Source organism: Macaca mulatta, chromosome 10 (genome assembly GCF_049350105.2).
Source record: "Macaca mulatta isolate MMU2019108-1 chromosome 10, T2T-MMU8v2.0, whole genome shotgun sequence".
Taxonomy (NCBI): Eukaryota; Metazoa; Chordata; class Mammalia; order Primates; family Cercopithecidae; genus Macaca; species Macaca mulatta.
In genome coordinates this window covers 26912534-27050234 of record NC_133415.1, presented here as the reverse complement: position 1 = coordinate 27050234, position 137701 = coordinate 26912534, and the positions used below count along the sequence as shown (strand labels likewise).

Below are 137701 nucleotides of genomic sequence, written 5' to 3'. Positions count from 1 at the left end.
TGGATTGGATTCTGTACTAGATGGGGAAAATGCTCAAAAAGATATTATTAGATGAACTGGCAAAATTAGAATAGGGACCATGGTATATTAGCTAAATATACTGTATCAATGTAAACTTTTGAAGATAACTCTTCTGTGGTTATATAACAGAATATCCCTATTCTTAGAGAATACACACTGAAGTATTTAGGGGTAAGGGGCTATGATATATGTAACTTACCCTCAAGTGGTTTATACATATACACACACAATCATACATCACACACATATATAGATTCATACATAAATAATATATTTTATTATATATAAATATGTTATATATGTTCTATGTTATCTTATATGTTTTTTTTGTTTTTTTTGTTTTTTTTATTTTTTTTTTGAGACAAAGTCTCTCTCTGTCGCCCAGGCTGGAGTGCAGTGGCCGGATCTCAGCTCACTGCAAGCTCCGCCTCCCGGGTTTACGCCATTCTCCTGCCTCAGCCTCCCGAGCAGCTGGGACTACAGGCGCCCACCACCTCGCCCGGCTAGTTTTTTGTATTTTTTTTAGTAGAGACGGGGTTTCACCGTGTTAGCCAGGATGGTCTCGATCTCCCGACCTCGTGATCCGCCCGTCTCGGCCTCCCAAAGTGCTGGGGTTACAGGCTTGAGCCACCGCGCCCAGCCTATCTTATATGTTATATATTATTTATATATTATATAACACATAGGTATATTATTACATATGATATATGATATATATTACATATGATTAATTATATATATTATGTAAATAAATATAATTATATGTGTGTGTATATAAATATATATATATATAGAGAGAGAACTCCTGCCCAAGTAATAAAACAATTCAAATATACAGAGTGGACAGGGCTATGTTTTTTCGTGAATAAAACTGAGACACATATCCCAGAAAGCCCAGACGGAGTCTTGCTCTGTCACCCAGGCTGGAGTGCGGTGGCGCAATCTCAGCTCACGGCAACCTCTGCCTCTCGGGTTCAAGCAATTCTGCTGCCTCAGCCTCCCAAGTAGCTGGGACTACAGTCGAGCACCACCACACCCAGCTAATTTTTCTACTTTTAGTTGAGACGGGGTTTCACCATGTTGGCCAGAATGGTCTTGATCTCTTGACCTCATGATCCACCCACCTCGGCCTCCCAAAGCGCTAGGATTACAGGTGTGAACCACTATACTTGGCCTTTGCACTGGTTTTCTTGCTGCTCCTGTTTTGCTCTCCCCTTCCCCATCCCTCACTCTTGCCCCTGGGAGTACTTGTCCCAAACAAGCTACAAGCTCAACAGCATTTATTTGAGGCCTGCTTGCAGGGGAGCCCAAACCAAAGCAGATGTTCCAGGCTGAATTGTGCTCCTCCAGATTCATATGTTGAAGTCCTAACCCCAGGTCCTCAGAATGTGTCTGTATTTGGAGATAGGGTACTATGGTCTCAATGTTTGCATCCCACCAAAATTCAGGTGGGAACCTAATCTCCAATGTGATGGTATTATGAAGTGGTAGCTTTGGGGAGGTGAGAGGCTCTGCCCTTACTGATAAGATTAATGTCTGTATCAGTCCATTCTCGAATTTCTGTAAATAAACACCTGAGACCAGGTAATTTATAAAGAAAAGAGGTTTGATTGGCTCACAGGTCTGCAGGCTGTACAGGAAGCATGCTGGCATCTGCTCAGCTTCTGGGGAGACCTCAGGAAGCTTCCAATCATGACAGAAGGTGAAGGGGGAACAGATGTCTCACATGGCCAGAGCGGGAGCAAGAGAGAGTTGACAGGGAGGTGCTACACACTTTTAAACAAACAGATCCCACGAGAACCCACTCATTATCAGGAAGACAGCACCAAGCCATGAGGGATCCACCACTAACCAAACACCTCCCACTAGGCCCCATGTCCAACTATGGGGAGGCTGAGGCAGGAGAATGGGTTGAACCCGGGAGGTGGAAGTTACGGTGAACCAAGATTGCACCATTGCACTCCAGCCTGTGCAACAGAAACAGACTCTGTCCCAAAAAAGAAAAAAAGAAAAAAGAAAGAAACGATGGAGCACCTATTACCCTTCTTGTACTGGTTCCTGGGGAGCTCAGAGCCTATCTTTTGCAAGTGTCCTGATCCTCTTGCAGGCCTTTCATGTATATTTCCTTCCTGGCTTCCTCTTATTTTTATCACACTTCTGAACCTGCTGTCAGGTGAAAAATCAAGGTGGGCCCAAAATATAAGAGCTCATGAATTTGATGGTGTTGGAGTGTCCTGGACAGTCCAGCTCTCAGGGTTGGGGAGTTGGACAGAGAGGAAGGAGAGCATTCCAGGGGCCAGGGCCAGAAGCAGAGAGACTCCAGGCCAAAGTAGGATTTCCAGGCTGAACAAAGAGAGGCCATGGGTGGATAGAGGGTCCAGACCAGGACAGGGACAGAGGGCATATCTGAAGGCTCAGCCAGAAATAGCTCCCTCCAGAAAGTAGACAGTGAGTCTGGGGCTGAGCTGCAAGAAGGAAGGGGAGGTGGGAGAGAATGGAGGGACTGGTGTTCAGTGAGCGGACTCCTCCTTTCCTGGCCTATTTCCCCAGGGGACATGCCTGGGGGACTGTGATCCTCTCCTCCAGGCTGCTTTCCCACTGGTGCCAGGATTCCCCCAACGCCACACTAAGAACCCAGGAGAAGCATCAAATTGTATGAGAGATAAGAAATGAAGAGCCGGGGGCGGTGGCTCAAGCCTGTAATCCCAGCACTTTGGGAGGCCGAGGCGGGTGGATCACGAGGTCAGGATATCGAGACCATCCTGGCTAACACGGTGAAACCCGGTCTCTACTAAAAAATACAAAAAACTAGCCGGGCGAGGTGGTGGGCGCCTGTAGTCCCAGCTACTCGGGAGGCTGAGGCAGGAGAATGGCGTGAATCCGGGAGGCGGAGCTTGCAGTGAGCTGAGATCCGGCCACTGCACTCCAGCCTGGGTGACAGAGCGAGACTCCGTCTCAAAAAAAAAAAAAAAAAAAAAAGAAGAGAGGGAGCAGGATTTCTGGTTGACGAAGGATATTTATTGAGAGTTTACTGGGTATAGGGAGAAGGGCTGGATGGCTTGGGATGCAGAGACCCCTCCCCTGGGATCCTGCAGCTCCAGGCCCCTGGGGATGGGGTGAGTGTTGGGAACCTACGAACATTCTGCAGGGGCCACTGTCTTCTCCACGATGCTCCCTTCATGCATGACCTGGCAGCTGTAGCTGTTGCGGGACCTCCACTGCTCAGGCGTCAGGCTCAGGTAGCTGCGGGCCGCGTACTTGTTTTTCTCTGTTTGGAGGGCGTGGTCACTCCACGCTCTGGGTGATGGGGGTACCATCTGCCTTCCAGGTCACCGTCAAGATTCCCGGATAGAAGTCACTCATGAGACACACCAGCGTGGCCTTGTTGGCTTGGAGCTTCTCAGAGGACAACAGGAACAGAGTGACTGAGGGGGTGGCCTTGGGCTGACCTGTGTGGACAGAGGAGGGGTGAGAGACGGCAGAGGGAGAGTGGGGTGTTGTGGAGCGCCTCTCTCTGTCGAAAGTCTCTGGGAGGGTTCATGGTGTGGCCGTCTGGTCCACCCAGGGCCTCTCCCTCCCTCTTCATTCCCTCCTTTCCACTGGAGCCCTCTGGAGAGCAGACAGCCCCGTGCCTTCCTAGGGGCCTTCCCAAGTCACTTTTCCCAGGCGTCCTGGCCCAGTCATTTCCTCTGCAGCCTCGGTTTCCCCGTGCGTACCCAGGGCAGGCTGTGCTCCCTCCTTCCTGGTTTTTTCTGGAGTCTGAGCACAGAAAACCATCCTGGCAGGGTGTGGGGAGGCCCAAGCCTGGCATGGCCTGGAGCTTCCCATCCCCTGGGACACCAGGCTGTGCCCCAACCTGGCCCACTCAGCTCTCCTGGTGAAGCAGGGGCTCCACCCAGACAAACCCTGGGGCTCTGCTGTCGCCCCTGTCCCTACCAGTCCGACCACAGGACCCTTCACATCGGCTGGGTTCTTGGGGCTGCTCCCCCAGACTTCAGGTCACCACAGCCCCCATGCCCACCCCAGCAGCCTCTGATGCCCCTGGACTTCACCTGGCGGCCGTGGAGTTCTCTGCACCCCCGTTTACTCCCCGCTAGTCATCTCCTGAGTCTAAAGTGCCCTCCTCAAATGAAGGCGGGAGGCCGACCCGTGAACAGAGAGACACTGGGCCCCAAAGGCGACAGGGCTCCAGGGACAGACATCTCTGCCCTAAGAGACCCTCTCCTTTCTGGTAACTGTCCTGGGAGGGCTGGGCTCTCAGGCTTCCCCCAGTCTCACCCATCCCTCTGTGTCCCCATGTCCTCACAACCCAGCACAGTCCACAGAGCTACAGCCTGGACCCAGAACCCTCTCTGTGCCCTCCATTGGTCTCCCCTCAAGGTGACCCCTGTGTCCCCAGGCCCCCGTGTGGCCCTCCCAGTCTGGATGGGCATGCAGTCCTCAGCCTAGACCCTGGGGTCCCGGGGACTGTCTCTAAGGCCACTGCAGGGCCCCTCATCAGAACTGGCCTCTGTCCCTCACTGAGACATCTGCCCTGGGAGAAGGGAGGAGCCCTGACCCTGCCCAATCCCAGCCCAGGCCCCAGGACCAGGCTGTGTCCCGCTGTTGGAACCTGAAGGTGGCTGCTCCCACTGTGGGGGCCCTTCCTGCCGGTTACCCTGAGACTAACGCACCTCGTCTAGGCCCCATGGATAAAGACAGGGGTCAGTGCTTAAGGCTGGGAGGGCAGAGGGGAAGAAGCCCCAGAGAGAGAAAACAGATTTCCAAAGATAGGAGAGGGTGGGACAGGCTGGGAAAGGTTGTGAGAGCCACTTACCTAAAACAGTGAGCTGGGTCCTGCTGCCAAACACATGCCTCAGTGTATTATGCTTAGATTGAAACTCCCGGGGCCAGCACCTGGGGCCAGTCCAGGAGCCGTGCTGGAGCAGGAACCTGCTGGGTGTGAGGGGCACAGGGCTGCAGTGTGTAGGCTGTGACCTAGGCACAGGGCAGGGGGGTGGCCAGTATCCCAGTAGTGTCTCTGTGCCTGTCCCTTCTCTGAGGCAGGTGCTGCCCACAGCCTTGGAGCCACCCCAGCCTGTGTCCCAGTCTCTGAAGCTGTTGGTGCTGATGGCAACGCTGGCCCAGTGGGTCCCAGCAACTCCCTGAGTGACACATCCCCTCAGGCAGCTGTGCGGTGTGGCTCAGGAGTCCTGAGCTGGCTCAGACCTGCCCAACCTCACTTGGCCTCTTTTCAAGGGCCTCTGAAGTCCGCCACAAGTGTCGCCAGTCAAGCCAGGCTGACTTCCTCCCTGGACCAGGACACTGGGTCATTCCTGACTCAAGAGGAGAGTCCTCTGCTTTTATAGCTATCCATGGAGATGCAGCTCAGTCTCACTTTGTTCATGGAGCCTTTTCTGACCTCTCAGATCACTCATTCCATCTGTCCATCCATCCATCTGTCCATCCATCCATCTGTCCATCCATCTATGCATCTATGCATCTATTCATCTGTCTTTGCATCCATCTATCATCTGCCCATTCATCCATCCATTTACATGTATGTCCGTCCATAGATCCATCCTGTCTACCATGCACTGTGTTGTGTGCTACGGACATGGTGTGGTCCCCCAGGCTCTCACCCCCATCTCTCCCAGGTCATGGCCAACAAGGCACTCCTCACGGTCATGTCCAAGGTCCTTCTGCTGTACCTGGTGTCTCTGCTGGATGCGACACGGGGCTGGCCTCTCTTTCCAGTGACTCTTTTCCCCTTGGGGTCTGACTCCCCTTTCCTCTTCCCCTGGCATCTGTTTCTCCATGGCCCGTGCCTGGCTGCTGACTCTCCAAGATCCCCATTCAGACCCCTTTCTTAGCCATCTTCACACTCTGTGGCCCCCACTATTGCCCAGATGGCGAGGCTGGAGCCTATCCCAGCTTCAAATCTCCTCAGCTCCACCTCAATTGCCTACTGACCATGTCCAGTGAGCTACCCAACAGGACTCTCAAATTAATCACTTCCAGAGGATATGACCACCTTCCCCCAGCACAGCTCATTTTCCGTCTTCATCTCATCACAATGACCATGGGCTGTCTCAACCCCTCAGCCAGAAACCTGGAGTCCCTGGGCTCAGTCACCTCACCTCCCACACTGAAATGGCTTTTGCGTACTTAGCTACTGCATCTAGACATTCTTTCTTCTTGAGACAGAGTCTCACTGTGTTGCCCAGGCTGGAGTGCAGTGGTATGATCTTGGCTCACTGCAACCTCCACCTCCTGAGTTCCTGGGTTCAAACGATTCTCATGCCTCAGCCTCCCAAGTAGCTGGGACTACAGGCATGCACCACCACACCCAGCTAACTTTTCTTTTTTTTTGTTTTTGAGACGGAGTCTTGCTCTGTCATCCAGGCTGGAGTGCAGTGGCATGATATCGGCTCACTACACGCTCTGCATCCCAGGTTCATGCCATTCTCCTGCCTCAGCCTCCCCAGCAGCTAGGGCTACAGGTGCACTCTGCCACGCCCGGCTAATTTTTTTTTTTTTTGTATTTTTAGTAGAGACAGGGTTTCACCATATTAGCCAGGATGGTCTCAATCTCCTGACCTCATGAACCGCCCGCCTCGGCCTCCCAAAATGCTGGGATTACAGGAGTGAGCCACCGTGCCTGGCCACACCCAGCTAACTTTTCTGTTTTATAGAGACAGGGTTTCACCATGTTGGCCAGGTTGGTCTCGAACTCCTGATCTCAAGTGATCCACCCACCTTGGCCTCCTAAAGTGCTGGAATTATAGGTGTGAGCCACCACACCTGCCCCCCAAAAATCTTTACTCTTTTAAAATTATGAGAATATAACATGTAAGGTAATTAAGCAATAGAGAAGTGCATTTAAGAAGTGTAATATGGGGCCAGGCACAGTGGCTTACGCCTGTAATCCTAGAACTTTGGGAGGCCAAGGTGGGCAGATTGCCTGAGCTCAGGAGTTCCAGACCAGCCTGGGCAACATGGTGAGACCCCATCTCTACTAAAATACCAAACAATAACAACAAAAAAATTAGCTGGGCGTGAGTGTGCGCCTATAGTCCCAGCTACTTAGGAGGCTGAGGCAGGAGAATTGCTTGAACCCAGGAGGCAGAGGTTGCAGTGAGCCCACCTCAGCCTCTCAAAGTGCTAGGATTACAGGCATGAGCCACCACACCTGGCTTCTTTTTTTCTTTTTCTTTTTTTTATAATTGCAGTAAAACATACATAGCATTAATATTTCCACTTTAACCATATTTAAACATACAGCTGTGTGGCACTAAGTACATTCACACTGTTGGGCAACCTTCACCACCATCCATCTCCAGAACTCATTCATCTTCCCAAACAGAAACTCTAAACCCATTAACTACAGTCCCCCATTCTTCCTTCCCCCTCACCCCATTAACTCAAATCTACTTTTTGTCCAAGTGAATTCGCCTATTCTAGGGACCTCATAAAAGTGAATTCAAATGACATTTGTCTTTTTGTGTCTGGTTTATTTCACTACGTATGTCTTCAAGTTTCATCCATGTTGTAGAAGACTTCCGAAATTAATTTAAAAATAATTAATATTTAAAACCTATTAAGACCTATTAAAAGTAATACAGGCCAGGCATGGTGACTCATGTCTGTAATCCCAGCACTTTGGGAGGCCGAGGCAGGTGGATGGCTTGAGCCGAGGGGTTTCAGACCTGCCCAGGCAACATGGTGAAACCTCATCTCTACAAAAAATTATCCCAGTTTGGTAGTGCATGCTTGTAGTCCCAGCTACTTGCAACACTGAGGCAGGGATATTGCTTGAGCCCAGGAGTTGGAGGCCAGCCTGGGCAACATAGTGAGACCCCCATCTCTAAAAAAGTAAAAAAAACAAATAAATTTACAACTAAATATAAAAAGTGATACACAATCAATTTCTTAAAAACAATGAAAATATCTTCTAATAAGGTATGAATAGAAGAGATATTTACTTGATAGGAGATATTTACCAGAGTTCGACAGTAATAATCAGTTTTTCTCTTTTTTCATTTTTTTTCTTTTCTTTTTTTTTTTAAGACAGGGTCTCCCTCTGTCACAGGCTGGAGTGCAGTGGTGGGATCTCAGCTTACTGCATCCTCAACCTCCCAGGCTTCAGCAATCCTCTCACCTCAGCCTCCTAAGTAGCTGGGACCACAGGCAAGTGCCACCATGACTGGCTAGTTTTTATATTTTTTGTAGAAATGGGGTCTTGCTGTGTTGCTCAGGCTGATCTCAAACTCCTGGGCTCAAACAATCCTGCCTCAGCCTCCCAAAGTTGTGGGATTACAGGCATGAGCCACTGCACCTGGCCCATAGTATTTCTATAAGATTTGTAAAGATTATAAAAACTCATATTCATATTCCCCCAGCAAAATACCTTTTTTTTTTTTGAGAGGGAGTCTCATTCTGTCATCCAGGCTGGAGTGCAGGGGTGCAATCTCAGCTCACTGCAACCTCCACCTCCCGGATTCAAGCGATTCTCCTGCCTCAGCCTCCCGAGTAGCTGGGACTGCAGGCGCCTGCCACCACGCCCAGCTAATTTTTGTATTTTTAGTAGAGACGGAGTTTTGCCATGCTGGCCAGGCTGGTCTCGATCTCCTGACCTCGGGATCTGCCTGCGTTGGCATCCCAAAGTGCTGGGATTACAGGCATGAGACATAGCACCCGGCCCATAGTATTTCTATAAGATTTCTAAAGATTATAATATAAAAACTTATATTAATATCCCCCCCAACATAATACCAATGTTATTATCTGTGTCTCCCTCCACCTGTCACCTGTCCCTTGTGGAGACCCCTCCGGCCTTCCCCATCCCAGTCTCTGTTCTGCAGGCATCACCCTGCCTGTGGCTGTCTCCTCACCCAGCCCCCGCTCCTTGTAGACTTGAATTGGGGTAAATCTAGATCCTCTGGGACCTCAGCCCCAGCACAGAGCCTGACCCTGATGGGGACTCCTTGCCCAGAAGTCCATGCAGGACACTGAGACCTGGTCCTGGCCCACCACCATGCTGATCCCGCCTCCATGGCCAGGCTCCTGGTGTGGGTCAGGTTGGCTGCCGCTGCTGGAGGTCTCACCACAGCCACCCCAGCATCCTCTGGGTGGGTGGGAGGTTGAAGGCCCTCACTGATCAGGGCCCCTCAGATTGCAAAAGGGGAAACTCAGGCCCAGCGCGGTGGCTCACGCCTGTAATCCCAGCACTTTGGGAGGCCAAGGCAGGCAGATCACCTGAGGTCAGGAGTTCGAGACCAGCCTGGCCAACATGGTGAAACCCCATCTCTACTAAAAAAATACACAAAATTAGCCGGGTGTGGTGGTGCGCACCTGTAATCCCAGCTACTCCAGAGGCTGAGGCAGGAGAATCTCTTGAACCTGGGAGGTAGAGTTTGCAGTGAGCCGAGATCGCGCCATTGCACTCCAGACTGGGCAACAAGATGAAACTCCGTGAAACTTTGTTTGAAGAAGAAGATAAAAAGGGGGGAAACTCAGGCCCCAGAGGTGCACGTGTCAGCTCCATCAGCTTAGAGGATGGGCAGGGGAGAGCTACAGGCTGTCCAGCTTGGGCCTTAGAATCTGTGCCCATGAGCTGAGTGACATGGACGGGTTGCCTCACCTCTCTGGGCTCTATCCCCATCTGCACAAAGGGGATCACAGCAGGACCTGCCTATGGGGCCAGCGAGAGGGAGGTTCTGCCCCTGAAATGATGATCGCCTGTGGGTATAACGTGATCGCCTGTGGGTACAACATGATCGCCTGTGGGTATAACGTGATCGCCTGTGGGTACGTGATCGCCTGTGGGTACAATGTGATCGCCTGTGGGTACGTGATCGCCTGTGGGTACAATGTGATCGCCTGTGGGTACAACGTGCACCAGCGATGACCAGGCTGTTGTGTCCCAAATAGTCATAAATGGACCCAGATGCTTGGTGCTTTGTCTGGGGACCTCCCACCACACGCAGAGTGGTGGCAAGGGCTGAGGTCACATAGGGAGTTGTGGCCTCCCTAGACCCTCTCCTGGGCTTCTTCTTTGGAGGCACCTGCACCCTGGATAAGCTTGGGTCTCCTAGGGGCTGGTTTCAGGAGGCGATGCTGGCTGAGGTCTAGTGACCCAGGGACTCCAGGAAACGCCCCTCACACATCAGCTGGAGCTCCAGGGAGTGGCCCCTGCCCAGTGAGGGTGGGAGTGGACAGGTGACATAGGCCAGGGGAAAGGGGGAGGAGGAGGAGGGAGAAGAGGAGAAGGAAGAGGGGGAGGAGGGGGAGGCCTGGGCACCCTTCAGGGATAGTGGCCACCACCCCTGTGGACGTCCTGCCCCTGCCTCCGGTCCTGCCCTACCCCAAGGACTAGGGGGAGGTAAGGGAGACATTGGCCTTCGTGCCAAATGTAAGGGGTGGGGGCAAAAATCTCAGGAATCAAGATAAATAATATTTTAATATGACATTAAGCAATAAAAATTAATTTAAACAAATCCATGATGGAAAAATATTAACACTTCAGTTAAAGTCAGTGTGTGTCTGGCTCCCCTCCAGGGATTAACCTTCCTCCTCCCCCCTCTGGCTTGTCTCCCCTTGGTCATCCTTTCCCGCCTCTGCCGCCAGACCCCCACATCCCCAGGAATCTCTCACCCCTTACCTGCCCCACCGGCTCCTCAGGCTGGACCGGCTGCTTCCTCCAGGGGCTCCAGGGCCCAGGGCTCTGCTCTGCGGTGCAGCCGTTGGGTGCACCAGGCCATGGGTTACCAGCGCCAGACCCAGCAGCAGCAGGGGCCAGCGCTGCCTGAGGTTGGGGCCTGGCTCACCAGGGGCCTCACGGCCCGGCTGGCCTGTCCCTGGCCTCATCCGCCCTCAGGGTCGGAGGCCCTTGTGGCCTGACTTGCAGCGTGGGCTCCCTGGAGAGTGGTGCCCCGGTCTCTCGCTGGCAGCAGCTGTCCCAGGGCACCCCAGTCCATGTGGCCCCATCCTCATCCTCTGGTCCCTGCCCCCAGCCAGGCCCCTTCCAGCGTCCATGGCCGTCACCCCTGGGGTTCTGTCCCGGAGGCACATCTGCCAACTGCCCTGCTGTGGTCAGGATGCAGGGCTCAACTGCCTCCCACACCTGTCAGCTTGGCCTTGCCCCTGGGGCCCTGGGTGCTTTGTTCGGGGACCTCCCACCACAGACAGAGGGTCGGCAAGGGCTGAGGTCACACAGGGAGGTGGGCTGCACCATGGCCCCCCAAGGCCCTCCCCTGGGGCTTTCCTTTGGAGGAACCTGCACCCTGGATGGGCTTGAGTCCCCTCGGGGCTGGTCCCAGGAGGTGACGCGCCTGACTTCCCTCCTTCCCCCAGGGCGCCCTGGGTCTGTGGAGCATCTCACTGGGGTCCAGAGAGCCGCCCAGCAGGAGTCCCCCAGGGCTTGAGCTCAGGGGGCTGGGCTGAGGCTCCTCCAACCAGCCCTGGAGGGAGGTGTGGTTAGAGAGGAGGAAACAGGTTTGGGGTTAGCCAGAAGCCACTCAACGGTTCAAGTCCAGGAATCATGAGGTAAGAACGAAAACGCCGTTTAATGTGCCACGTTCAGCGCCTCACAGACCTCACATCACACAGACACACAGACACAGAGACACACACACACAGAGACACACAGACACACACACACACTCCCCACCCCAGCTTCCTGAAGGTGTAATTGACAAAACTGTATATATTGACCACCTACAATGTGATGCTTTGCCACACTGTAAAATGATTAAATCAAGCTGACTCACACGTCCATCTCCTCACATACTTACGCTTTTGTAGTGAGAACACGGAAGATCTAATCTTAGCAATTTTCCAGTATACATTTATTAACTGTAGTCTCCACGTTGTACGATACATCTCCAGAGTTCATTCTTACAGATTTCACTCAGAGGCCAGTAGCTTCCTCCCGAGCGGTGAGCGCGTCATGTCATGGCTTCTGACAGGCCCCCGGGTCCTCTCCCAGCCCGGCATCCCCGACCCTCTCCCAACATCTCGGGACCCTGTGCTTTGTTGGGGCGGGGAGCAGTGGCAGTGAGGAGGGACTGAGCACCTGTGCTGGGCGGCCAGGGCCAGGCTCTTTTGCTGGTGTTGCCAGAGACGCCTCTGGTCACCCAGGAGTCTCAGGTTCCTCTCCTCCAGAGGTGGGGCTGGAAATGCTGCCGGCTCTGCTCGCTTTTCAGGGCCGGGCTGAGGTTGGTGTTGGGAGATAATGCATGTCAAAGTGTTGTTTTCTTCATTTGTAAAAAAGTAGTAACATACACACGACCTAAAATTTATCATCTTGACCTTTTTTTGTTGTTGTTTTTTTTGAGAGTCTTGCTCTGTCACCAGGCTGGAGTGCAGTGTGGAACAATCTCAGCTCACTGAAACCTCTGACTCCCTGGTTCAAGCAATTCTCCTGCCTCAGCCTCCTGAGTAGCTGGAATTACAGGCATGCACCACCAAGTCCAGCTAATTTTTGTATTTTTAGTAGAGATGGTTTCACCATGTTGGCTAGGCTGGTCTCGATCTCCTGACCTCATGATCCGCCCGCCTGGGCCTCCCAAAATGCTGGGATCACAGGTGTGAGCCACTGCGTCTGGCCCATCTTGACCATTTTTAAGTGCACAGTTCAGTGGCATTAACTACATTCACAATGTCGTGCAACCATCACCACCATCCATCTCTAGATTTTTTTTTTTTTTGAGAGTCTTGCTCTGTTGCCCAGGCTGGAGTACAGTGGGGCAATCTCAGCTCACGGCAATCTCTTCCTCCCAGGTTCAAGTGATTATCCTGTCTCAGCCTCCTGAGTAGCTGGGATTACAGGTACCCACCACCATGCCAGCTAATTTTTTGTATTTTTAATAGAGACAGGGTTTCAGCATGTTGGTCAGGCTGGTCTCGAACTCCTGACGTCATGATACGCCTGCCTCCCAAAATGCTGGGTTTATAGGCATAAGCCACCGCAACTGTTTTTTCCTGTTTGAGACGAAGTCTCACTCTTTCGCCCAGGCTGGAGTGCAATGGTGCATCTAGATCTTTTCCATCTTGCGAAACTCAAATTCTGTCCCCATTCAACACTAACTTCCCATTTCTCCCTCCCCCAGCCCCTGGCACCCACCATGCTAGTTCCCGTCTCTCTATTTGGCTACCCTGGGTACCTCCTATGGGTGGGACCATACTCTACTTGTCCTTTGAAAGTGCTTTTTAAACTGGAAAGTGCTGCATGTATAATACCTTCAGGGGCTTATTAGTATTTTCATTTTTTTTTTTTTTTCTGAGATGGAATTTCACTCTGCTGCCCAGGCTGGAGTGCAGTGGCGCTATCTCAGTTCGCTGTGGCCTCTGCCTCCTGGGTTTGAGCAATTCTCCTGCTTCAGCCTCCCAGGTAGCTGGTCTACAGGTGCCCACCATCATGTTACATTTTCGTGTTTCTAATAGAGACGGCATTTCACCATGTCGACCAGGCTGGTCCCGAACTCCTAATCTCAGGCGATCAGCCCACCTCAGCCTCCCAAAGAGCGGGGATTACAGGCGTGGGCCATCGCGCCCGCCCGATTATCATTATTATTATTACTAACTGGCCTGGTTAGTGTGGCTTGGAAAATGTTGTTAACCATCATAAAGTAAATGAATCCTTGATGATACTGAGCTTCAACTGCCACTATTCGAATTTTGCACTGCAACTCATAGAGCGCATGAAATTCATTCCAATGGCTGCAGCTAACCTTTTGTTAAAGTGAGGCCGCCTAGAGCTGACTCCAGCTGGAGAGCGAGCTGTTCCACGGGAGGGATGGTGATGGTTCCCGGAATGTTGCTTCAGTTACCTGAATGCGCAGATATGCTCTGGGTTACAGTGGAAGATCTACTTCTTGCTGGAAGTTTGGATGGAAAATCTTTTGGAAACTGCTGTCCTGGAACATCTGGCCCAGCTGTCAAATCCCCTCTTGCATTTCCCCAGCGGCAGATCCGCTGTCACGTTTTAAGCCACCCTTTGCCTTAGGTCCTCCATATCCCGGTCCCCGCCACTGGGTGTGTCCCTGGGGCAGTGCCATCCAATGGCTTGTCCAGCGCTGTGAGGCTCTCCCCAACTTCCCTCCAGTTGAGTTTCATGGGTGCCACATGCCTGTCCTGGAGCTGGGCCATCTCACACATCCCCTTGGCATCTGCCAGCCATGGTTGTGGGATGCTACAAGAGACAGACAGACAGACGAACAGAAGACTTCATGTTATCTCATGGAGATCACTAGAGCCATAGTGAGCTCAGGCTCCATGGACTGATGCTCAGATCCCAGTGTCCCACAAACACTGAGAGTCCCCTAAGCGCCAAAGGCTGCATCCCAGACAGCTCCTGATCCTCGGGGAGACAGGCAAGGTGCTGAGCAGTAATGGGATGTGGACACCCTAAGAAACATTGATGCAGGTACAGGGGAAGCCCCTGGGAGGCCCCAATCCAGTGCAGCTTCTCCCCTGTTGAGAGGCTTGGTCCACTGCTGCCCCTGACCCTGGCTCCTCTCACCTTCAGGGCTGGAGCAGCACCTGCCCTGGGGATCTGGGCTGAAGCTGCTCCCTCCCCAGCAACCCCCCTTGAGTGTGACACTCATCATTGCCTGGAACTCAGAAACTGTGGTTCCCCCAAGGACAGCCCCAGGTCTTGGGAGAGGAAGGAACCGTTTTTAAATATAGTGTCCCCAGCCGCTCCCTTTCAGGCCCTGCCTGACCCTGCACCTGCCATGGCCTCTAAACAGAGGCAGCCTCAGATCACATCTTTCTGTGGTGGGAAATCTGGGTCTGGCTGGATCCTGGGGACGCTATGGGACTGCGCTGGGCCAGGCCTCTCCAGTAGGCGCAGCTGCAGCTCTGACCACCCAGGCTCACCTCACCCCTTCCTGGACTGAGATGTGTCCAGGCCTGGGCAGAGGAGGCTGGGTCCTGCTGTTCTGCTCAGTGCCCTCTCTTTTTAGGGTCCCTGGTGCCTCCGCAGAGCCCTCTGGGTCCCGCCTGGCTCTCCTCCCTCAGAGCACAGGTGAGTGCTCCATCTGGTCACCTCCGCCCTGCTCCCGTGTTCGTAGGTGTCCCCCATTCTGGCCTCATGCTGGTCAGTCCCCTGCCCACTGTCTATACCCCAGGCCTCAGAGACTCTGCCTGCACCACCAAGGATCCCTGTCTCCCAGGCTGTCTCCAGAGGACATACAGGACCACTTTCCCCAGGACCCAGTGAAGGTTCTAGAAGCTCTCAGGTTCTCAGGGTCACTGGAAGTGGTCTCTGCTATTTTGGCAGCTTCAAAATATTCTTCAAAGCCAAGAAGTCTTGAGGTTTCCTTGGACACGAGGATGATGATGTAGCTACCATTGTTTATGGCCAGGCTGATGTTTAATTTTATGTGTTAACTTGGCAGGGCCACAGTGCCAGATATTTGGTCAAACATTATTCTGATGTTTCTGTGGCATTATTTTGTGGGTGGGATTAACATTTAAATTTTACATTTCGCAAATCTGTGAAAATTGAACAACAGTCTTTTTTTGAGACAGGGTCTCACTCTGTTGCCCAGGCTGGAATGTAATGGTAGAATCGTAGCTCACTACAGCCTCATCCTCCAGGGCTCAAGGAATCCCTCCCACCTCAGCCTCCCAAAGGGCTGGAATTTAAGTTACCAATTTCCCTCTATGTGCTGATTTATCCGTATCCTATGAATTTTTATGCGGTGGTCTCATCATTGTTCAGTTTAAAATGTCACCTAATTTTTGAGTTCTCCAACTGTTGACTTATTTAGCAGTTTTTTTCTTTTCTCTTTTTCTTTCTTTCTTTTTTTCCCTCTCTCTCTCTCTCCTTCCTTTCCCTTCTTTCTCTCCTTCCTTCCCTCCTTCTTTCTTTCTGTTTTAGAGACAGGGTCTTGCTCTGTCAGCCAAGCTGGAGTGCAGTGGTGCAATCAGAGTTGACTGCAGCCCCCAACTCTCAGGCTCAAGCGATTTTCCCACTTCAGCCTCCCAAGTAGCTGGAACTAGAGGCACATGCCCCCCCACCTGGCTAAATTGCGTAAACGTTTTGTTGAGAGAGAGATTCTTGCTATGTTGCTCAGGCTAGTCTCAAGCTCCTGAACTCAAGTGATCCTCCCGACTTGGCCTCCTGAAGTGCTGGGATTACAGGCGTGAGCCACCATATCCGCCTAGCAGCATATTTCTTAATTTCCAAATATGTGAGGATGTTCTAGTTATATATTTGGATTTGGGGATATTTTGTGGGGTTTTATTTATTTATTTTTTTGAGACAGTCTCACTGTCACCCAGGCTGGTGTATAGTAGTGTGATCATGGCTCACTGCAGTCTCCAACTCCTAGGCTCAAGTGATCCTCCTGCCTCAGCCTCCCGAGTAGCTAGGACTATAGGCACATGCCACCACACCCAGCTACTTTCTTTTTTATTTTTATTTTATTTTATTTATTTTTTTTTTTTGAGACGGAGTCTCGCTCTGTCCCGGGGCTGGAGTGCAGTGGCGCAATCTCGGCTCACTGCAAGCTCCGCCTCCTGGGTTCATGCCATTCTCCTGCCTCAGCCTCCCAAGTAGCTGGGACTACAGGCGCCCACCACCGTGCCCGGCTAATTTTGTGAAGTTTTTTTTTTTAGTAGAGACAGGGTTTCACCGTGTTAGCCAGGATGGTCTCGATCTCCTGACCTCGTGATCCGCCCGCCTCAGCCTCCCAAAGTGCTGGGATTACAGGCGTGAGCCACTGCGCCCGGCCTCTTTTTTATTTTTATAAAGACAGGGTCTCACTATGTTGCCCAGGCTGGACTCAAACTTCTGGCTTCAAATGATCCTCTCGCTTTGGCCTCCTAAAGCTCTGGGATTGCAGGGATGAGTCACTGTGTGCCCGGCCATATCTTTGTTATTGATTTCTAGTTTAACTGTATGTGTTTAGGGTGCATACTCTGAATAATTTCAATTCTTTGAAATTTGCCTTATGGAGACTTGTTTAAAACTCAATATATAGTTCCTTTTTGTCAATGATTCTTGCCTGTTTTTGTCTTTGAAGAGAACATGTGCTCTGCAGCCCTTGAATGCCGTGCTCTATATACAAGTCCATTAGGTACCCATTATTGTCTTTCAACTGTCTATTTATTTTTGCTTTTTAGGGTTTGTTTCGTCTGCTGAGAAGAAATCATCTCCCTCAGGGACTGTGAATTTATTTGTCCCTGTAGCTCAGCAGTTTTTGGTTTCATATTTTTTTGAGACTATATTATTAAATGTATACAAATTTAAAACTGCTGGTCCAGCTGGTGGCTTACACCTATCATCCTATCACTTTGGGAGGCCAAGGCAGAAGGATCGCTTGAGCCCAGGAGTTTGAAACCAGCCTGGGGAACATGGTAAAACGCCATCTCTACAAAAAAAATTAAAAACTAGCTGGGCATGGTGGCTTGCACCTGTAGTCCCAGCTACTTGGGAGGCTGAGGTGTGAGGATCATCTGAGCCCAGGAGGTCTAGGCTGCAATGAACTGTGATCACACCACTGCACTCCAGCCTGGGCAACAGAGTGAGTTTCAAAAGAAAACCAAAAAACACCATTACCTCCCTGATGGGTTTTTTTTTTTTTTTACTCTTGTTGCCCAGCCTGGAGTGCAATGGCACAATCTCGGCTCACTGCAACCTCCTCCTCCCAGGTTCAAGCCATTCTCCTGCCTCAGCCTCCAGAGTAGCTGGGATTACAGGTGCACACCACCATGCCTGGCTAATTATTGTATTTTTAGTAGAGACAGGGTTTCACCATGTTGGCCAGGCTGTTCTTGAACTCCTGACCTCAGGTGATTCACTCACCTCGGCCTCCCAAAGTGCTGGGATTACAGACATGAGCCACCACGTCCAGCCAAAATAGAACTTTTATTACCATAAAATAGCCCTATTTATCTCAGATGATACCTTTTACCTTAAAGTTGCTTTTGTCTGATATCTATAGAACCACACCAGTTTTCTTTTGAGTAGGAATTTCATGGTATCTTTTTCCATCTGTTTACTTTCACAGCCATTCTCTATCCTACCCCACCATTCCTATACACAGGAGCTCTTCTCCAAAAGACTTACAGGTGCCCTTATTGTGCAAGAGTCGTGTCTGTTCTCCTTGCATTTCCAACAGTTCAGTCGCATCTCTATGATGGGATTTCTAGGCCTTTTCTGTGCAGTATCTGGGGCTGGGATAGCATTGCTGGGTGCCCCTCCCCGCATGCTTGCACAGACCGTCTGTTACAGACCATGTCAGAGAGCCATGCTGTGGGTCCCAGAAGCCCAATTCAAATGGCCTCAAACAAGGAGGGAGTTACTGTTTGGCATACCTGGGAATCTTGACGTGGGGCACCTAGGGTCACCCGATCCCAGAGCCCTGCTTCCATTTCTGTGGGTTTCTCCCTGCCCTTTCCCCCCATGTGGATTTACTCATGGGAAGCCTTATCAGACCGAAATCCGAGGGGACACAGAGAGGACTTCTCCATGTTCCCGGCAGAGGGGCCCATCCCTGATGACCAGGACCAGGGCCCGGGTCTGACTGCCTTCCTTGGGGCACAGGGAGGGAGTGGTGAAGGCCTCAGGCCTAGGACAGGCAGCTGACCACCACCCTCCCCTCCCCACCATCCAGGCCATGGACAATCTGAGAACCAACTAGCAATCCAGCAACGAGACACATTCGGCAGAACCCTGGAAGGTGCAGCGGGAACCAGGCCCACGGCCTCTGATGTCAGGGCTCACAGAAACCCAGGGGTCTCCCCACTGTGCATGCAGTGTGACAAAGACTCTCTCCTTGAATAAACTGGAGTTAGGCCCCTCTAAGACTTCTCAACTAGGCTTTGACCTTGAGCTTCAGTGCCCACCTTAATTGCGTCTGCACTGCCCAGTTTTAGCAAGATTCCTGCTAAGTGGGTTTAGCCATAGTCACCTACCCTCAACATCTGATCACCTTCCCTATCTGATCAAATTTCCAATCTCCCAGGTGATGTCTGATCACCCTGGCCTGCCTTCCGAGGAATTCTGGGAGGTCGGTTTAGCCAGAACCCCCCCTTAGCCCTGAGATGCTTCCTCTCAGCCGTTTTCCACTCACTCCCCCAACCCTACTCCAGGGCTATAAATCCCCACTTGCCCATGCTGTATTTGCATGGAACCCGTCTCATACCGAGGCCTTTTCCTCACTGCAGTAGTTCCTGATAAAATCTGTTTTGACTGTTTTGCTACTGTCCAGTTGTGGTTTTCTTTTTTATTTTCTTTTTTTTGAGACAGAGTCCTGCTCTGTCGCCCAGGCTGGAGTGCAGTGGCACAATCTCAGATCACTGCAACCTCCGCCTCCCAGGTTTAGGCAATTCTCCCGCCTCAGTTTCCCAAGTAGTTGGGATCACAGGTACCCATGGCCACACCTGGCTATTTTTTTTGTATTTTTAGTAGAGATGAAGTTTTGCCATGTTGGCCAGGCTGGTCTTGAACTCCTGGCCTCAGGTGATCCACCTGCCTTGGCTTCCCAAAGTGCTGGGATTACAGGCGTGAGCCACCGCGCCCAGCCCCAGCTCTGGTTTTCTGTAACAAGGTGGGAAAGTGCTCAGTGGGAGGGTTCAGCCCACAGCAGAGAAGTCTATTCAGAATCTCTTCCTTCTTGCGGGTCGCACCTGAGCTGCCCTCCTCCTGAGAGCAGAGACAGCTTCCAGGCAGGGGCCCTACTGTGTGCCCAGCAGGTGCCTAGGGCCACCATTTAAGAGGGTGCTGAGTCTCAGGTGCTGACCCTGTACTCACACAGGTGCCTGCTCCCCTCACTCTGGTCCTGGGCAGGCCCAGCACCTCTGCATCTGCCTTATGGCCTCCAAGCGAGCAGGCTGTAATGAGTGATGGCTGTCGCTTCCGTTCTGCCACCCGGGTATCTCACAAATTTTTTTAGCCAATTCTGACCCCAAATCATATGGAGAAGGGGACTGTGGGAAACTTAGTCCTGGTTTAGCCAGGTAGACACAGGGCGAAACCACTCCAGCCCACCTTTGTCACTGTGGCATTTCTGCAAACTTCCTCTAACCAGGTTAACCTCCAAATAAAGCCAATAGCATGCTTCTGCCGAACATGATGCAACTACACTTATATAACCCAAACAGGTTAACCCTCCCACAGAAGGACTCAGGTCTACAGATCACTCCATCTATCTTCAGGTGACGTTTATTATTCTCCCAGCTGATTCACACACACACACACACACACACACATATACATACACACACACATACATACACACTGCACCACACCAGACACACAACTTTGATATTCTGTAACTTAGATATCAAAATAGGTTACTAGCCAGGCAAGGTAGCTCAGGCCTATAATCCCAGCACTTTGGAGGCCGAGGTGGGCAGATCTCTTGAGCCCAGGAGTTCAAGACTAGCCTAATACAAAAATTAGGCCAGGCGCGGTGGCTCACGCCTGTAATCCCGGTACTTTGGGAGGCCGAGGCATGTGGATCACAAGGTCAAGAGATCGAGACCATCCTGGCAAACATGGTAAAACCCCATCTCTACTAAAAATATAAAAATTAGCTGGGCATGGTGGCACATGCCTGTAGTCTCAGCTACCCGGGAGGGTGAGGCAGGAGAACTGCTTGAACCCAGGAGGCGGAGGTTGCAGTGAGCTGAGATTGCACCACTGCACTCCAGCTTGGCGACAGAGCAAGACTCCATCTCAAAAACAAAAACAAAAACAAACAAACAAAAAAAACAAAAAAAAAATTAGCCAGGCGTGGTGGTGCATGCCTATAATCCCAGCTACTCTGGAGGCTGAGGCAGGAGAATTGCTTGAACCCAGTAGGCGGAGGTTGCAGTGAGCCGAGATGTCGCCACTGCACTCAGCCTGGGCAACAGAGCAAGACTCTGTCTCCAAAAAAAAAAAAAAAAAAAGAGCAAACAAAGGTGAAGGCATCCTAAGGGACTATGGGACACCATCAAGAGGACCAAGATACACATTATGCAATTCAGCAAAGGAGAAGAGAAAGAGAAAGGGACAGAGATTATTTGCAAAAATGGCCAAAAACTATCCCAAATTGGAGAAAGACATGAAACTACAAATCAAAGCAGCTCAATGAACTCCAATAGAATCAACCAAAACAAGATCCACACCAAGACACATTATAATCAAACTGACAAGTGACAAAAAATCTTGAAAGCAACAGCCAAAACAAAACAAAACAAAGTTGGCTGGGTGTGGTGGCTCATGCCTGTAATCCCAGCACTTCGGGAGGCCAAGGGAGGTGGCTCACCTGAGATCAGGAGTTCAAGATCAGCCTAATCAACATGGCAAAACCCCATCTCTACTAAAAATACAAAAAATTAGCCAGATCAAGTTGTGGCAAGTGCCTGTAATCCCAGCTACTCGGGAGGCTGAGGCAGGAGAATTGCTTGAACCCGGGAGACAGAGATAGCAGTGAGCTGAGATTGCACCACTGCACTCCAGCGTGGGCAACAGAGTGAAACTCTGTCTAAAACAAACAAAAAAAAGAAGGGTTTTGGTCATGTACAAGGATTCCTCAATGAGATTGTTAAATGATTTCTCAGCAGAAACTACGGAGTCCAGAAGGGAGTGGGGTGATAGATTTAGCATGCTGGGGGAAGAAAAACAAACCTGTCAACTGCGAATTCTACACATGTGAACAAGGGTCCTTTGGTTCCTATTAAAAACAAACTAAGATCCCAGAAATAACAAGTGCTGGAGAGGATATGGAGAAACCGGAACCCTTGTGCACTGTTGCTGGCAATTTAAAATGGTGCAGCTACTATGAACAGTGTGGCAATTCCTCAAAAAATTAAAAACAGAATTATTATACGATGTAGCAGTTCCATATCTTTGTATATAGCTGGCCCTCTGTATCCAAGGGTTTTGTTGTTGTTGTTCTTGTTTTTTGCCCAGGCTGGAGTGCAGTTGCAGGATCTCAATCTTGGCTCACTGCAACCTCTACCTCCTGGGTTCTAGAAATTCTTGTGCCTCAGCCGCCCGTGTAGCTGGGATTACAGAAGTGCACCACCATGCCAGGATAATTTGTATTTCTAGTAGAGATGGGGTTTCACCATGTTGGACAGGCTGTCCTGACCTCAGGTGATCCGCCCACCTCAGCCTCCCAAAGTGCTGGGATTACAGGCGTGAGCCACTGTGCCCGGCCTGTATCCATGGGGTCCACAGGTTGATTCTACCAACTGCACATGGAAATTGTAGTTATCCCTATGATGTCTGTGTCTGTTCTGAACATGTGCACACTTTCTTTTCTATCACTATTCCCTAAACAATACAGTATAACAACTATTTACACAGCATTTACATTGTACTGGGTATTATAAGGAATCTAGAGATGATTTAAAGTATACAAGAGGATGTGCACAGATTATATGCAAATACCACCTAATTTTAAATTAAGGACTTGAGTGTCTGTGGATTATGGTATCCTCAGTGTGTCCTAGAACCAATCCCCTGTAGATACTGAGGGAAGACTGTATACACAAAATAATTGAAAGCAGGGTCTTGAAAAGATATTTATACACCATGTTCACAGCGGTATTATTCACGGTAGGCAGACCGGGCGCAGTGACTCACACCAGTCATCCCAGTGCTCTGGGAGGCCGAGGCAGGTGGATCACTTGAGGTCAGGAATTCGAGACCAGCCTGGCCAACATGGTGAAACTCTGTCTCTATCAAAACAACAACAACAACAACAACAAAAATTAGCCCAGCATGGTGGTGCATGCCTGTAATCCCAGCTACTCGGGAAGCTGAGGCAGGAGAATCGCTTGAACCCAGGAGGTGGAGGTTGCAGTGAGCGGAGATCGCACCACTGCACTCCAGTCTGGCAAACCCCCCCACCCCACACACACAATAAGCAAACAATCTGTGTTCATCAATGGATAAATGGATAAGCCAAATATGGCATATACATACCATGGAATATTATTCAGCCTTAAAAAGCAAAAAAAAGTTCAGACACTGCAATATGGATGACCCTTAGGGATATTACGCTAGATGTAATAAGCCAGTTACACACAAAAAATACCGTATGATTCCACTTATACAAGGTACTTAGCATAGTCAAAATCACAGAGACAGAAAGCAAAATGGTGGTCTCCAGGGGAGGGGTGGAGAGCAGACTGGAAGTTATTGTTGAATAGGTATATATTTTTTGTTTTATGAGATGAAAAGAGTTATGGAGATAGATGCTAGTGATGGTTTACAACATTTTAAATATCTTTAATATCACTGGACTGTACACTTAAAAACGTCTGAGGCTGGGTGAGGTGGCTCACGCCTGTGATCCCAGCACTTTGGGAGGCCAAGGTGGGAGGATCACTTGAACCCAGAAGTTCCAGACCAGCCTGGGAGACATGGTCAAACTTCATCTCTACAAAAATAAAAAAATCAGCTGGTTATGGTGGCATGTGCCTGCAGTCTCAGCTACGCAGGAGGCTGAGGCAGGAGAATCCTTTGAACCCGGGAGGCAGAGGTTGCGGTAAGCCAAGATCGTGCCACTGCACTGCAGCCTGGGTGACAGACCGAGGCTCCGTCTCAACAACAACAAAAAGGATAGGAAGGCTCCTATCCTGCCTTCTCTGGAAAGTCATCCTCATCATCTTACAAAGTGCTGTAACCTTGCAATACATTGCAGGAGACTGTTAGTTATTTGTTATAAGCTATACATGGCCTTGTGATGTTTTTGTGATTCTCGCCTTACCCTGTTATGTAAATCCAGGAGTCACCCTTGACTCCAGTTCCATCCAATCCATTTACTTCAGTTTTATGCCCTTGCAGGATTTCCTGGGAAAAGAATTAGAGGATTTGGTTTTGAAATAATCTTAATTTTTTAATTTTATGATAAGACACAGATACAAAAAAAAAAAAAAAAAAAAAACCCACAAAATATGAGTACTGGCCGGGCCATGGTGGCTCACACCTATAATCCTAACACTTTGGGAGGCTGAAGTGGGCAGATTACCTGAGGTCAGGAGTTCGAGACCAGCCTGGTCAACATAGCAAAACTCTGTCTCTACTAATAATACAAAAATTAGCTGGGCTTGGTTGCAGGCCCCTGTAATCCCAGCTACTCAGGAGGCTGAGGCAGGAGAATCACTTGAACCCGGGAGGTGGAGGTTGCAGTGAGCCGAGATAGGGTCACTGCACTCCAGCCTGGGCAACAGAGCAAGACTCCATCTCAAAAAACCAAAAAGCGAAACAAACAAAAAAACCCATGAACTATAAGGAGATTATTGTTATTATTACTATTATCATTGTTATTATTATTATTTTTTAGAGATAGGGTCTCACTCTGCCACCTCCAGCTGTAGTGCAGTGGCACAATCATAGCTCATCTGCAGCCTTGAACCCCTGGACTCCTGTGTCAGTGTTAGGATTACAGGCATGAGCCCCTGCACCCGGCCTAAGGAGGGAATTATAAATAAAACGTGTTGATTATAATTCATAGCGTTATGAATTGTAAGGAGAGCTTATCATTGTAACCACCACTCAAGGTCAAGAAGTAGACTGGCTGTGGTGGCCTATACCTAGAATCCCAGCACTTCGGGAGGCTGAGGTGGGAGGATTTCTTGAGGCCAGGAGTTCGAGACCAGCCTGAGCAACACAGCAGGACACCGCCTCTACAAAAAAAAAATGCCAACAATTAGCTGGGTATGGTGGCATGCAGCTGTAGTTCCAGCTACTTGGGAGGCTGAGGTGGGGGGATCGCTTGAGCCCAAGAATTTGAGGCTGCAGTGAGCTATGATGTCGTCACTGCATTCCAGCCTGGGCAACAGAACATGACTGTATCTCCAAAAAAGAAAAAGAAAAGAACTCTTTTCCAGCCACTACAGAAACTTCCCTTTTGTCCTGTCTCAAATACAATGACCTTCCTCCTGCTTCAAGTACCCACAATTCTGACTTCACAGAAACCACTTCTTTGGCTTCTTTACAGTTTTATTCCTATCCCTTACCATGATAGTTTTCTCTTGCACTTCTGTTGACTCTAACATGTCTTTTAAGACTCTTTGGCTGGGCACAGTGGCTTACGCCTATAATCCCAGAACTTTGGGAGGCTGAGGCAGGCAGATCACTCCTGACTTGAGGTCAGGAGTTCGAGACCAGCCTGGCCAACATGGTGAAACCCCGTCTCTACAAAAATACAAAAATTAGCTGGGCAGGTGCCTGTAATCCCAGCTACTCAGGAAGCTGAGACGGGACAATTGCTTGAACCTGGGAGGTGGAGGGTGCAGTGAGCCGAGACTGGGCCATTGCCCTGCAGCCTAGGAGACAAAAGAAGACTCCATCTCAAAACAAACAAACAAACAAACAAACAAAATACTCTTTATCTAGAGGATCACCCTCAATTCCTTTCTTTTTTCTTTATTTTATTTTAGTATTTTTTGTAGAGACAGAATCTTGCTATGCTGCCCACACTGGTCTTGAACCCCTGGCCTCAAGCAATCCTTCTGCTTCAGCCTCATCCCTTTTTATTCTTACAGTTTCATGTTGAAGAGCCCAAAAGTTTGACCTGTAGAATTCTGCAGTCCTGGATTTTGCTGATGGTTTACTTTCAGTGCAGTTCAACTTGTTCTCTGTCTTGTTTTTCCAGCAAGTGAGCAGCTGGATCTGTAAGCTCGGTCAGATCCACATCTGATCCCTTTGGCTACACTATAGGTGGTACTGTGATCTTTCCTCAGGAGGGACGTAACGCGTCTTTGCAACTTACGCTGCAAGATAAAGTTCGTATAGGGCAGGCAAGATCAATGTTTAGATTCTTTCCCATTTTTTTTTTTTTGCCTATTTTCAAGGTAATGAATTGGCTTCTCTTTTTTTGAGACAGGGTCTTACTCTTGTTGCCCGGGGTGGAGTGCAGTGTTGTAATCACAGCTCACTGCAGCCTCGACTTCCCTGACCCAGTTGATCCTCCCACTTCAGCCTCCCGAGTAGCTGGGACTACAGGCATGCACCACCATGCTGGCTAATTTTTTGCATTTTTAGTAGAGACAGCATTTCGCCATGTTGCCCAGGCTGGTCTCCAACTCCTGGACTCTAGCAATCTGCCCGCCTTGGCCTCCCAAAGTACTAGGATTACAGGCGTGAGCCACCGTGCCTGGCCATAAATTGGCTTCTAATCATCCTCCAAAGGTGATTGGTTAGTTTTGTTTGTTCATTTGAAGTCTCATTATTAAACATGACTAATGGATTCAATCCATGCAAGTATTATTCCTAGTGCAGCTCAAATTGTCCTCGGGCTACTGGGGGCCTCTTCAAAGGCAGCTCTTGAGTCCTTTTGACATAGCCACAGATGTCTTCGAGAGCTTCTTTGTGACCTGGTATGGCAAGACTGCCAGTCTCATCATGTACTTTTTTTTTTTTTTGAGACCGAGTCTCACTTTGTCACCCAGGCTGGAGTGCAGTGGTGTGATCTCGGCTCACTGCAACCTGTCTCCTGGGTTCAAGTGATTCTCCTGCCTCAGTCTTCCTAATAGCTGGGATTACAGGCCTGCACCAGTATGCCCAGCTAATTTTCGTATTTTTAGTAGAGACAGAAATTCACCATACTGGCCAGGCTGGTCTCAAACTTTTGGCCTCAAAGAATCCACCTGCCTCGGCCTCCCAAAGTGTTGGGACTACAGGTGTGAGCCACCGCCCCCGGCCAACCTCATGCCTTGTTAAGGCTGCATATGAGTCCATTGTGTGGATCCTGCATTTTGTTTATCCATTCATCTGCGGACGCACATCTGGCTTGTTTCCAACATTTGGCTATTACAGATAATGCTGCTATGGACACTGGCATGCAGCTTTCTGAGTCCCTGCTTTCCGATCTCCTGAGTATCTATCTGGGGGTGGAATGACTGAATTGCTTAGTAATTGTGTGTTTATTTTTTTTTTGACGAACTGCAAAACTGTTTTCCACAGTAGCTGCACCATTTTATATTCCTACCAGCAATGCACAACGTGGTTCCCATTTCTCCACATCCTTGCCAAGACTTGTTATTTTTCATTTTCTTTTTTTGTTTGTTTTTAATATCAGCCATCCAAATGGGAGTGAAGGGGCATGTCACTGTGGTTTTGATTTGTAGCTCCTAAACGATTCATGATATTCAATATCTTTTCATGTATGTTTCAACCAATATGTATATCTTCTTTGGAGAAATGTCTATTCAAGTCCTTTGCCTAATTTTTTAAATTTTTAATTAAATTTTTTAGTGACTAAGACCCATGACACAGCCCTCAGGAGATCCTGAGAACATGTGCCCCTATCCTTGCCTATATATATATTTTTTGTTTGTTTGTTTGTTTTGTTTTGTTTTGTTTTGTTTTTTTGAGATGGAGTCTTGCTCAGTCGCCCAGGCTGGAGTGCGGTGGTGCGATCTCGGCTCACTGCAAGCTCCACCTCCCGAGTTCACGCCATTCTCCTGCCTCAGCCTCCTGAGTAGCTGGGACTACAGGCGCCCACCACTATGCCCGGCTAATTTTTTTGTATTTTTAGTAGAGACGGGGTTTCACCGTGTTAGGCAGGATGGTCTTGATCTCCTGACCTTCTGATCCGCCCGTCTCGGCCTCCCAAAGTGCTGGGATTACAGGCGTGGGCCACCGCGCCCGGCCTCTCTCTCTCTCTCTCTCTCTCTATATATATATATATATATATATATTTTTTTTTTTTTTTTTTTTTTTTGAGATAGAGTTTTGCTCTTACTGCCCAGGTTGGAGGGCAATAGCACGATCTTGGCTCACTGCAACCTCCACCTCATGGGTTCAAGCGATTCTCTTGCCTCAGCCTCCAGAGTAGTTGGGATTACAGGCACCTGCTACCACACCTGGCTGATTTTTTCTATTTTTAGTAGAGATGAGGTTTCACCATGTTGGCCGAGCTGGTCTCGAACTCCTGACCTCAGGTGATCCACCCACCCCAGCCTATTAAAGTGCTGGGATTATAGGCGTGAGCCACTGCGCCGGTGATTTTTGAATTGATGTTTTGTTGTTTTTTAGTCACAGGAATTCTTAATGTATTCTGGATATTAATCCTTACATGTCCATTGCAAATATTTACTTCCAATCTGAGGGTTGTATTTTCACTCTTCTGACAGTGTACTTGGATGAGTTCTCCCTCCCTTTTTTTATTTTTGTGAGACAGGGTCTCACTCTGTCCCCCAGGCTGAAGTGCCTGGGACCTAGGGGAGGAGAGGCAGGTGGGTGGTGTCTTGCCTGCAGTGTAGAGATGACGCCAGTGGCCACCTGGAGCATGGCACTCATGGTGTCTGGCACGTCAAACACAGCTTCCTTGTCCTCCTAGGAGGTACATGGCAGGAGGTGTACAACCATCATCACAACTAGCCTAACTATACAGGGGTGGGAGGAGACAGGAGAGAAGCCAGGCTGGGGGACAGAATTGAGACACAGGGCAGGGGACTGGCTCCCCAAGACTCACCCAGCAAGTCCCGCTCACTGGTGGCATCCATGCTGTTGAGAGTGATGGCCCCAAAGTTGAGGTCTGGGGGGGGTGGGAGGAAGTGGGGCTGAGCTGGAGGGCACAGAATGGCCTCCTCTCCCCTAACCAGGTTGCCCAGCCCCCTCCCCCTGGAAAGAGGATCAGGGAAGAGGATCAGTGTGGGGTGGGAGCTGGGGACAGGGATCTTTTGCACAGTCCCAGGAGGGAGGCAGGAACCCTGAATCTCTCAGTACCAGGCACCCCTGCCATGGGTGCCCCCTGGCCTACATGACCTCAGGGCCCATAGGCAATGAATAAAGGTTTCACTGGGAGCCACAGGCCCCTGCCCTCTGGTTTCAGGTGTGTTTGCGGGTCCTGGCTGGTGCTAAGGGTGACTCTCCCTGGGGAGGAGGGGCAGGGTGTGTCACCTACTTGGAGCAGCTCTCAGTCCACACCCAGGAGATTGCCCACAATGACCCCACTGCAGGGACAGGGATTCATGGTGACCAGGGTCTGGCAGACAGCCCTGACACACACACACACACACATATGTGTGTATACACACACACACACACACACATACACACACACAGAGACAGAGAGAAAAACAAGACCTGGTTGCCAGAGCAACTGCCTGTAGCTCAGCCTGTTTCCTGGCCCAGGCGCCTTGGGTGCAGAACACTTGTCCCCAAGTGTACCCTAACACTTGTCCCCAAGCACCGAGTCGCCCTGGGTGCAGGACACTTGTCTCCTGACATGTCGCCATATGTCAGGCTGAGGGCAGCGGGCTGGGCTCGCCCAGAGCCTTGCTGGAGAGCTCTGGCCCTGCTCAGACACATTCACTGGCTTGGTCGTCCCCATCTTAGCGAGAGCTGGGGCTCCATGCAGCGTCCGCTGTTTAGCAGGTAACGCGGCTTTCTGTCCCACTCTGCCCTTCCCAATGCCTAAAGCTATGCAGCAGCCACCCCCACCAGGCCCTCAGGACACTGCAGCCTAACCCACCTCCCCAGGGACAGGACATCAATCCGCTTCTGCACCTCCAGCAGCTGCTCAGAGTCTCAGGTCAGCGCCACGGCGTGGCTGTGGGAAGCCAGGGGCAGGAGGGTCAGGGCAGGGGGTCCTCCCCTGCAGCAGGGCTCCTGCACCTCACCCGGCTCACCTCATAATCCAGTGTCTCCAGTGGATGGGCTGGGCCCTCTGCAGGTGGATGTGCCCGGGGAAGAGGACGTCACATTCCCTGTGGGAGAGGAGGAGCAGGGGGTCAGGTGGAGGCTCAGGCAAGGCCTGCTTGTGACACTGGGATTCTGCAGGCCTGGGTCACCCCTGGAAAAAGTGTCACCCTGCAGCACTCCACCTGAATGAGGGATCCAGTGACCTCCCAGGAAAAATCGGTCTTAAGGGAAAAAGAGGCCGGATGTGAGGCCATGTGAACCAAGGACTGGGTCTGAGCTGTGGGGCCTCGGGGGTGAGGCTTTGCCAGGAACACCCGAAACCTGAGCCTCTGTCACTCAGCATCTGCGAGCGGGGCCAGAACAGGGGAGGAGGCTCGTGTTGGGTATGACCTGGCCATGGGAGGTTTCGTCTGAGGACCCCAGAAATAGCTGGGGCTCATTCAAGGGCTGCTCTGAGCAGCTGAGACGCCCTGCTCCTCATTCAAGCAGGGAGGGCAGAGGCAGAGGTGCTGTGAGTGATGGTCCTGTTTTCTTACTGCTTTTTGTTTTTAGAGACAGGGTCTCATTCTGTTGTCCAGGCTGGAGTGCAGTGGCAGGATCATAGCTCACTGCTGCCTCAATCTCCTGGGCTTAAGCGATCTTCCTGCCACTACACTCCAGCCTGGGTGACATAGCAAGACTCTGTCTCCAAAAAAAAAAAAAAAAAGAATTTGGTAGGATTTACCAGTAAAACCATCTGACCTGGTGCTTTTTTTTTTTTTTTTTTTTTTTTTTAAAGTTACTAATGATTGATTCAATGTCTAAAATTGAATACAGGTCTATTCAGTTTATCTATTTCTCCTTAGGTGAGTTTTATAGTTTCTGCCTTTGAAGGAATTGGTTCATAAGCTTATCAAATTTGTGGGCATAGATTTTTCTCACAGTATTTCTTCATTGTCTTCTCAATGCCCATGGAACCACAAGTGATGGCTTCTCTTTTAGTTATTGGTACATTGTGACTTCTTTTCTTCATAGTTAGCCTGCCTGGAGGTTTACTGATTGTTTTTAAATCTATTCATAGAAATAGCTGTTGGTTTTGAGAATTTTCTCTGTTGATTTTTGATTTTTCATTCCATTGATTTCTGCAATAATTATTACTTTTGCTATTCTTCTGTCTGCTTTCTATTACACTGCTCTATTTTCTCTGGTTTTCTAATGTTAAAGCTTAGGTTATTGACTTTAGGTCTTTCTTATTTTCTATCACATGGCGTTCAGTGTTACAAGTTTCCCTCCAAGCCTTGCTTTGACTGCATCCCACAGATCTTGACAAGGGGCATTTTTATTTCATTTTGTTTAAAATATTTTTTTGGCTGGGTGTGGTGGCTCATGCCTATAATCCAGCACTTTGAGAGGCTGAGGCAGGCAGATCACTTGAGGTCAAGAGTTCGAGACCAGCCTTGCCAACATGGTGAAACCCTGTCTCTACTAAAAATACAAAAATTAGCCAGTTGTGGTGGTGTGTACCTGTAGTCCCAGCTAGTCAGGAGGCTGAGGTGGGAGAATCGCTTTGAACCTGGGAGATGGAGGTTGCAGTGAGCCAAGATCACGCCACTGCATTCCCGCCTGGGTGACAAGAGCGAAACTCCATCTCAAAATATTTATATATATATTTTTACAACTTCATTGAGCCTTCTTCTTTGATCCATGTGTTTTGCAGAGTACATGCTTTAATGTCCAAATATTTGGAAGTTTTCCATTTATTTTTCTATTACTGAATTCTATGAATTCTAGTTTAATTTTTTTTTTTTTTTTTTTTTTGAGACAGAGTCTCGCTCTGTTGCCCAGGCTGGAGTGCAGTGGCCGGATGTCGGCTCACTGCAAGCTCTGCCTCCCGGGTTTCCGCCATTCTTCTGCCTCAGTCTCCCCAGTAGCTGGGACTACAGGCGCCCGCCACCTCGCCTGGCTAGTTTTTTTGTATTTTTTAGTAGAGATGGGGTTTCACCGTGTTAGCCAGGATGGTCTCGATCTCCTGACCTTGTGATCCGCCCGTCTCGGCCTCCCAAAGTGCTGGGATTACAGGCTTGAACAACCTCGCCCGGCCTAATTCTAGTTTAATTTTGTAGTGGTATGAAAGCAAATTTTAGAAATTTTATTCATTTAAATAAGTGGTAGTATTATTTCATGGCCCATTGTTGTTTGTTTTTTTTTTTTTTTTTTTGAGAGGGGTCTCGCTCTGCTGCCAGGCTGGAGTGCAGTGGTGCGATTTCACTGCAACCTCCGACTCCAATACATTCTCCTGCCTCAGCCTCCCAAGTAGCTGGGATTACAGGCACGTCGCACCAGTGTTGTCTATTTTGATCACTGTTTTATATGACCTTAAGAAGCACATGTAGGCCAGCGCAGTGGCTCACACCTGTAATCCCAAGACTTTGGGAGGCCAAGGTGGGCGAATCATGAGGTCAAGAGATAGAGACCATCCTGGCCAACATGGTGAAACCCCATCTCTACTAAAAATACAAAAAAAAAAAAAATCAGCTGGGCATGGTGGTGTGTGCCTGTAATCCCAACTACTTGGGAGGTTGAGGCAGGAGAATCACTTGAACCTGGGAGGCGGAGGTTGTAGTGAGGCGAGATCATGCCACTGCACTCCAGCGTGTAGTCATCTGTCATTGAGTGAAGTCTTCTGTAAGTGCCAATTAGGTCTACCTGATTGATTATACTTTTATTAGTTTTCCAGGGTTGCCATAACAAAGCTCCAGCTGAGTTGGCTTGAAACAACAGAAATTTATTGTCTTTCAGTTCTGGAGTCTGAAAGTGTGAAATCAAGGTATAAGCTTCCTTCCTCTGAAACCTGTAGGTGGATACCTTCCCTTTCCTCTTCCTAACTTCTGCTGGCTTCCTGGTGACCTGTGGCTTTCCTGACTTGCAACTGCAGCACTTCGATTTCTGCCCCCATCATTCTCATGGCATCCTTCCCATGTGGACCTGTCTTTTCTTCTTCTTTGCTCCATTGCGCAGGCTGGAGTGCAGAGGTGCGATCTCGGCTCACCACAACCTCCACCTCCCAGGTTCAAGCAATTGTCCTGCCTCAGTCTCCCGAGTAGCTGAGACTACGGATGCGTGCCACTATGCCTGGGTAATTTTTGTATTTTTAAAGGAGACGAGGTTTCGCTATGTTGGCCAGGCTGGTCCTGTCTTTTCTTCTTATAAGAAGACCTGTATATTGGATAAAGGGTCCACCCAACTTCAATGTGAATGCACCTTAACTGATTACATCTATGGTGACTCTGGGTGCTAGGACTTCTCACATATATTTTGGAGGGGGGACTCAATATCACCCATAACAGTGCTTCATTTCAACTGTATCCTTACTTCTTTTCTTTCTGAAGGATCTGTCAATTACTAAAGGGTTTTATAAATCTTCAACAATAAGAGTGGATTAATCTATTTCTCCTTGCATTTCTATTCACTTTTTTTGCCTCAAGTAATTTGATGCTTCTTGTTAGGTGTGTACACATAAAAAATTCTTATGGCTTCTAGGAGAGTCAGTACCAGTATCATTAAATAATGCCTTCTTTATTCCTAATAGTTTTCTTTTTTCTGAGGCTGCTTTGTCTAAGATTAATTTAGCTGTTTCTGCTTTTTAAAATATATATGTTAGCCTGGTCTGTCTTTTTTTTTTTTTTTTTTTTGGTGACATGGAGTTTCACTACTGTTGCCCAGGCTGTAGTGCAATGGCGCAATCTCGGCTCACCACCACAACCTCTGCCTCCCAGGTTCAAGTGATTCTTCTGCCTCAGCCTCCTGAGTAGCTGGGATTACAAGGCATGTGCCACCGTAGCCAGCTAATTTTGTATTTTTAGTAGAGATGGGGTTTCTCCATGTTGGTCAGGCTGGTCTCGAACTCCCAACCTCAGGTGATACGCCCACCTCGGCCTCCCAAAGTGCTGGGACTACAGGCATGAGCCACCGCACCTGGTGGTCTGTCTTTTTAAATGTCTCTTCTTTTGCTCTGAGTCTTTATATTTGAAGTGGGTTTCTGGTAAAGAACACATATTTGCGTATCATTTTCATCTACTCTTCTAGTCTATGTTTTTTAATTAGTGTATATAGACCATGCACATTTAAAGAGATTATTGATATCTTTAAATTATTAGCTATATTTTTATAACTGTTAACATATAACATATTGTAACACGTGATGAACATTTTTGCCAAGTATTGTGCATCAATGGACACTGTCAAGAAAGCAGAAAGACAACCTACATAATGGAACAGAACCTTTGCTAATTATATATTTGACAAGGGAATTCATATCTGCAGTATGTAAAGCACCCCATAACTCAACAATAAAAACAAACAATCCAGTTAAAAAATGGGTGAAGGGCTGGCCAGGCGTAGTGGCTCATGCCTGTAATCCCTGCACTTTGGGAGGCTGAAGCAGGTGGATCCCAAGGTCAGGAGATCAAGACCATCTTGGCCAACATGGTGAATCCCCGTCTCTACTAAAATACAAAAAACAAATTAGCCGGACACGGTGGCATGTGCCTGTAAGTCCCAGCTACTCGGGAGGCTGAGGCAGGGGAATCGCTTGAACCTAGAAGGCGGAGGTTGCAGTGAGCCAAGATCGTGCCACTGCACTCCAGACTGGTGACAGAGCGAGACTCCGTCAAAAAAAAAAAAAAAAAAAAAAAAAAAAAGGCAAAGGACTTGAATACATATTTCTCCAAATACATACACAAATGACCCAGTAAGTACAAAAAAAGATACTCAACATCATTAGGCATGAGGAAGTATGTATCAAAACAACAGTGAGACACAGCTTCACACTCTCTGGGAAGGTTGTAGTGAAGAAAAAGGAAAAGTAAAATGACAACTGTTCACAAGGATGTCAAGAAATTGAAAACTTTATGTATTGCTGGAGGAAATGAAAACTGATTTAGCTATTGTGTGAGAGTTTGGTAGAGCCTCAAAACTCTAAGCATAAAACTACCATATGACCCAGTAATTCCACTGTAAGGTGTGTGTGTGTGTGTGTGTGTGTGTGTGTGTGTGTGTGTATGTATGTGTGTGTGTGTATATATATATATATAGAGAGAGAGAGAGCGAGACAGAGAGAGGGGGGCAGGAACTCAAACAGATATCTGTATATCAAAGTCCATAGCAGAATTATTCACAGTAGCTAACAGGTGGAAATAACAACAAAATCTTGATTGACACCTGGTATCAATCACCAAATAAATGGACAAGTCAAATAATGCATATTTATGCAACAGAATACTATTCAGCCATAAAATGAATTCAATGTTGATATATGCTGTTACATGGATGGACCTTGTAAAATAAGCTTAGTGAAATAAGGCAAGGAGAGGACAAATATTGCATGTTTTCACTTACATGAGATGTCTAGAATAGGCAAATTCAAAAAGACAGAAACTAGAGACGACTGGGGGAGGAAGGAGAGAAGAGAAGGAGTTTTTTGTTCTGTTTTGTGATTTTTTTTTTTTTTTTTGAGACGAGTCTCACTCTGTCACGCAGGCTGGAGTGCAGTGGCGTGATCTCGGCTCACTGCAACCTCTGCCTCCTGGGTTCAAGTGGTTCTCCTGCCTCAGTCTCCCGAATAGCTGGGATTACAGGCACCTGCCGCCATGCCTGGCTAATTTCTGTATTTTTGTAGAAATGGGGTTTCACCATGTTGGCCAGGCTGTTCTTGAGCTACTGACTTCAGGTGATCCACCTGCCTCAGCCTCCCAAAGTTCTGGGATTACAGGCATGAGCCACTGCATCTGGCCAGTTTCTTAGTTTTTCAATTGAAATAAGATTTGAAAATCTGACCATGTACATTACAGATAACAAATATAATTTCCTTGGTGAGGGGGAATATCAAGTGAAAGTCTGTGACCAATTGAGGCCTGATCGATGATGGCATTCAAACATGACAGCACCAGCTCCAAACTGAGTAGCAAGCGTTATCCTCAGTACCAGAGTTCTTGGAAAAGAATTCTGTGGTTGCCAACCAAAAAGAACTTGCAATGTCTTTCCTGAATGAAAGAAATCAGCAAGTGAACAAAAGACCTGTGCAAACACACCATGACCTGGTCCTCATAGTGTCTTCCTTTCTCTCTTTGCAGATGGACCCAAGCGCAATTGACAATGGCTAGGTATTCTGGGATCAATCCCTTGCTGATTCAAAATCTAAGTGCTGAAAACGTGGGACTTTCTTGCCTGACTTTGCCTGGAGACAGCCTGCCTGGTTTCAGCTTCCTGCTGGAAACAAAGATCGGGGTGCAGTGTGAGAAATAAATGCTCTAGTAAAGAACTGTGACCATTGACTAGTGTTCCTGGAAACATCAGTGTCATTTAGAGGCAAAGGATTGTGTACATGAGGGTTGGGAGGTACATAGGAGTGATTCTACGTGTAATGAGTGTGAATGTGTTTGTGAATGTGTGTGTATTTCTCCAGAAGGTATGTGTCCACATGCACAGCACAGTACCCATGTCACTTTTCTAAAATAAAAAATCCCAATACCACCACACACTTTACACAGTCAACACACTCATTCCTCACCACAGCTGGCCCTGAAGGCTAGTTTCATATCCCCAGTCCTTAGAGGGAGATGGTGCAGAGATGAATGGCCCAAGCTCTTGACCTCCTAAGTGGAAGAGGCAAATGGGAACCCAGGCATGAGTCCCAATATTGATGCTCTGGGTTACTGAACTGCGTTAATCCCTCGGCCATGGGATGACATGTCCACGTGCCAAGGAGGTCTAGCACCTCTGCGTACCCATGGAAGTATTATAGCCAACAGAGATCCCAAACACTGCCCATCATTATTAGGTGGGCTCTATGCCACCTAATAATATAAGCCAGGGTAGCAAAACGTACCTGTTACAACAGATGTTGGCATGCTCATTAATGTGACACACACACACAGAAAGACCACAGGCTTCTGGTCAGCTCACAGATTGTGAGAGGTGTGAGGCACCGTGTAGAACACTGTAGGTCAACATCCGTCATTGCTGGGGTCATGCCTCAACACTGGTCAACTGCAGGGAAGTCTCAGGAAGATCTTTTATTTAAGAACATGAACAGCTGAAGCCTTAGAAATGCTCAAATCCAGTAGCACACATACACAAAAGGAAGTGCCTAATCGGAACTCAAAGGACAACATTGTTGTTAGCCTGGTGCCCGTCACCCTAGGTGGAGATCTCCTGCACAGTGCGGTTAGAGGGCATCAGCGCCCACCATGTGCTAAACCCCAGCATGGACTGTCCCACTGTCGGGGCTGGAGTGAGCATCAGCAGCAACCCACTCAATGGACACACACAGCGAATAGAAAGGGAAGACCGGAAGGAGAAACATCATAGCATCACAGGGTTAGTGGTGATTATCTCTAAAATAGTAGGGAAAGTCAGTATTTTAACAAAAGACAAGTGAATGAGTAGAATATTTTGCCTAGAATTGAGTTCAGTCTCCCAGTAAAGGTTGCTTTTAATCACATGCAAAATCTTATAGAAGAGATGTCATACTCAGCAGCAGCACACGTGGATCCTGGGGAAGGGATGTCCTTGGAAGGGATGAGGAAGACAGTGGCCATCCAGCTCAGCATCACAATACTGAAGACAAGTCCTGAGACCCTGCCATTCAAACACAGCATGCTTTTCACTGTTGGCGTTCTCTACTTTTATTTATTTTTAAATAATTTTATAATTTTAGTTTTTGTGCGTACAAGTGTATGTATTTATAGGTTACATAAGATGTTTTGGTACAGGCATGCGATGCATAGTAATCACATATGGGCCGGGCACGGTGGCTCATGCCTGTAATCCCAGCTCTTTGGGAGGCCGACGTGGGCAGATCACAAGGTCAGGAGTTCAAGACCAGCCTGGCCAATATGGTGAAACCCCGTCTCTACTAAAAATACAGAAATTAGCCAGGTGTGGTGGGGCATGCCTGTAATCCCAGCTACTCAGGAGGTTGAGGCAGAAGAATTGCTTGAACCCGGGAGGCAGAGGTTGCAGTGAGCTGAGATCATGCCACTGCACTCCAGCCTGGGCAACAGAGTGAGACTCCGTCTCAAAATAATAATCATCATCATCATCATCATAATCATCATCATCAACACACCACTGGAAAATGAGGTATCCATCCCCTCCAGCATTTATGCTTTGTGTTACAAACAACCCAGTTACACTCTTTCAGCTATTTTAAAGTGTATACATTATTATTGACTGTAGTCACCCTATTGTGCTATCAACTACCAGGCCTTATTCATTTATTCTATTTATTTGTACCCATTAACCATACTTACTTCTCCCCATACGCCCACTACCCTTCCCAGCCTCTGATAGCCGTCCTTCTACTCTGTCTTCATTGTTTATCGTTTTTATTTTTAATTAATTATTTTCTTTTTTTCAGATGGAGTCTTGTTCTGTTGCCCAGGCTACAGTGCAGTGGCACGATCTTGGCTCACTTCAACCTTTGCCTCCCAGGTTAAAGTGATTCTTGTGGCTCGGCCTCCCCAATAGCCGGGATTACAGGCATGCACTACCATGCCTGGCTAATTTTTGTATTTTTACTAGAGACAGAGTTTCACCATGCTGGCCAGGCTGGTCTGGAACTGCTGACCTTGTGATCCGCATGCTTCGGCCTCCCAAAGTGCTGGGATTACAGGCCTGAGCCGCCACGCCCAGCCCATTGTTTATCTTTTTCATATAGACTATTTCACATTGGCTAGGTGCCCTTTAGCTAGACAGCCAGTGGCTTTGTTTCTCATTTCAGTCCTGCTCCTCTCCTGTGCCTTTTACTTTCTTCCCGTGTTCACATCAAGCAATGCCCCCTGAATACCTTATGGCCCAAAGCAGCAAGGTACCAATGCACTCTGTATCCTCCTGTCACTGTGTAAGCCCCCTGGAGGAGATGCCTGATGAGTGGGCACAGGAAGAGGCTACATCATATCTGACTTTATTTGAAATGGAAATGTTACTTGGTCTCTTTCTTTCCCAATGGACACAATATATGAAAACCTGAACACCGGTATTATAGATGAGTCATCCATTTCCCTTGGTTGGGGAGTTCCGAGTCAGATTATATAACCAACTGAGGCATGATTCAAGACCTCATTCAAAGTGTCAACGTCAGGTACAGACTGTGATAGCAGCAGTAAGCTTATTTCTCTCCTTGGAAAAAGTTTTGTCTTTGCCAGCCAAGATGGACTTGAGAGTTGCATTCACCACAAAACCCTCCTGTCTATTAGCATGAGCACGTTAGTTCTTTCTTTTGCTTTCCCTTGATTCGACCACTTTTTACCATCTTGTTTTCTAATATCACCAAGTGAACAAAAGACCTGTGCGAACAGAACACAGTCTGTTTTGATGCTCGCAGCAATTTCTTCTCTGTAACTATAGGTGGCCTTCACAGACAGTGACAGTGGCAAGTATTCCACAATTATTCACTTGCTAAAGAATACTCTAGATGAGAATAAAGGTGATACTACCTTGCTGAATTTTGTGTGGAGAGAAACTCTGATTCCAGCTTGCTTCTGTGTATGAGGGTTGGGATTGTGGGATTGTGGTGGATTGTGGCCAGATGAAGAACTATGGCCGTATTCTGTAGTCTCAGGAAGAAACTATTCCCTTTAGGTGTTGAGGAGTTGTACACATCAGGGGCGGGGTGAAGGGCTGTCTATGTATGAATTCATGTGGCGCGATCATGGGTGTAGGTATGTATGTGTTTTTACATGTTTGTATGTTTCCCTAGATAAAGGTTTCCCAAATTACAGTGTACACATTCTTTTTTATTTTTTTGAGAGAGAGTCTCGCTCTGTCTCCCAGTCTGGAGTGCAGTGGTGCTTGCACTTGCAACCTTGGCTCACCGCAACCTCCGCCTCCTGGTTCAAGCAATTCTCCTGCCTCAGCCTCCTGTGTAGCTGGGAATATAGGCACACGCCACCACGCCTGGCTAATTTTTGTATTTGTAGTAGAGACAGGGTTTCACCATGTTGGCCAGGCTGGTGTCGAATGCCTGACCTTGTGATACACCCGCCTCGGCCTACCAAAATGCTGGGATTACAGACGTGAGCCACTGCCCCGGGCCAGTGTCCACATTATTAATTTAAAAACCCAGTCACCAGCCGGGCGCGGTGGTTCACGCCTGTAATTCCAGCACTTTGGGAGGCCGAGGTGGGTGGATCACAAGGTCAGGATATCGAGACCATCCTGGCTAACACAGTGAAACCTCGTCTCTACTAAAAATACAAAAAATTAGCCGAGTGTGGTGGCGGGCGCCTGTAGTCCCAGCTACTCGGGAGGCTGAGGCAGGAGAATGTCTCGAACCTGGGAGGTGGAGCTTGCAGTGAGCCTAGATTGCACCACTGCACTCCAGCCTGGGCGACAGAGCCAGACTCCGTCTCAAAAAAAAAAAAAACCCAATCACCATTGCAGTATGATTATAGGCATTTAAACAAATGGCAAGCTTCTTTTTTTTTTTTTTTTGAGACTAAGTCCCACTCTGTTGCCCAAGCTGGAGTACAACGGCATGGCACGATCTTGGTTCATTGCAACATCCACCTCCCAGATTCAAGTGATTCTCCTGCCTCAGCCTCCCAAGTAGCTGGGATTACAGGTGCATGCCACCATGGCTAAGTTTTGTGTTTTTAGTAGAGAAAGAGTTTTGCTTTGTTGGCCAGGCTGGTCTGGAATTCCTGACCTCATGATCCACCTGCCCCCACCTTCCAAAGTGCTATGATTACAGGCGTGAGCCACTGCACCCAGTCATGAGCCACCACACCCAGCCCAAACTGCAAGCTTTAAATGCATAATTTATTGCATGCCAGGTATATTTAACCTGGAAAAATACTTTCCTATGCACCAGGGAAAATGTTGTGTTCTAAAAAGATAAACTCTGAGAATCCCTGCTAGTGTGTCAGTTACAACCTAATTTACTAATAAATGTCACCTCTTTATAGGCCTATTTCCTTGTGGCATTTGGTAGGGTCTTGATACTTCACTCTCGCCACTTCCCTCCTTCACAAGCCTTTTCTAGGAAAGGCTTCAGAATTCAACTTCCACAACCTGTCTTTAGCATGGAGAGTGGGGTAGGGCTTCCTCCTTTGCAGTGAGACCCTGGTCCAGCCACATACTACACCCAGTTCCATAGGAAACTGAGGAGGAGCCTGCAGGCAGATTTGGGGGACAATCACTCCAACTTCTTATTGGGGTTTAATATTTACCTTCAGATAATGTGGCTTAGAATCACAAATGACATCTTCATGTGAAAAATGAGTTCTTATCACTTAGCCAAGTCATTTTTTCATGTGCTCTGTTCAGGAAATCCTGTAAAAATAGAAGGAGAAACCAGAGGTTTGCTTGAGGGACAGTGTCAGAGTGAGCGCCTGGTTTCCTTCCTAGGAGGATACAAAAGAGGTCAAGCATCGCAAGGTTGGGACAGAGAAATTCAGCTGTGGGACAGGAGAATCTCCATCATGTCTTGTTGATGCTATTGTTGAAATAGGTTCTTCCTTGCTTCTAAAGCTCTTTGGAAAAAAGTGAAGGAAGTTGCTTTAAGTAAATGCAAATATAAAATGTCCCTCATTATGGTTTAAATTTCTTTTTTTTTTTTTTGAGACGGAGTCTCGCTCTGTAGCCCAGGCTGGAGTGCAGTGGCCGGATCTCAGCTCACTGCAAGCTCCGCCTCCCGGGTTCACGCCATTCTCCTGCCTCAGCCTCCCAAGTAGCTGGGACTACAGGCGCTGCCACCTCGCCCGGCTATTTTTTGTATTTCTTAGTAGAGACGGGGTTTCACCGTGTTAGCCAGGATGGTCTCGATCTCCTGACCTCGTGATCCGCCCATCTCGGCCTCCCAAAGTGCTGGGATTGCAGGCTTGAGCCACCGCGCCCGGCCATGGTTTAAATTTCTTTCACGTTCTGTGGAAATACATTGCATTTTAATAGAATTTGATTGCCCCCATACCTTTGCTGAGCTTATCCTGCACTGGAGCCTGTGCCCCTCCCCACCTGCCCTGCAACTACACTATGCTGCAGCTGCCCTGGCCCTGGCCAGATGCTGAGAGATTTCCTCCAGATTAAATGTGATTTTGGGGATGGGTACGGTGGCTCACGCATGTAATCTCAGCACTTTGGGAGGCCGAGGCGGGTGGATCACCTGGGATCAGGAGTTCAAGACCAGCCTGGCGCCAACATGGTGAAACCCTGTCTGTACAAAAAATACAAAAATTAGCTGGGCGTGGTAGTGCGTGCCTGTAATCCCAGCTACATGGGAGGCTGAGGCAGGGAGAATCGCTTGAACTCAGAAGACGGAGGTTGCAGTGAGCTGAGATTTTGCGCCCCTGCACTCCAGCCTGGGTGACAGAGCGAGACTCCATCTGGGAAAAAAAAAAAAAAAGATATATACGTATGTGTGTGTGTGTATATATATATACACATATATATAGCCTAATAATCCCAGTTTTCCTCCGCAATCTGCTCCGACAGGTAAGTGCTGGGTTTAAAGGAAGGCTGGCTGGGCACGGTGGCTCATGCCTGTAATCCCAGCACTTTAGGAGGCTGAGACAGGTGGATCATGAGGTCAGGAAATTAAGACCATCTTGGCTAACATGGTGAAACCCTGTCTCTACTAATAATACAAAAAAAGTAGCCGGGCATGGTGGCAGACACCTGTAGTCCCAGCTATTAGGGAGGCTGAGGCAGGAGAATGGCATGAACTCTGAAGGTGGAGCTTGCAGTGAGCTGAGATCACACCACTGCACTCCAGCCTGGGCGACAGAGCAAGACTATTTCTCAAAAAAAAAAAAAAACAAAAAAAAAAAAAAAAAAGGGAAGGCTAATGGTCTGGTTATATTTGGACTTGATGGTTTAATATTGCCTGGTCAGAGATGAACATCCTCTAAAGATAGAAGTGTCCTCTGTAATGTAGACTAAGTTATGTGCCTATCAACACATGGTATCATGTATCATTTCTTGCTTATTTCTTCTTGATCCAAGAGTAATAGTCTAGAATTTAAGTTCTAAATATAAATTTAGATAGCATCAACTGAAACCTAATTTTGGAAGAAGTAAAAGTATGCAGGACTGGTAGTGGCTTATGACTGTAATCCCAGCACTTTGAGAGGCTGGTGAGTGGATCACAAGGTCAGGAGTTCGAGAACAGCCTGACCAACATGGTGAAACCCCATCTCTACTAGAAATACAAAAATTAGCCATGCGTGGTGACGCTCGCCTGTAATCCCAGCTACTCAGGAGGCTGAGATAGGAGAATCGCCTGAACCCAGGAGGCAGAGGTTGCAGTGAGCCAAGATTGCACCACTGCACTCCAGCCTGGGCAATAGAGCGAGACTTTGTCAAAAAAAAAAAAGTGTGCAGGACTGTTTTTTTTTTTTTTTTTTTTTTTTTTTTTTTTTTTTTTTTTGAGATGGAGTTTTGCTCTTGTCGCTCAGGCTGGAGTTCAATGGCGCAATCTTGACTCACCACAACCTCCAACTCCCGGGTTCAAGCAATTCTCCTGCCTCAGCCTCCTGAGTAACTGGGATTACAGACAGGCACCACCACACATGGCTAATTTTGTATTTTTAGTAGAGATAGGGTTTTGCCATGTTGGCCAAACTAGTCACCAACTCCTGACCTCAGGTGATCCACCTGCCTCAACCTCCCAAAGTGCTGGAATTACAAGCACTGTGTCTTTTTGAGGAGGAATTCTTGGCTTCATAAAATTGAGAGAACTAGGGAAGAAGCCTCATCCCAGAATCCATGATCGGGGTAAGGCAAGGAAGCTTGAAATGTGCTCAAGGCCATGCTTCTCTCTCCTTTCCCAGGACACTGGAGCTTTGGCAGAGAGCACAGTTCTCCCACTTACATTCATACCCAGATACCCTCCAAGACCTATACACACAAGCCCCCACCACCTAGAGGGAATGCATCTGCTTCCAGAGCCTGCAGAGCATTGTTGATAACCTAGAATATCAACTTCTTTAGCCACATTTCCAAATAAGACAACCAACTTCCTATTGGCAAAATCTGGGTTCTCCTCTTCTGTCAGTAGAAGACTTCTCCAACAGGCCTTGGGGAGTTAGGAGGACACAGAGTTACTCTCAGGAGATTGGTGGTGCTGCTCATGAATTACTCGCAGAGTTTACTTGACTTGGGCAGTGGCTGGAGTGAATGGCGGCGTTGGTTGTCAAGCAGGAAGAGAGCTGCTGCTGTTCTATCCTCTTTGGCAGAAGAAGCGTGACCAAAAAAAGAGAAAAAGGAAAGAAAAAGCAGGACATGAATGAGAAATAGAGTTCTTGGCCTTGTAGCTAAAGGCCATCTAATGTAACACGAATAGTCTACATATGGCTCTATCTCTAGGCGGTGATTCAATCGTAGCATTCCTTCTGTCCTCCTGCCCTATTTGAAGTCCAGCTAAATTGACACTATCTTCTTTACATCTTCCAAATCCGTGGGTCCACATATGCCGCTGCTGCGTCCATCTGCTGTAGGGGATTCGTGCTTGATGGAAAGCCAACTTTAATTGAGAGGACAGGAATCAGTTCTAGGAAAAGCATTCTATTCTATTTAGTATTCCTATGTCAAAATATAATCATTTATAGAAGACTGGAGAAAAGTTATCCTATTGGTGAAAACCACCACTAATCATATGCTGTGTTTCTCCCAGTCCTCATTTTCTGTGCTGTGTGTGTCCACTGGGTTGGTGGCTGTGCAGGCCACACATGCCAGTCAGCAGTGAGACTGTTCATGATGGAGGAGAGGCCAGGTGAGTGCAGAGGGTCTTGAACCAGGTGCACAAGCAAGTTGCAATAGATGAAGGAAACCAGGTTAGTACTCAAGTGATACTTTGAGTTCCTTTTTTTTTTTTTTTTTGAAACAGTCTCACTCTATTGTGCAGGCTGGAGTGCAATGGTGTGATCTCAGCTCACTGCAACCTCAGCCTCCCAGGATCAAGAGATCAAGAGATTCTCCTGCCTCAGTCTCCTGAGTAGCTGGGATTACAGGTGTGCACCACCATGCCCAGATAATTTTTGTATTTTTAGTAGAGAAGGGGTTTCACCATGTTGGTCAGGCTGGTCTGGAACTCCTGACCTCGTGATCCACCCACCTTGGCCTCCCAAAGTGCTGGAACTACAGGTGTGAGCCACCACGCTCAGCCAAGCTCCTTTGTTTTTTGAGAGGGAGTTTCGCTGTTGTTGCCCAGGCTGGAGTGCAATGGCATAATCTCCTCTCACTGCAACCTCTGCCTCCTGGGTTCAAGCGATTCTCCTCAGTCTCCCGAGTAGCTGAGATTACAGGTGCTTGCCACCACACCTGGATAATTCTGGTATTTCAGTAGAGATGGGGTTTTACCATGTTGTTCAGGCTGGTCTCTAACTCTTTTTTTTTTGTTTGTTTGTTTTTTTTTTTTGTTTGTTTGTTTTTTGAGACGGAGTCTCGCTCTGTCGCCCAGGCTGGAGTGCAGTGGCGTGATCTCGGCTCACTGCAAGCTCCGCCTCCTGGGTTTACGCCATTCTCCTGCCTCAGCCTCCTGAGTAGCTGGGACTACAGGCGCCCGCCACCGCGCCCGGCTAATTTTTTTGTATTTTTAGTAGAGACGGGGTTTCACCGTGGTCTCGATCTCCTGACCTTGTGATCCGCCCGCCTCGGCCTCCCAAAGTGCTGGGATTACAGGCGTGAGCCACCAGGCCCGGCCGTATCTAACTCTTGACCTCAGGTGATCTACCCACTTCGACCTCCCAAAATGCTGGGATTACAGGTGTGAGCCCCACTGGCTTCCAGTTGGCAGAGTCAGAGCTGTCCCAGTGGCCTGGTGCTCTCAAGGCCTGGCAGGGTCCTGTGTGTGTTCCCAACAGCTGCTCCCCACACAATGCTGCTGGGCTTGCACTCAGAACAGCCCCTCCCTCAGCCTCCTCTGTCCTGAGGTCCCCTCTCAGGCTCCCGAATCAGCGATCACACAGGGTCTGAGAGATCCAGGAGGCGGGGAGTAAATTTGCATGAACAGCACCTTCTTTTCCCTGGGGGTAGGAGGGAAATTAGACAAGCCTGGGACAGCCCAGCCCCATTGTGAGGGTCAGGGACTGTGTCCACCACAGCCTGGATTCCTCTCCTCCTCATACCCCTCTCTCACCGCACAGGTAGGGACAGGCCTCAGAAATCCAGGGCAGCCCCCAGGCTCTTTTCACCTCTTCTGGGTCTGGCCCTGAGAATCTTTTTTTTTTTTTTGAGACAGAGTCTCGCTCTGTTGCCCAGGCTGGAGTGCAGTGGCGCGATCTCGGCTCACTGCAAGCTCCGCCTCCCGGGTTCACGCCATTCTCCTGCCTCAGCCTCCTGAGTAGCTGGGACTACAGGCGCCCGCCACCGCGCCCGGCTAATTTTTTGTATTTTTAGTAGAGACGGGGTTTCACCGTGGTCTCGATCTCCTGACCTTGTGATCCACCCGCCTCGGCCTCCCAAAGTGCTGGGATTACAGGCGTGAGCCACCGCGCCCAGCGACTGTCTGTGTCTGCAGGTTCTCTCTCCAGCCTGTGCTGACTCAGCTGCCCTCCCTCTCTGCAACCCCGGGAGCATCTGCCAGACTCCCCTGCACCCTGAGCAGTGGCTTCAGTGTTGGTGACCGTGGGACACGCTGGAGATGGCAGAAGCTAGGGAGCCCTCCCCAGCATCTCCTGAGCTACCTCTCACATTCAAATAAGCACCAGGGCTCCAGCATCCCCAGCTGCTCCTTTGGAACCAAAGATGCCCCTGAAAATGCAAGGATTCTTCACATCTCTGGGCCCCAGCTTGAGGATAAGGCTGTTACTGTATGCCTGGACCAGTGATGCTTCTCACAGTGACACAGGCAGGTGAGGAAGGGGGACAAAACCTGCTGGCCCCCCAGATGCTGGCCTGTCTCTTACTTTGTTGATGTTAGAATGTATCATCACTGATACCGCTTTAGAAATTTAGAATTTTTTCCAGTTTTTGTTTGTTTACTAAGTATGAAGACTCAAATGACCAAAACACTTTTCAAACCAACACAACTACAGACAGACATAATCTTAGAGGAATGTCTGCTGCTAATTACCTGTGGATCTAGAATTCACATCCAGAGGGCAGCCTATAAGGAATTGTGTCCAGTCCGCAAGTGAACAGACCTGTCATCCTCCCCCCGGGAGCCTCCCTCGTGCCCCAGAGACTCCATGTCGGCCCCAAGGAGACTCCCTGCTCTCCCTCCAGGGACTGCAGTGGTGACGGCATCAGGCCTTGTCCAGAACAGACTTCCATCTCTTATCAAAGCAGGATGATTTTTTTTTTTTCTTTTTTAGGCAGTCTCCTGCTGTCGCCCAGGTTGGAGTACAGTGGTATAATCTTGGCTCACTGCAACCTCTGCCTCCTGAGTTCAAGCAATTCTCCTGCCTCAGCCTCCCTGAGTAGCTGGAACTACAGGCAAGTGCCACCATGCTTGGCTAATTTTTTTTTGTATTTTTAGTAGAGACAGGGTTTCACTATGTTGGCCAGGCTGGTCTTGAACTCTTGATCTCAGGTGATCCGCCCATCTTGGCCTCCCAAAGTGCTGGGATTACAAGTGTGCTCCACTGCACCCGGCCGCATTTTTTAAAAAATCCAATTTATTATTAAAATATATAAAGGAGAAAAGCACACTTTTTACATTCATGGTTAAATCAATTATACATTAAAATGAATCACAGTGAAAAACATCGGTAACTCCATAACCTTGCTGCTGACCTCTTATTCAGTTAAATGAGAGATAGTCTTAAAACAGCTGGTAGTGGGGCTGGGTGCAGTGGCTCACGCCTGTAATCCCAACGCTTTGGGAGGCCAAGGCAGGCAGATCATGAGGTCAGGAGATCGAGACCATCCTGGCTAACATGGTAAAACCCTGTCTCTACTAAAAAATACAAAAAATTAGCCAGGCGTGGTAGCGGGCGCCTGTAGTCCCAGCTACTTGGGAGGCTGAGGCAGGAGAATGGCATGAACCCGAGAGGCAGAGCTTGTAGTGAGCTGAGATCGCGCCACTGCACTCCAGCCTGGGTGACAGAGCAAGACTCCATCTAAAAAACAAACAAACAAACAAAAAAAACCCCCAAAACCAGCTGGTGGTGGTTCACATTAAAATCAGGAGAAAGGTGCTACTGTACACAAATGATTCTTCCCAAATGTCATAGATTTCTACTGTACTTGCTTAGTGGTTGAAATGATAGTAATTTTATTTTTTATTTCCATTTCAAATCATGAATAGAATGATTTTTTAAATCAAATTACATCATTGTTGAAGTCCAAGTGAACAAGATGACAAGTGACTACTCATCTGTCAGAGTGGCAGGGTCACTGAGGAGGTGACAGTCATTCATTCACTCTGAAACAACTCTTCAGGACCCCTAACACAGAAAGGAATGTCTGGCCTTTACAGGCTTTGATAAACAGGATTTATTCCTGTTAAAGCAGAGGCCTTGTTCATCTCCAAAGCTCATGGAGGATCCTCAGACCTGGGCCAGAGACTCAGGGCACTGTGGTTTAAGGTCTAGTGACCCAGAGACCCAGAGAAGGCCCCCACAACATCAGCTGGAGCCCACCACCTGGTGCTTGAGGAGGTGGCCCTGCCCAGTGCGGGAAAGAGCGTGGAGGCGGCACATACTCAGCAGGAGGGGGAGCGGAGGGGAGAAAGGAGGAGCCTGGGTGCCCTGTGGGGACAACAGCCACCATCCTCTGTGGACATCCTGTCCCTGCCTCCATTCCTGCCCTACCCAGGGGACTGGGGGGAGGCCAGTGAGATGCTGGCCTTGGTGCCAAATTTAAGAGGGGTCAGAGATCTCAGGAATCAAGGTTAGTAATATTTTAATATGATATTTAAAAATAAAAATTAGGCCGGTCATGGGCTAATTACGGGCTCATGCCTATAATCCCAGCACTTTGGGAGGCCGGGGCGGGTGGATCCCTTGAGGTCAGGAGATCGAGATCAGCCTGGCCAACATGGCGAAATGCCATCTTTACAAATAAAAAAATTAGCCTGGCATTGTGGTGTGCATCTGTAATCCCAGCTACTTGGGAGGCTGAGGTAGAAGAATCGCTTGAACTTGGGAGGTGGAGGTCACAGTGAGCTGAGTTCATGCCACTGCACTCCAGCCTGGGTGACAGAGTGAGACCCCATCTCAAAAAAAAAAAAAAAATTTAATTCAAAGAAGTTCATGATGGACAAAACAGTAACTCTTTAGTGAAAGCTAGTGTCTGCCCAGGCCCCTATAGGGGTTGATGTTCCTCCTCACCCCTCGGGCTTGTCTCCTCCACAGGCCTCCACATTCCATAAACGCTCTCCACCCTTACCTGCCCCACAGGCTCTCTGGGCTGGACCAACCACTTCCCTCCCAGGCTTCCAGCTCCAGCTGGGAGGAGCCTACGTGGTGGGGCCTGTTTATGGAGGAGGCTTGCCTCATTGTACTTCTCCCAGTACCTGCACCCCAGCTGTGCCATATGGAGCCCCCCTTCCCATAGAGCCCCAGGTCCCTTCAAGACCCCTTGGCCAAAGCCTATGGCTTCCCGTCACCTTTAGTTGGGGCACAGCTCTTTTTGGTGTGTGAGACACCGGCCTACGCTCTAGGCCTTCCATCTCAGAGTCAAACCCAAGCTCTTCTCAAGGGCTGGTCAGACCAGGCATGAGTCTCCAACCCCTTTGAAATATTTCGGATGGGAAAGGCGGGGGGGCTTTCTTGGCTCCTCTACTCTGGGGCAGTGGTAGGGAAGAGCGGAGGGTCTCCTGGTGTGCCTGGGCCCCGCAGGTGAGCTGCCGGATCTCCCAGGGGTGGCTGCTGCCTCTCAGGCCAGTGTTCCCTGCTATGACAGATGTCCCCTGAGATGCCAGCAACCAAAGGCTGGCCCTTCCTGGGTCCTCTGCACCTGCCCTCTCAGCCCCTGACATGGCTTCACCCATAGCCTCCTGCTGGCTTCTCAGGCCCCTGGCCAAGCAGCTTCAGGGGGTGACAGGGAACTTGCAAGTTCTCTTTTCAAACCCACCCAGTTGCTCTGCAAAATCCTTCCTGAGCCCTGAGGCCAACCAGCATGGGAGGGGGTGTGGCCGGTCCACCCTCAGTGTCCTTTCCTATCATGCAGGGGCCCACGGTGTCATTAGCAAGGGTCTGATCCACCCACTGGTGGGGAAGCTGCAGAGGAAGGAGCAGCTCCGGGAGCTCATCCTGGACCCGCTGGCCCCTGCCTGCAGGAGGCTGCAGGAGAGGGTCTGTTACCTCCTCCCCATGAGGAAGGTGAGAACAGGAGAAGCACTGGTGATGATCCTGACACCCAGCGGTCACTGAGCCTCCTGTGTGCCAGGCATTGTCTCCAAACCTCACATTTAGACAACCCTCCAGCGAGGCGATGTCTGCCTCCACAGGTGAGGAAACGGAGGCGCAGTGTCTTGTCTCTCACCCCAGGCCACACAGGATCACAGTTTACATCCTGGCCTCAAAACTGGGGGAGCACAAAGACTCAGAGCTTGCTGTGGTTGGGGGGTGTTCCCACACTGGGCCCCTCATTGTGAAGATGGGTCGGTCACCAACCCCCAGAATCCCTGCCTTGGCTGTGGTCATGTCCCCTTGCTGGGGGGGCCCTCTTGCCTTCCCTAAGTCCTGGCTTCTCTTTCTTCTGAGAGTCTCATTAGAGGCCTGGGTGAGTATTTCTCCAAGTGTGGCCCCGAACCAGACCCTGGGTGGTCTGTGGAAATGCATGTTCCCAGGCCCCATCCCAGCCCATCATTTTCCCAGGTTTGCACAGAAGTGCCTTTCTGTGGGACTAGGAGAGTGGCTTTCCAGGAGAGAGCTTTCTCTCTGAAACTGCGGCCTCCCCAGCCTCCCTGCATCCTCCCGTGTCCACTGTGACCACCATCCTTGCCATCACTTTCTGTGTCATCCACAAGTGGAGCTCCTGAGGACAAGGCTTTGCTCTGTTTGCTGCTCCAGACCCAAAGGTCACAGCAGGGGAGCTTTGGCCCCAAGTTGAGAATTACCTGGCCCAAAAGAGTGCTGAGGTGGGAAACGCAGCTCTTGCCTCAGTGTCTCGCTGCATGAATGTATCAGGGAATCCCTGCAGCAGGGGGACAGGGTGGCACCTCCCCTGAGACTGCAGGCACGAGGGTCAAAAGAGGGCTGGGGTGCGAGGGAGTATGAGGAGGCCCCCACAGGCTGTTAGAAATTCTGTGTTGGTGGCCTGCCGAGAAGTATGTGTCCCTGGACACACAAGCCATCAGCCTGCTCCTGAAGCTGCTACACTCATCCATGTGCAGGGTGTGCCTAAAGGCCCCCAAGGCCCTCACCACACTGCCAGAGGCCCCTGAGGGCTGCAAGGTTGTGCAGGCCCACGTGCATACCTTCCATGTCCTGGAGGAGGACTCTGACAGCAAGGCTTACGAGGGCGAGACTTTATGGCAGGCGACCCAGATCGCCATTGATGTCATTGAGTGGAAACCCTGAGCCCCTCATTGGGTCAGACCTGATCAGCCACCTCCGCACCTGAATCAATGCACTCAGTCTCTTTATTTCAAGTTGGAATGGCACTTTCTGTTCCTGGAGCACAATCATATCTCTTCTCACTCTCTTGCCAAAGGTGAAATGCCAGGCCCAGAAGCACCAGGTCCTGGATGGTACAGGCCGAACCCAGTGCTGGGGATGGGTGGGAGGTGGCCTTGGTGTTAGTTTTCCTCAGAACATAGAGAGAACTGAGATCTCCAGGGACAAAGCTGGGGGCCCTGTAGCATGCGCTGGCCTGTCCTTTGGGTCAGCACCCCGGTCAGCTCCTCGGAAGGCCTTCACCCTGGATGAAGAAGAGACAATCCGTTTTCAGTGAGAGCAGGCTCCCAGCTTTGTGCACTGTGACATCATCCCACTAAGCAGCCACCACGCCAGCATCTCCTGGGCTCCCACCTCTGCAGTCCAGGCTGAGGAGAAATTAGAGATGTGGGAACTCATCAGCCAGAGATGGAGGTGCCTCTGTTACAAGGGGAGGGCCAGGAATACAGCCTATGTTGTGACCTAGAAGTCCTGAGCACCAAATTATTGCCTCTATTCTCCAAGGCCCATTTACCACAACATTATCAGCTTCTGGGATTTAACAAGCTGCTGCCAGGAAAGCTATGGGAGCCAGCCTGGAAGAGGCAACTGGTTGTTCACTTGTGGCCCAAACACACAAGCTGCCACCCCAGACAGCTGAGGCTGGACAAGGGTAGTGGGACAGCTAGTGGCTATAAGCCCACACTGTGGAGGGAGCCTGCTGTGTTGACACCCCAGCTCTACACTGACTGTTTACCTATGGAGCCTGGGGCAAGCTGATTAACTGCTCCGTGCCTCAGTTCTCCTAGCTCTAAAGTGGGGATAGTAATTGTGCCTATCATAAGTGAGTATGACTTTGGCAGTGCCAGGTGCATCATACTGAAAGTAAGTGCCTTGCACATTGTGGGTACCCAAAAAGCCACTTTACAGCCCCTCAGAGGAGATGCATCAGCAGGCATCTGAGGGAGCCTGGAGCCCTTCATCCTGCAGGTGCCTGGGGTCCTATGCCCAGGAGAAGCTTCTCCCTTACTCCACAGCAGTCTACAGAGCACCCCCTGACCAGTGGTACACCTGTTTGTGCAGGTGTCAAGAGGGAGCCCTGGGCTTCTCTGGGCTCTGACCTACGCTGGCAGGACTGTAGAGGGTCCAGAACCCTGCCTTCTCCCAGCCAGGTCCTTCCCTCCCTTTCCCAAACTCGCAGCCTCCTCACTGCTGTCTGCCTCAGAATCAGGACTAATCTCACTATGTCCTTCATCCCTGTTTGCATCAGGGGCTGCAAGAAGCTCAGCTCACCTCCCTCTCAAGACCCTGAATACTCCTTTTCTTACTCCATCTGCTGAAACCTTTTTTCCAAGCCCTCTGGAGGCCCCAGGGCCTTAGCCACTACCTGGAACATTCTTTCCTTTCTTGCTTGTACTGAAACCTAGCTCTCCTGAGACCTGCTTCCTCACCCTCGGCATCCTCCTATGTGGGGCTGCTTTCCTCCCTCCCTGCCCCTCATGCCCTCACTGGAGTGGAACAGGTCCTTACAGACCATCTCCTGTGCCTGTTTTGAGGAGCCCTCTAGTTCTGAATCCCTGCACAGGCTCTGTGGCCCTGGCCCTCTCCCCTCCCCAGCACCACACCCCCAGATTGCTCTTGTAGGGTACGACGTGCTTTCTACTCGTCCTCAGACTTCTTCTTTCTTTAGCCTTGAGCATTTCCCCAGTGGAGCCTCACCACCTCCTGCTCCCTGAGGAAATAAGGCCACTTCTTTGCAATTTTGATTTTTCAGCAACGTGCTATTGTGCTCTTTAAGAAACTGGTACACATCATGGTGTGTTTAAACCTTTAGGGAAGTGGGAGGATACTGGGGGCTGCTGTGTGAGCCCCTCTATGCCATACCAAGTCAGACCAGTGAGGGAAACTGGACTGCTAAGCTGTAGGGCTACCTCCCTCTCCAGGATGCTTTTCACATCTTCCACGATCCCCTCACTGGAGACCTGCCATGGCCCAGACTCATCTTAGGCCTCCATGTGCTACTGGGGTGCCTGCCAATCAGACAATCAGTGTTGCTGTCACTGAACTGCCCGCCCGCCGGGACTCGTGGTCTTTGGTGCATTCCAGGCTCCACCACAGACTCTGCATCCACAGACATCTGTGGTCCTGGCTGCTCTCTGCCATCAGGTTTCCCTTCCATTTTTACTTATTGCCTAAAGAACTTCATACAAAATTCTATTTAAAAGCAGTTTATTCCACAGTCCCACATAGAACACATCAACTATTTTAATTTTTTTCTTCTTTCCTATCACTGTCTAAAAGTACATTTTTTTTTACGCAGTAAGACCTAGTGTGGTTGACTGTATCTAATTTTTAACCTATTAGATGGGCAATTTTTTTTTTGAGACAGAGTATTGCTCTGGGTGATTCTCTTTGATACTCTATGGAGGCATAATCCTTCAATTGCACTCATGTAACTCAGTAACTTTTCACACCCTGAAACAAGAGCTTCTCCATCCAAGTTTCAGCAAGACCAATTTCTGAGCCATGGAGCAATGGGGAACACCAGCCTCACTAAGCTCACACACCCAGCTGTGGACGCAAATTTCACTTTATGGTTAAGTCTACTTTGCCACTACAGGGGGTGTAGCATGTTAGTTTCTAGATTCACCTTTGGTATTAAAGAGATACGGATCTTGGTGTCTCTCTTAAGTAATTTACTTAACTGAGACTCACTTTCCTCATCTGTATAATGACTATAACAAAACGAATTCTGTCTCAAAGTGATTGTGACACTTCAAGGAAGCAACATAGAGAAATGCCCATATAATATCTGATGCTCAATTCGTATTTGTTATTATTTTCATTCTTATAACTTAAGCACCTGCTTATTAACTACAGTCATATGTGGCAGAATGTCATTTTAGTCAATGACAGACCACATGTATGACAGTGGTCTTGTAAGATTATAGCAAAGCTGAAAATTTCCTTTTGCCTAGTAAAGTCGTAACTGTTGGAATGTCGGCGCAGTGCGTTACTTACGTGTTTGTGGTGAGGTGGTGTAAACAAACCTACTGGCTGCATCATTAGAGTCAAACAACATTTCTTTTTGGTAAAGATTTTAAGTAATATGTCATACAAATGAAAGACTAACCAGTGATGGAATTTTTAGAAAGAGATAAAACTAAGAGTCCATGAGGATTTGGCGAAACAGCTACTCACATATGCTGTTACAGCAGCATGAGTTAGTGTCATCATTTTGGAAAAGTTTGGCATTATTTATGATAATGAAAGATATGCCCCCTTCTAACAGTCTACTCCACAAAAGTGCGTGCTGGTGCTATTCCAAAACCATTGAGAAAAATACTCAAAGCACCATTACTTGAGATAGCCACATTATATTAAAAATAACTCTGGCCAGGCACAGTGGCTCATGCCTATAATCCGAGCACTTCGGGAGTTTGAGGTGGGCAGATCACCTGAGGTCAAGAGTTCGTGACCTGCCTGGCCAACATGGTGAAACCCTGTCTCTACCAAAAATACAAAAAATTAGCCAAGTGTCCTGGCAGGCGCCTGTAGACCCAGCTACTGAAGAGGCTGGGGCAGAAGAATGGCGTGAAACTGGGAGGCAGAGCTTGCAGTGAGCCGAGATCACGCCACTGCACTCCAGCCTGGGTGATAGAACGAGACTCCATCTCAAAAAAAAAAAAGAAGAAAAGGAGAAAGAAAAAGTCTACAACTTAAGAGATGAATATCAACTTAGAGAACAAAACTGAAACAAAATTTTTGAAGACAGGAAATAGTGTGATACTATCTTTTGTGGGAAGGAACTCTTGGCATCCCCAAAAATTAAAGAACTGTGGAGAAAGAACCCTCATCTCAGAATCTGTGATTGGGTTGGGAAGTGGAGGCTGGAAATGTGCTCAAGGTTAAACATTCCTCCTCCCTTCAAAAGAGACTGGAGTTTTACCAGTGATCCCAGAGTGAATATTCACTCCGCCATCCATCCTGGGAGATCCCTTTAAACCAGGAGTGCACAGCAAGTACAGAAACATGAATGTGCACTAACAAGTCCTGAAAGTTCAGAGGGTGATTCTCGATTTCCCCTTGGCACACAGCAGAAGAACTGTGTCTCTAGGTTCCAGGAAATGCCTGTGAGAGAACTGTGTCCCCCAGATTCCCTTCATCACAGATGACACCCAGTGCTTAAGCCTACACCCCTTGTGCACAATCCCAAGGAGTGCTGACTAATCCAAACCAAAGGCTCTGATGTTCCACAGGCAGAAAAGAGCAGGTGTAATGCAAAGAGACTCTCATGAACACAGCACCCCCCATAGCCCATAGAGACAGTTCTTACTATGATGCCAAGACACTCTGGAAACAACAAGCCAGACTTCACACATATTTCCATTTTCTTTTGATTTCATACCCCCTCCTTCAGCCCCTCCTCACAAGCAGCAGGGATAACCTGGAGGCGCCTGGGAACCTTTTCCCATTGGGTTTTCCCTGGCACGTAGTTCCCTACCTGGATGAATTTCCTCATCACTTAGACTCTCCACCGTCAAGTCTTTAGAAACAAAAACACCAGGATAAGTCATTAGACAGAGTGACTCACCCACTCCTCCCACTTTAGCTGAAGCTGAATGATGGGCTGGTCTCCCACCCCACGCTGCTTCACACATGATCCCCTAATCTTTCTTCTGGGTTGACAAACCTCCCTACAGCTTCTCAGGCCAGAATTCTATACTGGCAGATGCACTTTCATGAGAACCCCAAGCCTCTTTCCCAGCAGGAACCCAGAATCGGTTTCTATACACTGAAGCTAGCAAGATTTTCCCCCCGGGAAGTGAGTTATTTCATGGTACATACCTCCTTCTTTAAGCCAAGCTTTTATCTGCAATTATATAAAAGAAAACATGAGAATCAGATTCTGCTGTGCGCTTCACACAGATCTGTTATTCTCTGGACAATGATGAAAAACTAGAAGGCAGTACAGCGATTGAACCATAAATCAAAGTCCCCAAAGACTAGCACAGAGGATAGCTATAGAAGAACCAGACCTTTATTCACAGAATTTAACTTAATTTTATATTCAAATGCACATTGCTTAATCCAAGGAGGAAAATTGATATTGTGGAAAATGCCTCAGCATTCCAGTTGATAATGGATGCTGTCATTTAAAAGCACCCTAGTGTACCATGTATCAGTTGGGAAGACACTTCTACTGAATTCCAGCCCCACAAAGAGAATAGTGTACAGTGTACATAATGTGCACTGCCAGATTTTCATATCAAAATTAATTGAGTAGTAAAGGAATCAGGAAAACAACATTGCTATAGAAGATAAAATAGGGGGGTCTTACATAGGCATCATCATCATCATCATCATCATCATCATCTTCATTTTTGTATCGTGGTGAGCATCGTAAGAACAGGCCATCCTCAGGCCAAGCTGGAAGGACACAGAGGAAAGATGAGTGCACTGGTGGTTGGTGACTGTGAGTCACTCAGAGAGCTTTGCTGGATGTGGTGTATGGAGGTGGTTGATTAAATAGCATGGACTGAGTTGATGCTGGGCTATTCCCCTGAGTAGAAGAGGGATGGCAGAGAAGGGGAGCTGGAAACATGAGACATGGAGGCCTTGGCCTTGTACTAGAGGCATCATGCAGTAAGACAAAACAGTCAACCCCAAATGGAACTAAAATGCACACTGAGGGTCAATGGAGGGTCAATGGAAGAGTGCCTTCCTCCCTCTCAAATGTTTTGAAACTCTTCGAAACAAACAGCATTTTCTTAACGTATTCATGACCGTGTCAGTACACTAGGATCCAATTATGCTGGTACCACATTTAAGCACCTGTTTTAAAAGATTTATTACTTGATTAAAAGCATATTTTATTGGTGAAATGGACTCAATTTTACCCAAATTACTCTATTAGTCACACATTCTTTTTCATAGAGGTCATTTAAAAAATTAAGTTTTAAAATTCTACAATTAAAAATAGTCATGATTTCCTCTTTGTAAGTCTTCTTCTGGAACCACTTCTACACACCCTTTTGGGCCCCTGTGATCAGGGCCTTCAGCAGCTCCTGTGTCACTCTCCCTAAGGAGATTCCCTAAAAATCAGGCTTCATTCAAACAGGCCAAACTCACACAGCCTGCTCTATGTACACCAGTAAAGCTGAGAGACGTGACTCTGAACACTTTCTGCCATGAGGATAAGTTTAAAGGTTCAAATATACATGATCTACTGAAATGAGGAAATGTATACCAATAGAAACGAACATATTCATGAAAAAATGTCCATGAGTACGGGGATGATTTTGGTTAACTAGCTTATATAAAAATTATTTTTTGGCCAAGCACTCTGGCTCACATTTGTAATCCCAGCACTTTGGGAGACTGAGGTGGGTGGATGACCTGAGGTCAGGAGTTCACGACCAGCCTGGCCAACATGGTGAAACCCTGTCTCTACTAAAAATACAAATAATTAGCCGGGTGCGGTGGTGAGCGCGAGAACCACTTGAGCCTGGGAGGCAGAGGTTGCAGTGAGCTGAGATCATGCCATTGCACTCCAGCCTGGGCAAGAAGAGTGAACCTCCATCTCTCTATATATATACATATGTATATTTATTTGATGCCTATTCATTCAGACATACAAGATATTAGTATAAGAAATCAAAAATTTTTATCAGTCATGTTAAATCTAACTTATCAGCTGTCAACATGAAGATCCTAGGAAGTAAAGAAGGTACCAATAAGTGGAAAGGCATCCTGTATTCATGGATAGGAAGACCAAACCTGACTAACACACAATACTACACACATGATCTACACACTCACAACAATTACTATCAAACTGGTAACAGCCATCTGTGCAGAAATGGAAAAGATAATCCTACAATTTTAATGAATTTTATGTGCCTCAAGTAACCATGATGTTGTTAAAAAAATAGTGTTAGAGGACGCACATTCATGAGATTGAAATCCACACACATAAAAATAAAGAAATTCAGACAGCATGATTCTAGTGTGGGGGCACTCATAAGTTTCACAGATATAGAGAGCCCAGAATTGAATGCACACATATACAGTAAACTGATCTTCAACAAAGGTGTCAAAAATACACAATGGGGAAAGGACAGCCTCTTCAACAAATGATGGTAAAACTGCATATTCTCATTCAAATAAAGACATAGAATGCAGAGAGTGTGCTCAAGGTTGTGCTTCTCTCTCCATTTCCAAAACACTGGAGGCTTTGCAGTGAGCCCAGAGTGCATTTTCATTCTGTCCTTCAAGCCTAGGAAGAGCTCTTGATACCAGAGGTAAGCAGGAAAAACCGACAAATGAGTGTGCTGCCAGGAAATCTTAACAGTTCATAAGGTGAGGATTAATCTCTCCTATGCATCTGGGCACATCACAGAAGAATTCCGTCTCCAGCATTAAGTAACTGCCTGTGACAGAACTCTGTCCTAAACCAAAGGCTTTGAGATTTTGCAGTGGCAGAGGTAGAAAAGAGCAGGTGTTCTCAGAAAGATCATCTTTAAATAATAAAGAAGAGGTGATAGAAAACACAGGATACTCAAAAGTCCATAAACATGACACTTCTCACCATGATGACATTAAAAAGAACAAACTTGACTTATATTTACTTTTTCTTATTCTCTTTCTACCCCCTCCTTAACCATGCCAAGCAGCAGGTATAACATGTAGGCTTCTGGAAATGCTGTATTATTAGATCCCACCAGAAATCTTCTTACCTACCTGGAAAGGCATCCTCTTCCCTGCTGAGATTCTCCAGAATCCACTCTTTAGAACCACCAACATCAGGATAAGTCAGTGAGAGCTGCACTCACTTCTCCTACTCCAGGTGAAGACACACTGGCTCACACAAAATCTCCTGGTTGGTTCTCTGGTTCACACACACTTTACAGCCCCTCTGCTCATAGCTATACACTTGCAAAATCATTTGCTCTCACCACACCCCCAATATTTTTAACAGGAACCCAGATTAAGGTTTCTATATATCAAAGCCAGCAAATTTGTTTCTCGGAAAGTGAGTGAGTTCAAGGTACATACCCTGGACATGTGATGGTGAAATCTGCAATGAGACAAAAGAAGATGCTATGAGGATCAGATCAATTCTGCTGCACCTCTTACACAGATCTGTTAGTTGTGAAACCGTGGTTGAGTCAAAGGTCAAAGACCAAACATTAAAGCATAGAGGACAACAGTGGAAAAGACAAGAGCTTTTCCCACAGAATTTCTTTGAGGTTGATTTAGATTGGTAAATGTACAAGGCCTAATCCAAGGAGAAAAACTGCTGTGGAGGAAAATGTCCCTGCTTTACAGTTGATGATGGCAGCTGTCCTTCAAAAACATCCTAGTGTGTCATACTTTAGGTGAAAAGAAAGTGCCACTGAACTCCATCCTCACAAAGAGAATTGGGTATGTGATACATAATGTGCCCTGTCATATTTTTATATCAAAATTAATTGAGAAGGAAAGAAATCAGGTGAAGGAAATAATGTATACAGTGGTCCACTTTTAACACAAAGTGCCTTGAACCGGTCTAGGTCAGCAAAGGATACAAGAAATAAGATATGCCAGGCTCCTGCTTGGATGGGCAATGCCTGCTTGTTGGACCCCCCTCCTCCCCACTTAGTTGCCCTCACTTCAACCAAAGAAGTTTAGTCTAAGATGAAAGTTTATTAGCCTGCAAAATAGCTCACTTTGTCTGTTCTTATCAGCCTGCCCAGCTACTTATGTCATAAGTCAAATACTTGAAGAGCCTCTGAGCTGACTAGGATGGCAATGCATTGTGGGCTGCAACACAATGTAGTAAGACAATACCTAAAAATAGAAAAATACCTAAAACCCTTCCCCCAAAATCGGTAAGCAACACCTGGGAAGATTGTGACCCCACAATACTCAACCTATGAGGAACCAGGGAAGGGGCCTGCACACTAGGGGATAAATTGCTTGTGGAAACTGTGCTGGGTGTGTCTGCCCATCAGACACCGGATCTTGCAACACTGTCATTAAAAGTCTCACTTTCAGCCAGGTGGGATGGCTCACGCCTGTAATCCCAGCACTTTGGGAGGCTGAGATGGGCGGATTACCTGAGGTCAGGAGTTCGAGACCAGCCTGGCCAACATGCTGAAAACCCGTCTCTACTAAGAATACAAAAATTAGCTGGGCATGGGGACACATGCCTGTAATCCCAGCTACTCAGGAGACTGAGGCAGGAGAATTCATTGAGCCCAGGAGATGGAGCCGAGATTGTACCACCACACTCCAGCCTGGGCAACTGAGTGAGACTCTGTCTCAAAAAAAAAAAAAAAAAAAAAAGAAAAGAAAAGAAAAGAAAGGAAGAAAAAAAAGGAAAATTTCACTTTCACTGTTTTTCAGCTCCCTGAGTCCATTCTTTGGGTTTGGACTGGTGAGTCTGTTTCTCACATCAGAAAACCAACATTTCCTTAGAAGACAAAGAAAGATGGTCTTACCTGGGCATCATCATCATCATCCAAATCATCAACTTCACTTGGTGGCAGGCACACTAAACTCAGGTTGTCGTCAGAAGAACCTGGAAGGACACAGGAAAGATCAGTGCACCGGTGATTGGTGACTGTGAGTCACTCAGGGAGCGCTACTGGATGTGGTGTACGGAGGTGGTTGATTAACAAGCATGGACTGCGTTGATGCTGGGCTATTCCACCGAGTGGAAGAGGGATGGCAGAGGAGGGGAGCAGGAAAGATCTAAGACATGGAGGCCTTGGCCTTGTACTAGAGGCATCAGGCAGCAACACAAAGCAGTCAACTCAAAATGGAACTAAAGCACACACTAAGGTTCAATGGAAGAATGCCTTCCTCCCTCTCGAATGTTTTGAAACTCTTCAAAACAAACAGCATTTTCTTAACATATTCAAGACCATGTAAGTACGCTAGGACCCAGTTATGCTGGTACTACATCTAGCATCAGTTTTAAATAATTACTTAATTTATTGGTGAAATGGATTCAATTTGATTCAATTTTACCCAAATTACTCTATTCTATTGATGACATATTCTTTTTTTGTTTTCTTGAGACGGAGTCTCGCTCCGTCCCCCAGACTGGAGTGCTGGAGTGCAGAGGTGCGATCTCGGCTCACTGCAAGCTCTGCCTCCTGGGTTCACACCATTCTCCTACCTCAGCCTCCCAAGTAGCTGGGACTACAGGCACCTGCCACCACGCCTGATTAATTTTTTTGTATTTTTAGTAGAGATGAGGTTTCACTGTGTTGGCCAGGATGGTCTCCATCTCCTGACCTCGCGATCCACCCACCTCGGCCTCCCAAAGTGCTGGGATTACAGGCGTGAGCCACCGTGCTGGGCTGATCACAATTTCTTTTTCATAGAGGTCATTTAAAAAATTAAATATTAAAATGCTACAATTAAAAATAACCATGATTTCCTCTTTGTAAGTCTTCTTCTGGAACCAGGGTGTGTGCACAACCTTTTGGGCCCCTGTGATCAGGGTCTTCAGCAGCTCTGTGTCACTCTCCTCAGGAGATTCCCTAAAGATCAGGCTTCATTCAAACAGGCCAAGCTCACACAGCCTGCGCAACCTACACCAGTGAAGCTGAGAGATGTGACTCTCAACACTTTCTGCCATTAGGATAACTTTCCAGGTTCAAATATACATGATCTACTGAAATGAGGAAATGTATACCAATACAAATAAACACATTCACGAACAAATGTCCATGAGTACGGGGTGATTTTTGGTTAACTAGCTCTATTCATTCAGACATACAAAATATTGGTATAAGATACCACAAATTTGGCTGGGCACAGTGGCTCATGCCTGTAATCAGAACACTTTGGGAGGCCGAGGTGGGTGGATCACAAGGTCAAGAGATCAAGACCATCCTGGCTAACATGGTAAAACCACGTCTCTACTAAAAATACAAACATTAGCTGGATGTGGTGGCACATGCCTGTACTCCCAGCTACTCGGGAGGATAAGGCAGGAGACTCACTTGAACCCGGGAGGCAGAGGTGGCAGTGAGCGGAGATCACATCACTGCACCCCAGTATGGTGACAGAGTGAGACTCTGTCTCAAAAAAAAGAAAAAGAAAAAAAGAAATCACAAATTTGTATCAGTCATCTTAAATCTAACTAATCAGCTGCCAATATAAAGATTCTAGAAAGTAAAGAAGGTACCAGTAAGTTGAAAGGCTTCCCGTATTTATGGATCGGAAGACTAAACATGACTAACACACAATACTACACAAATGATCTAGACTCACAACAACTGCTATCAAACTGGTAACAGCCACCTGTGGAGAAATGGAAAAATTAATCCTAAGACTTTAATGGATTTTTATGTGCCTCAAATAACCATGGTAACATTGAAAAAGAATAGTGTTAGAGGAAGCACATTCATGAGATTGAAATCTACAAAAAACAGAGAAATTCAGACAGCCTGCTTCTAGCATGAAGCCACCCGTAAGTATCACAGATATAGAATCGAGAGCCCAGAATTAAATGCACACATACAGAGTCGGCTGATCTTCAACAAAGGTACCAAGAATACATAATGGGGAAAGGAAAGCCTCTTCCACAAATGATGGTAAAACTGCATATTCTCATTCAAATGAAGAAATGGAATGCTGACAATGTGCTCAAGGTTGTGCTTCTCCCTCCTTTCCAAGACACTGGAGCTTTTGCAATGAGCCCAGAGTGAATTTTCATTCTGTCCTCCATGCCCAGGGAGATGTCTTCATACCAGAGGTAAACAGCAAGGACAGACAAATGAATGTGCTGCCATGAAACCTAACAGTTCATAAGGTAAGGATCCATTTTTCCTATGCATCTGGGCAAACCGCAGAAGAATTTTATATCTAAGATTAAGTAACTGCCTGTGACAGAACTGCATCTCAAACCAAAGGCTCTGAGATTTTGCAGTGGCACAGGCAGAAAAGAGCAGGTGTTCTCAGAAAAATCATCTTTAAATAATAAAGCAAGAAGAGGTGATCGAAAAGACAGGATACTCAAATGCCCATAAACATAGTACTTCTCACCATGATGACATTAAACTCTGTAAATAACAAACTCAGCTTATATTTACTTTTTCTTTTTCTCTTTCTACACCCTCCCTCAGCCTCCCAAGCAGCAGGTATAACATGAAGGTTCCTGGAAACGCTGTTTTATTAGATCCCATCTGAAATCTTGTTGCCTACCTGGAAAGGCATCCTCTTCCCTGCTGAGATTCTCCAGAATCCACTCTTTAGAACCACCAACATCAGGATAAGTCAGTGAGAGCTGCACTCACTTCTCCTACTCCAGGTGAAGACACACTGGCTCACAATCTCCTGGTTGGTTCTCTGGTTCACACATATTTCTACAGCCCCTCTGCTCATAGCTATACACTTGCAAAATCATTTGCTCTCACCACACCCCCAATATGTTTAACAGGAACCCAGATTAAGGTTTCTATATATTAAAGCCAGCAAGTTTGTTTCTCAGAAAGTGAGTTAGTTCAAGGTACATACCCAGGACAGATGATGGTGAAATCTGCAATGAGACAAAAGAAGATGCTATGAGGATCAGATCAGTTCTGCCCCATCCCTTCCACAGATCTGTTAGTCTTTTGATGACTTCAGAAAACTACTTGTGAAACAGTGGTGAGTCAAGGTCAAAGGCCAAACATTCTAGCATAGAGGACACCTGTGGAAAAGACAAGAGCTTTTCCCACAGAATTTATCTTTGAAGTTGATTTAGATTGGTAAACGCACAATGCCTAACCCAAGGAGAAAAACTTGTGTGGAGGAAAATCCTTCTGCATTACAGTTGATGTTGGATGCTGTCATTTAAAAACATCCCAGTTGGGAAGACATTCCCACTGAACTCCACCCCAAGAAGGACTATTGTGTATGTTGTACATAATGTGCCTTGTCATATTTTTATATCAAAATTAATTGAGAAGGAAAGAAATCAGGTGAAGGAAATAATGTATACAGTGGTCCATTTTTAACACAAAGTGCTTTGAACTGGTTTAGGTCAGCAAAGGATACAAGAAATAGAATATGCTAGGCTCCTGCTTGGATGCGCAATGCCTGCTTGTTGGACCCCCCTCCACCCCACTTAGTTGCCCTCACTTGAACCAAAGAAGTTTAGTCTAAGATGAAAGTTTATTAGCCTGCAAAATAGCTCGCTTTATCTGTTCTTTGTCTGTATCAGCCTGCTCAGCTACTTAGGTCGTAAGTCAAATACTTGGAAGAGCCCCTGAGCTGACTACGATGGCAATGCATTGTGGGCTTCCACAAAATGCAGTAAGACAATCCTAGAAAAATACCTAAAGCCCCTCCCCCAAAATCAATAGGCAACACCTGGGAAGATTGTGACCCCACAGTACTCAGCCTATGAGGAACCAGGGGAGGACCTGCACACTAGGGGATAAATTGCTTGTTGAAACTGTGCTGGGTGTGTCTGCCCATCAGACACCAGATCTTGCAACACTGTCTCACTTTCGGGTGGGCGGGGTGTCTCATGCCTGTAATCCCAGCACTTTGGGAGGCTGAGGTGGGTGGATTACCTGAGGTCAGGAGTTCGAGACCAGCCTGGCCAACATGGTGAAATCCCATCTCTAATAAGAATACAAAAATTAGCTGGGCATGGGGACACATGCCTGTAATCCCAGATACTCTGGAGGCTGAGGCAGGAGAATTCATTAAGCCCAGGAGATGGAGGTTGCAGGGAGCCAAGATTGCACCACTGTACTCCAGCCTGGCCAACTGAGCAAGATTCTGTCTCAAAAAAAAAAAAAAAAGAAAGAAAGGAAAGGAAAGGAAAGGAAAGGAAAGGAAGGAAGGAAGGAAGGAAGGAAGGAAGGAAGAAAGGAAGAAAGGAAGGAAGAAAGAAAAAAAGAAAGAGAAAGAAAGAAAGAAAGAAAGAAAGAAAGAAAAGAAAGAAAGAAAAAGAAAGGGAAAATCTCACTTTTGCTGTTTTTCAGCTCCCTAAGTCCATTCTTTTGAGTTTGGACTGGTAAGTTTCTCACATCAGAAACCCAACATCTCCTTAGAAGACAAAGAAAGATGGTCTTACCTGGGCATCATCAACATCATGATTACCATCATCATCTTCATTTGGTGGTGGGCATACTAAACTCAGGTTGTCCTCAGAAGAACCTGGAAGGACACAGAGGAAAGATTAGTACGCTGGTTGTTTGTGACTGTGAGTCACTCAGGGGGCTTTGCTGGGTGTGGTATACGCAACGCAGGTGGTTGATTAACAAGCTTGGACTGAGTAGATGGTGGGCTATTCCCCTGAGTGGAAGAGGGATGGCCAAGGAGTGGAGTGGGAAAGACATGAGACATGGAGACCTTGGCCTTGTACTAGAGGCATCAGGCAGCAACACAAAACAGTCAACCCCAAATGGAACTAAAGCACACACTAAGGGTCAATGGAAGAGTGCCTTCCTCCCTCTCAAATGTTTTGAAACTCTTCAAAACAAACAGGATTTTCTTAACGTATTCAAGACCCTGTCAGTATATTAGGATCCAATTATGCTGGTACTACATTTAGCACCTGTTTTAAAGGATTTATTACTTAATTAAAAGCCTATTTTATTGGTGAAATGGACTCAGTTTTACCCAAATTACTCTATTATATTAATCACACATTGTTTTTCATAGAGAGCATTGAAAAAATAATATTAAAATGTCGCAATTAAAAATAGTCATGATTTCCTCTTTGTAAGTCGTCTTCCGGAATAATGGTGTGTGCACACAACCTTTTGGGCCCCTGCAATCAAGGGCTTCAGCAGCTCCTATGTCACTCTCCCTGAGGAGAGTCCCTAAAGATCAGGCTTCATTCTGACCAAGCTCACGAAGCCTGTGCAACCTACACCAGTACAGCTGAGAGACGTGACTCTGAACACTTTCTGCCATGAGGATAAGCTTCCAGGCTCAAATATACACGATCTACTGAAATGACAAAATGCATACTAATGAACAAATTCATGAACAAATGTCCATGAGTATGGGGTGATTTTGGTTAACTAGCTTACATAATTTTTTTTAATTTGATGCCTATTCATTCGGACATGCAAAATATTGATATAAGATATCACAAATTTGGCTGAGCATGGTGGCTCATGCCTGTAATCTCAGCACTTACGGGAGGCTGAACCAGGCAGATCACGAGGTCAAGAGGTTGAGACCATCCCGGCCAACATAGTAAAACCACGTCTCTACTAAAAATACAAAAATTAGCTGGGCATGGTGGCATGTGTCTGTAGTCCCAGGTACTTGGGAGGATAAGGCAGGAGAATCACTTGAACCCAGGAGGCGGAGGTGGCAGTGAGCAGAGATCACATCATTGCACCCCAGTGTGGTGAGAGAGTGAGACTCCGTCTCAAAAAAAAAAAAAAAAAGAAACCACAAATTTATATCAGTCATGTTAAATCTAACTAATCAGCTGTCAACATAATGATGCTAGAAAGTAAAGAACATACAAAGAACTTGAAAGGGGCTAGGCGCAGTGGCTCACGCCTGTAATCCCAACACTTTGGGAAGCCGAGAAGGGCGGATCAAGAGGTCAGGAGATCGAGACTATCTTGGCTAACATGGTGAAACCCCCCTCTACTAAATATACAAAAAATTAGCTGGGCGTGGTGGCAAGCGCCTGTAGTCCCAGCTACTCAGGAGGCTGAGGCAGAAGAATGACGTGAACCTGGGAAGTGGAGCTTGCAGTGAGCCGAGATCGCACCACTGCATTCCAGCCTGGGCGACAAAGTGAGACTCCGAGGCAAAAAAAAAAGACAAGTAAGTTGAAAGGCATCCTGTATTCATGGATAAGAAGACTAAGCATGACTAACACACAATACTACACACATGATCTATAGACTCACAACAACTGCTATCAAACTGGTAATAGCCATCTGTGCAGAAATGGAAAAATTAATCCTAAGACTTCAGTGAATTTTTATGTGCCTCAAATAACTGTGTTAATGTTGAAAAAGAATAGTGTTGGAGGATGCAAATTCATGAGATTGAAATCTACAAAAAGCAGAGAAATTCAGACAGCCTGCTTCTAGCATGGGGGCACCCGTAAGTATCACAGATATAGAATCGAGAGCCCAGAATTAAATGCACACATACAGTCAGCTGATCTTCAACAGAGGTGCCAAGAATACACAATGGGGAAAGGAAAGCCTCTTCCACAAATGATGGTAAAACTGCATATTCTCATTCAAATGAAGAAATGGAATGCTGACAATGTGCTCAAGGTTGTGCCTCTCCCTCCATTTCCAAGACACTGGAGCTTTTGCAATGAGCCCAGAGTGAATTTTCATTCTGTCCTCCATGCCCAGGGAGATGTCTTCATACCAGAGGTAAACAGCAAGGACAGACAAATGAATGTGCTGCCATGAAACCTAACAGTTCAAAAGGTGAGCATTAATTTCTCCTATGCATCTGGGCAAACCGCAGAAGAATTCTGTGTTCAGAATGAAGTAACTGCCTGTGACAGAACTGCGTCCCAAACTAAAAGCTCTGAGATTTTGCAGTGGCACAGGCAGAAAAGAGCAGGTGTTCTCAGAAAAATCATCTTTAAATAATAAAGCAAGAAGAGGTGATCGAAAAGACAGGATACTCAAATGCCCATAAACATAGTACTTCTCACCATGATGACATTAAACTCTGTAAATAACAAACTCAGCTTATATTTACTTTTTCTTTTTCTCTTTCTACACCCTCCCAAGCAGCAGGTATAACATGAAGGTTCCTGGAAATGCTGTTTTATTAGATCCCATCTGAAATCTTGTTGCCTACCTGGAAAGGCATCCTCTTCCCTGCTGAGATTCTCCAGAATCCACTCTTTAGAACCACCAACATCAGGATAAGTCAGTGAGAGGTGCACTCACTTCTCCTACTCCAGGTGAAGACACACTGGCTCACAATCTCCTGGTTGGTCCTCTGGGTTCACACACATTTCTATAGCCCCTCTGCTCATAGCTATACGCTTGCAAAATCATTTGCTCTCACCAGACTCCCAATATTTCTAACAAGAACCCAGATTAAGGTTTCTATATATTAAATCCAGCAAGTTGGCCGGGCGCGGTGGCTCACGCCTGTAATCCCAGCACTTTGGGAGGCCAAGACGGGCAGATCACGAGGTCAGGAGATCGAGACCATCCTGGCTAACATGGTGAAAACCCGTCTCTACTAAAAATACAAAAATTAGCCGGGAGCGGTGGCGGGCGCCTGTAGTCCCAGCTACATGGGAGGCTGAGACAGGAGAATGGCGTGCACCTGGGAGGCGGAGCTTGCAGTGAGCCGAGATCGCGCCACTGCACTCCAGCCTGGGCGACAGAGAGAGACTCCGTCTCAAAAAAATAAATAAATAAATAAAAATAAAAAATAAAAAAATAAAAATAATAAAGCCAGCAAGTTTGTTTCTCAGAAAGTGAGTTAGTTCAAGGTACGTACCCTGGACATCTGATGGTAAAATCTGCAATGAGACAAAAGAAGATGCTATGAGGATCAGATCAATTCTGCTGTACCCCTTACACAGATCTGTTAGTCTCTTGACGACTTCAGAAAACTACTTTTTTTTTCTTTCTTTTTCTTTTTTTTTTTTTTGAGACGGAGGCTCGCTCTGTCGTCCAGGCTGGAGTGCAGTGGCCGGATCTCAGCTCACTGCAAGCTCCGCCTCCCAGGTTTACCCCATTCTCCTGCCTCAGCCTCCCAAGTTGCTGGGACTATAGGCACCCGCCACCTTGCCCGGCTAGTTTTTTTGTATTTTTTAGTAGAGACGGGGTTTCACCGTGTTAGCCAAGATGGTCTCGATCTCCTGACCTCGTGATCCGCCCGTCTCGGCCTCCCAAAGTGCTGGGATTACAGGCCAGAAAACTACTTTTGAAACAGTGGTTGAGTCCATGTCAAAGACAAAACATTCTAGCATAGAGGACACCTGTGGAAAAGACAAGAGCTTTTCTCATAGAATTTCTTTGAAGTTGATTTAGATTGGCAAGCGCACAATGCGTAATTCAAAGAGGAAAACTGGTGTGGAGGAAAATGCCTCTGCATTACAGTTGACGATGGATGCTGTCATTTAAAAACATCCTAGCATGTCATGTATTAGATGGGAAGACGTTCCTACTGAACTCCACCCCAAGAAGGACTATTGTGTATGTTGTACATAATGTGCCTCATCATATTCTTATATCAAAATTAATCGAGAAGGAAAGAAATCAGGTGAAGGAAATAATGCATACAGTGGTACATTTTTAAGACAAAGTACCTGAACGTGTTTAGGTCAGCAAAGGACAGAAGAAATACTAGCAAGGCTCCTGGTTCGATAAGCAATGCCTGCTTGTTCCCCTTTTCACCCCACTTAGTTGTCCTCATTTTAACAAACAAGTTTAGTCTAAGTTGAAAGTTTACCAGCCTGCAGAATAGCTCACTTTGTCTGTTCTTATCAGCCTACCCAGCTACTTAGGTCATAAGTCAAATACCTGAAGAGCCCCTGAGCTGACTAGGATGGCAATGCATTGTGGGCTGCAACAAAATGCAGTAAGACAACCCTAGAAAAATACCTAACCCCCCTCCAAAAAAAATCAATATGTGACACCCGGGAAGATTGTGACTCCACAGTACTCAGTCTATAAGGAACCAGGTGAGGGACCTGCACACTAGGGTATAAAATTCTTGTTGAAACTGTTCCGGGTGTGTCTGCCCATCAGACACCCGATCTTGCAAGACCATCATTAAAAGTCTCACTTTCTCTGTTCTGCAGGCCTCTGAGTCCATTCTTTGGGTGTGGATGGGTGAGTTTGTTTCTAACATCAGGAAAGCAACATTTTCTCTGAAGGAAAAGAAAGGGCATCTTACCTGGACATCATCATTGTCTTCCTCACTTGGTGGTAGAGATTTTAAACTCAGGCTGTCCTCAGGGGAACCTAAAAGGACACAGAGTTAATGTCAGTGCCCTGGTGGTTGGAGACTGAGAGTCCCTCAGGGAGCTTTGCTGGATGCGGCATATGGAGCGTGGGACTGAAGATTTAAGACGATCTCAGAGAAACAACTATGTTCAAGTAGTGAGCATGAGGGAGTCTTACCAGATACCTCGCATCTTAGTCAGTGCCTGGACCTAGTAAGACTCTGCATTCCCAAGTCAAAGATCAAGGCTTTGATGTTTGCTGTGACATAGACAAGACAAACTGGTCTTCCGGAAAGATAACCATTAAACACCAGAGCAAGAAAAAAATGGTTACAAACACAGCACACAAAGCCCATGGACATAAATTGTCTCACCTCTATCTTATTAAAATACAAAAGGAACAAGTCAGACTTCTACACATATTTCCTTTGGTTCTGTCTTCATCGCTCTTTTCCTACATTCCAAAGCAACAGGTGTCACCTAGCTGCTCCCAGAGATCCTCCTAGAGTATCATTCTCTACCTACAGGTCTGCCTCACTGTGCTGCTCTCATGGACGGTGTCCATTGGCCAATCTTTAGAGACAAAAACTCCACAAGAAGTTATTCCAGAGAGCAACTCGCCCCACTCCTACTCCAGGTGAGGCCACACTGGGTTACGCGAGATCACTCTGCCCTTCCCTCAGTGTTGTCAGACTCTCCCTGGGCTCTGGGGAGTCAGAGGTCTCTAGAAAGGCATTGCTCACACTCGCCAGCCTTCAAGTGAGAAAGAGGAACTGAACGAACCACGTTTCAACTTTTTCCTTCCACTGGCCCATTATAGGTCTCACCTCCAATCTCACAGCCCTGAGATTCCCACTTTGATGTGCACACTTTAAGTTAGAGGAGTTCAACAATCGGCCCCTCAGCCAGGCTCACAGCAGATGTGAAAGAGCATTCTGTCGGGCCATTGCACGGTGGCTATTGCAATGAGGTTCTTTTTTTTTTTTTTTTAATTTTTTGAGACGGAGGTTCACTCTTGCTGCCCAGGCTGGAGTACAATGGCATGATCTCAGCTCACTGCAACCTCTGCCTCCCGGGTTCAGGCGATTCTCCTGCCTCAGTTTCCCGAGTAGCTGGGATTACAGGCACGCACCACCACACACGGCTAATTTTTGCATTTTTAGTAGAGATGAGGTTTCACCATGTTGGCCAGGGGTTTCGAACTCCTGACCTCAGGTGATTCACCTGCCCTGGCCTCCCAAAGTGCTGGAATTACAGGTGTGAGACACCACGCCAGGACCTGAACTTTTACTTGTAAATACTTAAAATGTATTTAAATATAAAGAGGCACATATATGACTGATGATCACACTAGACAGCACTGGAGACCCAGACATGAAGACATGACCCCCTCCCCTGGTGTTTCCTTGCGAAATGGTTTACAGCTGTGCTCCCACCATACATTTATGGTAACTTCCTAGGCTTGTGCACAAAGGCCAGTCACTGTGTAGGGCTGGGGATATGACAACAAGGACAACATCCAGATCCAGGGGGATTCCAGCAGGGGGCGCACGTGCACACAGGGGAAGAGCATGGCCCTGCACACCCTGTCTAGACAGCATCAGAGAAGCAGGAGCCATGGGGCAGGGGCACCTCATTGTCCTCAGGAGCTCAACCTCATCCCCAGGGACCCTGACTCAGAAGCTGGGGCAGGCTCCAGGGTTGGTGTAGGGCTCAACAGGCTGGACAGGCTGAGAAGGGAACATTTCCACACGTGCGCTAGATCCCAGCCCAGGGCTGACCTAGAACTCACCCCAGGGATGAGTTCACTACAATGCCCATGAGGCCTAACATGTTCTCCCCAGGACTGAGCTCTGGGATAAGGACTAATGAGGAAGACACAGTCACTGCCCTGGCAGGAAACACCCATAGCCAGGGTTCCTCTATCCACCCTGTGGGAAGATACAACGCAGACAGAGTTTGACACTGAAGATTCCAAACCTTCTATAAAATAACTGGAAACTGACGTGTTCTGGATTCCACAGAAGAGCTGCAAGGATAAGCTGGACTCTAAAATCAGTCCCTATCCCTTTGCTGAGCTCCTGGTGCACTGGAACTCGTGTCCCTCCCCACCTCCCCTGCTACTCGGGAGTGCTGCAGCTACAGACCCAGTGCTAGGGGGTCTGTCCAGTTGAAACACATGTCAGCCAGGCATGGTGGCTCACGCCTGTAATCCCAGCACTTTGGGAGGCTGAGGTGGGCCCATCTCCTGATGTCAGGAGTTTGAGACCAGCATGGCCAACATGGAGAAACCCCGTCTGTACTACAAATACAAAACTTAGCTGGGCGTGGTGTCTCATGACTGCAATTGCAGCTACTCCGCCGGCTGAGGCAGGAGAATCACTTGAACTTGGGAGTTGAATGTTGCAGTGAACTGAGATCACACCACTGCACTACCCCAGCCTGGGCAACAGAGTGAGATTCCAGCTCAAAAAAAAAAAAAAAAAAAAAAAAAAGAAACACATTTGTGGCCAGACAACCCTTGGCCATTAGTGTCTCCTGAAGGACCATTCCTCAAGTGGCTTCCAGAAGAGCTGAAAAAGAAAAACTCATCTGTCCCAGCCCCAGGAAGATCAGGCCTGGGACCTGTCTGTGTCTGTCCTGACTTGTGTCCTGTCTGCTCTGTGTCAGAGAAGTGGGGACCTGATTCCTGTTCTGCCTCCTCACCAATTTCTGCTGGTGTCACTGTCATCATCGCACAGAGATGGAGGAGACAAGAGAAAGCAATGAAACTCCATTCTTGAGGCATTCAGGATGACGTCCACACCATGCTCTCGGCAGACAGGAAGACCAGGTCCTGCTCACTCCTACTCAGAAGGGGTCTCAGAGATATGAGTACTAACCCTGTTAGACATTTCTCCTCCGCTCTTCTCTTTTTTCCTTTTTTTTTTTGAGATGGAGTCTTGCTCAGTCATTCAGGCTGGAGTGCAATGGCTCGATCTCAGCTCACTGCAACTTCCGCCTCTTGGGTTCAAGTGATTCTCTGCGTCAGTCTCCCGAGTAGCTGGGATTACAGGCACCCGCCACTACACTCAGCTAATTTTTGTATTTTCAGTAGAGACAGGGTTTCACCAGGTTGGTCAGGCTGGTCTCGAACTCCTAACCTCAGGCAATCCACCCACCTGGGCCTCCCAAAGTGCTGGGATGACAGGTATGAGCCACCACACCCAGCCCATGTCTTCCATTTCTTTACACTGTGTGTGCATCGACTGAGTCAGTGGCTGCTCATGCTTGCCCCAGCCCCCGACAGTGGGACAGTCCATCACGGGGATCAGTACCTGGTGAGTGCTGAGCCTCACTCACCTAGCTGTGCAGGAGGTCTCCAGTGAGGGTGATGGGCACCAGGCTAACGATAATGCTGTCCTGAGTTCTGATGTGGCATTGGCCCTTGTCTGTCTGCTATAGATTGGAGCATCTCTTTTTATTTCTTTCTTTATTTTTCTGAGACAGAGTCTCACTCTGTCACCCAGGCTGGAGTGTGCAGTGGCTCGATCTAGGCTCACTGCAACCTCCACCTCCCAGGTTCAAGTGATTCTCCAGCCTCAGCCTCCCAAGTAGCTGGGATTACAGGTATGGGCCACTATGCCTGACTAATTTTTGTATTTTTAGTAGAGACAGGCTTTCACCACATTGGCCAGGCTGGTCTCAAACTCCTGACCTCAGGTGATCTGCTGCCTTGGCCTCCCAAAGTGCTAGGATTACAGGTGTGAGCCACCATGCCCAGCCCTGGATTGGAGCATTTCTAAGGCTTGAGGTAGTCATATTATTAAATACAATGCAATATCTTCTTGATCCTTACCTGCTTTGACCAAGTGTTGAGGAATGAGCCCAGCACTGACAGATGTTGACCTGCACTGTTCTATGTGAACCCTTACACTTCTCAGAATCTGTGAGCTGCCCAGAAGCCTGTGGGCTTTCTATGTGTATTTCACAGTAATCTCCATGCAAACGTCTGTTGTTCCGTGTACCTTTTGCTACCCCGGGTTTTGTGACCACTGGGGCCTCATTTGATGATGGGCAAAGTTTGGCAGCTTATAGGTCACACAGTTCCAGGGGCACACATAGGTGCTGGAGCTCCCTGGTGTGGGGTCCTGTCACCAAGCCTGAGTGATGACACAGTTGAGTAATAAAGACCATCAACACTGGGACCCATTTCTGGGTTCACTTTTGCCTCCTCCATTCAGGAGGTCAGAATCTGGGTTCACTCCTTTCTGCACTCTCTCCAGCTAAGGAGTAGGGATATTAAACTGACCTTCAGGTACAGCTGTGGTGAGGGAGGAAAGAGGTCATTTATGTAAAGTGTATGGTGGTGCTGAAGTTTTGTTTCCTTTTTATTAGAAGACATGACTCGGGAGGCTGAGGTGAGAGGACCACATAGGCCAGGAATTCAAGAAAAGTGACACTTGTACTGTGCTGGGCATGGGGGCCACATTTTTGGGGGAAAACACACATTTACAAACACACTCACAATCACTACACATTAATTTACCCCTAGCTACCTCCCAACCCTCCTGCACACAAACCCACACCATCTAAATGATATGGCTGTTTCCAGGGTCTCCAGTGGATGATCACAGTTCTTCACTGAGCCATCTGTTTCTCACACTGCACTCCAGGTCCTCACTCTTATCAGGAACCGGAAGCCAGGCAGGCTCTCCAGACAAAAACAGGCAAGAGAGTCCCCCGCGACCTATCACTCAGATTTGTCATCAGCAAGGGAGTGGTCTTAGACTATGTACAGTGTTAGAGAGGAGAACAACACACACTGGGGCCTGTCGGGACAGGTGAAGGGAGAGCATCTGGATAAACAGCTAATGCACGCAGGGCTTCATACCTAGGTGATGGGTTGACAGGTGCAGCAAACCACCATGGCACACTTTCACCCATGTAACAAAACTGTACATCCTCACATGTATCTCAGAACTTTAAAAAAAATTAAATTATGGGCTGGGCGTGATGGCTCATGCCTGTAATCCCAGCACTTTGGGAGGCTGAGGTGGGCGGATCATGAGGTCAGGAGATAGAGACCATCCTGGCTAACACGGTGAAACCCCATCTCTACTAAAAATACAAAAAATTAGCCGGGAGTGATGGCAGGCACGGGTAGGCCCTACTCCGGAAGCTGAGGCTACAGAATCACTTGAACCCAGGAGGCAGAGGTTGCAGTGAGCTGAGATCGCACCACTGCACTCCAGCCTGGGCAACAGAGTGAGACTCCATATGAATGAATGAACGAATGAATGAATGAATGAATGAATAAATAAACAAATAAATAAATAAAATTAAAAAAAAATAAGCTACCTTAAAGGATGGAAGAAACAATCTGATCCTTACCTGGTTCCTCCATTTAGGTACCAAACTGGCTGGATAGGTAAGGCTAGAGAATGGGACGGGCACTCCAAAATTGGGGTTTTGAAATTTCATTGAGAAAAGGGCTCTCCCTTTTCTAGATCAAAAAAGGCTCAGTGACAAAGACAAGAGGCAGAGTCAGCCTTTGCCCCCATGCCCCAGATCTGGGAAAGCTGGTTATGGGATGGAGCTGGAAGCCGAGGATGTCTCTGGGGATGAGGCTATGGGAAGGGGGTGAGGGTGGCCACAGGTGTGCCGGAGAGTAAACGACACCCATGGCTTTTTTACCTGTGGGCATCTTTTGGTTGCTGATGTGCTGCAGGTCATGGCCCTCCGTGGCTCCCACATCCAGCTTGCCAGGCTCTACAGTAGTGGATTCTGATGTTGCAGCAGCCACAGCCTCGTAAGTATCAGATTCATAAGAGGGTGCCACCTTCCCCCTGCACCATCTACATCTGGAGTCGATACAACAGGTCAGTATACACCCCATGGGGCACCCAGACTCCACTCCTGCCTGAGCCTTTGATGAAACTGAAACGGTGCTGCCCGAGCAGCCACACTACTGAGGCTGGCACAGCACTAGTAGAAGCAGCCTGACTCCAGGTAGATCTGGGGCCTCAACCCTTAATTTGCCGCCACCTCCTAAAGTGGCTAGTCTATGAGGTCGGGGACCTGCTGTCTTCTCTGAAAAATAAATGAACACAATAAGCGCCGAGAGGCACAAAAACTGCTGGGAGACAGCACAGTCGGAGCTCCTCCTCCTCCTCCTCCTAGCTACCGACTGAGGGCTGCTGGCCCTGGCTGATGCCTATAACCCACAAAGGTTCCTATGTCACCTGGTTACCAAGAAACAGCCAGGCCAGGCTAGTGACTCACAATGTCCAGCCCCACAGCCCCACCCAAGGCCTCACAATGCCCATCCCTGCTGCTGCCCACCTTGTGGCCACCCTGCCCCTCTGTGCTGACTGCACTACTCAGGCTTTTATTCACCCCGGGCTGCCTGAGCTTTCCAGTCCTGAGAAAAGTGCAGGGGGTTGTTATTGGAAGTCACCCTTAGCAATAAACTCAATAGAAAACCCTGGTATGGCCGGGAGCGGTGGCTCACGCCTATAATCCTAGCACTTTGGGAGGCTGAGTGGGGTGGATCACCCAAGCTCAGGAATTCGAGACCAGCCTGGCCAATATGGTGAAACCCCATCTCTACTAAAACTACAAAACATTAGCTCAGCATGGTGGCGGGCACCTGCTATCCTAGCTACATGGGAGGCTAAGGCAGGATAACTGCTTGAATCCAGGAGGCGGAGGTTGCACAGTGAGCCAAGATTGCACCATTGCACTCCAGCCTGGGTGACAAGGGTGTCTCAGAAAAAAAAAATGAAAGAAAATCTCAGTTACTAAAGTCAGTTCCACCAGCATTTCTGTTTTTCAGAGTCTGACAGCTTTCATTTGTTCACCAAATGTAGTTATACACAAATTTTTGACTGCTTTTCTAACTAAATGCTTCTCTCCTTTCCTATAAGTGTTAGTTCTTGTCTGTAACTTGATCATAGCTACCCCCAGGGCCCTGGTCCCACTCTCAGTAGAGAGTTATGGCTGTGTATCCTGAATGAAAGCCTGGGACACATCACACTTTCCCCTCCTGGTCTATAAAATAGGGACTGAACACATCCTTCTCAGCTCTGTAATGCTAGGACCTACCAACTCCCTTTTCTCCCTCTGTTTCTTCTTTCCATGGCAGGGGTACTCAGATATTTCTTTTATTTACTTATTTATTATCTTTTGAGATGGAGTGTCACTCTGTCGACCAGGTTAGAGTGCAGTGGCATGATCTCGGCTCACTGCAACCTCCACCTCCCAGATTCAAGCGATTCTCCAGCACCAGCCTCCCGAGTATCTGGGACTACAGGCGCATGCCATCACATCTGGCTAATTTTTGTATTTTTAGTAGGGACGAGGATTTCACCATGTTGGTTAGGCTGGTCTTGAACTCCTGACCCCAGGGGATCCGCCCGCCTCAGCCTCCCAAAGTGCTGGGATTACAGGCGTGAGCCATCACGCCCGGCCTCAGATATTTCTTTCCCTAACAAATCACAAAGCATTAGTTTCTTATACAAAATTGAGAACCCCACAGTGGGGTACCATTGGCCTCATAGGATAAAGATGAACAGTCAACATCTGGCAAGCATTATGTGCCTGACAGTGTTCCAACTGTGGCATACTCATTTAACCCTCAGAAACAGTCCCATTGTACACATTTTACAGCATAAATCTAGATGGAAAAATCAAGTAACTTCCCCAAGGTCCCATGACTGCTCAGTGAGTTTAGGCAGATGAACAAAACAAAGGCTTAGAGTTCAGTTGTCGGAGGCTACACTGCTAAACAGTAGATGAACCTGGAATTCAAAGGCTCATTCACTGTCCAGCACTAGAGTTTAAGTAGAGTTTAAATTTTGTTCCGGAAACATGAGAGTCACTGAACCACACAGAGGTGAGGAGTCTCTATCAGATGTGTTTGCAGTGAGGTCTCCCTGCACAATAGAGAAGGGCTGATGGAAGCAATGGGACCAATTAAGAGACATTACGTTGGGAGGCCAAGGTGGCTGGATCATTTGAGGTCAGGAGTTTGAGAACAGCCTGGCCAACATGGTGAAACCCCATCTCTACTAAAAATACAAAAATTAACCTGGCGTGCTGGCGTCGCCTGTAGTCCCATCTACTCGAGAGGCTGAGGCAGGAGAATCGCTTGAACCCAGGAGGTGGAGGTTGCAGTGAGCCAAGATCACACCATTGAACTCCAGCCTGGGCAAGAGAGAGAGATTGTCTCAAAAAAAAAAAAAAAAGAGAGAGAGAGAAACATTACGTTCATCTGGGAGAACAGGTAAGGCTAAAGGCAGTGGAAATGACTGAAGTGGACGGAAAAGTTTTCTGATCATTTGGGAGAGAGAACAGGAAGCATCAGATGATTAGATGTGCAAGAACAGGGGAAGTAAAAGGAAAAATAGGCTGCTGAGGTGCTAGTTTGAAGGACTGGGTAAATAGCAGTGACTTTCTCCTACACAGACAGTGTAGGAAGAGGAATAGGTATGGGGAATAAGATAGTTTTTGGCTGGGCGCAATGACTCACGCCTGTAATCCCAGCACTTTGGGAGGCCGAGCTGGGTGGATTACGAGGTCAGGAGTTCGAGACCAGCCTAGCCAACATGGCGAAACCCTGTCTCTACTAAAAATACAAAAAATTAGCCAGGCGTGGTGGTGGGCGCCTGTAGTCCTAGCTACTCAGGAGGCTGAGGCAGGATAATTGCTTGAACCTGGGAGGTAAAGGTCTCAGTGAGCTGAGATGATGGCACTGCACTCTAGTCTGGGTGACATAAGAGTCCATCTCCAAAAAAAAAAAAAAAAAGGAAGGAACATGAACATCATCTTCCTTTCCAGATGAGTAAACTGAGACCTAGAAAGACTAATTCTTCTGTCCAGGATCGCATAGCTACTAACAAGCAGAGCTGAGACCCAGACACAAATGGTCCTGTGGACACTGACTTACACAAAATCCAAAATGAAGAGGAACAGAGCCCCAGGAAATGAGGAGCTGACTTTGCCAGAGACTCACAATGCCCGTCACCAGACGAAGAGGAATCTGCCTGCCTGCTCCGTGCCCAGGTCCCTTCATCTGGCTGTCAGTACCTTGATGTTCCCCTGGGGAGCACTCTGACCACTGTTGGTTTTTGTGGTTTAGATGGGGCTCTCCCTTTCTCAGTCTACGCAGCCTAAGCTCTGGGGTAGGTACATGATGCAGGCTTGGCCAATTCAAATTCAAATTCATGTGTTTTTTTTGTTGTTGTTGTTTTTGTTTTTTCAGAGACAGGGTCTTGCTCTGTCACCCAGGCTGGAGTTCAGTAGCATAATCATAGCTTACTGCAGCCTCAACTCCCTGGGCATAAGCAATCCTCCTGACCTCGTCTCCTGGGTGACTAGGACTATAGGTGTGCACCATCATGCTCAGTTAATTTTTTAAATTTTTGTAGTGACAGGGTCTCACTTTGTTGCCCACACTGGTCTTGAACTCCTGGCCTCAAGTGATCCTCCTGTCTTGGCTTCCCAAAGTGCTGGGATTACAGGTGTAAGCCACCACTGCTGGCCTCAATTCATGTATTCTATTCCCCAATTCACTATGATTGCTTCAGGAATGGGCACATACACCTAGTCGGTCCAAACAGAGTGAACACTGAATTTTTACAGGTACTATAGAAGGAAGCAGCTTAATTATACCCACTGAGGTTTCCAAAGTGGCAGACTGGAGCTGCCGGTGGCTGCCTTACAACATGGGAGGAGAGGAGCCTGTGAATCAAATGAATGCAGAAAGTAGAGCCAAGAGATAGGGACAAATAGATGGTCTGATGCTGCTGCAGCTGCCTGGATCTAGCTGGTTCTGAAGCCAGTTTTTTTTTTTTTTTTTTTTTTTTTTTTGAGACTGAGTCTCACTCTATCACCCAGGCTGGAGTACAGTGGCGTGATCTCGGCTCACTGCAACCTCCACCTCCTGGGTTCAAACGATTCTCGTGCCTCAGCCTCTCGAGTAGCTGGGATTGCAGGTGCCTGCCACCACGCACCATGTTGGCCAGGCTGGTCTTGAACTCCTGACCTCAGGTGATCTGCCTGCCTCGGCCTCCCAAAGTTCTGAGATTAAAGGCTTGAGCCACCACACTCAGCCAAAGCCAGTGTTCTTAACCTTATCGGTTAACAAAAGTTTTCATGGACTTTGTTTTTCCTTTAGGTTTCTTTTTTTCTCTTAAACCAGTTTGAGAGAGGTTTCTGTCACTAGTACCCTAGTTAGTGAACACAGCAGGCCTCTACCCAATAAGCAAGGAAACCCAGGAGGGAACAAAATAACAGCTTCAGGCAAGGGAGCCGGCCACACCACTCAGTCTCCTGCAGGGATCACCCCACCAAAGGGGCTATGGGACACCATCCCAGGAGGAGCCCCGGAGCTACCTCCTCACACCAAACACACCCAGATGCACCAACACACCCTGCCAGTGGTAGGCTGGGGGCAGTCTGCATATAATCCTCTCGACAACACCAAAGGGGAAGGTGAGGCTGATACAAATCTGCTCCCACAAATAAAACAGGAATATCTCCCTTCCTCTTCACTATCAGCACACAAGCTTCTCATTTCATTTTTCTTCCGTAAAACCAAGGACTATTCCAGGAAAACATTGAAAACAAAAAGCAGCATTCAGACAAATCCAAAATGTAGGCCATTCTACAAAATAACTTTGCCAGGTCTGCAGTTCTATATTTATTTGGAGATAGGTCATACTCTGTCACCTGGGCTGGAGTGCAGTGGTTCGATCATAGCTCACTGCAGCCTTAAACTCCTGGGCTCAAATGATCCTCCCACCTTAGCCTCCTGAACAGCTGGGACTACAGTTCACCATATCCAGCTCTGTTCTGTATTTAAAGAGACAAGAGAGATGTGACAACCATGTACAATGAGTGACCATTAACAATAAGTTCACGGTGGCTCATGCCTGTAATCCCAGCACTTTGGGAGGCCAAGGTGGGCGGATCACCTGAGGTTGAGAGTTCAAGATCCAGCCTGGCCAACATGGTAAAATCCTGTCTCTACTAAAAATTAAAAAAAATTAGCCAGGCGTGGTGGCAGGCACCTGTAATCCCAGCTACTTGGGAAACTAAGGCAGGACAATCATTTGAACCAGGGAGGCAGAGGTTGCAGTGGGCCAAGATTGCTCCACTGCACTCCAGCCTGGGCCACAGAGCGAAACTCCATCTCACAAAACAAAAAATAAGTTAATAATCTAACTGTAATACAGTCCATACTCCAATTAGGGGCCAACTGGAGATATTTAGATATGGACTGTATAACAGATTATATTAATATAAATATTCTTATGTGAAATAATAATATTGCAATTATGTTAGAGAACGACATTATTTGGGGTCAACACCTGCTGAAGGATTTAGTTGTAAAGTGCCATGATGTCTGCAGCTTACTTTCTCTACCTTACCATCACTATAGAGAGAAAGAGAGAGAAAGAAAGAATACCTGGGGCAAAATGTGAAAAGTGGTGTGTTGGGGTCCGTGCCGGGGGTGGTGGAGAATGAAAGAACACACAAAAGACAAAGACACACAGAGAACATGGCGGCCGCGCTCAGAGCCTCCGCCTCACTTTATTTATACTCCATAAACCCCACGTCAGCAGAAAGAATGCAATGCAAAACAAACTTTCTTTTCCCACATGTAACCTTCTACTCAGTTCCTTGTTTCTATGCTCTTCCTTATCTGCCTGCCTTCTTGGTGCCTACGGGAGTTCATTAAAAGTTCAATTGGAGATACTGTCCTTGAGCCCTATCTATTCTCAGCATACTGTTTCCAAAGGCCCCTGCATTTCCCCCTTTTTGTTTTGTTTTGCCTCAATCCTAAAAGGTAGCCTATATTTGTTCCTGTGTTTTCTTTTGTTTTTGGAGGCGATGGAGGGAGCATCGGATCACCAAAAGAAGTAGACCCAATCTGAGTGCCCAAAACAATATACTTCCAGAGATTGTAGAAATCCATGTTTTCATCTGGGTCCATGGGTTAAAGGCAGCAAGGCGCTGACCCAGCTCTTGCAGGGTTACGGTTCCGGACAACACATGTAATTGTTGTCAAAATGCTTCAGAAATGTTCTGAGTGAGCTCTTGGATGTCCAAACTAATATTTTTATGGCCTACTAATAATTTTCGGATTACGGTCCAATTTTGAGAGATGTTAAAAGGCACAGGCGTTACACAAAGTTGAGTGGAGTTCCAATCACATTGTAATGTTATCTGAGTACTAAGTACAGTGAGCTGATCTCCAAGCCATGTCAATGCTTGCTCCATGTTGTCCAATCTTTCAGCAAGTTGAGAATCAATGTTTCGTTGTTGAAGCCATAACCGGTGAGATTGCTCGTGCCATTGCTGCACAAATTCAGCATTTTGTATACTTTGATGAAGAGCGAGTCCTGCTACGGTCGCAGTGGAGGCGATGGCAACAAGACTCATCGCCGAGGCAATTATAAGTCCAAGGGCATGGCGGGTTCGCTGGAGAGAAGTCCAAATATAAGTTTCAAGAGGTGATGCCCCCCATGGTCGCGTAAGGTTAACAGGTAGCCAAATTTCCTTACGAGCCCTGAGGATATAAATATCCCCAGTAAAGTTGTGCCACCAGAAATGATTGAGGCAAGACAAAAATGTACACGTATCTGTACAATTAACAATCCCCGTATCATTATCCCATGTCAAACTCCCTGCTAATAATAGGTAGGGCTTACGGACACAAGCAATAATATATCAGGAGGTATTTCGATATAACTGAATATGAAAGGAGTTAGTTGGGTTAGAAAGATTAAGGGACATATTCCCCACAAAAGTGCTAATGGCATCGCCTGCAGCTAACAACTTCCAAAGATGACTCTGTACTTCAGGCCTCCTTCACGCCATACCAAGGTTTCATTACTGTTAGCGGCAATACTTTTATTTACCCAGTGTCATTTCAAAGGTATGTGACTAAATTTTATTTGAAAATCACCGTGCACACTCCAATCAGTTATTTACATTCCATTGTATTCTAATAAAATCCGGGGTTTAGTTCCCTGACATTGTTGTCACTCCAGCACCTCAATATTAGGAGAAATCTCTAGAATAGGACAAAAAAGTAAAGAACTAGGAATAGTTTCATTACTATATACAGTATGATTATATTAAAAGCTTCTAGTTACAATAATAACAGTATTAGCAGCCACATGACTATGATTATAGCGAACAGCCCAGGCTTCATGTGATTTTCGGAGACAATGAGAACTATTTCCCATACATATTGGAAGTCCTTCCACTCCAAATTGATATGTGTTGTTTATAATTCCCGTTTCCCATTCTATATTGTCCTTGTCTATATAGGGGGACGGCATCCAAGTAGTGTCATTGGTGAAAACCTTAATTTCCGCCTCCCCCCAGGCGACTCCCTGATACAAGGGCGGAAGGTGAATATAAGTCCAATATTCATACAAAGCCTCACTAAGAGAAGTAAGTCCCCCACCGAGGCACATCCAACAAAGGAAGAAATGCATGCTGAATCCAGTTTTCTTTTCAACAGGGTTTCAATCATCTTGTAGGAAACCACTCAGGTCCGCTCCCTGTAAGGACAAGAGCATAGCCCTGTCCCTGTTTTAGAACTTGCCCTTGAACATACTTACCTTCTTCATTAGGATACCAAACCTTTAAATTGTCAGCAGGGACTATCACCAAGGGAGGTGAGGAAAGATGGGTTACGGCAGCGGAATCTTGCAATTGTCTCCATTGATTCAAAAAAATTAAGGTAAAAAGAACCTTCAAAATCTGGTTTCTGGGGGGCTCATTTCCCCCTTTTTGTTTTGTTTTAATAGTTGAGTTTTTAAAGTTAAATTTGCGCGCTCAATGATGGCTTGACTTTGACTGTTGCCCGGGATACCGATATGTTGAATATTGTATTGCTGTAAGAAAACTTGTAATTTACGAGGGACATAGGCAGGGGCATTATTAGTTTTAAGTATAAGAGGAATGCCCATGATGGCGTAACAAGCTAAGAGATGAGTAATAACAGAAATGAGAAAAGGTATCAATGGTATAATGAACATACTTTAATCGTCCAAAAGAAGGGACACCTCGTGGATTAACCCCAGGATGGAAGGATGGAATGCTCAAAGGAGCACAGGAAAGACAAGCTCGAATAAGAGAACGAGGTTTTTTTTTTTTTTTGAGACAGAGTCTCACTCTGTCCCCCAGGCTGGAGTGCAGTGGCCGGATCTCAGCTCACTGCAAGCTCCGCCTCCCAGGTTCACGCCATTCTCCTGCCTCAGCCTCCCAAGTAGCTGGGACTACAGGCGCCCGCCGCCTCGCCCGGCTAATTTTTTGTATTTTTTAGTAGAGACGGGGTTTCACCATGTTAGCCAGGATAGTCTCGATCTCCTGACCTCGTGATCCGCCCGTCTTGGCCTCCCAAAATGCTGGGATTACAGGCTTGAGCCACCGCGCCCGGCCAGAGAACGAGCTTGTTTATAAGTTAAATGAAACCGTCATTGAAGGTCAGAACTATTAGTGTGATGTAGAGTATATTTTTGTTCTGCAGCATGTAGGTGGCCTATTAAAAGCGAATTAATCTGAGTATTACCATGAACTAATGGTCCAGGAAGTTGAGAATGAGAACGAAGATGAGTGATGAATAAAGGAGCTCAACGTTGGCTCAAAGTAGAAGATAACAAGGAAAAGAGTTTTTGAAGAGAAGAAGTAGCACAAAGAGGTAAAGTGGCCTGAGAAATATAAGTAACATAAACGGCGTATTGAGAATCACTAACAATGTTACAACCAGTAGTAGGGAAATCAAGTAAGATCATCAGAACAGCAAACAATTCTCCCTGTTGCACCGAGGGATAAGGATAAACTGTAACTCGAGATTGATGAACACTCCAATATCCAGCCTTACCATTGCTACTAGCATCAGTAAAAAAGGTAGGACCTTGAACAGGAAATACAGAAATTGGTGAGAAAGGCAACACAGAATGTTGCCTAAAAAATGAAAAGATTGGAGACTTAGGATATTGGGTAGAAAATTGTCCAACTAAAGAAGCGCAAGCAACTTGCCAAGAATCAGAAGTTGCAAGAAGATAAGTGATCTGACTATGAGTGAATTGAGAGATAATTAAGAAAGGATCTCCTCCCCAAAGTTGTCAACAGTGATGCTGTCCTTTGATGATCAGTTCAGCTAAACGATCGATATAAGTAGCCAAGCGTTTAGATATGTTATTGGACAAAAAGATCCATTTTAGTGGTCGATTAGTTTGATGAATCATTCCTGTGGGAGAATGTAAAGTATGAAATAAACAAAAGGAAAGGGGAACACCGGGAAGGAGATAATGTAAATGGGCCTTTTGAAGTTGCTCTTCTACAAGCTGGAGTTCCTGTAAAGCCAAAGGAGTTAAATGGCGTGAGTTGTCCAAGTGACTGTCTCCTTCTAGAATAGAAAAAAGATGTTATAACTGATATGTTGGTATTCCTAAAACAGAACGCATCCAATTAATGTCTCCTAGAAGCTTTTGAAAATCATTTAATGTTTTTAAATGATCACGTCGAATTTGAATTTTTTTGGGTCGAATATTTTGTGCCCCCAAGGTATAACGTAAATATTGAATAGGAAAATCCAGTTAAATTTTTTCTGTGGCAATATTAAGTGAGTAGAAAGAAAGCTGAGTTTGTAATGATACAAAAGCATCTTGCTGCTTTTCTCTGGTGGGTGCAGCAAGAATAATGTCATCCATATAATGATATAAAAGAACAGAAGGATGATGCTTTCGAACAGGATCCAAGGCCCTATGGACAAATTCTTGACACAAGGTAGGGCTGTTTAACATACCTTGAGGTAAAACTTTCCATTGATATCGAGAAAGTGGCTGAGAATTATTAAAAACAGGGACAGAGAAGATCCATATGATAAATTAACACAGTTGGAAACTAATTTTTTACAGGATTTAAAGTCCTATGTAAGAATTTTTGACATACAGTAGGGCTATTAAGTATACCCTGCGGAAGAAGCTTCTACTGATATTTTTGAATAGGTTGTCCATTATTATTTTTAGGAATAATAAAGGCAAACTTTTTACAATCTTGAGATTGTAATGGAATAGAGAAAAAACAATTTTTGAGATCTATGACCATTAATTTTTAACTTTGTGGGATAAGGGCAGGATTAGGAAGACCAGGCTGTAAACTTTCCCTAGGTTTAATGTAAACATTTATAGTTTTAAGACAAGACAAAGACGGGAATTCCATGCAGAAATACGTGGCTTTATATTCCTCTCGGCCATTTGTTTTTTGACTTACTCTTATAAAGTCCTAAGTATTTCTTTAGATAATGGTCACTGTTTCACCTAAATAGGAGTGGTGGCTATGAGTTTAAAGGATTGTAGCCCATTTTGAACATCATATTTTTGGCAGCTAAGGAAATATGACAAATGTTTAAAAAAGCAGCAAATTGTTGTGAAAGATCTTGTTCCCAAAGATTAATATTGATAGGAACAATATAAAAAAACACTTGACCTTGTTAACCTTTAGGACCGACACAGGTTAAAGGTTCTACGTTTTGATAAACCACAGAAGCAGCACCCAAGCCAGCGAGCATAACTGAAACTTATTTTTCCCATTGTATAGGCCACTAATTTAAACAAATGATAGACATATTCACCCCCGTATCAATTAACTCTTTAAAAACTATTCCATTAATGTGCAATGAACATAAGGGCTTTTGATTAGAAACTAAAGTTTCCCAAAAAACAGTTTTTTCTGTGCTACCAAACCCTCCCTATTGAGAATACGTTCCCCTGCCTCTAGGCGTATAAATTGTGAAACTTGTACCATAATAAGAATTTTATTAGTAACATCAAGATCAATGATTTCTGGAATCATCATTAACTTCCGTATAGCACTGTTGTTTTGACCTAACAAAAGTCCTACATGTCCTTTTGGCAAAGGGCCACACACTCTAATAGCTAATTTATATACTCCTCTATTAGGAGACAAGGTAAAAGGTTGAGTAATAACTAAGTCAGCAGCGGCGCTCTACTTAGTTGCCGCATAAAGCTGAGAAACTGGGGTAAGGTGTGGGATCCTTAAGGAGGACTTGAATTTATTCCTTGATGTTGTAGGTCATTGCTCACTGGGTATTGTAGTAGACTTGTATTGTAATTGTTGGGGTCCCAAGCCTGTGGGCCCCGGCTCCCATTTCCCAGGAGAGGAGACAGTAAATTTCCACTTTTATCAGTTTTGGAACGACATTTATTTGTCCAATGTCGACCTTTACCACAACATTTGTACACCTCTGAAGGCAGCTTTCTGCCTTGAGGGATAAAAGTGTTCAATTTTTATGACATTCTTTTTTGAAATGTCTAGGTTTATCACACTGAAAGCAAACACCTTGTTTGTTATTTCCTTTTAAGGCTTTAGACAAAGCTCCAGCAAATAATTGAGCATTATAAATAGCCCCTCCAACACTAACACAAGTTTTAATATATTTATCTAAGTTGGCCCCATTGGCCTTTAACGATTTTAACAATTTTTAACAGTCAGCATAAGCATTTTATTTTATTTATTTATTTTTTTTGAGACGGAGTCTCACTCTGTCGCCCAGGCTGGAGTGCAGTGGCCGAATCTCAGCTCACTGCAAGCTCCGCCTCCCAGGTTCACGCCATTCTCCTGCCTCAGCCTCCCGAGTAGCTGGGACTACAGGCGCCCGCCACCTCGCCCGGCTAGTTTTTTGTATTTTTTAGTGGAGACGGGGTTTCACTATGTTAGCCCATGTTGGGATGGTCTCGATCTCCTGACCTCGTGATCCGCCCGTCTCGGCCTCCCAAAGTGCTGGGATTACAGGCTTGAGCCACTGCGCCCGGCCAGCATAAGCATTTTAAAAAGACAATGTTTGTAACAAAATTTTTGAAGCAAGGCCAGCACCCACAATTTTGAAGACAGCATCCTGAAGACGGGCTACGAAATCTGGATATGGTTCATTTGTGCCCTGTAAAATCTTCACAGAGGAAAGGGAAGATTTTCCTGTTATCTCTATTTTATTTCAGGCCCTTAAAAACAAAGTCTTGATTTAAGTAAAGGCAACATCATCTAGACCAGCCTGAGCATTAAGAGTAGCATATTGGCCCGTGCCTGTGAGTTGTTCCTCAGTGGGTCCAGGGGGATCACACATAACATTTTTCCTAGCCTGTACATGCGCCTTGTTCATTTACCAGCTGTGCAATTGTAACCACTGAGAACGATCAAGAAAAGCCTTCCCTACAGTCTTCCAGTCTATAGGAATTATCAAATTTTCTGATGAAAAAATATCAAGAAGACCAAGGATGGGGTCCATAGTTAGAAATGGCAACTTTCATTTCTTTTAAAAATTTAATTTGTAAGGCATTAAATTGGACATTATTGCCACCATTTGAAAACTGAGCATTAGGAGCAAAAGAAGCACAAATAATTGGAAACAGATCCAGCTCCTTAATTTTTTTTTAATTAAAAGTATATATAATATATAATAATACTCATATCCCCAAATATAAAGAATCCCAACATATTAATAGGAAAAGGCAAACAACCCAACCAAAAGTAGCAGAACAAAGAAATGACAATAAACCTATATGTCTAACATCATTACTCACTAGGAAATATGTATATTAATACCAAATTGAGAATCATTACATACACAATACAATGGTTAAAATTTAAAAACACAGAAAATATCAAGAGGTAGTTAATGTATTAGGCAACTCGAATACTCAACTTCTGTTTGGAGTGTAAATTGGTGGAACCTATGCACCCCTATAACATAACAATTTCCTAGAAAAATTGTGTGCACATTGTTGGGGTTATTAATACTATATTAATATTAATAGTTAATATTAATGTGCTTATTTATTGACTATTGAAATACTCATAATATTTTAACAAACAATAAGATATACATATACACTGGTTTTGACATATTAAACAGGTGTTTAGTATAAATTTAAAGTATGTCTGATGTGAACAGGGCTTCAACTTTGCCAAACAAAGGTAAAGATAAGGAAGCCAGGGGGTTGGAGGCTCTGGAAAATCCTCTTTTAACAAAGCAGAAGGAAAAGAAACAGGGAAAGCTCGCAAAGGTGAATTAGAAGAATATATCTGTAATATTTGTTGAAGCATTTCCATAATACACTGCATGTCAGAATTTCCCTTAGAAGAAGGAAGAGCTGGCTTTTTCTCTTCTCCCCCTCTTGCTACCACCCCCCCCCATCCTCTGTTATCCTGGCACAAATGGGCTCCATTTCAGATTTATTTTTTCCCAAATCCTCAGATACCATTCCTCCTGTGGCTACATTACCACATTCTGAATCAGTCTCAAGTAACTCTAATGTCTGAGTGATAGAGTTACACAAGGTCCACAATTTTAGAGGCATAATATCCCCTAACTGGAGAGCTCTAAGCAGAGCTTTTACTACCTGTAACCATTCTCTCCAATTCAGCTGCACTTTAGTCTGATACTGAAACTAGTAACAATGTTGTTCAACATGGGCAAAAAATCGCTTCAAAGTCTTTTTCTTTCACTTCCACTCCTAGACAGCAACAGTCCTTGAAACAGCCATAAATATTCTGAGGCCAGAGAGATGGAATTCCCCATAATGAAAGTTTAAGAAGGTTCCCCTTAACAATATCCGGGCCTTACCTGCCCTTAGGGGGTTCCCCTTCTTGTTCTCCCCTACTCACCCGTGCTGACCCTGCTCGCTGCGCCACTTGTTGGGGTCTGTGCCGGGGGTGGTGGGGAATGAAAGAACACACAAAAGACAAAGACACACAGAGAACATGGCGGCCGCACTCAGAGCCTCCGCCTCACTTTATTTATACTCCATAAACCCCACGTCAGCAGAAAGAATGCAATGCAAAACAAACTTTCTTTTCCCACATGTAACCTTCTACTCAGTTCCTTGTTTCTATGCTCTTCCTTATCTGCCCGCCTTCTTGGCACCTACGGGAGTTGATTAAAAGTTCAATTGGAGATACTGTCCTTGAGCCCTATCTATTCTCAGCATACTGTTTTCAAAGGCCCCTGCAGTGGTGAATCTAGATGCATACAGGTGTTCACTGTACTAGTCTTCTCATTTTTGTGCAGGTTGGTTATTTTCTCTTTTTTTTTTTTGAGACAGTTTCATTCTTGTTGCCCAGGCTAGAGTACAGTGGCGTGATCTCGGCTCACTGCAACCTCTGCCTCCAGGGTTCAAGTGATTCTCCTGCCTCAGCCTCCCCAGTAGCTGGGATTACAGGTGCCTGCTACCATGCCTGGCTAAGTTTTTTTTTGTATTTTTAGTAGAGACAGGGTTTCACCATGTTGCCCAGGCTGGTCTTGAACTCCTGACCTCAGGGGATCCGCCTGCCTCAGCCTCCTAAGGTGCTGGGATTACAGGCGTGAGCCACTGCGCCTGGCCCAGGCTGGTTATTTTCAAAACAAAAAGCTGGAAAAGAAAAGAAAGCACCACACCTTTGTCTTTGCCTGCCCTCAAATCTGTACATATATGTACACACATGCAGTGATGATGCAGGTACAAGCAGGAACACATGTACTGTGGGGCACAGCAGACAGGTGTACAAGGGGTGCTAGACCAGGAGGCAGCAGAAGCAGCTTTCAGCCCAGATCTTTTTTTTTTTTTTTTTGAGACGGAGTCTCGCTCTGTCGCCCAGCCTGGAGTGCAGTGGCCGGATCTCGGCTCACTGCAAGCTCCGCCTCCTGGGTTTACGCCATTCTCCTGCCTCAGCCTCCCGAGTAGCTGGGACTACAGACGCTCGCCACCTCGCCCGGCTATTTTTTTGTATTTTTTTACTAGAGACGGGGTTTCACCGGGTTAGCCAGGATGGTCTCGATCTCCTGACCTCGTGATCCGCCCGTCTCGGCCTCCCAAAGTGCTGGGATTACAGGCTTGAGCCACCGCGCCCGGCCTCAGCCCAGATCTTCTTCCCATCTTTGGTACATCCCTTTCCTGGCCTGTTTCCTCAGCTGTACAATCAGAGCTCAAACATGATTATCAGTTTAAAGGTTGGGGGGTCCAGGCGTGGTGGCCCACACATGTAATCCCAGCACTTTGGGAGGCTGAGGTGGGTGGATCACCTGATGTCAGGAGTTTGAGACCAGTCTGGCCTGCATGGTGAAACCCCGTCTCTACTAAAAATACAAAAAATTAGCAGGGCATGGTGGCATGTGCCTGTAATCCTTGCTACTCAGGAGGCTGAGGCAGAAGAATTGCTTGAACCCGAGAGGTAGAGATTGCAGTGAACCGAGATTGCATAATTGCACTCCAGCCTGGGTGACAGGGTGAGACCCCGTCTCAAAAATATTAATTAATTAATTAATTAACAAAAATTAATTCATTTTTTTTTTTTGAGACAGTCTTGCTCTGTTGCCCAGACTGGAGTGCAGTGGCACGATCTTGGCTCACTGCAACCTCCGCCTCCCGGGTTCGAGCAATCCTCCTGCCTCAGCCCTCCAGTAGCTTGGATCACAGACCTGCGCCAGTATGCCTGGCTAATTTTTGTAATTTTAGTAGAAACGGGGTTTAGATATGTTGGCCAGTCTGGTCTCAAACTCCTGACCTCAGCTGATCCACCCGCCTCGGCCTCCCAAAGTGCTGGGATTTCAGGCATGAGTCACCACGCCCGGCCAATTTAATTTAAATAAAGGTCAGGTGGATTGGTGAAGGATTCTGTGGTATAGTGAATGGGGTAGGAACTGAGGCAGAGGCCCAGATGAGATGGACCTTTCATTTTTTTCCAGACGGGGTCTCGCTCTGTCACCCAGGCTGGGGTGCAGTGATGTAACCACAGCTCCCTACAGCCTCAACCTCCTGGGCTCAAAGCAATCCTCCCATTTCAGCCTCCTTAGTAACTGAGACTACAAGCACCTGCCATCATGCCCAGATAGTTTTTGTATATTTTGTAGAGATGGGGTTTTGCCAGGTTGCCCAAGCTGGTCGTAAACTCCTGGGTTCAAGCAATCTGCCCACCCTGGCCTCCCAAAGTGCTGGGATTACAGGTGTGAGACACCACCTCAACCAACATGGTCCTTTCTATCATAAAGTTACTTCTCAGGTGGTGGGTGTAGGTGACAGAAACTGTCTGCAGGGTCAATCCTCTTCCCACCCAACTGCCAGATTCTAGGCTTCTCAAGGGACTGAGTTCTTAGAACTTGACACTGGGTTTGAGATTGGCAGACAAAACCCCTGGACTAACCAAGAGAATTGGCTGGCTGGGCTCAATCAGCAAGGGAAATGCATTTGGACTTTAAGCTGTGACTTCCCCCAGGGACCCTCAGGGCAGAACCTGTATCTCAGGAACTGGGATAGGATGAAAATCTAAAACCAGCCTCCAGGATCCGTCTGGAGAAGTCAGTGGGGTCAATCCCACAGTCAACTCTCTAGCCATCTTTCTGGTCAGTAAAGCCTTCTGGATTCCTGGGGCTTTTGAAAAGAAGGTTGAGGTTATTCTCAGCAAAAGACCATCCTGCGAAGACCCCAGGCAGGTGTAGAAACTTCAGAGGGCAAGAGCCCACCTGACTTACAGAGGACAGTGCTTCTCTGGGCGGAGGGCACAGCACGCAGGACAAAGCCGGAGCAGCTCAGACGGCTGGAAATCAGGGAATGCAACCACAGCAAGGAGACAGGATGCTTCACCCAACAGACAAGCAACGTGTACACTCCTACTAGTGGTTGCATAGAAATTGGCAGGCAATTCACAGTATGACGAAATAAAAAGCCACCTACCCTATCACCCAGCAATCTCACTTTTAGGATTTACTCAAGTTTAGAGAAACACTTTCATGTGTGGACAGTCAAGTACGAGGATGTTCACTGTGGCACTTTTTTCTCTTTTTTGACACAGAGTCTCACTCTGTTGCCCAGGCTGGAGTCCAGTGGCATAAGGTCGACTCACTGCAGCCTCTGCCTCCCAGGTTCAAGCAATCCTCCTGCCTCAGCCTCCCGAGTAGCTGGGACTACAGGCATGCACTGCCATACCTGGCTAATTTTTGTTTTGTTTTGTTTTTAGTAGAGATGGGGTTTTACCATGCTGGCCAAGATGGTCTTGATCTCCTAGCCTCATGATCTGCCTGCCTCAGCCTCCCAAAGTCCTGGGATTACAGGTGTGAGCCACCGCGCACGGCCAGCACTTTTTATAAGAGTAAAAACATATAAAGAACAGGCCATCTCAAAAATAAATTATCAAGAACAGCCATTTACAGGAGAAACAGATAAGTAGGGTATGGTATATTCGTAAGCTGGACCCAAAACTGTGATTAGAAGGAATAAGCTAAGTCTGTATGTATGGACATCTATGATGTCCTTAAGATGCATGTAAAAATAATGATTTTGTTTTTGTTTTCGTGTTTTTGAGATGAAGTCTTGCTCTGTGACCCAGGCTGGAGTGCAGTGGCATGATCTTGGCTCACTGCAACCTCTGCCTCCCAGGGTCGAGTGATTCTCCTGCTTCAGCCTCCCGAGTAGCTGGGACTACTGGCACACACCACCACGCCTGGCTACTTTATGTACTGTTAGTACAGATGGGGTTTCACCATATTGGTCAGGCTGGTCTTGAACTCCTGACTTCAAGCCATCCACCTGTCTTGGCCTCCCTAAGTGCTGGGACTAGAGGTATGTCACCGCGCCTGGCCAACCACTGTGCCTGGCCCTGTTTAAATACCTCAAAAAATATGTACCAAACTCTGAACAGTGGTTAGTCTGGGGAGGAAACGGAATGTCACTGCTAGCCACAGGAGACTTTAATGTTCTGATTGTTTTAAGGAAAACTGTTTTTTTGGTTTTTGGTTTGTTTTCGAGATGGAGTCTCACTCTGTCATCCAGGCTGGAGTGCAGTGGCATGATCTCGGCTCACTGCAACCTCTGCTTCCCGGGTTCAAGTGATTTTCCTGCCTCAACCTCCTGAGTAGCTGGGATTACAGGCGCACGCTACCACATCTGGCTAATTTTTGTATTTTTAGTAGAGATGGGGTTTCACTGTGTGGGCCAGGCTGGTCTTGAAATCCTGACCTTGTGATCCATCTGCCTCAGCCTCCGAAAGTGCTGGGATTACAAGCATGAGCCACTGTGCCTGGCCCGTTTGTTTTTGTTTTTTGAGATAGGGTCTCACTCTGTCACCCAGGCTGGAATGCAGTGGTGTGATCACAGCTTACAGCAGTCTCAACCTCTTGTGCTCAAGGGATCCTCCCACCTCAGCCTCCCGAGTAGCTGGGACTACAGGCGTGCACCACCACACCATTTTTTTTTTTTTTTAAATTTTTAGTAGAGATGAAGTTCTGTCATGTTGCTCAGGCTGGTCTCAAACTCCTGGGCTCAAGTAATCCACATACCTCAGCCTCCCACGGTGCTGGGATCACAGGCATGAGCCACCATACCCAGCCAAAAATGTATTCTTACATTACTTGTGTTATATCAAATTAAATTTCTTAAGGAATCATCAGTCTTTAAAATTAAATCCACACAGTGAAATACTACGCACTTATTTTTAAAAGGAGGGGGGCAGAGGCGGCAGCAGTTTTCAGTGGCCAGACAAGAATCCTCCAGAGAAAATGGCAAGATGGGAAACGGTGTTTTGGCCAGGCATGGTGGCTCACGCCTGTAATCCCAGCTCTTTGGGAGGCCGAGGCGGGCGGATCATGAGGTCAGGAGATCGAGACCATCCTGGTGAAACCAGGTGAAAGCAGAGACAGGGAAACCCCATCTCTACTAAAAATACAAAAAAATTAGCCAGTCATGGTGGTGGGTGCCTGTAGTCCCAGCTACTTAGGAGGCTGAGGCAGGAGAATGGCGTGAATCTGGGAGGCAGAGCTTGCAGTGAGCCAAGATCACGCCACTGCACTCCAGCCTGGGTGACAGTGAGACTCTGTCTCAAAACAAAAACAAAAATGAAAAACAAAATGAAAAAAACAGTGTTTTGTAGGATATTATCTTTTATTCAAGAAAAGCAGGCTGTGCGTGGTGGCTCACGCCTGTAATTCCAGCACTTTAGGAGGCTAAGGCAGGTGGATCATGAGGTCAGGAGTTCAAGACCAGCCTGGCCAACATGGCAAAACCTCATCTCTACTAAAAATATGACAATTAGCTGGGCGTGGTGGCGCATGCTTGTAATCCCAGCTACTCAGGAGGCTGAGGCATGAGAATCGCTTGAACCCGGGAGGTGGAGATTGCAATGAACCAAGATCGTGCCACTGCACTCTAGTCTGAGCAACAGAGCAAGACTCTGTCTCAAAACAAAAACAAAAAGAAAAAGAGATAAAAGCGTATGTTCATCTTACATATGAATAAAGAAACACTGGAAAGAACCTCAAAGTGAATTTCAGAATATAGGGACAGGGTGGATTGGAGTAAAAGCAAATCTTTCTACCATATATATTTTTATATCATTTTGGTTTTAGAACCATGTAAATACATTTACTGTTCAAAATCTTTTTTTAATTTTTTGAGATGGAGTTTCACTCTGTCGCTCAGGCTGGAGTGCAATGGCGCGATCTTGGTTCACTGCAACCTCTAATTCCCAGGTTCAACTGATTCTCCTGCCTCAGCCTCCCAAGTAGCTGGGATTACAGGCATGCGCCACCATGCCTGGCTAATTTTTTGTATTTTTAGTAAAGATAGGGTTTCTCCATGTTGGCCAGGCTGGTCTCGAACTCCTCACCTCAAGTGATTCACCTGTTTCAACTCCCCAAAGTGCTGGGATAACAGGGTCCTGTCGTTAAGGTGCTAGACTTCCCACCCAGTGGAAGGCTTTAAGAGCTTAAACTCTTACTTACAATCAATAATGATATATTGTACACTTAAAAATAAGAGGGTAGAGCTCATGTTATGTGTTTTCATAACAATAAAATAAAATACTGTGAACTTTAACTTTACAGGAAAAAAATAAAGTAAAATAAAGAGACTGCTAGGCACAGTGGCTCACAACTGTAATCCCAGCTACTTGGGAGGCTGAGGCAGGAGGATCTCTTGAGACCAGGAATTTGAGACCAGCCTGGGCAACATAGCAAGACTTTGTCTCTTTAAAAAAAAAAAATTGTTTTGAGAGAGAGAGAGAGAGACAGAGAGAGAGAGAGAGAGAGAGAAACCAAGCTCTTAATCACCACGCTACTGACAGACCAAAGCCAAGGACCCCTCAACCTACAGCCCTAACCCTGGTATCTGACAGCTGGGAGGCCAACACCAGGCTCTGGTCAGCTCAGTCTCCCCTGAGAAATAACTCACAAAGCACAGCGTACAGGACAGAAGCTTACTTTTGTTGACGAAAATGACTCTTCCATAACAAGCCCTGCAGTGAGCTCTTGTGCGGTTGTTCTATGCCATCTGCTTTGCCATCCAGTGCTCCCTTCTCAGTTCAAGCCCTGATTGCAACTGTCAGGAATGACATGAAGACAGGGCTGCCTGCCAGAGGTGCTGGAGGTGAGCAAGGCATGGCAGTGGGAGGTGGGTCCAAGGGCTCCTGGAGTGAAGGGTCTCTAGGAACATTCTCTGCTGATGGGGTCACGACCTCAGCCCCAGCCTTTCATGGAGAACTGAAGTCGCCGTGAAGGAAGGGTGGGCACTGGGATGAGAAACAGCACCTTCCTGATCCTAACACCCGCTCCATCTGAGCCATATCAGGAAAGCAAGTAATTGGTTGGGCACGATAGCTCACACCTGTAATCCCAGCACTTTGGGAGGCTGAGGCAGGCAGATCACCTGAGGTCAGGAGCTTGAGACCAGCCTGGCCAACATGGCGAAACCCCGTCTCTACCAAAAAAAAAAACAAACACAAAAATTAGCCAGGCGTGGTGGCAGGCGCCTGTAATCCCAGCTAATCAGTAGGCTGACGGAGGAGAATCACTTGAACCCAGGAGGCAAAGGTTGCAGTGAGCCAAGATCGTGCCACTGCACTACAGCCTGGGTGACGGAGGAACACTCCATCTCAAAAGTAATAATAGTAACAATAATAAAAGGGTTATGGCAGAGAAGAAATCAAGCTTCCCAGCTGTGCCAAGCCCCTGCGCTCATGAACAATGTCTCCAGCAGCTGACACTGGAGTCTCCAGGGACCAAGGAAAGCTGCACTGAGACAACACACTGTGCTCCTGCCCTGCACAGCCCCTTCATTTCTTTCTTTCTTTCTTTTTTCTTTCTTTTTTTTTTTTGAGATGGAATCTCACTCTGTTGCCAGGCTGGAGTACAGTGGTGTGATCTCGGCTCACTGCAGCCTCTGCCTCCTGGGTTCAAGTGATTCTTCTGCCTCAGCCTCCCAAGTAGCTGGGACTACAGGCGCGTGCCATCACGCCCAGCTATTTTTAGTAGAGACAGGGTTTCACCATGTTAGCCAGGAAGGTCTCAATCTCTTGACCTTGTGATCTGCCCGCCTTGGCCTCCCAAAGTGCTGAGATTACAGGTGTAAGCCACCATGCTCTGCTGGCTCCTTCATTTCTAGCAGGATTTTAAATACTTAGCTGGTTAAATCTGAAACTTAGGATGGTGATGGCTGTGTGGTATCTTCTGGTCAAACCACGGTAGAACTGATGTGCTGGTGCAGCCAGGCAGGGCCTCCTCCAGGCCTGCCCCATACCTCTCCTGAGGAAGAAATCAAGAGCACAGCCCGCACCCAAGCCCCATCATGGGCTTTATCCCTCTCCAGAGGTGCCACTTCTAGAGACCAAGGGCTGGAGCCATCTACTTTAGAGCTGGATTTTTTCCTACAAGGCAATAAATTTTAGACTTCCCCACTCCTCAGGAGTGTGCATGAGAGTGTGCCCTAGCAGTGGAGACGGGTTGCCCTGAACCACCCACATGCTCACTCCATGCCACTGCAGCCAGCCCCTGTGCATGACAGTCACCTCAGGTGGCTGGGGCCCTTGCAGCAGACAGACATACATACAGACAGACAGACAGACAGACACACATACACGCATCTCCTTCTTTAGCAAAGATGCAGGGGTCTCTATGGAGGGAGCACAGAGGGGCAGCAAAAGGGAGGAGAGGTACCGGCTGAGCACAGTGTCTCACGCCTGTAATCCCAGCACTTTGGGAGGCCGAGGCAGGTGGATCACTGAAGTCAGGAGTTTGAGACCATCCTGGCCAACATGGTGAAACCCTGTCTCTACTAAAACTACAAAAATTAGCTGGGTGTGGTGGCATGCGCCTGTAGTCCCACCTACTCACGAGGCTGAGGTGGGAGAATCACTTGAACCTGGGGGGCGGAGGTTGCAATTAGCCAAGATCGTGTCACTGTACTCCAACCTGGGCAAAGAGCAAGACTCTGTCTCGAAAAAAAAAATAATAATAAAGGAGCAGAGGAGCCTCTCGGAGGCTCCCGGCTTAGATCCTCCCCCTCTGGCTGCTGCTTCAAGGGTCTCCACAAGAAGCCCCCAGGCACCTGGCCGACAGGGACCCCACCCCCAGCTGGCCCCCAAAGCAGACTGGAGAAGAGGGAGCCTCACGCGCTGAGCCTGCCTCTTTCTCCCCATCCTTCCACCTACGTGTGATGGGCCAAACGTGACGACCCATCATTGATTCATTTAGCAAATACAGACTGAAAACCTGCTTTGTGCCAGGCACTGGGTAAGGTCCTAAGGAGTCAGGGATGAAATGCGCAGAGCCCCTGCTCTCAGAGACTTCCATTCACACAGCTACGCATTCACTCACTCAACAGTGAGCCCCTACTATCAACAAGGTCCTGAGAAAAACACAAAAGGACCCAAGCTACGTACGCAAATTCCTAGAATGTCAAAGCTAGAAGAGATCAGGCTGGACGCTAATCCACCCCTCCGTTTCACAGAAACTGACCCAGAGAGGTTAACAATTTGCCCATGTGTTAGCCGGGGGCTGTATTCCACACGCAAGCCTCCTTCTCCTGTGTGGTACTGTTGCCACCTCCTCTCCAGCGTTCCAGCGTGGCTCCGTGGCCCCTCTACTCCCACACTGCGGTTAAGTAAATCCTTGCTTCTGAGTGTCCAACTCATCCAGGCACCAGAGACCCCATTCAATGTGGGCCTCCTGCAAGAGGATGGGCCCCAGCAAACCAGGGGCCTTCTCACCCACGGTGCTGTGGAGGCAGAGGTACACTGTGTGGCCACAGGTTCTACATACACAGCCCCTGAGCACATCAGGGAAAGAAAATGGCAAAGTAGGGCAGGAGGCAGGTGCTGAGAACCAGTCAGCTCCACCCACAAAGCACAGACCCAGATTCAAATCCCAACTCCATGACTTCCTCACTGAAGACCTTGAAGGAGTTTCCTAAACTCTCCAGGTCTCCATTTTCTCATCCGTAAAATGCGGAGTAATGGCACCTGCTTCGTGAGGTGGTTACAAAGCCTCAGGAAAACAGTGCAGTGAAACCTTAACACACTGTCAATGCTTAATAATGGTGAGGTCACACCCCCATCGTCAGAGCTGCATGCCTCAGGGACGCCTGGGGAGGCGTCAAGGACACCAGGTCCCTGGGGAGGGAGCCAAGGCAACTAGAGAGCATGGGCTGCAGCCCAGGAGTATCTGCTACGCGGCGGTGAATGCAGTGAGCTGCTGTAGAAGGAGAGATGCCTCACCCAGTAGAGGAGAGGGAGGATGCATCTTGGTGACTCAGGAGCCCCAACGGTGGGGACTCGGCTGCCTCATCAATTCAACCGAAATGCAAGGGCTTATTTCTGAACTCTGAGTTCTATTGGATCAATCTTTCTGTCCCTCTTCATGTCAGTAGCACACTGTCTTAATTACCATAGCTTTGCAATAGTTTTTTTTTTTTTCTTTTTGAACCTGAGTCTCACTCTGTCACCCAGGCTGCAGTATAATAGCGCAATCTCAGTTCACTGCAACCTCTACCTCCCGGGTTCAAGCGATTCTCCTACCTCAGACTCCCAAGTAGCTGGGACTACAGGCATGCACCATCACACCTAATTATTATATTTTTAGTTGAGTCGGGTTTTCACCATTTTGGCCAGGCTGGTCGCAAACTCCTGGCCTCAAATGATCTGCCTGCCTCAACCTCCCAAATTGCTGGGATTATATGCATTAGCCACTGTGCCCAGCCACAATACATCTTGAAATCAGAAAAATGAGTGCACCAACTTTGTTCTTCTTTTTCAGGATTATCTTTGAACTTCTATGTGAATCTCAGGATCAGCTTATCAATGTCTGCGAAGAAGCTCGCTGGGATTTTGATGGCAATGGGTTTCTAGTTCCTGGTTCAACTGCTCCTGAGCTCCGGCTCTGCTTCCTCCCCTTGGGCTCCCTGGGGCACCCCGTTTTCTTTCCCATAAATTCCATTTTTTGCTTAACCAGATAACACCGGGTTTTTGTTTCTTGCCATAAAAGGAATTTTAAACAATAAAACTAGAAACACAGTGGTACACACACTGTCCCAAGCCATCATCCCAATAACACCTTCCCAGATATCACCCAGAGACCCCACTGGGATCCCAATCTCAGCACTGGCCCATGCCCCCAGCTTTTCACTCTACCCTCTAACTGGTACACTTCCAAGTTACAAATACTATATTTACAAACAGATCCTCCCTCAATAAATGCTTGTGAGATTGAACTAGATGTCTCCAAATAGCACCAGAAGAACACTCTTATCACTCTACACATCTTAGTAACTCTGCTTCATGCCTGGCATCTCACTCAGTATGCAAATATGCTCTAGAAAGCTCTAGGAAAGCCAGACATTATTGTGCCCATTGGACAAAAGATGTAGAAACTAAAGCCCAGAGAAGGCAAGCATCTTGCCCTAGGTGACTTGCCTTGACAGCTCCAGATTGAATGGTGTCTGCACTGAGGCACACATCATGCCAAGCCAGCACAGGCATGGGGGTCCCATTGTCCTGCCCCATCTTTAAGAGCTGCTTTAAAAGAGGCCACCTCCTCCAGGTAGTCTTTCAAGAGTACTCCATAGTACTCCTGGAATCAGCTTTAGACCTTTTTTTTTTTTTTTCTTTTTTTTGAGATGGAGTTTCACTCTTACTGCCCAGGCTGGAGTGCAGTGGAATGATCTCAGCTCACTGCAACCTCCGCCTCCCAGTTTCAAGTGATTCTCCTGCCTTAGTCTCCACAGTAACTGAGATTACAGGCGCCTGCCACTTTGTCTGGCTAATTTTTTCTATTTTTAGTAGAGACGGGGTTTCACCATGTTGGCCAGGCTGGTCTCGAATTCCTGACCTCAGGCGATCCACCTGCCTTGGCCTCCCAAAGTGCTGGGATTACAGGCATGAGCCACCGCACCTGACCTCATGGCATCAGTTCAACAGAGAAACTGAAAGCTCTGAAAGGTCAGGAACAGTCTGTCCTCCATCCCGGCCCTGCTAACTGCCCAGCCTCACCTTTCTGAGCAAAACCAAACAAAGTGAGAAGCCTCTTATTTTGACCCTTTTCTATGCCAACCCTTGAGACTGGCCGTGTTTTGCCCAGGGACCTGGATCCAGGGGTTACACGACCAGTGCTGGCAACTGAATGGCATGACAGAGGAAGACCAGGCAGGAAAACACCTTCTGCCGAGATGGGGGAGTGACAACCCAGAGAAGCTGCCTCAGGAGGACGACTCATTGAAGGAATTTTCCATGCACCAGCTAATTCACATGTGCCGGGAATATTTTGAGTTAGAGGACAATGCTTTTTTCCTCCTAGAATTTCCCTCCTTTTCAATTCACTCCATTGGAGCAGGTGGTTAGCCAGTACTCACTGCCCCAAGGGAGGGGTGCAGCTGGAAGTCTGCTATACTTTGGTTAAGTCTCAAAGGAAAAAGGGGTTCATAATGCAGACAAAATGGTTTGGTTGGAAACAGAGGAGAAAGAAATGAAGGTGGTGAGAGGAGAGAGGTCAGAGGTTCTAGGAGAGCACTGTGCCTGCTTAAAACGTCGGCAGATGGACCAAGAGACACATGGTAAACCGAGGCAGCCAATTCCCTGACCCTGCGTCTGGCATGGAGGCCTCAGAAAGCCCCAGGGCCAGGATGCCCATGCTGACATATCTGGCAACAAATGACTTGATGAGCAGCTGATACCACACACACACACACACACACACACCCTGGGGTGTTTAGTCAGGTCCTAGTAGGTGGGGAAATGTCAGAAAATCACTGACAGGATTGGGACTTCGCATAAAAATTAAAGGGAAAGGAAATATAATTATCTTTTTTCTTTTCACGTTCCTGGGGAGTTCAGAGGATGTTTTTGTTTGGTTGGTTTTGGTTGGGATGTTTTTTAAAGAGCATCATACAGTTATCTATATATACAAATTATTAATGTGGGGAAGGGGCAAGGGGCATGCATTGCAGAAGGGGCGCACACAGGGATCGGGGAGGGGCGGGGTAGCACAGAATGCTATGCAAAACAGCCACATCTAACAGATGAAACAATCACACCAACGGGGCGGGGGAGGGGTGTTATCCACTGGGATTGGACATGCAGAAGGAGAAAAGCAGGGGGGACAAGGAAGAGAAACCTGGTCCAAGATTCTGTGCGCTTTCTGTCCCTACCCTCGCCTCCTCCCCACCTCTGAACACCACACCAGGCCTTGGCCTTCTGTCTGTCTCTCCCTCCCCTCTCTCTCTGTCCAGCATCAGAGGCCTTGCAACTGAGCAGCACCCTCTTGGCTCCGGGTGGCAGGCCAAGGGCAGGGCAGGGGGAGTGTGGCGGGTGCTCTAAGGCCCAAAGTAGGAGCCATGGTGCTGTCTTGATCACAGGTTCTACCGTGGCTTGCCGCTTTCCTTCTTCAGGTGACTGCAGTAGTCCTCCTGGGCAGGCAGCGGCATACTGTGCAGCGAGTGATGGGTATGCAGCCACTGCTGCTGTTCTAGCGCCAAGCGCTGCAGCTCAGCTGACTATGCGTGTGTGGCCTTCAGCTGATGAGCTGCTGACATTGGGGCAGAAAGGGAGGCCGGTAGGTCCTGGTAAAGGGCAGCAAAGAACTGGTGACAAAGAACTTCATTCTCGTGCAGAGGGTGAGGAAGAAGGGGGTTAGGGAGAATCCCAGCTGGGTAGGGGATCCAGGTAAGGGGAGACCCTGAGGCCAGGGGGTCAATGAGAGGGTGCACAGAAGCAGAAGCTGCATGGATAGCATCTTGCTGGTGCAAGCACAGGTGTGAGTGGATGTGGCAGTGCTGGTGGTGATGGGGAGTCACATTGAGCATCTGCAGCTGAGCCAGAGGGTCATTGCCCAGGGCTGCCACCCTTTCTGGATGCTGCCTCTCAGTGCCAGCCACTCAGCATAGAACACGTCAGGCCGCAGGGCTGGCCCGTTGCCAGTGCTAGACGTTCTGGCTCCAGGGCCCTAGGCTTGAATGAAAAGGGAAAGGGTGCAAGCCAGGTGGGCCAGGGTGCAGAGCCAGGCCCCCATGTCAGGGAAAGGGATCCAAGCCCAGCCCAGTGACCCCATGTAGGGGTTCCAGCTCACTACACTGCACCTCGAAGCCAGGCTTGAGACAGTCATGGAGGTCTCGTTCACGGGCTTCCCATTCCCTCTCCCAGGCAGCTGTACAGGGCCGGGACGCTGTAACCCAGGAGCCCCGGGTCCCCTGCCCCCACGGTCACGTAGAATTGATGGTTGTGATTGTCAGGACACGACATGAGGCCGGGCATATTCACTGAGAGTGCACAGGGCTGGAGTGTCAGGACCCAGGTAGGGGGGCACTGTAGCCACCGCACTGCCCAGTTCAAATGGAGGGCGATGGGGCACTGGGCCCAGAGAGGCATTCCATCCAAGCACAACCTTCCTGAGCCAACTTCAGGCTGCGTTCGAGCTCACGCTCCTTCTCAAGCTCATGCTCCTTCTCGCGTCCCTGCTCGTGCTCCTTTTCTTCACGCTCGCTGCTTGGCCTCGCCGCCACACCTTCTCTACCAGATCTGTCTGCTTCTTGGCCAGCTTGGAGCCCTCCAGCTGCATGAAGTTCCTATGCGCGCATGAGTTGAAGCCGCGATCCCAGGGTTTGTTAAACCTGGCATACTCACTGGCATGGCTGGGCACATCTTCCACCTTGGGAGGGGGTGAGGGGCTGCGGGCTGGGAGCACTGGGCTCTTGGGAGGTCTCATACTCCTCAGGCGGCTCCTGTTTGACCTGTGTGGCACTCAGGGGAGGCCCTGAGGCACCGCAGGTGGTGGTGGCAGAGATGGCAGGCTTGAGGCCCCACAGGTGGCAGGGGTCCCACGGTGGGTGAGCCCAGCCTGAATTGAAGGTCCCTGGCCTGTAGGTGGCAAGCTGCCTCAACAGCCCAGTGGGGTCCCTGTTCAGGAGGAGGGTGGCAACCCAGGCTTGTATCCGGGTGGGGTGGCTGTCTTGTAGGCCCATGGGGACGGGGCTCTCTTTCCAAACGGTGGGGGCCCACGTGGGGAGGCTATATTGTAGCCTGCAGCCGAGGAAGCCACAGTGGCAATGACCGTGGAAAGGGTAGCTGAAGAGGTGGTGACTGTAGGCACCAGTGGGAAGGGGTAGGGCGCCCCTTGAGGGTCCTGGGAAGGGGAGGGGTGTGAACATATAGGACCCTTGAGAAGTGGAAGAGGAAGAGTTGGAATAGGAAGAGACTGGAGGGCCATTGAGGCCTGCTTGGCTGTAGGACAGCTGAATGTGAGGTGGGGGCAGGTGTGCTGGCCCTGGTGGGTCGGGCCTCAGAGACCCCAGGGAGGGAGACATGGCATAAGGGTGTGCGTGGTGGGAGCTACCGCCCTCCAGGGGGTGGGAAAATGCTCGAGGAGAAGGAACCCGGGGCTTCCGTGCTGCTGGTGCTGCTGTTGCTGTTGCTGCTGGTGGTTATACTGATGTGTTGAGGCTGGTGGGTGAGCAGTGGACTGGGCCCTAGTAGAGGGAGGGAAGGGGCCTGAATGGGCATTGTTGTTGGCTAAGAGGCGGCCATAGGAAGGAGGTGGTGGGGGACCCTGGCTCCACACAGCCTGGGATGGGAGAGAAGGCTGAGTATGCTTAGCGTGCTGAATGGAGACAGACAGGCTTGTTGGGGGAGAGAAAGAGTGGGGGTACCTGAGCAATGCCTGGGAAGTTGGTACGGGGAGGCAGAGGAAGAGAAGGAAGAACTGGAAGAGGAGGCTGCTGCAGAACTACTACTAGAAGATGAACAAGAAAACCTCATGCTGGGGGCTGGGGCAGAAGAGGAGGAAGCAGGAGGCAGAGAGTGGGGTGAAGGAGCCAGAGTCGCGCCCTTCTCTGGGCCAAGAGGAAGTCCACCCATACCCTGCCCCATGGCATGGGGAGAGGGCAGATGCCCAGGTAGTGGTTGGGCCCCCAGGCCACAGGGGGAGGCTGATGCATTGTTGAGGGGTCTCAGGGCAGGTGGGGAAGGCAAGCTCAGAGTCACATGGGGGAAGCTGGCTGGTGGAGCAGAAGGTAGGTTGCTACCACCCACTGGAGTGTTAGATGGCTTTGTTGGGGGAGCATTCCCACTGTATCTCCTCTTGTGGAAGGGTCATGACCAGCACTGCCACCAGCACCAATGCCGCCTTTGTCACATCAAGATCCGTATCACTATCACTGTCGATGTCACCATGTGTCACAAATGCTATCTGTGTTGCCATTACTACCGCTTCACTAAAATTGCCACTGGCTCCAGCATCCTGGAAACCCTGGAGGCTCTTTCCAGCACCCTTGTCTGGCCAGCTCAGCTACGCCTCAAGCTTCCTACAAGCACAACTCCAGGGGAGGGGAGGGGAGGGGAAAGAGGGGAAGGAAAAGAGGAGTGGGGAGGGGAAGGTTGGGAGGGGAGGGGAGAGGAGGGGAGTGGTGTCGGACCTGGAGAGGGGCCAGCCAAGTCACCCTAAGGCTTTGAGCTGGGGCGGGGTCCTTTCACTCTGAGTAAACTCCCAGCACCTTCTCATCTCAGTTCCAACAGCAAAGCAAGCGGCACCCCAAGGAGCCTGGCCCACGTCTCTCCCAGTTTCTTCCCCACATGCCCTCTTGAGTCCCTTCCTTGGGACTTCCACTACTGGTCCCTGAGGGTCTCTCCCTGGAATCCTCACCCGCTTTGGGATGCTGACCCTCCTCTTCCCCTATTTAACCCGCAGAACCCCAGATCTGAGCAGGACTCAGAGCCCTACGCTCCGCTATAATGCGTGGAACCCAGAGCCGCCCAGTGGCAACACCTAACAGTAAGCGCTTAGGTTTCACATTTTCTCAAGGAATCTCTTAATTCTTACAACAGCCCTGTGTTGTGGGTAAGGCAGAAATCCCCCACTGATACATGGGGAAACTGAGACCCAGAGAGAAGAAGTGTCCCATTCCAGTTCCTCAAGGGTCAAGGTGGAGTCAGTGCTGGAACCTGGGCTCCTGGTGCATGTACCTCTGAGCTCTGTCTGGTCAGCCCCGCCCACCACAACATCCACAGACACCACGGTCACAGCAGCCCCGGTCCCTGAACCATGACCTAACCTTCCAAGCCCGGAAGGCCCCGTCATCCCCTCAACCTCAATGGGCCCCAAGCAGACACTTGCTGTGTGCAAAAGACCTCAATGAGTACGCAAGCATCGACTGAATCTGTGTGACATCCCAGGCTTCCATGTGAATGCAATAGGGCAGGGCCTGCCCTCCCGGAACCCACGGTCCGGTGGATACCGAGTCAGCACATGGGGACCTCTGGGACATCCTAGGGTTCTTCCTCCACCTTTAGCTTTGCCTTGAAGGCAGCCCTGGCCAGCCACACTCCTGGTTTCCCCCTCACCTGCCCAGATTCAAACCTCAGGACCAGCTTTGCCTTGGGCTCTGGAGCGGTGGGTCCCAACACAGGAGTCTTCATATGGAATGAAGCTAAGTTGAGACCCGGACCCACCCACAGGGAGCTTTGTGAAGACAAGCCTTTCATCTGCTCCACGCCTCCCAGAGAAAGATGTGCCTTGGAGAACACAATCTCATTGCTGGGCCCTGCCCTGCAAGGCTCCCAGCCCAGACACACACACCCCTCCCAACCAGAAGCCAACTCCTCTGCCGCCTCCCAGACACTGGCCCCTACCCTCGGGGCAGCGGCTCCCAGGCCCAGGCGTCAGGGAGGGAGGGACCGAGAGCAGACACAAGCCACACTGTGCCATCTTCTCATCTGCACCATCCCATCTGCCAAATATAGGGTGCCCATGGTCCCTCCCTGCCAGAGAATGGATGGCAAAGTGCTTTGAAGAGGAGGAAGAGGGAAATAAAAAACCACACACACTTGGAAGCAAAAAAATTACCAAGGAACACAGCCTCTCTCTCCTCGCCCTTTCTGTTACCCCCATTAATCCACCATTTTCCACACCGGAACACCCCTGGCCACCTGCCTTAGAACCCTCTCCCAGTCTGACAACGCCCCCAACCCAGGAGCTGAAAGGAAACCGATCATGAAAACCACCAGACTCTGTTCCCCAGCCGCGGAGAAACTGCCAGTGCTAGGAACCAGAGACAAGCCTTTGGCTTCCATGTGCCTCCTTTCTGTCCCCTGGGGAGGAAAGAGCACATCCCTCATCCCAGACAGAAGCTCAGATGCAAGAGGGGCCAGAGGACCAGGCAGGCGGCTGGGGAGAGACGAAGCTGCTCAGGCTAGGACATGCCTAGGGTGGGCTGCCTGGGGTGCAAGTGGGAGACCTCCTCTCACAACCCACTCCCAAGAGAGCAGGCAGCCCAGAGGTCCAGCAGGTCACAGACTCCCCCACCACAAGGCCACATCGATGGCATAAACAAGAGCGTCACACATGCATACACACAGACATGAGCACACACAGATATAGAAGGCCACAGGCACACACAGGCAGCTGCTCAGACACGGAGTGCATGGGTGTCCACACGCATACACCTCACACATGGTCACACAGACTGGCAGTCACAGCCACATACACATGCCGGCACCCACAGGCACAGGCTCAGACACGCGCTCGCACACACATAGGCGAGAACCTGCAGACACATACACACACATTCAACTGCAGTCACACAACCTCGTGCTCCCACCTGCCCACAGGCAGCCGGCGCAGACTCTGGGATTTTCCTTCCTTGGGTGCCCGGGGACAGTGGGGAAGGCTTACGGTCTCTGATGTCCCCACCAGGATCCTGCATCTCAACTTACCAGCGCATCCGCAGACCCAGCTCTCAGGCACAGCCCGAGCTCCTCTGTCCCCACAGCCACCAATGCACTCAACAAGAGTTCACTTCTAAGTTATCTCCCATCGTTCCACCACCCTCCCACCTGTCACCCACCATCTGAAGCCCCCGAAGGAAACGCTGTGCTTCCGGCCAAACATGGCTGTGGCTGCAGAACCCTAGGTCCCAGTGATGTCCCCAGGGCTGTCCACAAGAGGGCCGTGGCACAGCGGGGTGTCCAGCGTGGCACCTCCCTCTTCACCTGCCCCCAACCTGAGCTTCCTGTGGGTGAGGCTGCAGGGCTGGGAGGTCTGTCCTGCATTCCAGAAGGCATCAAGATAGGCCGAAAAGGTTGTGGAGGGCAGCTTCCCCACACCCAGAGAAATCCACAGCGCTAGAAATGTCTCAGCTGGCAGACTGCTCCACAGCCCCTGTTAGCAGCCCGGCCCACACAGCCCCAGCTTCCTGGAACCCAAAGGCACCCCAGGGATTCCCGCAGCCACGCCTACAGTGACAGAAAAATCCAGCTGGAAGCCTTGGGCACCTGAGCACTGGGGCCCTTCACACCCACTCCCGAGGGCTGCCTGAGACAGGAACCTTTGCCGGCCTGCTCCGCTGTGGCTTGGCACATGCCAGGAACTAGCCACACACGTCATTCCGCTAGCACACATGGATGTAAGTATACATGCACACTTGTGGGCACAGGGACACATGGGATGCACACACGGGCACACACATGCACAGGATACTCAGGTACACACAGATACCTGCATGCGGACATACCTATCATTAGACAACTGCATACACCTGAGCACAGTGCTGCATACTCGTGCACAAATGCGCACTCACATGTGACTGCAGATAGGCATCAACAGAGACAGTTGCACACACTGCTCATACACTGACAAATTCCCACTGGACACATGCACAGAATGAGACACGTGCTCACAGGCACTCATCAGCACACTCAGACTGCATGCAAGGGGCATTCACATGCACACACGCACACACGGAACATACCTGTACCTGTCAGCCCCCTCGAGTGCCTACACAGAGGTCAGAGCAGCGCCATGCTTCACACTGGCAGTGTGGGGGGGGGCTGGGTGGTACCCATGTGCGGGTGTATTTGTCTTCCCAGCTGAACCGCAGGGCTCGTCCTCACCTCTGCATGCTCAGGTGCTAGTCCTCATGCCACAGGGCTGGCGTGTTCTGCCTCATACCACAGGGTTAGTGCTCATACCTGCATGCACTGGTGCTGGCCACGCCTAGTACACAGCAGGCCTTACTAATGGCAGCCTCTCAAAGGGATGTGGCACGTACACTACCACAGACACTGGGGTGGGTGGGCACAGACAGGGACCCAGGCCTTGCCTACTCCCAAGCAGTAGAGAAAGGGAAAAAACGGCCTACCTGGTGCGATTGGCCTCTCCCACCAACCCTCCCCGGAGTTTGCTCTCTGGGGCCTGCGGCCACTTTGAAGGTACCAGACTGTGCTGAGGTGTCAGGGGGCCAACCCCAGGCTGTGGACCAAGGGCACAAGGATTTCTATTTTCTTGACTCCTTCACACCAGGGGACACCACATGGGCCTCAAGCCCCTGGGATTATAGGCGTGGGAGCAGCTTCAGGGTCCTGGGCCAATGCAGGGCTGGGGGCTGACTCTCTTCCTCCAAGGCAGCTAGCCCTGAGCAGGAGCCTGGAGACTAGCCCCCACCCTCACTTCTGCCCCAGGAAAGTTAGGATTGTGGGGTTCATGCTCGGGCGTGGCTTCAGGCTGCTGGCTTCCCACTGGATGGCCAGAGTGCCCCAAGTGCCTCTCCCCACAGTGGCACCCACCCACAGCCAGGAAGTGCTCGACGGGTACCGTGGACACCTTGGGTCCTGCCTGCCCTGCCTCCAGCTGGCCTCCTTCTGAGAAGAACACCTCTGCACTCAATCTGCCTCCAGGGTCAGAAGTGGGCACCTGACCAGGCCTGGCCAACCAGGGCGTCTGCTCCTAGCTGCAGGGACTGGTTCAGGAGACCTAAGTGAACCCAACAAGATACCATCCCAGGAGGTTTCCCCTGCTAAAGCACGAGATGAAAGCCTGGGGCTGTGGAGTGTGCAGGAAAATGAAACCTCCCTGCAGGAAAGCAGGGAAGAGAAGAGAACTGACAGAGACAGGGAAAGAGAAGAAAGACCATATGGTTTTTTGTTTGTTTGTTTTTTGGGAAGAGTCTCTCTCTGTCACCCAGGCTGGAGTGCAGTGGCACCATCTCAACTCACTGCAACTTCCATCTTTTGGGTTCAAGCGATTCTCCTGCCTCAGCCTCCCAAGTAGCTGGGATTACAGGCACCCAGCACCACGCCCAGCTAATTTTTGTATTTTTTGTAGAGATGGGGTTTCAACAAGTTGGCCAGGCTGGTCTTGAACTCCTGACCTCAGGTGATCCACCTGTCTCAGCCTCCCAAAGTGCTGGGATTATAGCTGTGAGCCCCCACGCCCAGCCAAAAGATGGGAGTTTTAAGGACATCATCTGAGCTCCAGGATCTAGCTGTGCTAGGAGCCAGGTAACCCTGGGTACAGGCCAGTCAGCAGTATGTCTCTTTATTCCTAACGCCAGTATGAGTTGCATTTCTTTCATTCTCCATCGAGAAAATCCCAACTAAAGAAACGAGCTTGACAAGTGAAAGAAAGTGGGAATGGTCAGCCCACTTGGCTGCTCAGCAAGCTCCCACCGCCAACAACACCCGCTGTAGTCCAAGGACCATGCTGGGTGCAGAAAACACCAGGGTGAGCCAGACACAGCCCACAGCCTCAGCTGGGAGGTGCTGGGGTAGGGGGTGTAGCATGGGTTGCAAAAATTCCTGTTGCAACCTACTTACTTTTTAAAAAATAAATTAGAGGGAGTTAATGACAGGTCCATCTTTGGAGTACACTTTGATGCACTTTCATGCATGACAGAGAAGTGGAGTGACAGTTACATCACACTTGGCACATCTACCACCTACACTGACCACATGTGAAAGCTGGCCATCACTTGTGTTCTAGTGAAAGGCAAAGGTGACGGATGCTCTCATCTGGGGCCTCCCAGTCTATGGAGATACCCAGGTAAATGCCCAGACATGAACATCTGGACCAAGTGTTCCCAGAGCCTGGAAAGACTTGGGCCCGGGACCGGACATCTGAATGGCAGACTAGACTAGAAGGGGCGCATTTCAAGGCCTCCGCTGCTGCCACTCTGAGGCTGGTTTCTCCCAACTGGGGTTGTGCTCCTTGACAGCCACAACCACCACTGATTCAGACACCTGGCCAAGGAGCAGGACTGGCTCGGCTGCCTCAGTATGCAGGGGTGCAGAACCCACAGCAGCCTGGTCTTCTTTGATGCCACTGGATCCAGGAATATTGGAGAAACCAGAAGGGTCCACCGCCCCACGCACCCTCACAGTGAGGGCTGGAAAGAGGGAAGGGACTCTCCCAGGTGGCTTTTCATGGCACTTCATGAGCCCTGTGGGGGGTGAAAGCCATCCTAGGGCCTTTCCCACCCTTCTTCCTCTCCTTCCTTGGGGCCCAGTGACCTCGGGCAAGTTACCTAACCTCTCCAGGCCTCGCCTTTCTCTTCTATGATTTGGGGAGGCTGCTACCCACTCATGAGGTTATCAGCGAACGGAAACACTCAGCACAGAACTCCAACGCCGCCAAGGGAGCTGCGATCATTACTGCCGAGGGCGATTTCTGCCCCTGCTTCAGTCCCGCTCAGCTTCCTGACGCCCCGCTCGGACCCCTTGGTTCCTCTTCCACGTGCGGTGCACAGCGAGGGGACTGCAGGCACTCTGGAAAGGACTGTCACTCAAGAGACAAGGGAAGCCGCCAGGCATGGTGGCTCACGCCTGTAATCCCAGCACTTTGGGAGGCCGAGGCAGGCAGATCACCTGAGGTCAGGAGTTGGAGACCAGCCTGGCCAACATAGCGAAATTTTCTCTACTAAAGATACAAAAATTAGCTGGGTGTGGTGGTGGGTACCTGTAATCCCAGCTCGTCGGGAAGTTGAGGTAGGAGAATCATTTGAACCTGGGAGGTAGAGGCTGCAGTGAGCCAAGACAGTGACATTGCACTCAAGCCTAGGCAACAAAAGCAAAAGTCTGTCTCAAAGAAAAGAAAAAGAAAAGGGAAGCACTCTGTGAGGCCGGCCCAGCCCTCCTGGCCCCACCAAGCACAGCCCAGGTTCCTCCCACAGCTCCACTGACTCAGCAGCCAGGCAGCACTGCAGTGATGAGAGGAGGATGAGCTGTGGGCACAGGAGAGCTAGGGCAGCACCTGCATCTGTGAGTCTCCGGTGGGCCAGCACAGACAGAACCACTTAGCTTTTCAGCCTCACAACCCCCTCTGAGAAGGTGCCCTATTATCCCATTTTACAGATAGGAACACTGAGCCTCAGGGAAGTGAAGGAATCCAATCAAATTAACCCAGCTTGATGATTATTGGCCCCACTAATTCTGGAACCTACAGAAATACACAGTTCATCAGCGTCCATGTCACAGAAAGGAAAAGTGAGGTGCTAAAGCAAAGCTCAGCTCATCACAGGGAAGAGAATAATGAAGAGGGAAAGAGCAAGTACCCAGGTCCCCCCAACGCCTGGCTGGAAGGGCTCCTTCTCTCTGAGACTCAAAACGCTTCCCAGAGCCTGCTGTGGGTCACAGGTCACAAGGGCTGTAGGTGTTCCTGGGGGGCCGGCCTAGGGGTAACTCCCAGCCAGAGTCCCAACCCTAGGACAGAGCTCCAGGAAACCCACCCAGTTTGATGAACTGTTTTTCTTTCTTTTTTAGAGACAGAGTCTTGATCTGTCATCCAGGCTGAAGTGGCACGATCCCTGCTCACTGCAACCTCCGCCTCCCAGGTTCAAGTGATTCTCCTACCTCAGCCTCCAGAGTAGCTGGGATTACAGGCACTCACCACCAGACCTGGCTAATTTTTGTATTTTTAGTAGAGACGGGGTTTCAACAGGTTGGCTAGGCTGGTCTCGAACTCCTGACCTCAAGTGATCTGCCCGCCTCAGCCTCCCAAAGTGCTGGGATGACAGGAGTGAGTCACGGTGCCCGGCCTCTATGGGCTTTTGAGGCAGGCAGAGCCAAGAAAGCTGGCTGGGCTCGGAGGCGGCAGTTCAGGCTCCTGTCAGCAGCAGCCCCTCCACTGTGTTCCCCTGGGCAGGACAGGAGGAAGGGACAATGTAGTTTCCTCTGCTTGGGCAGCTCAGGCCTCACAGCCACCAGAGAGCTGAAGATGAGACAAGCTCCTTTCCCAGGCAGGGGGATAAGGGAGTTACAGGAAGCTCAGAAAACAGATGTCTTGAGAGCAGCAGGCACTAGGTGGTCTGACCCAGATCCTCCCTGCTCCAGACAGTACCCATCCGGCCCCAGTACTAATCCCCTGGAGCTCGGCTCTCATCTCAGCTCCACCTCTAAGTCACTGGGGGCAGGCCACCTACTCTTTTGAGGCTTCAGTCTACTATTCTTCCAAGGGGAGACTTAGATTGGTTTCTGTTTCCTTCATAAATCACATGAAGATAAAGGATGACGGAGAGGCCGGGGGTGGTGGCTCACATCTGAAATCCCAACATTTTCGGATGCCAAGGCAGGAGGATCACCTGAGGTCAGGAGTTCCAGACCAGCCTGGAAGACATGGAAACCCTGTCTTCCACTAAAAACTACAAAAATTAGCCTGGTGTGGTGGCAGGTGCCTGCAAATGCCAGTTACTCAGGAGGCTGCGGATGGACAACAGCCTGAATCTGGGAGGCAGAGGTTGCAGTGAGCGCAGTGAGCAGAGATCGTGCCACTGCACTACAGCCTGGGCGACAGAGTGAGGCTCTGTTTCAAAAAATAAAAAAATAATAAAACTTAAAAAAAAGGAAGGCTTGGATGCTGGGGGCTGTCTGAAGGCGCTTCTCACTAAAGGAGCTCACAGAGCCAACTCTTCGCCCACACCTATGCAGCTGGGTCACTCCAGCCCTCCCCTACTAAGGTAGGGCACCTGGCACCTCACAGGACAGGCCACAAGGCGGGCATTCACGCTCTATGCGGGCAAGCTTGGGTGGTGCGAGGATGAAAGGGATCATCTTTCTTGGGCTTATATCTAGGATGACACAGCCATGTTGCCCTCTGGCAAAAGGGGTCGAGGGAAGGGGGAAATCCTCCTTGTTGGAACAGATAAGCAACCACCACCTGGTGTCAGAGCACACGGATTCCAGCCCCAGTTCTGACATTAAGTGTAGCTGCGGGGAAACTGCTTAAACTTCCTCCACTTCAGGTTTTTCATCTGTGAAGAGTAACTTCAGACAGGGCGCGGTGGCTCATGCCTGTAATCCCAGCACTCTGGGAGACTGAGGCAGGCGGATCACGAGGTCGGGAGTTCAAAACCTGCCTGACCAACATGGCGAAATCCCGTCTCTACTAAAAATACAAAACTTAACTGGACATGGTGGTGGGCACCTCTAATCCCAGCTACTTGGGAGGCTGACGCTGAAGAATTGCTTGAACCCAGGAGGTGGAGGTTGCAGTGAGCCGAGATCACACTATTGCACTGTCTAGCCTGGGCGACAAGAGCAAAACTCTGTCTCAAAAAAATAAAAATAAAAAAACCAGGCACGGTGGCTCACGCCTGTAATCCCAGCATTTTGGGAAGCTGAGGCGGGTAGATTGCCTGAGGTCAGGAGTTCGAGACCAGCCTGGCTAACATGGTACAACCCGGTCTCTACTAAAAATGCAAAAATTAGCCAGGCATGGTGGTGGGCGCCTGTAATCCCAGCTACTCAGGAGGCTGAGGCAGATGCAGGAGAATCACTTCAACCCAGAAGGCAGAGGTTGCAGTGAGCTGAGATTGCACCACTTCACTCCAGCTTGGGCAATAGAGCAAGACTCGGTCTCCAAAAAAAAGTGTCATACTTTTTATTTCTTTTCATGCTTACCATACCATGGTCTCCCTCCTGGCGAGTAACTGAAGCCTCAAAGAGGTTAAGAGACTTGTCCAAGGTCACAGAGTTGGAAGCTGACAGCGGAATTCAAAACCAGAGCTTCCCTTTGAGCCCTTCTGCCATTCCTTCAGGGAAGGCTCACAGCAGAGCAGGCAATAAATGAGGGCTGCGGTAGATGGAAAATACTGCCAGGCTGGGCTCAAGCAAACCCCCAGATTTTTCCCAGGCCCCCTCCCAACGCCCTGCTCAGGAGCACCCCCACCTGGGCCACAAGGAGCAAACCCTGAGATTCCTCCTCGAGGCTAGCAAGTGAGGCAGGGGGCTGATGCCTTAGGCAGATAAACAGTGACTCAGGTGGAAGCAGGAGGCAGGGATGGGGAGAGGCGGACAGTTCACTCAGCTCAAACACAGCATGTTCAGGGTTCACTATCCTGATTTTCCCTGGATAAAGATAGGGGTCTTGTTGGGGTTCATCCCAGCCCCAGGCCCAGAGAAATTCTGCTCGAGACCCAGCCTCGTGGTTATCTCCATCAGCAACACTTGTCCCGGACCCCTTGAAGGGAGCCGGGCTGAGCTGGAATGAGATAATAAACTGGGACAGAAAAGGCCTTTTCCATTCAAGTTCCCCTTTCTCTCCTCATTGCAGGCCTCACCCTCAGCAGGGCTCTGCACAGTAAGATGCCTCCTGGATTACATGACAGCGGATAGGGATCTGGGGATAGATCCTGTCATTTGGGGACACCCAAGCCTCACCTGTGGCCAGGGGATCAGTGGGCAAAAGTGTAGCTCCTGCTAAAAGAATAAACTGCTGGCTAGGCGTGGAAGCTCACGCCTGTAATCCCAGCACTTTGGGAGGCCAACGCAGGCAATTACTTGAAGTCAGGAGTTCAAGACCAGCTTGGCCAATATGGCAAAACCACGTCTCTACTAAAAATATACAAATTAAACAGGGGTGGTGGTGGGCGCCTGTAATCCCAGCTACTTGGGAGGCTGAGGTGGGAGAATTGCTTGAACTCAGGAGGCAGAGGTTGTGGTGAGCCAAGATCGCGCCATTGCATTCCAGCCTGTGAGACTCCATGGCTAAATAAAATAAAATAAAATAAAATAAAATAAAATAAAAAGTGAAATAGTTTCCACCTGGCTCTCTTTCTGGGCATGCTTGTCCCTTAGCTCAGCCACCACGCTGGGAGGAAGCCCAATCTAGCAGGTGGAGACAGCATATAGAGACGCCCATGTGCAGAGGAACGGACTCAAAGCCAACAGCCAGCAACGAACACCAGATGTGTGACAACTTAGCCTTCAGATGACTTCAGCCCCCAGACTTTGAACCACTCCAGACAATGCTGAGTGGAGAAGCGTTATTCCCACTGAACCCTGCCCACGTTGCAGATTCATGGGCAAAATCAATGTCACCATTGTTTTAAGCCGTAGGTTTTTGGTGGTTTATTAAGCAGCATTAGATAACCAGAACACTAGCAGGGCCAGAATTTGAACCAAGCAAGCTGGCTCCAGAGCCTGAGCTCCTGCCACTCTGCAATGGTCCCTGCTGTATGACAGACAGTACAGAGGAGGAATTTCAATCTTAGCTCTGGAGTCAGACCTCTCTTCATTCATCAATGCATTCATTCATCAAATGTTTATTGTATCCCTACTGTGTTCCAAGCTGTTTGCTAGTCCTAAGAATATTTTAGTGAGCAAGACAGACAGATCCCTGCTCTAGGTGGGGAAGAAGCGGTTAGGAAGTAGAGGGTAACAGAGGACTACCTTTATGTGGGGTATTCACAATTGAGTGACCTGATCCAAATGGGACCAGATGACTAGGGAATGCTATGTAGAGGGGGTGATGTGGGATGGCCTTTCTGAGAGGGAGAATGCCAAGATGACATGGACACGGCTTTGTGAAGAGTGGAGGGAACAGCAGAGGAACAGGTTTGGGTTCAGAATCTGGCTCCTTCACTTATTAGCTGTGTGACCTTGTAGAAGTAACCCACTCTCTCTGAGCCTATAGGTCCTCATAAAATGTGAAAACTTCCTCATAAAATGGTGATGCTTTATTTTTATTTATTTATTTTTTTTTTTGAGAGGGAGTCTCTCTCTGTCACCCAGGCTGGAGTGCAACGCGATTTTCTCGGCTCACCGCAACCTCTGCTTTCTGGGTTCAAGCGATTCTCCTGCCTCAGCCTCCCGAGTAGCTGGGATTACAAGTGCACGTGACCATGCTCGACTAATTTTTAGTATTTTTAATAGAGATGAGGTTTCACCATGTTGGCCAGGCTGGTCTCGAACTCCTGACCTCACGTGATTTGCCCACCTCAGTCTCCCAAAATGCTGCGATTACAGGCATGAGCCACTGTGTCTGGCCAGGGATGCTTTTCGAACCCATGTGATCGGACTACTATCCCCTGAAATGGGATTGTTCTGAGGAGCCAATGAGCTGATTACATGTACAAGTGTGTAGTCCAGGGCCTGGTGCGGGAAGAGTTCCATAAATACCAATGATTATGATGAGATTAATTATCCTAAGGCCGAGGTCCCCCAGTGGATGCACAGAGCCCCAGAGATCACTCTGCTCCCCATCAGAAACTGCCATCCAAGGCTACTGGGAAGAGAATAAGAACAGCTAAGTAAGGGAGACTTCTCACAGCTGCACTGGTGCCCAAGCCACTGAGGGCGGGTCAGGTGGAGGCAGGCACGAAAACACACTTCTCTGCAGCATGGTGACACACACGCCACTTCTGCCCACCCCCTGCAGCCATCCCTGACTCATCTCCTCAACCCCGAGCTTGAGCCCATCACCCTCAGCTCAGACTCGGGGGGATGGGGCTGGAGGCTGGATATGCCGTCCCTCTTCAGGCCCTGCCCAGAAGGCAGTGGGCACCCACACAGCCAGATGGGGAGAAGCAACTTCCTCAGGCAGAGGAAGGAACAGGGTAAGGAAGCCTGGAGAGACGGCAGAACAGGGCATGGCAGAAGACACAAAAGAACCTCAGTGGAGGCAGGAAAAAGTATCACCTGCCATCCAGATGGGCACACTCTCAAGAACCCTGAAGAGCACTCAGTAGGTGGCTGGCACACATATCCAGAGAAAAGTACCTATGAACAAGCTAGAGCACCCAACAGTGCACACACACAGACGTGCTCAGGAGAACCACACGTAGCCACCCAGAGACATCCAGACACAGCAATCCAACAAGAAGCCACCCGGGGCCATGCACGCATGCCACACACAGATGTGTACACATGCACAGGCACACCTCAACATTCCCAGCTGCCTGTCACTCCCCGTCTCTCCTCTTGCTCTTGCTCACCGCCAGCCATCTGATCAGCAGGGCCCTGATTGTGCCAAGGTCCTCCCAGGTGCCCACTCCTGCTCCCATCTGCTGATCCAGGCCTGGGAGAGGCCAGCCAGCAGCCCCAGCATGGTCCAAGGAGGAGACCAGTAATCATGGATCTGAACCAGGGAAACGAGTGGAAACAAGCTGGCCTTGAGAGCAAGCCACAAGTCCAGAACCAGAGTGTGGGCAGGGCCAGGGGCTCAGCACAACCTTGTCTAGGGCCAATTCCCCCAAAGCAGAATCCTTGCCTTGGCATCACACCTGCCTTGGGTGACCCTGTGTCTGCTTCGGATTGTGAGCAGGTGGACAGGAATGCCCTTATAACCATCTGGAAGCCCTGAAAAATTGCAACAAATAGAGAAGCAAAAACACAAAACATACCCAGAAAAGTGCAGCATGTCAGGGTGAGATCAGCCAAGAGGCAGAACTTCCTACTGGACAGGCACCAAAGCACTGAAAGAGACTGTAGTGAACCGAGATCACATCACTGCATTCCAGCACAGGCGACAGAGTGAGACCCCGTCTAAAAAAAAGAAAAAAAAATACCGTGTTAACAATTAAAACACCCAGCTAAGGAAACCAAGGCTCAGAGAAGTCAAGTAATTTGCCCGAGGTCATGCAGTGTTAGACACCTCAGTGTGCTGTTCAAGCCCTCCTGGCCCCACCTCTCACGCCAACCATTTCTGCAATGACCAGATCCCTGCAGGCTCCAACCAGCCTCTTACCGGTACAACGGGAGAGTGCTTCATGGCAGGCCATCCTGGGCCTTCTTGGAAGCTGCAGTGTGGAGAGCACACAGGAAACCACTAAAGCCCCACCCATGTGCAATCTGGAAGTACACATGGGAGTCAAAGTCCACGGAGCCAGACTTGTTGGCGGGGACCAGGCTAACGGATAAACGCTTTTCTGTTTCTCTCCCCAACAGAGCAGTTATCAATCTCTAAGGCTCCTCGAGAGACCGCCCAGGAGAGTGGTGGGAATAATCACATAGTTGCTTTCCCTTCCTCTCCTTCAAACCCCGTCCTGGCCCTTGTTTCCTGAGATCACTTCCTAAATAAGCCACGGCCTGCAAGCCTTTCTCTCAGGCTCCCATGGAGAGGAACGCAGGTGGAGGCAGACCAGCAGGTGCTGGAGCTGGGACTCACACCCAGGTCTGAGTGACGGCAGAGCCTACATGCTTAACCACTATGCGACCCTGCCACCACCCCCAACCATGCCAAGGTCCCTTTCCCTCAAGGCTCGTCATTCTGAGCCATGGTGGCTCAGCCAAAGTTGATCAGACAGGGTCATGGGAAAGAGGGTGAGAAGGGCTGCAAGCATGCCTCCAGCAGCAGGGTCCTCTTCTCTGGGACTGAGACCACCTCCCACCAATCGCCTTCTCTGGGACTGAGACCACCTCCCACCAATCGCCTCAACATGCTGAGCTGAGCAGTCCCACTTAGACCTGCCCGACACTACCCGAGCTTAGCATCTGTCTCTGCTCAGAAACATCAACCACAGGGGTCAAGAGCGGCTGCTGTAGCTCTTCAGCTCCAGTCCCCCATCCCACCCCACGGTGGCAGGCCCCCTGGTCCCATCCCTCTCCAACTCCTCGACATCTGGAAAGGGAAGAGGGACTTGAGGCACCTTCTGGAAGCCTGAACAGCCCGACCCAACAGACGCCCACTTCACCTCACCCCTGGACTCAGAAAACCCAGCACCACAGCTTGGAGGTGAGCACAGAGCCTCCCCCAACTCCTGCCCAAGTCGAGAAGATGTGCCGAGACTTCCCTCTGAAAAATCACTGCCCAAGACCTCACAGGTCCTGAGTCACTCCTGGCCTCCCAGCCTCAGGCAGCTCTGCCAGCTGTTTACTCCCCACTCCGCAGCAGGAAGAACGGGCAGGGCAGTGCACCATGGGAAACTGGGGCCTATGGAGCTTGAGGGACAGCCCCAGGGTCTCAACGCATGCAAAGAACCCCAGAGCCCTGGCACCTGGCTCAGGCCAACTCTTATTCCCTGTGGAGGCTTCTCTGATGAGAGCCACTCAACAGGGGCACATCCCAGCAAACCCCGATGGCATATCAAGTGTCCTTCAGGTTTGTTAACAAGGATGTAGGGAGAATCACAGAAAGAAATGAGGGGAAAGAAGGGTGCCCCTCAGCCAGCTCCCAGGTCCAGATGCATAGTACCTGGAGCTGGCAAACCCAGAGAACAGTCTGCAGGGACTCCTGAGGTCTCCTGAACACTCGCCTGTCCTGGACTGGCAACCCCACACCCATCCAAGCCTTTGGAAAGGAGCATCAGGCTGGAAGTGGGTCCCACTCCCAAAGATCCCTCAAAGTCTCTCAGTCAGCACTCCACCACCCTACCTCCTCTCCCTGCAACAAACACAGGCTGGAGTGAAGAGCAGATGGGGTTTCAGCCCTTTCCGGAAAAACTACAAACCTGGCCTAGCTACGGGGTCCACTGGGGCTCCTGGCTGTTTTCCTTCCACCGCCACCTGTAAACAGCCCATCATCTCTGACTTCCATCCCTGACAGCTTCCCTCACCAGACTCTGATAGGGGTTGAACAACTCACGCATGCACATACACCCTATGGGTGGAAGTGTGTGCAGTGCCTACCCGCGGGGGTTTCTGAGGACGGTCACTCCACCTCCCTAGCACAACCCGTGAGGCTGTATGGCTCTGCGGGATCGCAGTACCGGCTCATACCATCCATACCTATTGGTGTCTGTCTGCAAATACACACGCATTCACACTCCACACACGGCCCGACTCTCCTTCAGTCACACCAGGAAGCACGTCTGGATCCCGGCTGGCTGCAGAATCCCAGCCCCGTGGCTGACCTTCTGTGGCATGGCGCGCAGCTCCCTCCCAACGTGGGCGCTGCAGTGCCCGTGGTCTGCCCTCCAGCGAGCGGCAGGTGACTCCTCTTCCAGGCTCGGAGCAACTGGGCGGGCAAAGCCAGAAAATCCTAGAAAAAGATCCAAAGAGTAGCAGCGTTAGAGCCTCTTCTTGTCATGCTGATGGCAGGGGCCGGTTTCAGTGAAAGCACTCACACCTAGCCTCTCCTTTTGGCCCAAGTTGGCCAGGAACTGGGGACAGGGGTGGAGCCTGAAGACACCACAGTTACTGAGCTTCCCACTCCACAGAAACTGCTGGGCCCACCCTGGCTGCGCTGCTTGGGAAGCAGGAGCAGCAGAAACTCAACCCCAGCCAGCCCGCCCCACCCATGTGTCGGTTCCCATTCCTGATGCCTCCATCCATAGGGCCCTGTAGCCTCGTTGTATTTGCTACTGCGTGCCCGGGGTACCCAGGCAGTCCCCACAACACAGAGCAGAAAGGACGCGAGTCTGGGAACCACGGTGCGTCTGGGGCCTCTGCAGCGCTCAGGATTCCCGCGAAAACGCTGTACGCCTGCCACACTTAAGCACAAACAGGAAGATGTGGCCGCCTAGAGTCCGGCATCTGGAGAGAGGAGGACCACTCCTCTCTTGGAGGCCACCGCTGTCACTGACGCCTCCACTGCCCGCCACCAGCAGTGCAGCCCCCCAGAACGTCCCTAACTCGACCCGCCTGGGACACTGCAGCACCCAATAGCGCCCGCAACCTGCCCCCTGCCACGGGCAGCGCAGCCCGGGATAATGCCCCCAAACCGCTCCCTGCCATGGGCAGAGTGCAGCCACGGACAGCGCCGCCAACCAGTCCCCACATCCCCCCACCATTCCCCTGCCCCCCGCCATGGAGAATGAGTCCTGGGATAGCACCGCCAACTAGACCACAGCCTTTAGCAGTGACGCCACCTGCCACGGGCAGTGTAGCACCAGATAGCTCCCCTTACAAGCCCCCTGCCACCAGCGGAATAGCCCAGGATGGTGCCGCCAACACGCCTCTCACCGCGGCAGTGTAGCCCCTGATAGTGCACCCTATGTGTCACCCACCGCCAGCAGTGCAAACCCGATAGCGCACCCAGCCCACTCCCTCCCTCCCTCCATAGCATACAACCCGCCCCCACAGCCCCGCCACTGGCCGTCCGGCCTCGATAATGTCCCATACACGCTGCTCCCGGCTGTAGGCAGGGCAGCCTATGCATAGCGGCCCCAACCAGTCCCCAGCCATGGGCAGTGATGCCTCGGATATCACACCCAACAAGTTCCCCGCCACGGGCACTGAGAGCCCACATAGCGCCCCCAACCTGCGACCCTCCGCAACCAGCACAGCCACGGATAGAGCCCCCAGCAAGCCCCGCCGCTGCGGGAAATGATGCCTGGGATAACGCACCCAAAACTCCCCCGCTAAGATCAGCACAACACCCAATACTGCCCCTAACACGACCCCCACCACCAGCGGTGCAGCAAACGATGGCGCCCCCAATCCCACCCCCGCCTCGGGCAGTAGAGCCCCAATAGTGTATCCAACCCATTCCACACACCTCTCGACCCCCGCCAGAGGCAATGCAGCACCGGATAGCGCCCCTAACACGCCCCCTGCCACCGGCAGTGTAGCCCAGGATAGCGCCGCCAACTCCCCTGTCGCCAACATCCCTCTCGCCGTGGCAGTGTAGCCCCAACACTGCACCCAATCTGCCACCCACCACCGGCAAAGCCCCTCCGGAGAGTGCACCCAACCACTTCTTTCCCGGCAATGCAGCCCCCCGCCACAGCACCAAACCCATCCCCCCACCCCCGCCACTGGCAGTCCGCCCCGGTAATGCCCACAACACGCTCCTGGCTGTGGGCAGTACAGGCCATGGATAGCGCCCCCAACCAGCCCCCAACCACGGGCAATGACGCCTCATATATCACACCCAACAAGTTCCCCGTCATGGGCACTGAGGGCCCAGATAGCGCCCCCAACCCCTGCCCCATGGTGACGAGTGCAGTCACAGATAGCGTCCCCAACAAGCACCTCCCCCCGCCCCCGCCACTGTGGCAAATGACGCCCGGGATAACGCACCCAAACCTCCCCCGCCGAGGCCAGTGCAACACCCAATACTGCCCCTAACATGCTCCCCACCACAGGTGGTCTAGCCCAAGATGGCGCCCCAATCCACCCTTCGCCTTGGGCAGTGTAGCTCCTGATACTGCATCCAACCAGTCCTCGCCTGCCCGGCCCCTCACTCCGCCGCCGCAGGCAGTGCAGCCTGGGATACCTCACCTACTCTGCCACCTTTCTACCACACTGGCTGCGCAGTACTCTCCCTCACCGCGACCAACAGCAGCCAGACGAGCCACGCTACTACAGACTCAAGCCTCCAGCATACCACCAGTGACGCCTCCTTTTCTAAGATGAGGCGGAACACCCGAGCTTGCAAACTCAGTAGAGCACAGAGAGACACGATTGCCCCCTTACTGAGGTTATATTAGAGAGGTTCTTGTACTACATGTTCTGATTGGATGAGAGCTAAAGCTGTAGGTCTATTTTGATTGGGCTTTATTTTCACGTTCTCATTGGATAAGAGGAAGTCTTCTACTAACCAATCAGAACATGATAACAAAGTCCAATCAGAATAGGCCTAGAGGTTTCCCTCATCCAGTCAGAACATGTAGTCCAGGAACTACATTTGCATTAAACCTTATATATAAGGGATGCTAAGTGGGGAGGCTTGCGATACAGGTTTTTCTGCATCGGCACCCGTAGCTGCTCCGTTCCTGGTTTAGAGGAGATGAAGGGGGAGGCAGTAGCCGCGCATGCTGGAAGCTGGAGCTTGAGTTGGCTCACGTTGCTGCTGCGGTTCCTGGCGGTGAGGGAGGATACAGCACAGCCAGAATGGTAAAAAGCTGGGGGAATAGGTTCATCATCCCAGGATGTACTGTCGGTGCTTTCCCGGTAAACCCCGTGCCCAACCCGGGGTGTGTGTTTTGGGGGGGGGGGGTTGTGGAGTCCCTGGCTCTCACCCGGGGTGTGTGTCTCTTCCCACGGGGACACCCCAAAGCGGCAAGAAGTCTCTCGGGGGACAGGGACAGGCACCCAGGGTTCCAGGGGGAGGTTGAGGCAGGTCGCGGAAAAAAAACAGCGAGGCCAAAGACTAGGGTTCCCACAGCAGACCTCAGTGCCTTCCGGGGCGACCCCTCGCCCGAACCTGGGGGGTCGTGGAGTCCCTGGATTCCATCCAGGGTGCGTGTATCTCCCCACGGGGGCACCCCAAAGCATCAAGAAGTTCCCCGGGGGATGGGGACAGGTACCCAGGGTTCCGGAGGGAGGTTGAGGCAGGCCGCGGAAAAAAAGCGGCGAAGCCGAAGAAGTGGCTGGGTTCCCGCGGCGGAGGTCAGTGCCTTCTTGGTAGCCCCCGCTCCTGACCCGGGCGGGTCATGGAGTCCCTGGTTTCCACCTAGGGTGAGTGTCTCTCCCCATGGAGCACCTCAAAGTGGCAGGAAGATTCCCGGGGAACAAGGACAGGCGCCCAAGGTTCTAGGGAGAGGTTGAGGCAGCCCGTGGAAAAAAAGCGGCGAGGCTGAAGAAAAGGCTGGGGTCCCCAGACGGAAGTCAGTGCCTTTCCTGCAGCCCCCGCGGCCGACGGCTCTTGGAGTCCCTGGTTCTCACTCAGGGTGCGTGTCTCTCCTCCAGGGGGCACCCCAAAGTGACAAGAAGTTCCTCGGGGGACAGTGACAGGCGTCCAGGGTTCCAGGGGGAGATTGGGGCGGGTCATGGAAGAAAAGCAGCGAGGTCGAAGAAGAGGTTGGGGGTCCCCGGACGGAGATCAAATTTCTTCCCTGCAGCCCCCGCACCCGACCCGGAGGGGTCATGAAGTCCCTGGCTCCCACCCAGGGTGCGTGTCTATCCCTCCGGGGGCACCTCAAAGCGTCAAGAAGTTCCCGGGGAACGGGGTCAGGTGTCCAGGGTTCCAGGGAGAGGTTGAGGCAGGCTGCGGAGAAAAAGCGGCGAGGCCGAAGAAGAGGCTGGGATCCCATGACGGAGGTCAGTGCCTGTCCCGCAGCTCCTGAACCCTAGCTGGGGGTGGGGGGTTCGTGGAGTCCCTGGCTTCCCTCCAGGGTGCGTGTCTGCAAAGGGGGGTGCCCCAAAGTGGCAAGAATTTCCCCAGGAGTCGGGGACAGGGTCTAGGGTTCCAGGGACCCCGTGGGGTGGGGGTCCTATCCAGGGCGTTACTGCCCGTGTTGGGGGGCTGGTTGGGTGTGCTATCAGGGGCATCACTGCCTACGGAGGGGAGTGGGTTGGGGCCGCTATCCGGGGTTGCGCTGCACGTGGCTGGGGGTGGGTTGTGGCAGTACTGCTGCAGTGGGTAGGTTTGGGGGCACTATTTGGGGATATACTGCCCATGGCCGGGTGGGGACGAGTTGGGGAACTATGGGGTGCTGCAGTGCTCTGGTCGGGGATGGGTTGGGTGCGCCATGGGGTGCAACACTGCCAGAGGTGAGGTGCCCGGTTGGGGGCGCTATTGGGTGCTTCACTGTCTGCAGTGGGCGGGGGGTATGATATCCAAGTCATCATTGCCTGCGTCTGGGAGTTGGATGGGGGCGCTAACTATCGAGGGCTGCACTGCCCATAGCTCGGAGTGTGTTGGGGACACTGGGGCTGCAGTGCTGGTGGTGGGGGATGGGTTAGGGTCACTGTTGGTGGCAGGGAGGGGGATGTTGAGGGTGCTATCTGGGGGCTACAGTGAGGCAGAGGTAACGGGGTTTGTTGGGAATGCTGTTGGGGCGGACTGCCCGTGGAGAGTGGGGGGAGGGGTGCTGGTTGGGGGCAGCATTGAAGGCCAGATACACTGCCCGTGGCTGGGGGGGGATAGGTTGGGTGCTATGGCAGGGAGCAGGTGGGTATGCTGTCTGGGGCCTCATTGGCTGTGACAGGGGTGGGTTGGGTGCCCTATCGGGGGTACACTGCCTGAGCCAGGGGGGTGGGTTGGGTACACTATTGTGGCTGCAGTGCCTGAGGTGGGGAGAGAGTTTGGGGTGCTATCGTACCTGCACTGCCTCAGAAAGGGAGTGGGTTGGGGGCACTGTCCCGGGCTGCTGCTCCTGGTGGGGAGCAGCTTCGGACGCTATCCGGGGTTGCACTGCCCGCAGTGGGAGGTGTTTTGGGTGCCATATTGGGGTGTCACTGTCCGCACCAGGGATCTGGTTGGGGGCAATATCCCGGACTATACTGCCCTCGGCAGGGGGCGGGTTGTGGGTACCATCGGGTGCTGCATTGTCCGAGACGGGCGGGTTGCAATTGCCAATAGGTGCTACAGTGCTGGCATTGGGGAGCGGGGTGTTGGGGGTGCTATCCAGGGGCTACACTGCCGGCGGCGGGTTAGGGGCACCATTGGGGTCTCCACTGCCACTCTGGTGGCAGGTGGCGGAGGTGGCAGTGACAGCGATGGTCAGAAGAGTGGTCTTTCTCTCCCCAACTCCAGATTCTAGACGGCTATGTGTGGCTGGGGCACAGTGTATGTGTTCCGCAGACCACCTGGGACCCCCTGGTACACAGTAACAGACACCACAGGGCGACAGGGCCCCGTGAGTGGAGGGATGAGGAAGGGGAAGCAGCACTTGGGTGGGGAGGGCTGACTGGGGTTGAGTGTCTGCTGCTCCTGCTTTCCGAGAAGCGCAGCTAGGGTGGGCCCAGTGGTTCCTGTGGAGTGGGAAGCCCGGGCACTGTGGTGTCTCCAGTCCCCACGCCAGGCCCCAGTTCCTGGCCAATATGGGCCAAAAGGAGAGGCTGGACTTGAGAGGATTCATGTGAGTTCCTTGGCTGAAACTGGCTCCTGCAACCCAGTGGCCTGCATGAGAAGGTGAGGCTCTAATGCTACCACTCTGCATCCTGTTATAGGCTTTTCTGGCTTTGCCTGCCCAGTTGCTCCATGCCAGGAGGAGTAGCTGCTTGTCACACGCTGGAGGCTGGACCTTGTAGCACCACAGCGCCCCGCTGCGTTTGGTAGCCGCGATGGAGACTGCAGATGGAGCTGAGGGAACAGTAGAAGGGTGGCTGGCTGCCGCCAGGGCAAGAGCAAAGCTGTGGCAGTGGCCAGGTAATAACCTTGTAGGATGGGCCAGTGCGTTGAGGGCAACAGCAGCAGTGGCTCTGTTGACATCGGCGCTCGTGGTGGCAGCAGCAGCAGCAATTCTGGGGGCTGGGAAGGCAGCTAGGAGGCCTGCAGGACTGGCCTGCCTGGCCTGGCCTGGGGAGGAAGCTGTGAGTGCTGTACAGTGGGCCTCTGTGGCAGCCGTGCAGGCGCAGCCAGGGGAAGGAGGAGTCCTCCCCGCTTCTCCTGCAGAATCTGGGGGGTGCCCTCCTCCTGCTGGGACCTGAGCCAGGCGTGAGTGGCACCATTGTGTCTTTATTAAAGCTTGGGTGGTGACTATTTGTGTATCGTTTTACTTGTTTTTTGTTGAGATAGTCGGACTTTTTAAAATTTCATGTATCGGGGAGGGGACAAAATGTGTAATAGGCTTCTTGATTCCCTTGCTTGTTCTCTTTCTTTTTTCCAGTTTGGTTTTTTCTTATTTTCTTCTTCCTCTTCATTTTTTTATGCTGTTGCTTCTATTTCTTGTATCATGGGGAGAGGGGAGTGGAAGATAGAGATGAGGCCCTCCCTAGAGACAGTTGAGTCCCCAGGGAAGGCTGATGCATTTTCTAATGAGGATTTTCATTGGTGAGATGTGTGCACAGTGACCCTGCCTTGGTGTCCAAAAGCCTCCTTGTGTGTGGTGTGACTCCAGGCCCAGGAGGTAACCTCTCTTGTGTAGAAGAACCTGTCCTGCAAACATTTGTCCTGAGAGCACCCAATGGCACATTAAGGAGCTGAGAGCAACTTAGAAGGGACATATGGCCAGCCCCTCCCAGGAGTCCTGTCTCAGGCAGACGCTGGCCCATAGCCCAGGGGCTGACACGGACATCTTCTCCAAGCCACTGTGGGCAGGTGTTGCCAGGGCAGTGTGGTGTTGGATGACGCTGAAGCTGCTGCACAGCCTGAGGTATTCCTCTCTGAGAGACTGAGGGCCAGGTACTGCACAGCCTGAGGTGTTTATCTCCACCAGACCAAAGGCCAGGCCCAGGGTGGCTCCCCATCCCCCGCCACGAGAAGGCCCCATTTGTTCCACAAACCGACTCCATGAACCCATCCCCCAGACCCCTGACTATGCTGAGCAGCAGGCCTGGTGAGCACTGGTCTCTCCGTGCTGCAGACACGCACCTGCCTAGGGACCTCCTCCTCACCTTCAGGCAGGGGGTGACCTTTTCCTGCCCTTCATGCCGGTCACACCCCATGTGCTGTGAGGCTGAAGTCAAGCAGGAAAGCAGCAGAGAAGGCGTGGAGATCGACAGGCGCCGCCGCACTGTCTGAAAGAAGCTCTGGGGTCCACAGGGTTATTGGCCAGATGTCCAGAGAGCGACTGCGGGGTCCTGGTCTCCAAGGGAGAAGAGGGGTTGGGGAGAGGCCTTTGATCAGGCGTGTGGCCCCTGCTCTTCCTGAGCAGGTCGGGCAGCTGGTGAGTGCCTGGCTAATGCAGTTCCCACTGGGCCACACTGCCGGGAGGAGAGCGTGGCCTCTTTCCCAGCTGTTTTCCATCCAAGATGCACAGAGAGCAGGCCCGAGATGCAGGTCACAGCTAAAGCAAGTGGCAGGTGGTGTTGCTTCCCAGGGGACATTGCTGTGGCTGTTCTGTGGCTTTGAGATGCTTGGGGTGCCCACCTGGAGCTGTGAGCCGGCCTGGCAGGCCTGGGAGGGCAGCAAGGGCGCTTGTGAAAGTTCCCTTTTCTTGAATTAAACAGAATCTTCCCATGTCCACTCTCCAGTACTCTTTTCTGTTGTCCCCAGACAGAACCAGCAGAGGCCACATGCCGTCTGAATATGGCCACGCACACTCACTGCAGGGTCCTGGCCTGAGGGCATGAGGCCAGCATCCCTCACTTTAGGACTGGGAAACCAGTTCCCATGTTTCCAAAACAACTGAGACAGCTGCCACTTCCTGTCACCCAAGCCTGGCCACTGTACCTTACTTTCCTTTTGGGGCCTCAGTACCTTCTTCCTACCTTAGCCCCTCTGTCCTCCAAAATGAGGACGAGGAGGGATGGAGATGTTGAGAGGCCGCCCAGGTTCCAGGCTCCTGTCCTAGCCACTGCCCATCCTTGGCTGTCACTGTCCCAGCCTCCCAACTGGTCTCTCTGCACCTGTTGGCCTGTAACCATCTGAGCTGGGGTATGTCTGCACCTCTGCTTCTTGTGGGCTAAGCACAGATGGGACTTGGAGAGCTGCAAGCTGAGGAAGAAGGCAGGTGCATCTCTGGGTCCCTTCTCACCCAGTTGAGGCCTTTCACGATGCAGTCCCCAGGCAGGGACAGACCAACCTCTCTCAAGACCCTGTGTCCACAAACCGTTTCCTCTGAATTCCATTCCTTGGGCCCGGAGCCTGCACCCAGCTGCGCAGTGGACCCTCTCAAGGGCCAGGATGGGGACCACATCTGGCAACCATGAGAGAGGCTGCAGGAGATGGACCTGAGTGAGCTCTGCGCCAAGACAAGGACCCGCCAATGCTGTTGGAGAAGGAGTGACTGTGCTGAGAGAAGAGAGAGGATGCTGCCATAATATGGCAGAGTCGGTCTGCAGTCAGCGCTTGGAGGATGAGGCCCCAGGTCCCACCTCTAGCCTGCTCCAAAGGCCAAGCAGGCGGGATCTGAAGAATCTGGGGGTTTCCCTCTGCTCCTCCCTCACCTGGCTGAGGGATAGAGGCAGACTGGACAGTACTGCCCTCAGCCCTCGTGCCTGCCGCACAGGCTGGGAAGAGCACCCCTCATCCTTTTACGCATCTAGCCAGCCAAGAACTCCAGGCTCCATGTCCCACCAGGGTGGGCAGGGCAGTTGGACAGAGCAGGCCCAGTGCCCACACTGGCAAGGGCATCCGCCTCTGGAGGAGCTGTGGGGACCAGATCATCCAGAGCACCCTCCCCTGGCTTTCCATTGCTGGGAAGGCCCTGTCCCAGCTTCTGTTCTCCTGCTGTCTGAGCTCAGTGGTGAGTGGCATCCAACAGTCCCACAGAGACAGCCCCAGGGCCACTGTGGGCTGCTGTAATCCCCAGAGCTGAGCTCCATGAGCTTGGGAGGGGGTCTGGGGGAGGCTCCCTTAGGAAGAGACATTGGCAGGTGAGGGTTGATTTGGGCAGGGAAGACCCAGGCCAGGTGCTTGATGTGAGCCCAGCAAGTTTGAGGGTCCTGGGGGAAGGTGCTTGCGACTTCTGGAGACTCAGGTCAGGGGAGAGGAATCCAGGGTCACAGGGAGTCATGTCTGGGGCAGCCAGCTTGATATATCCAGCCTCGTGCCCCCTGGCCACTTCCCTGCCACCGTCCCTCAGCAGGAAGAGCTCTTTCATTATTTTCCGTTTTCATTTGTGTTCTCTTCCATTTACATTATTTGGGTTTGTTCTGTGGTGGGGTTTTTTCCACCTATCTTTTTTTTTTTTTTGGGGACAGGATCTCATTTTTAAAATTGGATTTTTTTGTGTGTGTCTTAATTTACTTAAGGTTCTTGTTGTAGATTTTGGCTGTTAGCAGTTGTTCAGATGCATAGCGTGGGAGCATTGTTTCCCGTCATGTGGCTGTGTGTCTACTCTGTTGGCAGTTTCTTTTCTGTGCCCCAGCTCTGTGGATCATTAGACCTAACTTGTGCATTTCGCTGCTTCTTGAATTGCTTTTGGAGGCTGAGCCAAATAAATGTTTTGGGAAAGCCCATGTGGAGAAGATTATTTTCCAGGTTTTCTTGTAGGATTTTTGTAGTTTGAGATCTTCCATTGAACTCTTTCTTTCATCTTGAGTTAATTTTTGTGTGGTGACAGGTAGGGCTCCAGTGTTATTTGAGGTATTTTAGGGGACAGTGATGTGGAGAAACCCACTCTTTTACCCGTTAGTTTCATGTGTCCTTACCGAAAGTGACCATTAAGTTTGTTTGCCCAATTTTGGCTGCTCTGTGTGTGTGTGTGTGTGTGTTTTCATTAGTAGTCTTTGTTTCTGGTAAATATATGAACCTCCCTCAGATATGTGATTACTTATCATTTTCTCCCAGTTTATAGGAGGCCTGCTGTTTTACTTCATTTTTAAAAATTCCCGTGAAGAAGCTCTTCAGTTTTTTGTGTTCTGACGCGTTTACTTTTCCTTTTGTTGGAAATGATTTTTTATCCAATCAAGAGAAAAATTAATTTGGGATTCATTCCTGTGGCAGTGAGTGTTTTCCTTCTGTGTTTCTTTCATCTTCTTTTCTATTTGCATCTTTTCTGTTTGCACATGCACGTAGGTTCAGGTTTCCAAAAAGTAATGCTCACCGTAAGTTTTCTCGTGGAAGTTTTATACTTATAAATGTCCTGTTTGGATTTTGAAAAAATTTTGAATGGGATTTTTGTGTGGCGTGGAACACAAAGAATTTATTTCATTCTATTGTATGTGGATTTCCAGTTTTCTCAAAATCATTTGCTGAATTGACTAGCCATTTTCCATTTTGTGTTTTAGGGGTTCTTTTGAGAAATGTGTTGACTTATACATTCAGGTTCGTTTCTTGGCTGCCTAATTGTGTCCATCGGCAGATGGTTCTATTTTTCTGACTCTCCCGTATTGTTTAGATAAGTATAGCTTTTCAACGTAATTTGACATTGGTAAGAGCGAGGCCTCCAGCCGTATTTATATTTCTGGGAACTGCTTTGGATCTTCAGGGACTTTGATGGTTCTGTGTGTATTGTATTGCTTATTTCCAGTTTTAAAATTTGTTTTGTAATACATGTCCAAGATTAGGGGGCACGGTGGGATCTTTTCTTGTATACACTGAGGAATGATGGAATCAGGGTGTTTATCGCGTCTGTTCCCGTGTCTAGTTTTGATTTCTATGTGTTGTGAACCTTCAGTGTGCTTCTTTCTGGCTATATTAAAACAGAGGCTGCCATATTGGTACCACCAGCCACCCTGCTGTGGAGCGCATCAGCAGAATTCACTCCTGCCCTGAACCGCAGCTCTGCACCTGTTACCAGTGACTGCCCATTCCCTCTCCTCCCCACTGCCTCCGATAACCACTATTGTACCTTCACCTTCGATTAGATTCTTTTAGTTTCCACATGGCTGAAATGAGATAACAGTGTTTGTCTTTCTCTGCCTAGCTGATTTCATTTAACTTAATGTCTTCCAGGATCTTCTGGGTTGCTGCAAATGACATCAGGCCATGAATTTTTAGGGATGAGGCATATTTCATTGTGTCTGTGTGCTGAAGTTCCTTCATTGCTCTATTAATTGATGAACAGGTTAGGTTGATTTGGTTGATTTTCATACCTTGGCTACTGTGAGTACTGCTTCCCTAAACCTGGGAAGGCAGCTATTGCTTTGATATACTGATTTCATTTTTGCATATACTCACTATTGCATATACTGCATATACTCACTATTGGAATTTGTAGATGAAATGGTGGTCACTTTTTTGGTGATATTTATTCTAGTTAGAGTAAGTTGGTATCTGAGTGTGATTTTTATTTACAGTTTTGAGATGACTAGTGATGTTGAGAACCAAATTTTTTACCTGTTAGTGGATTTCATATCTTCTTTTCAGAAATGTCCCTTCAGGGTCTAAGCCCAGTTTTGACTGGGGTACTTGAGTTTTTGTGTTTAGCTCCTTAGTAGTGTTGGTTTCTGCTGCATGTCAGTTAACAACCCCTTTCAGATACAGGATTTCTCATCATGTCCTTTCTGTCAGAAGAATGTCTTCTCATTGTTGGTTGGTGCATTGTTTTCGTTACTATGCGGTATTTCTTTAGGGGTATGTGTGTGTGTGTATGTGTTTGTTTTTTTTTTTTTTTCTTTTCCAAGTTTGCAGTGATTATATTTGTTAGCTAAGGTCCAGAAAAAAAAATACAGTAACTTTCAACTCATGTTATTGGAAGTGAGCACTTTTCTTCAATTTTTTTTTTCCTAATTCTTGTTTGCTTTTACATCCTGTGAACATAGATTCATTTGGGTTTGCCTAAACTTAAGCTCAGGCTGTGTCATCCTTTGGGAGTTTCATGCTTTCAGGACTTGGGTTGAGGTCTTTTATTTCCTTTGAGGTAATTTTTGTGTATTTTACAAAGTAATGTCTTACTTCATTCATTTTTATGTGGATTGCCAGTTTATTTAGAATTACTAATTGAATAGACTGGCCGTTTCCAAGCGTTTTGTCTTTTAGGTGTTCTTTTGAAAAATGTGTTGACTGCATACTCATTTATGTTTAGTTTTTGGCTGCCTGATTATGTCCAAAGCTGGGTGCATGTTTCCGTTTTCATGCCCCTACCACATTGTTTAAATAAGGATAGCTCTTAAAAGCAATTTGATATCAGGGAATGTGAGGCCTGCAATGGAGTTTGTATTTTCTAGGATTGCTTTGCATATTCAAGGTCTTTGGTGGTTTCTGATGTATTTTAGCATGAGAGTGGTTAGCCTGAAAGTGATAGATAAAATGATGGTTGTGTTTTTAATTTTTCGGGGAATATCCAACTGGTTTTTATGACATGTATACTAACTTACATTCCTATCAAGTGTGGATGAAACTTCCCCACTCTGGAAATCCACACCGCTGTTTGTCTTTCACGTATTAAATTTCTTGTAAAATTCGTTCTACTTATAGTGGCATGGTATTTGAGTTGTTCCGGTTTACATCATTTTGTGATTAGTTATTTTAACCAACTGTGTGTAAACTTATTATTTTATGTGTTCTTTGCTGGAAAGTTTATTTAGGTTCCTCTCCTAATGTTGGTTAGGTCAGTAGTTTCTCTTTCATTTTGTTTTGTTTCCTTTTTTTGTCTGTTTAGGTAGTGTTCGTTGCTTACGCTTTTGGGGTTTTTTTGTTTGTTTTTGAGACGGAGTCTTGCTCCGTTGCCCAGGATGGAGTACAGTCGTGTAGTCTTGGCTCACTGCAACCTCCACCTCCTGGGTTCAGGTGATTGTCCTGCCTCAGCCTCCCAAGTAGCTGGGATTATAGTCGTGCACCACCACACCCAGCTTATTTTTTTTTTAGAGACAGGGTTTCAGCATGTTGGCTAGGCTGATTTTGAACTCCTGATCTCAGGTGATCTGCCTGCCTCGGCCTCCCAATTTGCTGGGATTACAGGCATGAGCCACCACGCCCGGCCAGTTGCTTATACTTTTTTGAAAAGAACTCCTCATCAGCTGCATGTTTTCCCATACTTTCTTATCATTTTTTTGGATTTTAAAAATTTTATTTATTGTTTTCTTCCTTGCCCATAAGACATAGAATTTGATGTAGTCGCAAATGTGTATGATTTTTTTTTGTCTGTGATGTTGGTGACTGATGAAGAAAAGCATGAGCATACCACTCTGTGTTAATAAGGGTTTTCCCCCGTTTTTATCTTTGTTGTTTTGTAAACTGTGAGTGTAGATCCAGCCTGTCGTACGTATACCCACACCCTGTGTCTTATAGAAGATGGTTTCAAGTTTTGTGTTATATGTCTTTAATTAATATTGAGTGCATTATTATATATTTTGCATAATAGTAGTTCTGTTTCATTATTTTGCATAGGAATATTTAGTCTTTAGAACAATTTATTAAACAGACACTCTCTTCCCCATTATGTTCTTTTAACAAATATGCTCAGTCAGGCTGGGCACAGTGGTTCACGCCTGTAATCCCAGCACTTTGGGAGGCCGAGGCAGGCAGATCACAAGGTCAGGAGATGGAGACTATCCTGGCTAACGCGGTAAAACCCCATCTCTACTAAAAATACAAAAAAATTAGTCGGATGTGGTGATGGGCGACTGTAGTCCCAGCTACTCGGGAGACTGAGGCAGGAGACTGGAATAAACCCGGGAGGCGGAGCTTGCAGTGAGCTGAGATTGCGCCACTGCACTCCAACCTGGGCAACAGAACGAGACTCCATCTCAAAAAAAAAAAAGAAAATGAAAAATGTGTTCCGTACATATCATGTTGGGTTGAGCATTTGGCTACCTCATTCTGTCCATTAGGTCCTCGTTCCATATTTGTGACAGTCATGGATTGTTTGGATAACTACGGGTTGTTTTTTCACTTATTGTTTCCTTTACTTCTAACCTTGGATTTTTCTTTTATCTTTATTTTTTTCTTTTTTTTGGCGGAGTCTTGCTCTGTTGCCAAGGCTGGAGTGCAGTGGCATGATCGCGGCTCACTGCGACCTCTGCCTCCCGGGTTCAAGTGATTCTCTTGCCTCTGCCTCCCAAGTAGCTCGAACCACAAGCGCATGCCACCACACCAGGCTAGTTTTTGTATTTTTAATAGAGACGGCGTTTCTATTGGCCAGGGTGCTCTTGAACTCCTGACCTTGTGATCTGCCCACCTTGGTCTCCCAAAGTTCTGGGATTACAGGCATGAGCCACAGTGCCCAGTGTTACCTTGGATTTTTTTTTTCATGCTTTTTGTTCTTATTATTATAGTTTAAAGCGTGCATAATCAAGTTAGTTATATCTGTTGATTGCATGACGCTGTCTTGGGTCCCAAAAACCCCATAACATAGTGAGCAGAGGGCCAACTATTGGGTCCTCAGCACACGCTCCCTCTCCTTTTTTTTTTTTAATTTGTCTGGTGGTCATTCCAGGTGTCTGTTGTTCTCTTCTCTATGTTTGAGTGCATGCAAAGTTTAGCTTCCGCTTATGAATGAGAACATGTGGCTTTTGGTTTTCTATTTGGGCCTTAGTTCACTTATGACAGTGGCCTGCAGTTTCCATCTTCTGGTCTCAGGTGATCCTCCCACCTCAGCCTCTGGATTAGATAGGACTACAGGTGCCCGCCACCACATCCAGCTAATTTTTGTATTGTTGTAGAGATGGGATTTCAGCATTTTGCCCAGGCTGGTCTCGAATTCTGCACTGAAGCCATGCACCTGCCTCGGCTTCCCAAAGTGCTAGAATTACAGGTCTGAGCCACTGTGCCGGCCTCTCATCCACTGTTGATGGCTAGGTTGATTCCGTGTCTTTGACATTGTGAATAATATGGCCATGAACATACGAGTGCCTGTGTCTTTTGGATAGAAGAATTGATTTTCCTTTGGGTAGATGCATAGGAGTGGGCTCACTGGGTGAGATGGTAGTTCTGTTAGCAGCTCTTTGAGAAATCCCCGATCTGCTTTCAATGGTGTCTGTACTAGTTTTCATCCCCCACCCTGAAAGCGTACCAACGTTTCTTTTCCTCGGCTGCCTCGCCAGCGTGTGTTCTTTGCCTGCGTGGTCCTCACCACTGTGACCTGCGTGGGATGGCATCTCATCATGCTTTTGATTGGCAGCTCTCTGACAATGAATGAGTTTGAGCATGTTTTCCTATTTGTTGGTTACTTGCACATCGACTTTTGAGAAGTGTGTGTTCACGTCCCTTGCCCATTTATTAATGGGATATAGTTTTTCTGTTTATTCCCGTGGTTGACTTGTTGAAGGGCCTTGTAGATTCTGCATGTTGGACATTGGTCAGATGCACAGTTTGGGAACGTGTTCTCCCATTCTGTGCGCTGTCTGTTAACTCTGCGTAGTCTCTCTTGCTGTGCAGCACCTCTTTGAGATACTAGGTGTGCCTTGTCAGTGTTTGTTTTTGTTGCCGTTGCTCTTCAGGACTTCACCATCTAAATGGTTTGCCAAAGCCTACGTGGAGAAAGATATTTCACAAATATTCTTGTAAGATTTTAACAGCTTGAGCTTTTATATTGAAATCTTTCATTCATCTTGAGTTCCTCTTTGTGTCTGGTGAGAGGTAGGAGCCCAGTGTTACTCTTCTGCACATGGCTAGCTACTTACTTCAGCACTGTTGATTGAATAGGGTGTCCTTTTCTCTTTGCTTACTTTTGTGGATTCTGTGTTAGATCAGATAGTTTTCAGTGTGTGGTTTTACTTCCTGGTCTTCTCTTGCATTCCTCTACTCTGTGTGGAAGTGGGTCCCTTGCTTTTCCATGAAATTTGAAATTGGGGCGTGTGATATATCCAGTGTAGTCTGGATGTTTCAGGATTGCTGAGGACGAAACTCAGGGCCCTTTATGGTCCCACGTGAATATTAGCATCATGTATTTATAGTTCTTTCAATAAATGTGTTGCATAGTAAACGAACAATACAATGAGAGGGTAGAGTGGGGCCTTATGGTCCACGCATACATTGTGGAATGATGAAATCAGGGTATTTAGTGTTTCTGTTACCTTTTCCCATTGTTTATTCCTTTGTGGTGAGAACCTTCAGCATCCTTCTTTCATTCTACTTTGAATGTGGTATGGATTTTGAATGGGGCATGGATGGACTCAACTTGATAATTCCTCTGATGAATCCTATGAGATTTTTAAAAGCTTTCACTTTAGATTCATGGGGTACATGTGCAGGTTTGTTACGTGGGGATATTGTACGACGCTAAGGTTCGGGGTATGAATGATCCGTAGCATGCAGATACAACATAATAGGTGGATTTT

At 48.9% G+C, this 137701-nt stretch overlaps 2 protein-coding genes and 1 pseudogene across 5 annotated transcripts; all 3 read right to left on the bottom strand.

Moving 5' to 3' along the window:
• Positions 1-3065: 3065 nt before the first annotated feature.
• Positions 3066-10986, bottom strand: LOC114670534 (immunoglobulin lambda-like polypeptide 1). Its single transcript, XM_077950307.1, is given in 4 exon segments — positions 3066-3297; positions 3299-3470; positions 4838-4956; positions 10664-10986. Coding segments are annotated over 4 exon segments (642 nt in total). The 5' UTR covers positions 10870-10986; the 3' UTR covers positions 3066-3152.
• A 40112-nt stretch (positions 10987-51098) lies between these two features.
• LOC712725 (aspartate-rich protein 1) lies at positions 51099-119144 on the bottom strand. 4 transcript variants are annotated; one of them, XM_077950306.1, is made up of 14 exons: positions 119013-119144; positions 118729-118870; positions 75713-75879; positions 69988-70055; positions 68584-68605; positions 65198-65280; positions 63646-63667; positions 62401-62430; positions 60615-60694; positions 59188-59209; positions 56471-56559; positions 55978-56002; positions 55634-55675; positions 51099-51394 (listed from the first exon to the last, which is right to left on the bottom strand). In XM_077950306.1, exons 2-14 carry the CDS (start codon positions 118743-118745, stop codon positions 51390-51392), a joined length of 672 nt encoding a protein of 223 aa, XP_077806432.1. In that variant the 5' UTR covers positions 118746-118870; positions 119013-119144; the 3' UTR covers positions 51099-51389. The 4 variants fall into 4 exon arrangements, with proteins under 4 accessions (XP_077806432.1, XP_077806429.1, XP_077806430.1 ...); XM_077950303.1 differs by lacking the exons at positions 118729-118870; positions 119013-119144 and adding an exon at positions 89726-89955; XM_077950304.1 differs by lacking the exons at positions 62401-62430; positions 118729-118870; positions 119013-119144 and adding an exon at positions 89726-89955.
• Positions 102308-108042, bottom strand: LOC712872 (atrophin-1-like; annotated as a pseudogene).
• Positions 119145-137701: the final 18557 nt, after the last annotated feature.

Coding starts and splice junctions, on each gene's coding strand:
- LOC712725 (XM_077950303.1), bottom strand. CDS start 89,823: ATGTTCTCTGTGTGTCTTTGTCTTTTGTGTGTTCTTTCATTCCCCACC. Junction 62,431..63,645: donor TTCACCATCATCTGTCCTGG/GTATGTACCTTG, acceptor ATTTCTCCACAG/GTGGCTGTTACCAGTTTGAT. Junction 60,695..62,400: donor CCAGTTTGATAGCAGTTGTT/GTGAGTCTAGAT, acceptor GTGTCCTTCCAG/GTTCTTCTGACGACAACCTG.